The following is a 121,249-nucleotide window of genomic DNA, read 5'->3' as shown; positions in this document are numbered from 1 at the left end:
TGATATTTTTATTTTATGCATATTCACAGTGCCAACTCCCTACGTGGGATTTGACCTGAAGAGAAGATTAACCCTAATTTCCCTGTCCAGAATCCAAGTAGACATTGGAATCATTCAGTCCAGCACCATTTTGTCTTGTCTATTTAGATTCTTTGGAGCCAGACTGCCTTAATTTATGCTTGTACAGCGCCTAGCACAATTGGCCTCAGATCTTGTTTTGGGCTCCTAGGCACAATTGTTATTTGCATCACAATAACAGTAACTGTAATTGGGTGGAAGGGAAGATATGACAGGTTCTGAACGTTTTTGACTTCCAGATACTGTAAGTTTTCTCATTGTAAGGATTAATACAATACCAAATGTAGGGGACAGTACCAAGATCCCCTTTAAAACAAGCAAATGAAAAGGGTTTTTTTTTCCTGTACTCTCTACCCATTACATAAAGGACATTTCAAAATATTAATAGAATAAAAAATTACTGAGGCCCCAATTCTGCCATCTTTACTTACAGTGAATAATACATTCCAGTTTTCTCAGCTACTGATAGGTACAATCATTATTCCAGTTAGGTGAAGAAGAATAAGCTCCTACATATCTGCCTATGCATAGATGCAAGCCCCAGGCAAATTGCTGATCTCTCATTATACTGCAATAGATTTTATCATTGATTTTCTCATTTATCTTCAAGTAATCTATCCAGCGGTTGCTATCTAATTCTAAAAGGCAAATTGTATATTGTTTCTATTTTTTCTGAAATCTCACATATGACGGTCTTTCTTTCTCATCCACTTTATACTGTCATGAACTTTGCTCCTAACTTTTAGATACTTTTGAACTGGTCTGACAGTTAACAAATTTCATCATCTTAAAGCTTGAGGTTGAAGAGGTAGTGAGTTTAAACCAATTCTTCAAAGACTGAATTGCTTTAATAAAATCCCTGCAGTATTTAGGGTCCAAATCATAAAATCAACATCAGTGAAAACACAATCTTATCTGGAAAAGCAGGTGTTAATATTACTAAGGCCAGAATGTCAAAGTAATTTACTAAATTACTAAGAAATTATCAACACATTTTCATAAATTTGCTAAAAGTGTTAACTAGCCATTTTTAGTATGAGAACCAAAGCAAGCACCTCTTTGTTTATAATACTTGCTATTATTCTTTGTTCTTCACTAACTCAAAAAGTAACATTAAAATTGTTCAGTTATGCATGCACTTCTATGAGAAGCAGAAATAGAAATATATTCAAGGACAAAGGAACGCACCAATTGCCATTAGGTATTTAACCACTAACAAAAGCAGTAAGCACTAACATTCAGAAGTATGCATGTGTTAACCCAGTAGGATTTATCACAAGACAACCAGAAGTGTATGTGAGTCAATGGCAAACACTAAATGTCAGTGTTAACATCAGCGGTGCACACACAGGAAGATGTGTGTGTGTGGATAGAGATACAGAAATAGAAAATGAACTTTGCTCCTTGAACCAGACAACCAAAGCAATTTAGTCAATTAGTGAGAATAGTGAGAATACCTGACTACCTTAGCTCTTTTCTGCACTAGACATTTTCTAAATTTTCCAACCGTTTTTACCACTAGTTCAGCTACAAGGAGAGGTACTAGTGTGGACATGACACCAATTGTCCCCCCTGAACTGGACTAATGCTGTCACCATTGCAGACAGAGCCTCGGAGATGCCTTCTCATGTGACACCACAGCGAGAGGCAATGGAGGTAAAAGCCCCCAAGTTTAAACAGAAGGAGCGTTGTGGCAGGTTCTTTTCCAGGAAGGGTCCTCAAGTTTGGAATTCATTGTCCTACCCTTTCCCCTTTCTTGGACGGAGCTTGAATTTGTTGACCATTAAGGAATATTACAGAGCCAGCCTATTTATTTTCCCAGGCATTCCTTAAAGGGGTGCATTGAGTAAGGAAGAGGTTCTTCTCTTTTGTGACCATTCTTTTAAATTTGCATGTATTTTTAATAATATTGTGCATGCACTCAGAGCTCTGGATGGGCACATTTTTATTAACAAAAATAAATGCATGTGCTAGAGCAAGGGTTATGGGGGCTTCAGTGCTTGTCTACGCATGTCCTTGTCTACACTCATGACAAAATCATATTTACCGTCATGTTCTTTAACAGTGCAGTTAACACATTTTCTACCCTGGCACATTTTTTCAGTGTTCACATGACTAATGTCTCAACAGGGATCAACAGCTTTGGTCATCGACTCAATATTTGCCAACAAGGTTGGGCAAAAGAAAAAACGTTACCAGCTAGTTACATACCACAATGAAGTCCTTGTCATTTCATATTTCCTCCCTTTTTATTTATTGATCAATCTGTCTGATTCAAACTTATAATATTGTAACATGTGCCTGCCACCTGCTCCCAATCCTGAAAGAGTAAGCTAGCCCAAAGGGTGTCAAAACATTAGTCGAGTTAAACTACTTAGGTCTTCATGTAGTATTGTACAAATCTTTAAATCAAAACACATGCCAATAGACACCCACTGCAGAGAACAAAGCAGCAGGGGGACTGAGTCCCATCTGCCCATCCCTGATAATAAGCATGTTGCTCTCTTCCGTAATAGCTACAGGCTAAAGCTGCTTCTTAGGCAACCCAAGATAGAAGGCACAGCAGTAATCCAGTCTTAATTACACAAAGGGATGTGTTGCATTAAAGACAGAACAGAGAAGGTAAGACCAAGGTCTGCTGATATTCTTAAAGTACAGTTCCACTGTGAAAAGTTATTGCAATAATGGATTATCGAGGGTTCTAGTTTGTCTCATCAATTCCATATCAAATTTTAAAATAATTTCTTTAGCCTCCCACCCGCCCCCTAAATGCTATAACTGAAAACCAAAATTCTAAAATTCACAGAGGGTTGTTTCCTTCTCATGCATCATCATCATCACCAATAATAAAGACTGTACAAGCCAAATTACGCTCTCAGGGCCACTTGTGCAGCTGCATTTTCCTTCATGTACACCTGTAAATGAGGGTATAATTTGACCCACAGAGCCTGTATCACATATGCATGAAAAGTAAAGAACACAATCAGCCAGGTGTGCGTTCTGGGGACAGATGGGGTTACAGCTTATCATTAATGACCTGATACTGTTAGAGTATCCATGTTTAAGATTATGCATGATCTGTCATGACAATGAACCAACCCATACAGCCTACCTCTGGAGAGAGAGACTTAAAGAGAGAGATTTAAAGCCCATGCATTTTGCCTTTAAACCAGATTTCAGCCTGACTTAACCCTACACCACAGCCTCTGCTTAACCAAAAGACATGCTCCCTGCTTCATCATGATGTAAAATATCACTACATACAACTCACAGTGATAGTTTTTCTTCCCTGTTTTCTCCTTTTCTGTCTTCCTTTTTATTTCTTTGTCTGTGTTTGGTTAGGGAAGCTGATTTAATAAAATCAACATATTTGTTATTAAGCTGAGAACAATTTTGATAGCAACTATGTCAGCACCTCCTCCATTCAGATAAATATACCTAGTTTTATAATTTGCAGTTTTCCTGTGAATTTAGGGTAATAGAATTGAATGCTAACTAACCTTCTTCTATTTAGAAATTAAAACTTAGACTGTGAAAAAGAACCCTGTATTTAGCATTGGCCACATGATGCATCAAGATGTGACGAGTTCCTTCTGGGGTGCCATCTGGAACTGGGTTACCACTGAGCCTCCCCACCCCAACCCACCAGGTTGGGCTCCCTTTACACTCTATTGCTGTGACAAACTCTCTCCAGGTTCCAGCCTGCATTTTCACCATCACACATACAGGCAGGGATACACCCAGCTGCAGTTACATGCAGACACTGTGATCAGCCCTGCATGGGAAGGCTCCAGCTAGGGAACTTCCCAGCTACTCAGGCACGCACCCTCTCTGGAAGGTAAACCCAAAATTATACCGTCTTGTGCTGCACAGGGAACTGCACAGCGTAATGAAATGTGCCTCCTCCCTCAATGTGAAGAGGAATATACAACAGCTTTTTATCCCAAGTTATGACTCCCACACACTGGTTTTAGACAAAACAAAAACAAATTTCTTAACTACAAAAGATAGATTTTAAGTGATTATAAGGAATAGCAAACAGATCAAAGCAGATTACCTAGCAAATAAACAAAACACAGAGACTAAGCTTAATATACTGTATAGATCAGATATGAATAGCAAAGTCTCACCCTAAGTGATGATACAAGCAGGCTGCAGATTCTTAAGGGGCAAGCTGCACTTGCTTACAGCTTGGAATCCCCAGGTGTTCCATTCACAGGCTCAAAATACCTTTAGCCTGGGTCTAGCATTTCCCCCAATTCTGTCTTTGTTTCACAGGTGCTTCCAGGAGTCTCTTTGGGTGGGGAGTCAGTGAAGAACCAAGATGATGTCACTCCCCTGCCTTATATAGCTTTTGCATATGGCAGGAACCCTTTGTTTCAAAGCTTGGTTCCCATGCCAGTCAGTGGAAAAATATTGATATCCCAAGATGGAGTCCAGCACCAGGTGACCTGGTCACATGTCTCTGTAGTGTCACAGCAGCCATTACTCAGAGGCTGTTTGTAGCCTCCTCAGAAAGGCCCCCAGGTAGGAGATAAGCTTCTTCTAAGGTCTATTGTTTTCTCTAATGGCCCTTCCCCACCCAGATTTTCAGAATGAAAGCATCTTGTTTGGTGGGCGTGCCTCATGTATAAACACATTTGTAATACAGATACATAGTCAATATTCCTAACTTCAGATACAAAAATGATATATGCATACAAATAGGATATCATATTCAGTAAATCATAATCTTTTCAATATCATCTCACATGACCTATCTTGCATAAAATACATCATAACTATGTCATAATCATATCATGATATCACTGTGAAGAATATGGGGTGCAGTGTCACACAAGGAACATCTGAATAATTCACACACCACATCAGTCCCTATAGTAGATTTGTTTCCTGAGAAGGAAAAGATTGAAGGACAAGGTGAAAAAACAGGATACTGTGATTGAATAAAACCCCAAAGAACATTGTATGTTAGGTTGGATGTCCTTTTCTTGCTATAAAACTGTATAAGCATATTATTGGGAATTGTTTAAGACTACTTTACTAGGCGCCCCAAAAGCCACAATTCTACAGTCAAGAAAGAAGGCCATACTGGTTTAAAAATGACGTGATTTAAAAGGGGAGTGAAGCTAGCTATAAAAATATATATATAACAAGTGGAAGAAAGTAGAAGTTAATAGTAATTAATATAAATCAGAATCTAGCAATGGTAGAAAATAGATAAGAGAAGCAAAGGGGCACAAGGAGAAATCTATGGCCAGCACAGTTAAGAGCAATAAGAAGGCATTTTCAAGTATATTAGGAACAAAAAGAATCCTAACAATGGTATTGGTCCATTACTAGATGGAAATGGTGGAATTATCCATAATAGTGCAGAAAAGGCAGAAGTGTTCAATAAATCTGTTCTGTATTTGTGAAAGAACAGATGATGTAGTCATTCATATGATGGTGACAATGCTCTTTCCACTCCACTAGTATCTCTGGAGGATGTTAATCAGAAGCTACTAAAGTTAGACATTTTAAAATCAGCAGGTCCAGTTAACTTGCATCCAAGAGTTTTAAAAGAGATGGCTGAGGAGTTCACTGGACCATTAATGTTGAATGTCAGTAAGTCTTGGAACACTAAGGAAGTTCCAGGAGACTGGAAGAAAGTTAATTTGTGCCAACAGTGTAAAAAGAATGAACCAGGTAATTATAGTCAGTCTTATATTGAGCCTGGACAAGGTAATGGAATGGCTGATATGGGACTTGATTAATAAAGAACTAAAGGAGAGTAATATAGAATGCCAATCAACATGGGTTTATGGCAAATAGAACCTGTCAAACTAATTTAATTTTTTTAATGAGATTACAAGTTTGGTTGATAAAAGCAATAGCGTAGCTAAAATACAGTTAGACTTCAGTATGGCATTTAAATTGACACCACAGATATATAATTAACATGGCACACATGAAATGGCTTAAAAACTGCCTACCTGATAGGTCCCATAATACAATTGTAAACAAGGAATCAACCATACAAGGCCTAAGGCCTTTGTCTGCAACCATATTAGGAGAGCAGCAGCCATTAGCCAAGAAGCAGAAAGTCACAACCTCACATTCCATTTAAATTACATTAAAACAATGTAATATCAGGCTGTTAAGAAGATGATCCTGTCCTAATAGCATCCATCATCACCAGATAAAGAAACAGATCTTAAGATGATTAAAGAAAACTTAGTTTGATAGCATTCTGTCTGGCAAGAAATCACTTATCAATAGTTGTGTTGTGAAATCCTCATTTCTTTATTGTTTTGTCTTTGTGGTCCCCACTTCTCTATTGTTTATCTGTATGGTCTCTGTCTGGTTCTTGATTCTTTCTGTCTGTTACATAATTAATTTTGCTGATGTAAATCAATTAAGGTGATGGGGTATAATTGGTTAAAGGATTGTTTTACAGTCTGTTAGGATTGGTTAGAAAATTGTTTAGTAATATTTTAGTAAAATGATTTGTTAAGGTACAGCTAAGGAAGACTTAAGTTTCACTATATAAACTAGGGTCCAAAAGGAAGTGCTTGGGAACCAACTCCAGGACACAGCCTCAAGATCAGAGCTGCCAGATCTCAACATCCTACCAACCACACTGTGAAGAAGTGCCTGGTATCTGCCTGAGAGGAGGGCTGCATTAGGGAGGCTGTGTTGGTAAGTATCTGAGTGTCTGTTGTGGGGACAGTTTGACCGTGTGCTTGACTGGTTGTTTGAAAAGTGTGAATTGGGAGTGCTTTGTTCCAGGTGAGCCTTGAGTGGGCCTGACTGTTATAAAAAGCCAGTCAGCTGCGAACCAGCTGAGCAGCGAACAGCAGAGAGGCTAACAGAGGGAGTTTGCCTGGGGAGAGCCCACTGAGGCTTACATCTTGCCGGCTTCTCTGAGTAGTCACTACAACTCCTGAGGAAGCTCATAGTAGGATGGTAATATGGATGGGGAGTGTTCAGCTGTTGTGACCTGTACTGGATGTGCCATGTTTGTCTTTCTTCCACAGGACAGAAGCGACTTTGTCTGTACAAAGTGCAAGCTGGTCTCCATATTGGACGAGAAGCTTCAAGGTCTGGAGAAACAAGTATCGACCCTGCATTGCATAAGAGAAACTGAAGATTTCCTGGACAGACGTCAGGATATGCTTCAACGGACACAATGTTCTGAAGATTCAGAGCAGGCTGCACTGCGGGGACAGGAGGACAGTGAAGAAATTTGGAAGCATGTGACCTCCAGAAGAAGAAAGGGGAGCGTCCATGTACCAGCAATGCAGATACAGGTAAGCAACCATTTTCATGGTCTCTCTACAGGTACTAATGCGGAGAGTGGACTAGATGATACATCTGAGGGAAGGGAACAGAAGGAGACTCCACCGATTGGAAGGCATGAAATGCACTGTCCTAGGGATGGGGGTTCCACGACCACCGCTCCCAAGAGAAGGAGGCGGGTGGTGTTGGTCGGGGACTCTCTCCTCAGGGGGACTGAGTCATCTATCTGCCGCCCCGACCGCGAAAACCGAGAAGTCTCCTGCTTGCCAGGAGCTAGGATACACGATGTGACGGAGAGACTGCCGAGACTCATCAAGCCCTCAGATCGCTACCCCTTCCTGCTTCTCCACATGGGCACCAATGATACTGCCAAGAATGACCTTGAGGGGATCACTGCAGACTACGTGGCTCTGGGAAGAAGGATAAAGGAGTTTGAGGTGCAAGTGGTGTTCTTGTTCATCCTCCCCGTGGAAGGAAAAGGCCTGGGTAGAGACCATCGAATCGTGGAAGTCAACGAACGGCTATGCAGGTGGTGTTGGAGAGAAGGCTTTGGATTCTTTGACCATGGGATGGTGTTCCAAGAAGGAGGAGTGCTAGGCAGAGTCAGGCTCCACCTAACGAAGAGAGGGAAGAGCATCTTCGCAAGCAGGCTGGCTAACCTAATGAGGAGGGCTTTAAACTAGGTTCACCAGGGGAAGGAGACCAAAGCCCTGAGGTAAGTGGGGAAGTGGGATACCAGGAGGAAGCATGAGCAGGAGAGCGCAAGAGGGGATAGCTCCTGCCTCATACTGAGAAAGCGAGACGATCAGCAAGTTATCTCAAGTGCCTATACACAAATGCACGAAGCCTGGGAAACAAGCAGGGAGAACTGGAAGTCTTGGCACAGTCAAGGAATTATGATGTGATTGGAATAACAGAGACTTGGTGGGATAACTCACATGACTGGAGTACTGTCATGGATGGATATAAACTGTTCAGGAAGGACAGGCAGGGCAGAAAAGGTGGAGGAGTTGCCCTGTATGTAAGAGAGCAGTATGACTGCTCAGAGCTCCGGTATGAAACTGCAGAAAAACCTGAGAGTCTCTGGATTAAGTTTAGAAGTGTGAGCAACAAGGGTGATGTTGTGGTGGGAGTCTGCTATAGACCACCAGACCAGGGGGATGAGGTGGACGAGGCTTTCTTCCGGCAACTAATGGAAGTTACTAGATCGCAGGCCCTAATTCTCATGGGAGACTTCAATCCCCTGATATCTGCTGGGTGAGCAATACAGAGGTGCACAGGTAATCCAGGAAGTTTTTGGAAAATGTAGGGGACAATTTCCTGGTGCAAGTGCTGGAGGAACCAACTAGGGGCAGAGCTCTTCTTGACCTGCTGATCACAAATCAGGAAGAATTCGTAGGGGAAGCAAAAGTGGATGGGAACCTGGGAGGCAGTGACCATGAGATGGTTGAGTTCAGGATCCTGACACAAGGAAGAAAGGAGAGCAGCAGAATACGGACCCTGGACTTCAGAAAAGCAGACTTTGACACCCTCAGGGAACTAATGGGCAGGATCCCCTGGGAGAATAACATGAGGTGGAAGAGAGTCCAGGAGAGCTGGCTGTATTTTAAAGAATCCTTATTGAGGTTACAGGGTCAAAACATCCTGATGTGTAGAAAGAATAGTAAATATGGCAGGTGACCAGCTTGGCTTAACAGTGAAATCCTTGCTGATCTTAAACACAAAAAAGAAGCTTACAAGAAGAGGAAGATTGGACAAATGACCAGGGATGAGTATAAAAATATTGCTCGGGCATGCAGGAGTGAAACCAGGATGGCCAAATCACACTTGGAGTTGCAGCTAGCAAGAGATGTTAAGAGTAACAAGAAGGGTTTCTTCAGGTATGTCAGCAACAAGAAGAAAGTCAAGGAAAGTGTGGGCCCCTTACTGAATGAGGGAGGCAACCTAGTGACAGAGGATGTGGAAATAGCTAATGTACTCAATGCTTTTTTTACCTCTGTCTTCACGAACAAGGTCAGCTCCCAGACTATTGCACTGGGCAGCACAGCATGGAGCGGAGGTGACTTGCCCTCTGTGGAGAAAGAAGTGGTTCGGGACTATTTAGAAAAGCTGGACGAGCACAAGTCCATGGGGCTGGATGCGCTGCATCCGAGAGTGCTAAAGGAGTTGGCAGTTGTGATTGCAAAGCCATTGGCCATTATCTTTGAAAACTCATGGCGATTGGGGGAGGTCCCGGATGACTGGAAAAAGGCTAATGTAATGCCCATCTTTAAAAAAGGGAAGAAGGAGGATCCTGGGAACTACAGGCCAGTCAGCCTCACCTCAGTCCCTGGAAAAATCATGGAACAGGTCCTCAAGGAATCAATTCTGAAGCACTTAGAGGAGAGGAAAGTGATCAGGAACAGTCAGCATGGATTCACCAAGGGCAAGTCATGCCTGACTAATCTAATTGCCTTCTATGACGAGATAACTGGCTCTGTGGATGAGGGGAAAGCAGTGGACGTGTTGTTCCTTGACTTTAGCAAAGCTTTTGACACAGTATTCTTGCCAGCAAGTTAAAGAAGTATGGGCTGGATGAATGGACTATAAGGTGGATAGAAAGCTGGCTAAATTGTCGGGCTCAACGGGTAGTGATCAATGACTCCATATCTAGTTGGCAGCCGGTATCAAGTGGAGTGTCCCAAAGGTCAGTCCTCAGGCCGGTTTTGTTCAATATCTTCGTTAATGATCTGGAGGATGGCGTGGATTGCACCCTCAGCAAGTTTGCAGATGACACTAAACTGGGAGGAGAGGTAGATAGGATACAGAGGGCCCTAGACAAATTAGAGGATTGGGCCAAAAGAAATCTGATGAGGTTCAACAAGGACAAGTGCAGAGTCCTGCGCTTAGGATGGAAGAATCCCATGCACTGCTACAGACTAGGGACCGAATGGCTCGGCAGCAGTTCTGCAGAAAAGGACCTAGGGGTTACAGTGGATGAGAAGCTGGATATGAGTCAGTGTGCCCTTGTTGCCAAGAAGGCCAATGGCATTTTGGGATGTATAAGTAGGGGCATTGCCAGCAGATCGAGGGACGTGATCATTCCCCTCTATTCGACATTGGTGAGGCCTCATCTGGAGTACTGTGTCCAGTTTTGGGCCCCACGCTACAAGGAGGATGTGGAAAAATTGGAAAAGTCCAGCGGAGGGCAACAAAAATGATTAGGGGACTGGAACACATGACTTATGAGAAGAGACTGAGGGAACTGGGATTGTTTAGTCTGCAGAAGAGAAGAATGAGGGGGGATTTGATAGTTGCTTTCAACTACCTGAAAAGGGGTTCCAAAGAGGATGGATCTAGACTGTTCTCAGTGGTAGCAGATGACAGAACAAGAAGTAATGGTCTCAAGTTGCAGTGGGGGAGGTTTAGGTTGGATATTAGGAAAAAATTTTCACTAGGAGGGTGGTGAAGCACTGGAATGCGTTACCTAGGGAGGTGGTGGAATCTCCTTCCTTAGAAGTTTTTAAGGTCAGGCTTGACAAAGCTCTGGCTGGGGTGATTTAGTTGGGGATTGGTCCTGCTTTGAGCAGGGGGTTGGACTAGGTGACCTCCTGAGGTCCCTTCCAACCCTGATATTCTATGAAGCTGGAGTCCCCCAGATGACCTGATCCTGATTGGCCATCAAGAAAAGTTCATCTGCCTTACTGCAGTGAGCATTGTATGTTTAGCATGTGCATTCTGTTTTGCTAATTGTTAATAAATAGAGGTTAGGTCGGATATTACTGTGTAAGGCTCTTTCACTGGTAAAAGACCCTGCAAACTCACAGAGCGTAAGGTCATGCCTGAGCCCGAGGAATGGGGTAAGGGTGGGTGCCCCTAGAGTGTGTGAATGAAATATAATTTTGTGCGGGTAACTGCAGGTGTATTTCCAGCAGCAACGGGCAGGGATTGGTTCTTCGGTCTTATGCTATTTATCATCTTTATCAATAACATGGAAGAAAACATCACTGATAAAGTTTGCAGAGAACATAAGTATTGGGGGAGTGATAAATAATGTAAAGGATAAATCAATGATACAGAGCGATCTGAATCACTTGGTACGATGGACAAAAGCAAATTATATGAGTTTCAGTATGGCTATATTTAAATGAATACATCTAGGAACAAAGAATGTACGCCATACTTACAGGATGGGGACTCTATCCTGTGAAGCAGTGACTCTGAAAAACATGTGGGAATAGATTATCACTGAACAAGAGCTCCCAGTCCAATGCTGAGGCCAAAAGGGGCTAACACAATCCTGCGATGCATAAACGAGAATCTCGAGCAGGTTATTTTATCTCTGTATTTGGCACTGGTATGACTGCTGCTGGAATATTGCATCCAGTTCTGGTGTCCAAAAATTAGAAAGGATGTTGATAAATCGAAGAGGATTCAAAGAAGAGCCACAAGAATTGGATTAAGAAACATGCCTTATAGTAATAGACTAAAGGAGTTCAATGTATTTAGCTTAACAAAAATGAGGTTACAAGGTGACTTGACTAGTTGACTACCTATATGAGGAACAAATATTTGATAACGGGCTTTTCAGTCTAGCAGAGAAAGGTATAACATAATCCAATGGGTGGCATAAATGGGAATAAACATAAACGAATATATAAATTCAGACTGGACATAAGATATATATTTTTAACAGTGAAAGTAGTTAACCACTGGAACAATTGACCAAGGGTTGTGGTGGCAATTTTTAAATCAAAATTGTATGTTTTTCTAAAAGGAATTATTTTGGGAAAGTTATATGGTCTGAGTTATACAGGAGATCAGACTAGATGATCACAATGGTCTCTTCTGGCCTTCAAATCTACGAGTCTATATTAAGGGACCGATGGTTAAAAAATAAACCACCTAAACTTTCTTTCAAATTCAAATTGGACCAGGCACAAAACTTTTCTGAATTTCCAGAAATGTTCGTGTAATGAACCACTACACTTCCTGAATCTAGATGGGATTAGAACAGGAACTACCACACAAATCACTCTTCCTGCACCATTTCCGACCCATCTTTGTGAGAATTCCCATACACTTTCTCAACAGAGATTTGGATAAGGATGCAACAATTTGAATTCTTATGTAAACCAAGCATCTCACCTTTAAAGTTTTTTGCTCATCACTAGATGTATTTTAATCAAAGACTGAATTACCAACAAAAATAAAAAAAAAAGTGACGGTCAGTCTATGGAAACTCAAAAAGATAGGGTGTCACAACCATCATTCCAGTGCTGCTCTCTCAAGGGACACCAGACTGTTGTGATGGGCTCCAACTTCTGAATTCCACATTCTGCTAAGCCCCCTAGGTCTGGGTTGTGACTGATCACTGAGCCTCGCTCAGGGTCTCTCAGGTGCACAACTCGGGTGCAGACCCTCTGTCTGACACCACTCTTGAGCAGTAGGATCACACAGTCTGGCCACCTAGACCCCAGAACCAGTACCTCAGCCCATCCAAGCCCCCAGTTTGTTCAGACACCTTCCTCCCAGAGATCACCTAGCTATGGGGAGTGCTGTTTTCTAGTTAACACCTTCAGGCACAACATAACAGTACAGCAAGGAACACTGTCTTATCAAAGGAACTTCTTAAACAAACACACTTTGCTCCTAAAAAGCACAGGATTGTTACAGATCTATGGAAAACAACAAACTCCTGAACGTAACCTCCTTAGTCTGACCTTACACCCTTTTGTGAGTGCTGAGTTTGATCCAAGTCCTTTAGGGGAGGCAAAAATCTCTCCTGCTTCCACTCCCTCCAGTTGTGTCTACTGTTCTTGGCTATGAAAGGGATTCCCTGGCTTAGAAAGCAGCTACCTTTTGAAACGGTCCCTTGCCATCTTTGGATAGGTGGTCAAACAGAGAAACTGTCAGTGTCCCAGCCATGTATTTAAACCTGGGAGAAGCAGGGGCAAATGCAGCTGTCTCCAACTCCCTTCTACCCTAACAGGCTACAGTGAAGAGTCCATTCAAAGGCCAAGGCTCTGCCAACAGAAACTCCATTGTTCAAGCAAAAGAGAGTGGTTCAATGTTGTTCACCTGTGATTGCTCTATAACAGCTTTCCAGATATAGTCTCCTCACTCCAAATTAAATCACTGTTATAAAATGGATGGTGTAATCCATAATGATGCAATTATGGCTGCAATTACAAATTACATTAATAAAACCAAATGAAATGCATTACTGGGCACAGACATGTTCCCCAAACTATCACAGTGGGGGTAAGAGGCTTGACTGAATGAGAAGTGTAAACTAAGGCTGTCAAGTGATTAAAAAAAGTAATCACAATAAAAAAAATTAATCACGATTAATCACACTGTTAAACAATAATAGAATACCATTTATTTAAATATTTTTAAACATATTGATTTCAACTGCAACACAGAATACAAAATGCAACACAGAATACACAGTGCTCGCTTTATATTATTATTTTTGATTACCAGTATTTGCTCTGTAAAAAAACAAAAGAAATAGTATTCTTCAATTCACCTAATACAAGTACTGTAGTGCAATCTCTTTATTGTGAAAGTTGAACTTACAAATGTAGAATTATGTACAAAAATAACTGCATTCAAAAATAAAACAACATAACACTTTAGAGCCTACAAGTCCATTCAGTCGTACTTCTTGTTCAGCCAATCACTCAGACAAACAAGTTTGTTTACATTTGCAGGAGATAATGCTGCCTGTTTCTTGTTTACAATAGTACCTGAAAGTGAGAACAGGCGTTCGCATGGCACTGTTGTAGCCATTGTCGCAAGATATTTATGTGGCAGATGCACTAAAGATTCATATGTCCCTTCATGCTTCAACCACCATTCCAGGGGACGTGCATCCATGCTGATAACGGGTTCTGCTCGATAACCATCCAAAGCAGTGCAGACTGAAGCGAGTTCATTTTCATTATCTGAGTCAGAAGCCACCAGCAGAAGGTTGATTTTCTTTTTTGGTGTTTTGGGTTCTGTAGTTTCCGCATCAGATTGTTGCTCTTTTAAGACTTCTGAAAGCATGCTCCACACCTCATCCCCCTCAGATTTTGGAAGGCACTTCAGATTCTTAAACCTTGAGTTGAGTGATGTAGCTATCTTTAGAAATCTCACATTGGTACCTTCTTTGTTTTTTTGTGAAATCTGCAGTGAAAGTGTTCTTAGAATGAACAGCATGTGTTGGGTCATCATCTGAGACTTATAATGAAATATATGGCAGAATGTGGGTAAAATAAAGTAGGAGACATACAATTCTCCCCCAAGGAGTTAAGTCACAATTTTATTTATGCATTATTTTTTTTAACAAGCATCATCAGCATGGAAGCATGTCCTCTGGAATGGTGGCCAAAGCGTGAAGGGACATACAAATGTTTAGCATATCTGGTACATAAATACCTTGCAATGCTGGCTACAAAAGTGCCATGCAAATGCCAGTTCTCACTTTCAGGTGACATTGTAAATAAGCGGGCAGCATTATCTCCCGGAAATGTAAACAAACTTGTTTTTCTTAGCGATTGGCTGAACAAGAAGTAGGACTGAGTGGACTTGTAGGCTCTAAAGTTTTACATTGTTTTGTTTTTGAGTGCAGATATGTAAGAAAAAAATCTATGATAAATAGATTGCACTACAGCACTTGTATGAGGTGAATTGAAAAATACTATTTCTTTTGTTTGCCATTTTTACAGTGCAAATATTTGTAATAAAAATAATAATATAAAGTGAGCACTGTCCACTTTGTATACTGTGTTGTAATTGAAATCAATATATTTTAAAATGTAGAAAAACAGCCAAAATATTTAATAAATTTCAATTGGTTTTCTATTGTTTAACAGTGCAATTAAAACGGTGACTAATTGTGATTAATTTTTTTAATCGCAATTAATTTTTTAAAGTTAATCGTGAGTTAACTTTTTTAATCGCGATTAATCGACAGCCCTAGTGTAAACTGCTATAACTACACCAATGTAAACACATGGGCACAAAACCCTAATCTAGACACACTTGCCAATGCAGAATAGGGCTTGAACCTGTAAGCACCATGTAATATGGGAATATACACATTGCTAACATAGGAGTATGAATACACACCACCTTCACTTGTAAATAGCTTTATCTCCTAACTCCCTGCAGTAAAGTAAAATGCAAGCACCAATTACACTACTTTGTACACCTTCAAAACACTTTATAATTCAAAATATTTGATGGTTTTAAATCATAATAATAGAACTTCAGGGGGTTGCAGGTGCGGGTGGAGGGAATGAGGGCTCCAGCTCAGGGTACAGGCTCTGGGGTGCAGGAGGGTGGGACTGAGGGGTTCAGAGGGCAGGAGGGGGATCAGGGCTGGGGAAAAGGAGGGGGTCAAGGGTGCAGCCTCTGGGCAGCATTTACCTCAAGCATCTCCCAGAAGCAGCAGCATGTCCCCCCTCTGGCTCCTACATGGAGGTGTGGCCAGGCAGCTCTGCGCACTGCCCTGTCTGCAGGCGCCACCCCTGCACTTCCCATTGGCCCCTTTTGCTGGCCAATGGGAGCTACGGGGGCAGCGCTTGGGGCGGGGCAGCATACAGAGCCCCCTGGCTGCCCCTACATGTAGGAGCCAGAGGGGGGATGTGCCACTGCTTTTGGGAGCCGCGCAGAGCAAGCCCTTGACCCCACTCCCTGGCAGGACCTTGAGGGCCAGATTAAAACGTCTGAAGGACCAGATGTGGCCCCCGGGCTGCGCTTTGCCCACAAGGATAAAACAAATGTTTGCAAGGACCCCAGTTTTAAACACAAAAGGTTGGAGCCTGCTTCTGTTGAAATCACTGGAAGTTTTACCATTAACTTCAGTGGCAACAGAATATATGCCAACACTCCATGAATGGACATGTCCTGAGATTGTATGCTTATTATTGCTTTCCAAATTCTCATCTTCCACTTTTAAAAGCTCTGCGTCTACTTGTCCTTAACTTTTTTCTTTAAAGTTCTGCCTCTAATCTGTCTCCTCCTCCTGTCTCTTTTATGCTTCTTTTGAGTATTTTGGTATAAAAGTACTCTCATGAACATCAGTTGCAGATTAGCAAAAATTCCTTGTTCCACATTAGGAGATATATTGGCTTGAACTTTTTCTCAGAAACAATTCAGATCTTGTGTTGTTGTCTTGGTAGGTGATTTTAAGTTCTGGATGCCCTTTTTTTAAACTCACTAACTGGCTGATTACTTTGAAAATAGGTGTCCGTTGAATGCATAATAGTGTCATGACTGACCCATGGGTTGTCTGCATGATTTAAACTCTGATATTGACTTTTATAGGACAAAACCAAGTAATTGCAAGTCTTGGTGTAGAGAATGAGAATGTAGCTGTTAATGTATAATTGTGATACGGCACTGAAGCTCCTAGCCAGTTATTAAAACTACAAGGTAGTTAGTTTGAGGAAGATGTTCTGCTTTTGTCATGATCCATACACATAGTTATTAATTATGTTTTGATATGGTAGTAGTGCAGAGAGGCCCCAATCAGAATTGGGCCCCATTGTGCTAGGCACTGCACCAAGATATACAAGATAAAGTCCCTGCCCTAAATAGCTCCCAGTCTAGGAAGACAAGTGCATATTAAGGTTGAGAAAAGAGAGATTCAGTCAAATTAGTACAATTGTTACATATATTTGTATTTCAATAGTTGTAAATATTTATTATATTATTAATAATGATGAATTATCTATAAATAAAGTGCTAACTAAACTGCCTATGCCCTGAAAACCATCACTGGCTGAGTTCTTAAAAGCACCACAACAGACGTGGGTCTTAAAGAGAGATCTTAAGAACAACACAGTGGCCTGACGAATCACGTAAGAGTTAGCATTAAAAGAGGCATACTAAAAGAGGTGATTGTTGGAGAAACAGATGATTGGGTTAGCAGGGCTGGCACTGCTGGCAAGAGGGAGCGAGGCAGCAGGGATGATGAGGCAAGAAATAAGAGCAGACCAGTAAGGAGAGGGGTTGTAAAGAGTCTCGAAGGTTAGAATGAGAAGTGGGATCTCAATGTGGTGCCATTGCTATTAATCTTTGGTTTTGTTACAAAAAAGTCAACAAAAACCTCCGTTTTAGTCCTGAGCCACTTGTCACTGTCCTTTTAGCAGTAGAGATAAAAGGAGAGAGGGGGAATTTACACAGAAAAGAACCACAAGGCCAAGAACTGACCCTGGGGGAGGCCCACAGAAAAGAGGGCTCAGATACCACATTGATGTCCAGGAGAATGAGGAGGGAGGAGCCTGTGCCTGGTGCAGCTGAGGAGTGGGCAACATGGTGCTACCTTTCCATTCTCCTGACCTTGCACGAAAACAACCCCTGGTGTAACTTACAGCAGCTTTAAGATTTCTCTAAATGATGCTGCCTGCAGACAGTGCCTGAGGCAGCAGTATCAGAGTATCACTCTATCCCACCCACCCTGCTTCTGGCACATATCATAAGGCACATGCTAGGGATGAGTGGTGAGACAGGTAACATAGGAGGCTTTGCATATATTGATATAGGAATGATTATTCACGGCTCTGCACCTTGTGTAGTCATTGACATCTATGCAGATTGGGGTAAAATGCGACCGTTCCAATTTGGTATGTTCCATACCCACTTTGCATTCAGCTTTGAATCGCTGTAAATGATTTCACAAGGTGCAGGGAAATGGGGAATCCGCTTTCTTCTCCACTCACTCACACCTGTATAAATCAGGAGTCACTCCACGGATGTCAATAGATTTACACTGATTTTACATCACGGTAAGTAAGAGCAAAATCAGACCTGTGGTGGGGGGTATATAGAGATTTAATAAGTAAGCAGAAAAATGATATATATTAGAGAGTTAGAAAAGTTAGCCTCTGGTGCCTCCCCTTGTGCCCAGTCCTGCCCCTTCCCATCTGCCCCCTCCACGCCTGCAGGAACCAAGGTCACCCCCGCCCTGGCCCCCAGCCTCAGCGCTGGGCAGCCAGGGGGTGAGGCCTCAGCCCTGATGTGCCAGGCAGCAGTGCTCCTGGCCCCGGTGCTCCAGGAGGCGTGGCCAGCCCCCATGCTCCAGGCGGCACGGCCCCAGCACCAGCCGCCCTGACTTCCTGTAGGAAGCAGGCCAGCCAGCCCTAGCCAGCCTGGGCCAGCCAAGCAGTGTGCTTTGGAAATTGCAGGAGGGGGCCTGGCCTGGGGGCGGAGCATGGGCAGGGCCATGCTAGGTTGTTTGGGAAGGTACAGCCTACCCTTGCCTTTGATACCTGCCACCCAAGCACACAACATAGGGAGCCAAGAACAAATCACTGGGGAGGGAAGAGGCCTAAGAAGCAGGTAAAGTGACCAGATTATGTTAGAAGTGTTAGGAGAGCAAGGATGAGGGAGCAGAGACTAAAGAACCAGATCCAGATATCTATATAGAGTCCAAGTAAATGGGCTGCGCACAAGGGAACTACCCAGCCTATGAAAGGTGTAATAAAGTGGCCATGACATTTTGCTATGGCTCAGAGGTCTGACTACAAGCATAAGGTTTCACCCTGGCTTTCTTCAGCCAAGTTACTCCTTGCAGAGTGCCCTCAACAACACCTTCTGGTCCCAAGTCTCCACAAATCTATTTCCCAGAATTCTTAACTACCAGACACTTGGGCTTTTCCCCTCTGGTTCATCACAGAATGGCATGAAACCTGCCCCAAATATCAGTTCACTTTGGCACACACACAGTCTGCACACTAGAGACCTGCTTGGGGTAAAAATAAACAAAAAGTTTATTTAATGGAAAAATCACAGATTCAAAGATGGAAATAGTAAGGAAAAGCGAAAACATACAAGTTACTCAGAAAATAACCATAAAGACGCATCATCAGGCACTGTAGGTCTATATTAGCTAAATTCCCTTTTCTAATACAAATTAACCACTGCCTCTGAACAGTTTCCCAGCATGCCCTCTGTCTGAAAGGGGATCCAGTGTTTCACAGACAGCATCCCACTTAGATGTTGGCCCTCTGTTTCGATAGACGTCACTTCAAAATCCTCCCTTCCTTTGTAACAGGGTTTGCAGGTTTTTTTCCCTCTTTCTTTCAGACAATTGTAACGCAGAGCAGGGGAAACTTCCTCCTCCTTAGTCTTCTAAGGCCAGGTCTAGACTACAAATTCAACCTTATGTCGACTTAGCCCTGTGTCTACACTACAGCACAATGCAGCCACTATAAGTCCTCCACTACACTGACCTAATAACTCTACCTCCACAAGAGGAGTAGTGCTTAGGTTGATGTAGTTAGGACAGTGCAGTGTCTGTGTAGACCCTGCATTATTTACATTGCCCGTCAGTGCCATGCAGGCTGTCAGCACTGGTCAGCGGGGCTCCGCACAGAGCCAACAGCCCAAGCTGTCAGCATCAGGCAGTGGGGCTCTGCACAGAGCCGACAGCCCGGGCTATCAGCATCCAACAGTGGAACTCCCAGCTGAAGGATTCATGCAAAGTCTACAGAACTGGGCTGTCAGCGCCTCACACTGCCACACTTAAGTCGGTGCAAGCGCTTGTGGTGAGGATTAGCACCACTGGCAGGGGAACTGTAGCATGGACATGAAAAACCAAAGTAATTAGTGCGATGGCTGTACGTCTGTTACGTCAACTTAACTGTGTAGTGTAGACAAGGCCTAAGAATGGTGTTTCCTTTTCAGTGTCAATGTCTTTCCATTAACATTAATGGTCCATCATTGATTTTTTCTGGGTTGTAAAATGCTAGGTGCTGGGAGTTTTGTGTAAACAACTAGCCTGGAAGGTCCCCCAATTACAATTGCCATTTTCTACACGCATATACATGCATACATTCATAAACATAACCTGCATACATATCTCCTAATGACTCTTAAGTTCAGAACATTACAAGCTTTCAGCAGAGATTTTACGAGACATATTTATACATAACATTATATACAAGCTGTTGATTCAGTTGCTTGTTCTTTGGGGTTTCAGACACCCTTTTCTCCATTTAGGGTATCTGGACCCTAATTGTCACACCTGTGTTATTCAATAAGTGAGTAATCCTCAAGTAAACTACATCTTTGAAACATATTAATATCTACTTTCCCATTCTATAAAGATTATTTCTTTCTCCATGCTTGTATTATTTTTTCCTTATTGCTTGATTCCTCCCCTTCTTTGGAGCTGTGCCCCTGCTTTGTAAAATGAAGTATCCATTACATGTCGAGAAAATGGTCTTGATGAATCACAAAAACCCACATAATTTACTATAGCATCCCTCAATGCAGCTTTTCAGTATAATTTAAGGCATTATTGAAGATAAAGGATTCATTAAAACAGCTGCCTGCAAAACTGTTCCTTTGGATGTTTCCATGAAGCACCAGTCAAAGAAAAATTAAACATTATACGCTAATGATATGCAAAAAGGATGCAAAAGCGATTTAGTTTTGCTACATGAGCATTGAGATGTTAATATGATATTTTTAAATAGATACTACTCTCCAGTCCTTTTATGTGCTAAACTTCAAGCGCCAAAAAACTGTTATTACTTTTCAGCACATATATACATATAATAAAAACAACAATAAAACATATGGCACAATTACCATGGCTGCTTATCAAGTATGAATTCATGAGCACAGAATTATGTATTATTATTTTTATATTGCTGCTTCCCAGCCACTGAACATTTTTATTATGGACGGGCCTGAATCAAATCCCCAGATCTAAATGCCCCCACATTTGTTTAGATTTTCTACTGGCCCCTAACCTTTGCAATGGACTGAAACAAAATATCAGATGTGGACAACACTGGCCTCTAGATCCCAGTGCTATGTTTCTAATTCATAACTTCTTCTGTAACCACACACAGCCAATCTCAGTTGGTCCCGGTGCAGGCTTCCACCAGGCTTCCACATACTGAATATGTATCCTCTAGTAATATTTTGGACCAACTCTCTCCACGTCATTGTGGACATTGTTCCCTTATGAAGCAGAGAAGTCCCAGCACTCTTTAACTGGAAAGTATTTGTCAGCAGTTGGCTCAAACCAGGATTCATATTTACAGTAACATGTTTATTAAAGTTGCTTTAATTAATTCACAAGAAGGTTTCATAAAAACCAGTAGGCCAAATAATCTTTTATGTAAGCGCTGCCTTGCCCTACACAATCTGCCTGTGAAGCCATCTTAACTAGGCCCTGAAAGAGGGTACAGCTGAGGGACTTTCATGCCTATTACCCCTACTGCTACAGATTTGACAGGAAAGACAGGGGCGGACATGTCTGGACGAAGGAAGTATGGACAGGACACCCTGCACTATGCTAATCTTCACCTGTTTTTAGCCCCTTGTGACCATTGCAACTCTGCTTAAATTGCAGCAGCCCTCACACTGCAGGGGGACTGAACTGCACAGAAGAGTAGCAAAATAATAGGACTGCAAAGGTGAACTTTAAGCCACACCCTTGCACAGACTATACATGACGTGCACTCCATGCTGCTTGACCACATTGCAAGATCTAGCCCATTAAGTTTAACTTTTCCTCAAATAAATTGTTTTGATCTGCATTACCCAGTTGTCTTCTAAGTAACAGCAGAGAAGGAATAAGAAATACCCAGGTAGTTCTTTCAACTAAACGCTCCTTTCACCAGTAGGTTTTTGTCTGGGAATCAGTTGATTTCCACATGCATTTTTATTTTTTTTTTACCCCTTTGAAAAAAAAGTATTCTTTCATAGTCACACTTGATCAATGATTTTTTGCTGAGATACAAAGGAGAAAAAATTAATGTTAATAATGTCAAATAATGTTAATGATGTAAAAGATCAAGCAAAGATCCCAAGACAGAATGCAGGAGCCAAAACTATCACTGTAGCTCAATAAATCACTGAACTACTTTATGACTCTCAGTGAATAATGCAGAATATTGCTGACTCTTTGTGAACAGATGTATTGTGACAAATAATGAACAGTTCTTTTCATTTCTTTAATATATTTTCTATGCCAAGAAAAGTGCTTTTTATGTTCTTTATAATTAGCAGTCACAAGGTGTTTGCATCCACCACCTTGCAAAAGTGTATACTGTATATAAGAAAGTAATGTCATGTAGAGTATACATTTTATAACTGTACTGGATAACCATAAGACCACTGGTTTTCAAAAACACATTGATTACAAATGTATCAATGTTAAAAACATAGCATATAAAGATAACAATTCTTTATTTGTTACCAGGCATATTTTGGATAAACAGAAAACAGGTCCTTCAAAACTCACAGGCAGAGATATGTCCTTCCATATGATACATTTCTACTTTTGCTAAATCACATGTAGAAATAACTTTCATTCATCTGATGGACATACTGAACCATACATTCTGTTGCTTTCTGGAAGTATTTATAGTCATTTTAAGTCTCATAGACTATGTTCCTATAGTGACTATTTAGTAATATTATATTTAGAATATGTCAGTCTTAACAAAAAAAATTAAACATTTTACATAGGTTTAATTATTAGGAAGATGTATTTAACTAAATACTGGTGTATCTTTATCCTAGTTTCTGGAAGCCAAAACTAGTAGATCCATTTTTCTGCAAGACAAAGAAAAGACTGAGTAGAAGCATCACAGCAAATAGACAATCAAACACTTTCTAAACACACAAAAATGAAGGCAATTGAATTGTTGTAAAGAGATATTGGGGCCAGATACTTAGTGGTCAGATACTATGGGTAGGCATCACCGTGCTAGGGTTGGGCTTCCTATGAGTAGGCATCCCCACCCCAGCATTACAGTTCTTATGGGTAGGCATCTCCTCCCTAGCATTAGGGTTTCTATGGGTAGGGGACTTTGGGCTAGGCTTACCGTTCCTATGGGTAGCAGTCCCGGCTCAAGTTTTAGGGTAACGTAAGATCGAAACAATGTTAAGTGAGAGGACGTTAAGTGGAGAGTTACTGTATCACTAAGTTCAGCTTGCGTGGGTGGCAAGTTAGACTGGACTGCCCAATAGGACTGTCTGTGACTCCATGGTAAGATTGTTATAATGCTTAGAAATTCACACTTGTTACTGGGTTGGTGCAATCTAATTATAGAACATACAACTAGTTTGGGGTCTCTGCCCTGCTTCTTGACAGTCTGCCCTGATGTTGGCACTCACGGCTGTGAGCCACTCTAGACAGTGTGACAGATGTCACCGGAAACCGTCACTGAAACAAAAATGGTATTGCATTTTGTGAAAGATACTTTGGAAATTTGAGAGAGAAAACAGAGCATTTAATCCAATCTGCTACAGTGTAATCTTCCTACAACTTACCTTTAATTTTGAAATAGCAGGGTTCACAATGTACAGTATTTCTGTAAATCCAAATGCTGTCTCCTGCTTTCAGATCTTCCAGAGGTCTTTTGCACACTTCACACTTTAACACATAATTATATGCACAGTCTTATGTAAAAAACACATCCAAAAATTTGTCTAATATTTATTTAAGTTCCAGCATGTAAGCATCCAAGGACAGAATTGTGGCCAATAGTATTTCAGTGTCACTGAACACAATCTCTCCAAGGAATATCAATCCTAATCAGCATAGTCAAATTATTATTTTCATGCGGTGCCCAAGGTTCAGTACCTTCTGCCTTGCAAACTGTAGATTTTCCTCCCCAATATTCTTAATTCCCTTTTCCACTAAGGTGGTTCAGATAAGTGTGCTGTTTAACAATCTTGACCTTTATGAAATAGATAGCTGAAACAACAGGATTCACTTCCCAAAACACAGGCCATGCAAGACTGGTACAGAAACTGAACTCTGAGTGCAAGAGCGAGGTGCATTCAGAAACACCACAAAAGGAGACCAAAAAAGGCAGCAAGGAAGAACCAGACACAGAAGCACTGATAGTTTGCCACTGAGAAAAAACTAAAAGCGTTGACTAGAAAAGAGCTTGGAACTGTGAGCAGTGAAATTGTCTCTTGCTTGATTCTTACTGTGTTCAGGGAAATGGGACTTTACATACATTCTAAATAAACATGATTACGTGAAAGAAATATCTGATTCCATCATCAATTTCTCTCCTAATAGAGACAACCCACAAGATTCCACATTTTGGCTAACTGTTCACATCAAAAGGGGTAACTTTACCTATGCTGTACTGCCCAGCCTCACTAACTCCTACTAGTCCCTGGAAAATACAGCTCCTTCATAAGATTTCCAGAGCATCCTAACAATTAATGTCCCCTGAACTCCTCCTAGAAAGGAGTGGTAAGAGGGTTCTGTGACATGTAGGGGATAAGACTGCAAGTCAATACAACTGAAGGCTTCTCTTGCAGGATTAGTGGGTGGGAAAATCTGAAGCAGCCCTGCTGGTTCCCTCACCACCCATAGGACCGGAAGAGGGGAAAAAGAGGTGCATGGTGCCAAGGCAAAAACTTCCGTCTCCCAGTGCAGGCTCTGTTCTGCTCCTGGAGGGAGAGGTGCTAAGGCCTACACATTGTTTTATGATATATGTAATATAATTCATGTTGTTCAGGATATATTTTTATTTATATTTCATGGCAGGAAGTGAAACCCCTTCTTACCTTGAAGCAAGTTGAGTGACAGCAAATCTGTAAGGCATCTAAGATCATTTTGGAATCTATGCCCAATGGCTTCCGGCAGTATGTACACATATCTTTTTCAATTATACTCCTGTGTGTACATAATATAACACCAACTGTGAGAAAAGCAGCCCCCATTGAAATCAAGAGGGAGAACTGATTAATTTAGTATATTACTGTGGAAGGCCATTAGTATACAGCACATCAGTCAGGAATGTAATAATGATGCATCGATATTCCATGTTCTAATTAATGGTAGTGATGTATGCACTGCAGGGATGGGCAACCTGATTAATACATTTACCAGGTAGCAAGAATACTGGCCTTATTTGGTGAGCTGAATGATTCTAAATAGCAGTCAGAATGTATTAAGTTGCTGGCTACCTGGGAGTGTACACAGTAAGGTACCTGTGTACCCAGTAGCTGGGAGGGTGTTGCTCAGCACAGGTAGACAGTATCTCTGCTCCAGGTAGCACACTAAAATAGCAGTGTGGCTGCAACAGCATGGGTGGTGGGTCAGGCTAGCTGACTGAATATGTACCTGGAGGGGCCACACAAACGAGATTGTACTCGGATAGCTGGCCTGAGCCACCATCCATGCCACTACAGCCACACTGCTATTTTTAGCACACTGGCTCAAGAAGTTGCTGTACAGACATACCTTAAGTGGAGGGAGCAGGGATGGAAGCTAGTGATTAGGAGAACTTAATATCTCAGAGAAGCATTCCCAGCAACTTGATGGTTGGATTTAGACTCTCAGTCGAGTGCCCAATCTTGCACTGAGTTTTGGTGCAGAAGCAGCTGGAAGCAGTTTCCTGCTCTCATTGCCGTCAAATTAACATGTGTACTGTTTGGATCATAGATATTAAGGTCAGAAGGGACCATTATGATCATCTAGTCTGACCTCCTGCACAATGCAGGCCACAGAATCTCACCCACCCACTCCTGCGATAAACCTCTCACCTATGTCTGAGCTATCGAAGTCCTCAAATTGTGGTTTAAAGACTTCAAGGAGCAGAGAATCCTCCAGCAAGTGACCTGTGCCCCATGCTACAGAGGAAGGCAAAAAACCTCCAGGGCCTCTTCCAATCTCCCCTGGGGGGAAATTCCTTCCCGCCTGCCCTGGGGGGAAATTCCTTCCCGACCCCAAATATGGCGATCAGCTGAACCCCGAGCATATGGGCAAGATTCACCAACAAGATACTACAGAAAATTCTTTCCTGGGTAACTCATCCTCTCAGTTCTCTTTACCTTTTTTTGTCATATTGTCCCCGATCTTTTCTCTAGACATCCTCATCTGCTGTTGCTGTGCTGGTTGCATAAATTGAACTAATTTTGCTCACATCCACACACTGTTATGCTCCTGTATCCATTCCCATTTACTGCTGCTGTTTGCTCTATAAGACTATCCATACCTACACCCCTAAACATTCACATTTTAGCCCTATTTTCATTATGAGTTTTTCTGAATGTGATTATTCCCAAATAATGGGAATGTGAATATTATCTGAATTTAAAATAGTGGGCACAGTTAAAAACTTATTTTTATTGATAGGTGAGGTATTACTGATTTGAGCAGGTATTCCCTCTGTACTTGGAAATATCTTACCTACTGTTACAAATAAAACTTTTAAGTGCAAACCACCTCCCACTCCCCATATCAGTCTATTTATCCATCTCTGTGGTCTAAACATTTGTCCATTACAGACTGTCTCCACTATAGCAAAGAGAATTGTCCAAAACCAACATCTGCCAAAAGTAGATATATACAGAAGCTCAGAGCCAACTCTATCACCTAAAGCACTGGCCATTGTTTTATTAAAGATTGTAAATGTCAGCACTGGCAAGACTAAGGGCATGGCTATATGAACAGTTAGTGCATGGCAGGCTGGGGTATAAATCTACTTCGTGTTAGTCTGCCGTGCACTAACTGTCTGTGTGGATCTGTTGATCAAAGGGCACTAGGGAACATATAGTGCATGGCAGGAGGATCTACACAAACAGTTAGTGTGCAGCAGGCTAGTTTGAGGTAGATTTGCACTCCAGCTTGTCGCAAACTGACTGTTTGTATAGACAAGCCCTAACGTAATGTAACTTATAATGCAGAGCACAAGGCCATGGAAATGGCAAGGTTCCATTGAAAGGCAGGCCTGTCTGAGTAGACAGTCTGATCATGATTGTGGTGGCTTCCACTCTGCTTGTTTGTCTGTAGATATGGGTGCTATTGTAAAATGTCAGTGTTCCTCGATAGCACACTGCACTATTCATAGATACTTACCGATCAGAAGTAGAGTAAACAGTTTTGATAGACTTTCCAGTGACATTTTCTTCATATGCATCATTGGGTGATTTGCTGTAATGTAGTGAATGATTTGTAGTTAGCAAGCAATACTTTTGGCTTTTCAAGGCTTTCCTGAAATAAGGAAACTGTGCACTTCATAAATGCTAACATGTACCCGAACCAGTGGTCACGTGGTAAAAATAAATTGAGAGATGAGTTTTGTCATTTTTTGTTTTAACACTCAATTGAGAAAATAAATCTCAGTTTAATGTAAATTAAAACTAAATGCCAAGTTTTATGCTGTGCTGTTTTATAATTCCTTAGCATTTCAAACTGAAATCACAAACCCATCAAGGAAAATCTGAAAAATGATATTTTTACTGCATGTGATCTAAATGTTATAGATTGATCAGTTATAAGGTCAGAAGAGATCACTATGATCATCTAGTCTGACCTCCTGTATTACCCAGGCCAGAGGACTCCCCTGAATTAATTCCTGTTTGAACTGAAGCATATCTGTTAGAAAAAGCATCAGGAGCCAGAGAAATGCCATGTTTTTCTACCAGTGCAAGAAGAGCTGCCCTTTTAGTACTGGCCAATCATTTTTTGCTAAAATTGTGATGTATCCCTAGAAGTACAGTGAGCACCATTAAAATATAAAGTTGTTTGTTACAGAATGGTATGTCTAGTTACCACAGTAATTGTAAAGCTCCTTATACTGAGAACAGGAAATACTGTAGTAAATTTAACTATTTGGGGAGCTAAATGTTCAGTTTTTTAACCGAGCTTGTTCTGGCTACTTTATTGTCAAGAATAAATTTCATTGAGCACACCAATAACCATCAGTTGGGAGGCAGATAAGAAAGTCAACCTGCCAAGCAAATTCACAGCTTTTGAACTTTTCTGAACTTATTTAATAACCCTATTTCCTTAAGACTACATTGGTATTACCATAAAGTAATAAGAAAAGGAGTATTTGTGGCACCTTAGAGACTAACCAATTTATCTGAGCATAAGCTTTCGTGAGCTACAGCTCACTTCATCGGATGCATACTGTGAAAAGTGTAGAAGATCTTTTATACACACAAAGCATGAAAAAATACCTCCCCGCACCCCACTCTCCTGCTCGCAATAGCTTATCTAAAGTGATCACTCTCCTTACAATGTGTATGATAATCAAGGTGGGCCATTTCCAGCACAAATCCAGGGTTTAACAAGAACGTCTGGGGGAGGGGGGGAAATTAGGAAAAAACAAGGGGAAATAGGTTACCTTGCATAATGACTTAGCCACTCCCAGTCTCTATTCAAGCCTAAGTTAATTGTATCCAATTTGCAAATGAATTCCAATTCAACAGTTTCTCGCTGGAGTCTGGATTTGAAGTTTTTTTGTTGAAGAATTGCAACTTTCATGTCTGTAATCGTGTGACCAGAGAGACTGAAGTGTTCTCCGACTGGTTTATGAATATTAAAATTCTTGACATCTGATTTGTGTCCATTTATTCTTTTACGTAGAGACTGTCCAGTTTGACCAATGTACATGGCAGAGGGGCATTGCTGACACATGATGGCATATATCACATTGGTAGATGTGCAGGTGAACGAGCCTCTGATAGTGTGGCTGATGTTATTAGGCCCTGTGATGGTGTCCCCTGAATAGATATGTGGGCACAGTTGGCAATGGGCTTTGTTGCAAGGATAGGTTCCTGGGTTAGTGGTTCTGTTGTGTGGTATGTGGTTGCTGGTGAGTATTTGCTTCAGTTTGGGGGCTGTCTGTAGGCAAGGACTGGCCTGTCTCCCAGGATTTGTGAGAGTTTTGGGTCATCCTTCAGGATAGGTTGTAGATCCTTAATAATGCGTTGGAGGGGTTTTAGTTGGGGGCTGAAGGTGACGGCTAGTGGCGTTCTGTTATTTTCTTTGTTAGGCCTGTCCTGTAGTAGGTGGCCAGAAGTCACCAATTCTTCAACAAAAAAAACTTCAAATCCAGACTCCAGCGAGAAACTGTTGAATTGGAATTCATTTGCAAATTGGATACAATTAACTTAGGCTTGAATAGAGACTGGGAGTGGCTAAGTCATTATGCAAGGTAACCTATTTCCCCTTGTTTTTTCCTAAGGCCCTCCGCCCCCAGACGTTCTTGTTAAACCCTGGATTTGTGCTGGAAATGGCCTACCTTGATTATCATACACATTGTAAGGAGAGTGATCACTTTAGATAAGCTATTGCCAGCAGGAGAGTGGGGTTGGGGGAGGTATTTTTTCATGCTTTGTGTGTATAAAAAGATCTTCTACACTTTCCACAGTATGCATCCAATGAAGTGAGCTGTAGCTCACGAAAGCTTATGCTCAAATAAATTGGTTAGTCTCTAAGGTGCCACAAGTACTCCTTTTCTTTTTGCGAATACAGACTAACACGGCTGTTACTCTGAAACCTGTCATAAAGTAATAATTACATAGTTTGTATCACCATTTTATAAATACAGTTAAAAATAAGTTTACAGTAGTGGTTACTTGTCTTAGATGCCTTCTTTCAGAGATTAAGGCATTAATTGGGACTCAGGAAATCCTGGTTCCATGCCTAGTTGTGCCACAGACTTCCAGACTCTCATGGGAGTTCCACCATGGCAGGACATCTCTAATTTTCACTAGAAAACTCCACAGTAGCCCAGGTGGCAGAGGCTGCCCCAAAGGGATACAATGAACTGCATCCCACAGTCTGCATGACCATAACACTTCACGCATCTAGTGCTACCTACTTTTCAGGCTGTGTTGGTTTTTGAGGGGAGGCTGTAGTCGCATTACATCATTGCAACCTCTTTCCAGTGAGCGTCCCTCTGCTGAGAAACCTGTACCCTGGCTTTACACCAAGCCACCAAAAACCAGATCTGAATTTAGTTTGCCATGGTCTTTACTTTAATCACAAGTGGCCAAGTCAGAGAGGTTGCTATGCATGTGTAAACATCCATATAAGTCAGAGTCTCCTGTTCATCTCTGCATTTTTATATCTGTATTTTTCAGTTGTACCTGGCCTCTCTGAACTTCTCTTTGCTGTTCCAATTGTTTCTCTCCAATCTGCTCTCCGAATCTTTCCCGTACGTAGTCTCCTCGTATGTCCTTGTGTACACAACTTTATTCTTTGGACTTGAGTAACTGGTTGAAGTATTATTTCTGAAATACACAAACACATGTATAACTACATCTTTAAAAAAAGATTAATTATACTATATGCAAAACAATTATGAGAGGCTGTAAATAATAACAAGGATAATTCCTAAACCTGAATTTCACTGATTATTTTAGACTCCAATCTTGCCCTCATAAAGTTCCGGGGAGCCTGGGCCCTCAGTAAGCAACTGAGTGCATGTTGTTTCATATGATAGCAGGAAACTATTCACTACATAGAATAGAGATGTACAAAAATAATTAACATTGGGATGAAATCTAATCCTCCTTCCCCTGGAAATTCCATATTCTGAAGAATTGTTTTTAGTTTCAATCCTGCCACTCTCCCCTTAATTTGCCATGTTGCTACCTGGTCTAGTACCTATAACAAAGTACTTAGCACTCTTCTGAAGAATTAACTATGTAAAAATAGATAGAACAACATATGAGGACATTTCATTTCATTTCAATACTTTTAATGAATTAATCTGGTTTTCTAGTCCCAGTAAAGGGTACATATTCTGTCAAGTTTAAAGGGAACACTACATGCTGCAGCTCACTCTTTGCCTACTATTATGGTTTTATTTCCATTACACTACTCAAAGCTAGTCACAAGGTTACAAAAGCCATGACAACTGAGAAATTGTATGCCAGCTGCAAAATGTTGATGAATGTGTGTGTTGAATATTTATTCTGAGTCCTGAAGTTATGTTTCCTTTCATTCTTGGCCAAATTGTCGCCCAGGCCTATGCACAATGTAAGAGTAAGCAAGAACCCTCAGCATCCTGTTGCAGATGTAGGAAGAAGAGCAAGGATTGTACACCTGGTTCTTTCTTCCCCTCTAAGCAAGAGGTAGGGAGTGGGCGGAGAGGGCAGGGATGGGTGGAGCCTTGGCTCCAGCTGACACAATGCACGTCCCATTCCTCAGGACTGAATGGCATCTTGAACTGCTTTGGATAAAGGTCAGTAGCAGAATTCTTCCACGCTCCTCCCTGACAAGGAGCAAGTGAGGAGGAGTGAAGGAATTATGGTTCAAAGTCACAGTTCCTTCCCTTTACTCCTCCTAGGTACGTGAAGTTATGGACTGCCACTTACACAGGACTGTGCTTAAAGGCACAGTCTAGCCCTGTGTTAGTAATATGGTTGTGCTGTTTGCTCTTGAAGAGTGACTATACTCATTTTCATGTTTAAACAGAAATGTCACTGAGGCTTTCAATTCCTCATCCAGAATGTTCTTTCATTCAGGCAGAAAGATATACTGTTTATTTGTTGTCAAAAGGTTTTTAATCATTTGATAATCCTGTTATGACTTTGTGCAGAAAAACATGTTATTTCTTATTTTCACCTGCTTTCCTGCTACCCTTCAATAAGTGGCAAGTTGGTACTTTTTCCAGGCATCCAGCATATAAATTTGGTCAATTTTCACTGAGATTTACAATATAAGTGTCTGTAGTTACAGATTCTAGCTAAAGGAAGAGACTCCAGCACTGAAAGGGAAGCATCTTTTAAAAAAATCTATTTTGCTTCAGTCTGTGCATGGCCTGTAAGGCAGAAAACTCAGTACAGTTCTGCTGAGAAAGGTGAGAGATGACACACGGTGTCTCTGCCCACCATATGCCTTGGAGCAGTGTGACCTGGAGGTTCTGTCCATAGCATCATGGAAGGAGGTTTCTGGGTGGGGCAGAGAGTGTAAGGGCACAACCCCAGTAAATATATCCTTTGTTTTCCTTGCCACTCCACAGGCTGGTGGGAGGATTCCAGTCTCTATGGAACTTCTGCACATAAAGCCTGTTCACCTGGATTTTGTGTAAGGAAGAGTGCTTGAGGCATTATTTATTTATTTAAACTTTGTAACTCATTGACTACAGCACCTGGATCCTCTGTTGTCATAAAAGTAGTTTGTGTCAGATCGGTTATTTGGAGCATTAGCAGAATCAGAGGGTTGCTCAGTTGTCCTGAAATAAACCAAGGACAAGACAAAGATTTATGACACAAAGTATATTTTTAAATCATGCACAGTCAGACCACTTTCAGTGATGCCTGAATGTGGCCCTGTGTTACTAACATTAGAAAGTGAACAGGAGACTTTTTTTCCTTTTTTTTAAAAAAGGGTGTGAATTTAGAAGCCATGAAATATGGCAGATTGGCAGTCCAGCAGACTAAATCCTTCTGCGTGCCCCCAGACATCTCAAGCTGTGGGGGCAGCAACCATGCAAGTTTTCTCATATAGCTTCTATGGTGACCTGGAGGGACCATCTCTAGGTTGTGAGCCAATTGTTCAGTGTCCATCCGCAAACAGTCCCTGGCAACTCTAATGAGAGTGGTGACAAGGTTGCCAATTAGTGCCTTGTGGCGGTGGTTTTGTAATGTGGACATTTACCAGTTGGCAACTGGACCAAGACCTCCAAATAAAGGATGGTCAAAACAAGAACCATTTTATTCACCCCCCAAACTCCTAAACTTTGGAAAGAGTTATTCAGCTGAAGACGACCCACATCCAAACTGATCTTAGTAGTTTGGGTCTATTTTCTGTCTGGAGCTAGTACTGGCTCTAGTTTGGTCATCACACACCTCCATCCTTTTGTCCAAGCCCATTCCCTGGCACATCCACTCTCGCCACCTGTCCAACGCCCAGTGATGTCACTTACCTGGGGAAGGAGCTTGGTGGCTTTTACCAACTGCTCCTCCTTGATAACTTCAGGGAGTCCTTATCAGCCATTTCAGGTGGCTCACTGAATGCTCCCTAATCCTTGAAGAAGCTAATAAGGAGCTACTACCTAGCCCTCTTGCCCTGAAGACATCAGGAGGGTGAAAGCTATAAAGACCACTATCCACACGAAAACAAGACATCTGCAGGTATGCGGTCAGCAAGGATGGGGCAAGAAGAATCCCTTGTGGGTCTGTGAAAGAGGGAGAGAGCTGGGGAGGGTGGGGGGATAAAGAGGCTGTGCTTCCACCAGACAGGGTGCACAAATACACACATAGAATCTGAAAATGAGGCCACTAAAGACACCAAAAGGCCATAGAACCTCATGTCAAGATGACAACAGCAGCTAGTTTGGTATGGAGATGTTGGTATGATCGCAAGACCTGTTCTGGCAAGGGGATTGTGTGGGGTACAAGGCTCTGGGTTTTGTTGGGGACCTCTGTAGACTTGGATACATGTCCAAACTTTTAAATGTTTTTCTCATTAATTGAATGCCAAACTCTGTAAGGTTCCCATTAATAGTTTTCATTTCTACTGTCAAATTGCTGTGTTGATTGTGGGGTTTTTATATGTTATCTGTATTTCTGCAATGTTGGCAATGGATTTTTGGATACATATTACATTTTAAATGGGGACTTTAAAAATACCAGCACAGAACAGATACACAGATTTTTAACAACAAAAAATAAGGAATCAATATTGGGGTTAATTTTTTTTAAAACTAGAATTTTATTTCAGTTCAGGAACAAGCCACATGGAAAACAGGGTCCAAAGAACATGTTTTGGTGCAATACGGTGATGGGTGCATTAGAAATGACTAGCTAGCTGCTAGATAGACAAACAAAGCAGCACCAGGATTCCTGTATACATATCCCAGTTTCCTAGAGTTTTCATGGCTCTAAACAGGACATTCTACAGAGCATAAACTTAACCTCATCAACCTAATGCAGTGATTTAAATAGGAAATACTAACAATATTTGTGATTTTTTTTAAACAGTGAAGCTCAAACAAAAGGCGACTATCACCGTATGTCAAAAGCTACAACTCTGCCAAAAGTTAAATTCAGAGAGAAAGTGATAACCAGGAGCCTGAACACTGGTTATTTTGCCTGCTGTTTGATTTGCTGCAGTGAGATTGCCAAGGTCTGGATTCTCCACTAAATGAATCTTCCTCCATTTCAGTGTTTTACATGCACAGCATGTAGCATGAAGCAGTATCCTCCCTTGTGCCTCAACCTTGATGTGGCAGAACTAGTTTAAGAGCTGAGAGAGAAGTTGATTCTCTATATACTTTCAGTCTTTGCCTCTCTGATGAGACTGCTAGCCAGGGTAGTATCTTGATAGGGACTTTTGTGATGTGAACACCTCTATTTTAAGAAAAGGATTGAAATTATTAATTTACTGAAATGACTAATTCTTCTTAAATATTTAGAGTGGGAGGGGGTTCCATTCAGATATAAAGTTTAATGAAGGATTCTCTCTAAATGAAGACAAAATACCATGAATGTTTTCCCTGAAAGACTGACTGCTAAATTTAGTTACATTAAATGAATCAAGCATCAGAGGGGTCGCCATGTTAGTCTGGATCTGTAAAAGCGGCAAAGAGTCCTGTGGCACCTTATAGACTAACAGACGTATTGGAGCATAAGCTTTCGTGGGTGAATACCCACTTCGTTGGATGCACACCCACGAAAGCTTATGCTCCAATATGACTGTTAGTCTATAAGGTGCCACAGGACTCTTTGCCGCTTTTAAATGAATCAAGACTTCAACAGCTCAATTGACCAGGAACCCTAGAAGCACTGATGTACACTTTAAACTATCAAACACCTTAATACACCTACAAGTACTTCTTTGTGACACCAAGACATTTGCATGCACTAAGGGAGTAATGTGTTCTGACTTTTTAAAAAAATAAATAAATACAGCTATATATTAATTATATTAGGCAAATTTATAAATACATTCATATGTCTTTCTAAAGATCTGAAACTTTGACATGCTTGCATTGCTAAGGAACATTCCCATGCACAGTACTGCACAGGAAAATGCTCCACCACTACAAACCATTTTAATTTTCAATGACTAAGACCGCGCTATGAATTAAGTCTTACCGATTTTTATTTTGCTCCACAGGAGCCTTTACTTCAATGCGATCGTCAAGATCTTGGCCTCTGTGAAAATGAAATATACCTCAGTGTTGGTCAAAATGTTCAATTCAACTATAAATTAGCTATAAGGATGGACTTGCATTTTAAAAAGGAAAAAGCATAGAATTTTTCCACAGGTAAGAGATTGCTGACTACACTGCACCATTGTCCTGGTTGCTGACAAACACTACTTTCCAGGAGAGAGTCCCCCATCTTTATTATTTATTAAAGCAGATGTATGCTGAGCATTTTGAGTTTCAATAATAGAAAATAAAATCCTCTGTAATATCTACATTGAATTATTTCCATTTACTATCTTGTATTTATTTGCAAGTTAAAAAGAAATTAACATGGGTTTTACTTTAATAACCTAGACCAAGACAATTAATTGTTGTTAGTTTTGACGCCTGTAACCACATTTACTGAAATAAACCCTCAGTAACAAGACTCACACTTAAGCAGCTACCCAACTACAAACCCTTCTACAATATGCGAGAAACCTCACTATAGGCCTTGCCTCTTATTTTTCTGTGCAGCAGTATTTACAACAGTGAGATCATCAAGGTCTTTTCCTCTGTGAAACAACAAAAATAGAGTGATGTTAAAATATTCTGCTTGATTATAAAATTGGATATAAGTAGGATTTCTGTTTAAAAAATGAAGAAAAACATGCACATTCCCCAGGAAATAATGCATACTGAATAAGTTTGTTAATAGTTCACAAATAGTTATGCCAAATTGTTATTGATAGTCACAAAAATATGCTTAATTTTCCATTTGCAAGAGGAAAAATTCTGATGCTTCCCACAGAAGTATTCCCTTTTGTGGATCTAAATATATGAAAACTATCAAATGATTTAGATTCCTACTCTACATTATATGTGCCAGTGAAAAAAGAAATGAAGTTTCTGAAGAATTCTGACATTAATTCACAGTCTTCTAGGGCATAGATTTCTGTTTCTAGCATTAGTTCACAAAGATAAGAAATATTGTGAACACTAAAACTAAAGAAGCTTGCATTCTGCTAAGGAACTTCTGAATAAATATACATTTGTCCAGTTAGTGTGTTTTTTGGAATGACAGAAGTGATCTACTGTCATATATGATTACTGAGGCTTTATTTAAATTTCCATCCTTGGACTAAAAATGTAAGCATTTAAAAACTAACAAAAATTAGAATTAAAAACATTATTTTTTTCCACTTATTCTATTAAGTTATTATACCAATAAATTATGGTAGATTTAAAGCTGTGCTAATCATCTTATGTTGTGAAGTATTTTAATACCACCTTCCTTAAATTAATATGAAGAATTAAACCATAACACATGACTGTATTACAAATACAACACAATTACAGTTTAAATGTAGAGAAACACTTTCACTTTTACAAGTAAGATTAAACAAGTAGCTGAATTTTAATACAGAACTTTATTTTGACTTTAAATAACTCTCTCTTTCTCTACTGACTTGAAAAAAATGGAACAATGTGTAACCAGTTGTAACCAGTACAACAAAAGGATAAATCCTTTCTAGGGCTGCAGGTGGGGAGTAAAACCATAAAGTTAACTTCACTCCAACTAGCCAGTTAGCTCTGACTACAAACTTCTTTTTTAGCTTGTTTTTTAAAGTTGTTCTTTGTGGACCAAGAAGATGCTAGTATAGATTTCATTTTGATGTGGAGGTCTCTCACACAGTTCAGCCTGCAAAGGGGAACATAGTTAACTGAGTCTACTCATAGTAGCTTAATCCTGCAAAAAGATGGATGCTTCCTAAGAGTCACTGAGCACCTCAACTTCCAGTTGTGTCAATGACATGCAGGCCAGATCCACAAAGGGACTTAGGTATTGTGATGCTGTGGATATTCACTGTGAACAAATAATTAGTTACTGGTCCAGAGACTGAATGTCCAAGAGTTGTTAGGGTACCCACCTGGGAGACAGGAGACCTAGTGTCCAGTCCTCCTGCTCCAATGACTTTTTACCCACAGAGGAACAGCTTCAACTGGAGAGACTGAGGGAACCCCACATCAGAATATCCCACCTCTCAGTGGTTAGAGCACTCACCTGAGAGGTGGGAGATCCCTGTTCAAATCCTGTGTCTCCCTCTGCTGGGCAGGAGAGGGGGAATTAAACTGGGGCCTCCCACATCCTAGGTGAGTGCTCTAACCACTAAGCTAAACATTATAAGGTGAGCATCATGACCTCCAACTCCTTCTAGATTTTGAATGGGACTTGATCCAGTAGGCAGCCTCTGAGCACACCTACCAGATTGGGCCCTACACACAAATTAGGTAGAGGGTGCCTATCTTTCTCCAGTTAGTGGATCGCTCTGAGGCTTAGGTGGGCGATGGTATCTGGGTACCTAGAGAGAAGTGGCAGTGTGCATAGAATCATAGAATATCAGGGTTGGAAGGGACCCCTGAAGGTCATCTAGTCCAACCCCCTGCTCAAAGCAGGACCAATTCCCAGTTAAATCATCCCAGCCAGGGCTTTGTCAAGCCTGACCTTAAAAACCTCTAAGGAAGGAGATTCTACCACCTCCCTAGGTAATGCATTCCAGTGTTTCACCACCCTCTTAGTGAAAAAGTTTTTCCTAATATCCAATCTAAACCTCCCCCACTGCAGCTTGAGACCATTACTCCTCGTTCTGTCATCTGCTACCATTGAGAACAGTCTAGAGCCATCCTCTTTGGAACCCCCTTTCAGGTAGTTGAAAGCAGCTATCAAATCCCCCCTCATTCTTCTCTTCTGCAGGCTAAACAATCCCAGCTCCCTCAGCCTCTCCTCATAAGTCATGTGTTCTAGACCCCTAATCATTTTTGTTGCCCTTCGCTGGACTCTCTCCAATTTATCCACATCCTCCTTGTAGCGTGGGGCCCAAAACTGGACACAGTACTCCAGATGAGGCCTCACCAATGTCGAATAGAGGGGAACGATCATGTCCCTCGATCTACTCGCTAGGCCCCTACTTATACATCCCAAAATGCCTTTGGCCTTCTTGGCAACAAGGGCACACTGCTGACTCATATCCAGCTTCTCGTCCACTGTCACCCCTAGGTCCTTTTCCGCAGAACTGCTGCCTAGCCATTTGGTCCCTAGTCTGTAGCGGTGCATTGGATTCTTCCATCCTAAGTGCAGGACCCTGCACTTATCCTTATTGAACCTCATCAGATTTCTTTTGGCCCAATCCTCCAATTTGTCTAGGTCCTTCTGTATCCTATCCCTCCCCTCCAGCGTATCTACCACTCCTCCCAGTTTAGTATCATCCGCAAATTTGCTGAGAGTGCAATCCACACCATCCTCCAGATCATTTATGAAGATATTGAACAAAACTGGCCCCAGGACCAACCCTTGGGGCACTCCACTTGATACCGGCTGCCAACTAGACATGGAGCCATTGATCCCTACCCGTTGAGCCCAACAATCTAGCCAGCTTTCTACCCACCTTATAGTGCATTCATCCAGCCCATACTTCCTTAACTTGCTGACAAGAATACTGTGGGAGACCGTGTCAAAAGCTTTGCTAAAGTCAAGGCAGAAATCTTCTACCCTGAAAATTTAGGCACTGAGCAAGTTTAGGCATCTACAGGGTTCAGCAGGAGTTTTGTGGATCACAGTGGAGCTTAAAACTGGAATTTAAACACTTAAGTACCTTTGTAGTTCCAGGCCTCTGTGTCTCTCAGACTCTGGCTCAATGTGAAAGCTACATTTCCCTTTAAATTAAAATTTGGACTGGATATGGTAGCACTGATGCTCAGGGAGTTATAGCTATGCCCAGACTGAAGGGGAAAGGGGGTAAAATAATGGGAGTGGTATGGAGTGGAAATCTATCAAGTTCATGAAAAAACTCATACAGATACAGACAGACATCTTCCTCTCCAAATGCAAACAGATGGACATCACACCAAAAGGACTGAAGGTAAAAAATCCATTACAATCTACATACCACACAGACTATTCTGACAGCTTGTGCCACACGCTGTCAAAGAAACTGCGGAACCACCTGATCAACATCCTCTACAGCAAACAGGGAAAGATTAAAAATGAGCTCTCAAAACTGGATACTCTCATAAAAAACCAACCTTCCACACAAACTTCCTCGTGGCTGGACTTTACAAAAACTAGACAAGCCATTTACAACACACACTTTGCTTCTCTACAAAAGAAAAAGGACACTAAACTATCTAAACTACTACATGCCACAAGAGGCCACAACAGTGGTTCCCTTAACCCACCCAGCAATATTGTTAATCTATCCAACCATACTCTTAGCCCAGCAGAAGAATCTGCCCTATCTCGGGGCCTCTCCTCCTGCCCCTCCACCCCCACAAACATGATACAGTTCTGTGGTGACCTAGAATCCTATTTTCGACGTCTTTGACTCAAGGAATATTTCCAACACACCTCTGAACAACATACTAATCCACAGAGACCTTCCTACCAAGACTATAAAAAGAAGGATTCTGGGTGGACTCCTCCTGAAGGTCCAAACAGCAGACTGGACTTCTACATAGAGTGCTTCCGCCAACATGCACGGGCTGAAATTGTGGAAAAGCAGCATCACTTGCCCCATAACCTCAGCCATGCAGAACACAATGCCATCCACAGCCTCAGAAACAACATCATAATCAAAAAGGCTGACAAAGGAGGTGGCGTTGTCATCATGAATAGGTCGGAATATGAACAAGAGGCTGCTAGGCAGCTCTCCAATACCACTTTCTATAAGCCATTACCCTCTGATCCCACTGAGAGTTACCAAAAGAAACTACAGCATTTGCTCAAGAAACTCCCTGAAAAAGCACAAGAACAAATCTGCACAGACACACCCCTGGAACCCCGACCTGGGATATTCTATCTACTACCCAAGATCCATAAACCTGGAAATCCTGGAAGCCCCATCATCTCAGGCATTGGCACCCTGACAGCAGGATTGTCTGGCTATGTAGACTCCCTCCTCAGGCCCTACGCTACCAGCACGCCCAGCTATCTTTGAGATGCCACTGACTTCCTGAGGAAACTACAATCCATCGGTGATCTTCCTGAAAACACCATCCTGGCCACTATGGATGTAGAAGTCCTCTACACCAACATTCCACACAAAGATAGACTACACGCCATCAGGAACAGTATCCCCGATAATGTCACGGCAAACCTGGTGGCTGAACTTTGTGACTTTGTCCTCACCCATAACTATTTCACATTTGGGGACAACGTATACCTTCAAATTAGCAGCACTGCTATGGGTACCCGCATGGCCCCACAGTATGCCAACATTTTTATGGTTGACTTAGAACAACGCTTCCTCAGCTCTTGTCCCCTAATGCCCCTACTCTACTTGCGCTACACTGATGACATCATCATCATCTGGACCCATGGAAAAGAAGCTCTTGAGGAATTCCACCATGATTTCAACAATTTCCATCCCACCATCAACCTCAGCCTGGACCAGTGCACACAAGAGATCCACTTCCTGGACACTACCGTGCTAATAAGCGATGGTCACATAAACACCACCCTATACGGAAAACCTACTGACTACTATTCCTACCTACATGCCTCCAGCTTTCACCCAGATCACACCACACGATCCATTGTCTACAGCCAAGCTCTACGATACAACCGCATTTGCTCCAACCCCTCAGACAGAGATAAACACCTACAAGATCTCTATCAAGCATTCTTACAACTACAATACCCACCTGCAGAAGTGAAGAAACAGATTGATAGAGCCAGAAGAGTACCCAGAAGTCACCTACTACAGGACAGGCCTAACAAAGAAAAGAACAGAACGCCACTAGCCATCACCTTCAGCCCTCAACTAAAACCCCTCCAATGCATTATCAAGGATCTATAACCTATCCTGAAGGACGACCCATCACTCACAGATCTTGGGAGACAGGCCAGTCCTTGCTTACAGACAGCCCCCCAACCTGAAGCAAATACTCACCAGCAACCACACACCACACAGCAGAACCACTAACCCAGGAACCTATCCTTGCAACAAAGCCCGTTGCCAACTGTGTCCACATATCTATTCAGGGGACACCATCATAGGGCCTAATCATATCAGCCACACTATCAGAGGCTCGTTCACCTGCACATCCACCAATGTGATATATGCCATCATGTGCCAGCAATGCCCCTCTGCCATGTACATTGGCCAAACTGGACAGTCTCTACGTAAAAGAATAAATTGACACAAATCAGACGTCAAGAATTATAACATTCAAAAACCAGTCAGAGAACACTTCAATCTCTCTGGTCACTCGATTAGAGACCTAAAAGTGACAATTCTTCAACAAAAAACTTCAAAAACAGACTCCAACGAGAGACTGCTGAATTGGAATTCATTTGCAAATTGGATACAATTAACTTAGGCTTGAACAGAGACTGGGAGTGGATGGGTCATTACACAAAGTAAAACTATTTCCCCATGTTTATTCCCCCCCACACCGTTCTTGTCAACTGCTGGAAATGGCCCACCTTGATTATCACTGCAAAAGGCTCCCGCCCCCACCCCACCCCCTGCTCTCCTGCTGGTATTAGCTCATCTTAAATAATCACTCTCCTTACAGTGTGTATGGTAACACCATTGTTTCATCTTCTCTGTGTAAATAAATCTCCTCACTGTATTTTCCACTGAATGCATCGGATGAAGTGAGCTGTAGCTCATGAAAGCTTATGCTCAAATAAATTTGTTAGTCTCTAAGGTGCCACAAGTACTCCTTTTCTTTTTGCAAATAGAGACTAACATGGCTGCTACTCTGAAACTGCTCCTAAGTGTGGAGATCATTGTGTAGCTCCTACTAGCAAAGTAGTGTGGCAGCTTCCTGCTTTAGCTCATTCCTAAAACGGTTTATGGACAACAAGGACCTTGGTCTGAATCTCTCTCTATTGACATTGAGGTCCAACACACAAGTCAGTCCCTTTAGAATGTGGGGCAATTTATTAACTGCTTAACTCTGCTCTGTCTCTGGCAAACACAGCTATTCTGAGTTCTTCAAAATTTTGTTTAATCCCCTACAAAATATATCTAAAGTTACATAGGAAGTTGTGCTGGACACTGATGAACTCTGAGGCAGCTATAAACGTGCATGGAGATTGCCAGTGATTCTCACACAAACACACACACACATACACCCTCCTGGGCTGGGGTGCTGGAAAAATTTGTGTAGTGAGAGTGCTGAGAGCCATTGAACCAAACCATAAACCCTATATATAATGGAAACCACTTCAAGCCGGGGGTACGGCAGAACCCCCATCATCCCTAGTTCCAGCACCTGGGTGCTGACTGATTAGTTAATAGTGCATAAGTGTTATTTCATCATTGCTATTATTTTCATTCTAATGCCATCCTGTACTTCTGAACAGCCGGTGCTACTTTTTAGTCCTTTAAGGACTTTATGGATTTTAATATTAGTCTTTTTTCAAACTCCAATAGTTATACACTACCACCTGCATCAGAAAAATAGAAACCGAGATGCTTCCAAGACTTACCCCTTGTCATCTGTGTGAGTTGTGGGATTTTTTTTTAGATTATCAAGATCTTGGCTCCTATAAAAGATAAAGCAAAACCAGAGCAGGTCACAGTCAGTACATACAATTGTCCATTAGCTAAAATTAAGGACTTGCTTAAAGTAAAGAGGTTATTGACACGTTTTTCAAGAAAGATGGAATTAAATTGATGGCAAAGTTGAAAGCCTACATTGCTAATTCAATTATATATAACCTGTAAATATATACCCATTCAGGTATTTCCATTTGACCCAAGTAACACCTGATTATGTTTTAGAAACAGCCAACTACACCTAACATATGCAACAAAAGGGTAAATGCCTTCTTAGCATTCATAATCATGATTTAAAAACCCCTACTTCAATAACTTTAAAAAAAATTGCATGCCTTTTAGCCAGCAATGAACTTTAAACCATGAGATTACTGAATCATAAAATCAGCAGAATATTACTATGATGTATGAAGAATGAGTCCTCGCTGAGAAAAAAAAACATAGCATAAACTAGAAGAAGCTAATCAGAGGGAAGACTATTCAATACAAGCCAAGAAGATTCAACAGTTACCCTCTGGACCAGCAGGATTCTGATTTAATTCTCACTGTGTTGGTGGGACAGCATGTCCAGCTATGAACTGGGAGGCATGTTACTTGGATAAACCCACTCATTCTAGACCCTCTCATCTCTAGTTGGCAGACAACACTTCCATTGTCTGACATATCACAATTTAAGTTTGCTCTCCATAAAATTACAGCTGGTTGGAAAACAGAATTTCTGTTCCATGGAAAATTGTCACTTGTCAAAATGTATTTTCATTCCAAATCAGAAAGAAAAGCTGAAAATTTTAATATTTATTGCAGAATGAAAATTCCAAACAAATTCTGATTACAGAGCTATTCAAATATTTAGTTTCAGTAGCACTGAATCACTTCATTTCAAAAATGTTGAAGCAATATAAAATAATGTAATATATGATAATAATAAATTATGGTAATAATAAATGTTGAAATGAAATGAGTCAAAATGAAACATTTTTACCTTATTATAATTTCCTATTTCAACGTGTGTTTGCAAAAATATTTCCATTTCAGTAAACTGCATTTTCTAATGTAAAATTTTTGGTCAAAAACTTTTGCAACCAGCTCTACCTAAAAATCAATCCTAACATTGCCTGTATACTTTAATTAGGTTAATATCTTATATCATTGATTTGTGAAGGAAATGAGAGTTGGGTTAGAAGTATAAAGCTGTTCTTAAATAGAGGACAACAAGAAAACAGCAATTCCCACTACAGTAACACTCTGACTTCCTGTAGAGCGCAGTCTCATTCTCCTAGTGCACAGTGTTGCATGTGTCTTATTACTTGAAATTCCAATAGCTGCATATTAAACAGTTCTATCTTCAAACACACATTTAGTGAAAGATAAAGACAAAGGGCTCTGCAAGATTTCCCCTTGTCATTTGTCAGCTGTGGGATTCACTTTGGGATTACCAAGATCTTGTCTTCTTTAAGGATCAAACAAAATTAGCATGAGGGACTCAGAGGACATTCAACATCAATTGTCTAACATTACGTAAGAGCTATTAATAAATATGTATTCTACATATTCTTCTAGAATCACGGATAAGTTTAAATTTGTTATGTTTGTAATTCTGATATATTTGTGGCCACTAACACAGTGTTGCCAACTCTCACTATGTTATCACAAGTCTCATGGTATTTAATGTTTTTCTTAAAGCTCCAGATCCTGGATTCATTTGATTATGTGAGAATCTCAGCTTTTATTAAAAGAAAAGTAAGTTTCTAGCCCCTGGTTGTAGAGAAATGCTTGAAAACAAACCTTAAGGCTCAAAAAAGAAGGCGGATTAAAAGAATCCAAAATTTATTATTTTTAAGCCTATCTCATGATGATGCTCTGCCGCCCACATAGCTACCGCTGCTCATTTGAGATGGTTTAATTACTCTGATAGCATGCCGCTGTAAGTCTCTAGTGTACACATAGCCCTAGTTGTTTTTAACTCACCTGGGGCCTGATCCAAAGCCTATTGCAGTCAATGGGAGTCAGGCACTTGTTACATCTTGTCTTAATTAAACCCTGATCCTGGAATTGAAGACATGTCAAATGCCACAGATCTCATGTGACACTAATGTATGTAGGCAGACCTTCACACATTCCTGCATCCCAGAATGAATGTTACACATTCACTTGGGCTCTAGAAAGCAGGAGGGCTTGGACTGCTGCCACTACAGGGGCTACTGTGGTGCCTGATGAAACATGCAGGTCCAAGATGAAGACCTCTCTGCCTTCCCCTTTGGCTGCTTTCAAATTGCCCTGCAGTTTCTCAGACACAAGGAGCAACAGAAAGGGGAAGAGGTAGCATTGGTGACATGACATGAGTGCTCCACAGGCAGGAAAGGTGAGGGGCTTCTGGGAATGTGTGAAGTGACAGGAACCATGGGGGCAGTTGGGAAACAAGGCAGGACCTACTGGAGGGTGGGGAGATAGGGGACAGGGTACTGGGGAGGACAAGGGAGACCAGAACTACAGGGGGACAGGAAGTAAGGGAGGAGCAGGAGCTGCTGAAGGGAGGAAGAGCAAATGGGGAAACAGAGTGGGAGGACAGAATAGGGACGGGAGCCTGCAGGAGGAAAGCAGCTAATAGTGCTAGTGCCGCCAGGTTGCCGACTCATGATTCTATCCTGATATTTGGTGTTTTTCTTAAAGCTGCAGCTCCTGGAGTCATGAGATTACACATGAAACTCAGTTTATCCTCACCATTGCTTTGTGACATAATCCCTAAAGACAGGGCATTGGATGGTGGGGTTTTGGGTTTTTTTTTTAAAGTATTCAAGAATATAGTGTGGCGGGGTGGGGGGGGAGGGAATAGGATATATATGACTATTATTTTCCATATAGCAGTGATTCTTAAACTATTCTCCAGAAAGAGCTTGCTGGTCATATGATTCCAACTCTCCTGCTTGTTTCAAAAGGCTAAGTAACACAAAAAGCCATCTAAAAGCAAGATTAAAATACTTTCTATTACTTTTCCATGTAATTACTTTAGTTGCCACACGAATGTTATTTGCTCATCAGTAAGAGACAAGTTGGTCTGAGCAATCAGGGATGTTCCAAGAGACAGTCTCACTATTAAGATGAAAGATAAAGTTTTCAATAGTGCCTAAGTAACTTAGGATCCTAAGTCCCGTTGACTTTTAAAGAGACTTAGAGCTTGTCTACACAGTGCTGCGGAGTGCTCTACAAGGGGTATGAACTGCAAAGTGCTCTACCATGTTGTGCTCTAACTGCCCCACATAGATCTTGCTGGAATATCCTACTGTTAATTGGCGCAAACTAAAAAGGTGCCTAGTTCACGTCGGTGTGATCCCATTCGGAGCCTCACTCACTTAGAGGTTTTTGAAAAATTGTACCCAAAGTCTGCAATAAAAAAAATTTTGGCCACTCCTGCCTTATAAAAATTATGTCACAATTTACAATTAACGGTATGTCGGCCTTACCTTGTTGTTCTTTCTGTTGTGATTCTTCTTTCAGCAGCAAATATGCCAGGTTTTGTTGGAGATACCTGCCTATAAAAAATTAAATGCTATTAATATAGTTATATGTTTTTATATAAATATATACAAGCACCTGCTCCAAAGAAGTTCAATCTAACACCCAAACTGCTACAGCTCTTCCTGTGTTAATATTAGAGTCAAATGTTAAAAAGAATCCAGTGGTTTCCTACCAAATATTGCATAATAGGTACGGAAGTTAAAAATACAAATAAAATAGATTGAAATATTAAATTAATACATATTCAAGAAATCTCTATCTTAGGTACTTATAGAGCTCAAAACGTTACAATGCAGTATTTAAGAATAGCACAAAAGTATAATCAAAGAGGGCTTTGTTGTTGCTATTCTAAGGGCTGGCCACATATAAACTGGGGAGGAGGGAGGGTTTCTTGAAGTCACAGCTTTTCTATGTTTGAGTGTTTTCCCTAGTGGCTGACATTTCTCTGTTAATGGAGAAGAAAGAAACTGTATTAAAAACACTTCCGATTTTCAACCCTGGTTTAGGTAAATTTCAATATGTATTTTAAAATTCTTTCCAGGTAAGCACAGTTTATTTTAGCTAACTTATACTCCCAGACAGTGTCCAGAAATTTCAGATAAAGAAGAATTCCTTCAGATAGTCTATCCTTTATTCTTCATCAATGCTCCCTTAGAAATCTTCATCCTACTACACTCAGAGCAGAGGGTAGGTGAGATCAGGCCGCAGGGTGAGAAGGAGGATGTTTGTGCGGGAATCGCAGTCTGGGCTAAGAAAAGAAACAGATCACAGATATGCCATTTCTCTGGCAGGGCGAGTTATTTATTTTCATCTGGAAATCATGACAATAAAATAAAACCCAAACTTACGGCAACTCTCAGACAACATCCAATGTTTTAAATTAATCTTAAATTTACTCTGCTGTTCATATTTTAATTAATACCTCCTCAGCTAACTGCATTTTTTTCCTTATAAGCTATTCTCAGTACACTGGGGAATAGAGTGTTGATTGGCTTGAGGAGGAGGGTGTAATTTCATTTCCTGTCTAAAGGGACATGAACAAAAAAGAGATACTTCTTCTGTAATAAAATATGAGTTTTACACTGTATTTACCCACCCTGTCAATTACTCCGATTTATAGAACAAAGTTGAATAATCCTAATAAATTATATATGTTGTGATCTACATTCTGATGTGACTGATCTGTTTGGCTATGCTTTATGGTTCTCCTGGAACAAAAGCTTCTTCCATAAAATGTAACCTGGATGATATATTAAAGTTTACACAGGTAACACTTCCTTAGTTCTCTCTCTCTCTCTCTCATGCAGCATCTGCTTGGCAGGATTAAAGTAAGTAATCAAGACTGACGTCTTGCAAATTCCTTTAGTTAGGGCAACTGGCTGACTGAAGGGAGTGGTAATAGGCTATAGATCCTTTAGGTCACTGGTTCAAATACCGCTCAGGTTAAAAACAACTACAGTTAAGATTTGATGGTTATTTATAAAGACACATAGCATAATGACTTCAATGGGATTACCTGCAGGACTAGTTAGATGAATCAGCATTTGCAAGACCCAGTCTGTCTGCAGTGAGCTTTTTCTTAAAAACTCCTACAGTTGCCTGATGAAGCTACACCTATGGTAGCAAAAATGTACCATAAAGCATCTGCCAGTGTTCATGCCTCTGTCTAATCTAATCTCTCTCAGAACAGGTCTGGCAGCTATTTACTGTAGTGCTTTCACCATTTCTACCACCAGTGTAGCTCCAGCGGTGGCGTATAACAGTGAGAGACTGAGAAAAACCTCAGTGTAAACACTGTTTAAATTAAGATGTAACTCACTGAGTGATGATTCCAAGAGCTGAGGCATTCCCTCCCTGAAGTTCCCAGCCAGCTCTGCTCTAGGACTCTAGACGCTCAGGACTCTGAACTTTCTGTCCTTTGGGCTCTCTCCCATTACTAACTCCCAATGGCAGTTCCTCTGTCCTAATTACACCATACTAGGGCATCCCTGGACTGGAACAAGAGAGCCAGCCCAAATTTAATTTAATAAGTCAGCTACCCTCTTACACCCACAAAGAGAGCAGTAGTGTTTGTGGCCAGAGCTCCCAATCCCTCTGTATCAGTTCATGGGGACAATGACTGCACCTGTAGAAGTCTGGCAGAACCCATCCAGCTGGTGTGTGCTGCTGCATAGTTCCCAAAGGCATTCTCACGGAGTTACCCAGAAGGCCACCATGAATTCTTATGGCTGCACAGCCCTTTTGCACAACACCCGCAAATAGGCTGTGGCTTTAAATATTACAGTATTTTTTTTTTTACCACTTTTACAGTGGGAAAGCTCTGCTTGTGTTCGCACATCCATTAATACAAAGGTGAAAACTATTCTACAAGAGATATGGCTTTCTGGTCCAGCAAGCCAACAGCCACAATAATTTTAGAAGACTTGCGGTCATTCTATTTAAATAATGACTTGCGGTCATTAAGAGATAAGCCCCTCAGGTCTTAAGTCAGTCACTATACAACCAAGAAAAGGTTGACAAAACCCTTGAATACACTGACACTTCAATAATGAAGTTGAACTAAAACCTCAGAAGACATCGCTGTCCTAATAACATCAGCATTGACAAGGGCAGTTTCAGGTTACAAGAACAACTACAAATTGCCAGCTGGAACATCCAAATTCTGGATCAAAAGGAACCGCACCCTGAAACGTAGTAAGTAATTCAGGATTTTCATGAGACGAAGATTGACATAACAGGCCTTTCTGAGCATTGACTGACTGTTCAGGGCCCCTTCAACACTCCTGTAACAGACTTTGTAAATGTGTAAATGAGAAAGAAAAAGTAAGTCGAGAAAGGAACAGCATTTATTCTGAATTAGCCTGCGTTTTCATTCCTGTTGCGATCCAGACTAATCAATGCCAGGTTTCTTTCAAAGGAGCCCTCATTTAAGCCTTGCACCAACAGAAGCCAAGGATGATGAAATTGAAGAGGTCTGCAGCTGACTGTGAAAACCCATTTATACAGTGCCAAAACACAATGTGCTGCATAGCACAGAGAATTTCAGAGCTTTAAATGCAGAGGAAAAGTTGTTTAGAATATTTTGAGGGGATGTGGACTGGGAAAGATCACTGAATAAAGGACAGCAATTCATTCAGTTCTGCTTTGAGGAGAAGTATGACCTTGTAAACACTACAAGAAATAATGCATTTGGATCTCTTCACAGCAGCTCTGCAATGGCACATCATTTATATCATTGAACAGAAGAGATGCAAACCAGCACTTCTAACTTTAAAACTATCGGGTGCCATGTATACTAGAAATGAGATGCAGAATCTCTCACTCAGTATAAAGGCAGTTAACATGGGGACTTTTTCGTATTTTGCTTTGGTGCAAAACTCTCTCACCAGAAATTTGTGTGTTAATTTTCAGAAGAAAAAGCAGTCTTGAAAGTCAAAAGCTACTTTTTATAACAACAATCAGCCTTTTCAGCCAAGCCCAGATGTGACAGCAGTTATTAGCACCATACACTCTATACCTGCTCCAGGATCAATCCTACTTTTTTAGTAACTAGGTACCCAACAGTCTTGTGGGTGAGTGAGTGGTGTCCCATGTCACATTCTAGTAGTCTGCCCAAATATATTACCTAGAAAGGGAAGATAAATTAGGAAGGCATCAAAGTGAGGCAGCCAGAAAGGAAGACCTAGTGATGTTTTAGTGGGATACTTAAGCAGGGTGAGAGGCTAGATTAGACACAACTGAAAGATTCTTATTTATATATAGTAATAGAGTTTAATAAAGGCTTCAGGCCAGGGATAATTACCATCAAGTACAAATACTAGGAAAAAAGCAGACGAGCACAAGAAATAGCTAACTTTTTTATAGAGGATCTCAGTGTAAGTATTTGTATTGGTGTAAATATGTCAGAGATAGGTGTGGGGTTTTTTTGTTTGACCAAAAATAGTGATACAACTTTTCATATGGAAGCAGTTATGCCAGTATAAGACACCTTTATACCAGGATAGTTTATTCCTTTTCCCATATGAGTATAAGCTACACCAGTATTAGCATTTTTATACCAACATAATTGCACCCACATTAGGAAAGTTGTACCACCTTAACTATACCAGTACATTTGAAGCAGTACAACTTGTATGTTTAGACAAGACCATAGACTCTCAATTCCATCAGCCTGGAAGAACTCCAAGCTATTGTTGATTTCATAATAATCATTTGAAAAATTAGGGTGTCTGACTTTGCAGAAAGGTTAAAAAAATTCCTATTGTCAAAGTTGTGGCATGTTGTTAATATTATATGTTCTCACAAAATACACCACCATTACAAGAGGGAGTGAATGTGTTGTTCTTTTTATGAATTACTTTTATTTTTTTAAATGAAAGTTGGCAATGCATCTTAATTCCCAAACAAGAATATTACAAAAATGGAATATATAGATATATACAGGTACCATCTAAATTTGTTATTGCCTGACAGGAGTCTTTACCTCACGTTCCCTGAAGGAGACCCCAATGCCCCTCCAGAAGTACTAACATTCAGGTGACCATATGTCAGTATTAATGGAGAAAGAAATTCTCAGTATGATTCAGCCTATGTTGAAAGTGAAAAGGTTACTCTCTCATCTACCTGAGTCCCACATTTAAATCAGGTAAGGAGCTCTCACCACATACTACTAACTAAAATGTAACTACGCAAATTTAGGCCACTTACTCAAAAACATAGCTCAGAACCATAAGTCACTATCTAAGTACATGTGCTGTTATAAATAGCCAGTGGGAAGGACATATACATCAGTGTGGAAAAGCTACACTTGTGCGTTGTAAGAACTGAGGCACAGGTCATAATGGTATCCACTCTCCATATATGCTGTTTGCATGTAATTGGAACACCACCCTTTGCAAACATATTTTGCATAGCAGCACATCCCTGCCCAAGTATTGCCCTATCCATGGTAGCTTCAACCTCCATCTTAAAAACAGCAGAAGGCTCTAGAAATGGCAGCAGTCAATGAAAAAGCAGAAAGTCACTTTTACATTTTTTCATTGTTCCACTGGATTTTTTTTAAATTACAACTTTCATCTCATATTAAAAGGGATGACTATGGGAATGATCATTAGCTAGACAGAATCAAACCCCATGATTTCTGAAATTGTGGCATTTCATTTCCTTTTGAAAAGCAGTGGTTAGGGCAGCTTGAACAATGAAAGATGCTGAAAACACCTGCATAAAATAGACAATGGAAAGCTGGAGCTTGGTCTCTTCCCCTCCACCCCCATCTCCTTCCAAGACAAAAGTTACTTAGTAAGACTACTCTTTGTAGACTTGCTCTCAAAGTACCCCCCTTCATTCACATACACACCACTGAGACATCTTACTCAACCCGCGTTTACTACACAGCCTGCAAAAAAGACAGGCTTAACACCTCTGCAGTGTTTACAGTACTCCTACAGTCTGACATTGAAGTTCAAGGCAGCAGCCAGCAGAACTAGAGGCAATTTGGCAGCTGAGTAAGATCTCTATCCAAGTTTTATAAGGCTCTCATGACCATAGTGTCTGAGCGCCTTTTCAAATACTCCAAAACAGCTTGTGAATTTTAGAACTGATTAATAATTGAAGTTATTCTGTTATTGATTCATTATATTCTATTTAAATTCTTTGTGGCAATCCCTTCATTAATTATTTTAAACATACTGGCACAAATTCGTTCCTGGTATAATTCAGATTAAGTCAGCAGAGGTGCATTAGAGTTGTATCTGGCCCAGTGTATCCAATACTGACAGATGCTTTTAGTTAGGTTTCACTGTGTGTGGACTTTATGTATAGTCTTTACCTAACCCTAAGACACCTACGTTGCTTGCCTACTGAAGGAGATCATTAATAGACAGTTGAATAAAATTATACTGGGAACCTTGAGGATGATTTATAATAGACAAACTGTATCACCTGTTGAACATACTGCTTAATGCAGGTTTTGAAATATTTGCAACGAACAAAAAAGAGTAACTATTATCATAGGTGTTACAATTATCTCATATCATAAAGTTATTGCTCAAGGCAAAGGGCAAAATAATCCTCTCAGTGCCTCATTGAAAGGGGAACATCACATAACAAACAGGCACAGGATAGTGATAACACAGCATGAATAAGATCCATCACACAGATCTGAAGGAAAAAGTGTGTCTATATATGTTTCCTTTAGTAGTTATATACCATCATATGGGTATAAGATGGTAAGGCCCCTGCCCTGAGGAGCCTACTATCTAAATTATACATAATACACACAAATAATTTTTAGACACAATGAGGAAAAATACAGGTGGGGAAGAGATGCAACATAAAAGAATATATGACTAGAAAGGTTAGTTTTAAGTTTTAATTTTTCAGTGTTAAAATATATATAATTTTAAAATGATATATCTAAATTGAAATTACTTACTTTAGTCATGTCAAGCACACGCTGAATGAATGTGAGAGTTAAGGAAATGTTACTAATGTGCCAGATGCTTCAGAGGAAACTCCCTGAAAAAGCACAAGAACAAATCTGCACAGACACACCCCTGGAACCTCGACCAGGGGTATTCTATCTGCTACCCAAGATCCATAAACCTGGAAATCCTGGATGCCCCATCATCTCAGGCATTGGCACCCTGACAGCAGGATGATCTGGCTATATAGACTCCCTCCTCAGGCCCTACGCTACCAGCATGCTCAGCTATCTTTGAGACACCACTGATTTCCTGAGGAAGCTACAATCCATCTGTGATCTTCCTGAAAACACCATCCTGGCCACTATGGATGTAGAAGCCCTCTACACCAACATTCCACACAAAGATGGACTACACGCCGTCAGGAACAGTATCCCCGATAATGTCATGGCAAACCTGGTGGCTGAACTTTGTGACTTTGTCCTCACTCATAACTATTTCACATTTGGGGACAATGTACACCTTCAAATCAGCGGCACTGCTATGGGTACCCGTATGGCCCCACAGTATGCCAACATTTTTATGGTTGACTTAGAACAAGGCTTCCTCAGCTCTTGTCCCCTAATGCCCCTACTCTACTTGCGCTACACTGATGACATCATCATCATCTGGACCCATGGAAAAGAAGCCCTTGAGGAATTCCACCATGATTTCAACAATTTCCATCCCACCATCAACCTCAGCCTGGACCAGTGCACACAAGAGATCCACTTCCTGGACACTATCGTGCTAATAAGCGATGGTCACATAAACACCACCCTATACCGGAAACCTACTGACCGCTATTCCTACCTACATGCCTCCAGCTTTCATCCAGACCACACCACATGATCCATTGTCTACAGCCAAGCTCTACAATACAACCGCATTTGCTCCAACCCCTCAGACAGAGATAAACACCTACAAGATCTCTATCAAGCATTCTTACAACTACAGTACCCACCTGCGGAAGTGAAGAAACAGATTGACAAAGCCAGAAGAGTACCCAGAAGTTACCTACTACAGGACAGGCCCAACAAAGAAAAGAACAGAACGCCACTAGCCATCACCTTCAGCCCTCAACTAAAACCTCTCCAACGCATCCTCAAGGAACTACAGCCTATCCTGAAGGATGACCCATCACTCTCACAGATCTTGGGAGACAGGCCAGTCCTTGCTTACAGACAGCCCCGCAACCTGAAACAAATACTCACCAGCAACCACACACCACACAGCAGAACCACTAACCCAGAAACCTATCCTTGCAACAAAGCCCGTTGCCAACTGTGTCCACATATCTATTCAGGGAACACCATCATAGGGCCTAATTACATCAGCCACACTATCAGAGGCTCGTTCACTTGCACACCTACCAATGTGATATATGCCATCATGTGCCAGCAATGCCCCTCTGCCATGTACATTGGTCAAACTGGACAGTCTCTACGTAAAAGAATAAATGGACACAAATCAGACGTCAAGAATTATAACATTCAAAAATCAGTCGGAGAACACTTCAGTCTCTTTTGTCACTCAACTACAGACCTAAAAGTGACAATTCTTCAACAAAAAAACTTCAAAAACAGACTCCAACGAGAGACTGCTGAATTCGAATTCATTTGCAAACTGGATACAATTAACTTAGGCTTGAATAGAGACTGGGAGAGGATGGGTCATTACACAAAGTAAAACTATTTCCCCACGTTTATTCCACTCCCCCCCATCCCCACTGTTCCTCAGACATTCTTGTCAACTGCTGGAAATGGCCCACCTTGATTATCACTACAAAAGGTTTTCTTCCTCCACTCCCCCCCTCGGGCTTCCTGCTGGTAATAGCTCACCTTACCTAATCACTCTTGTTACAGTGTGTATGGTAACACCCATTGTTTCATGTTCTCTGTGTATACAAATCTCCCCACTGTATTTTCCACTGAATGCATCCAATGAAGTGAGCTGTAGCTCACAAAAGCTTATGCTCAAATAAATTTGTTAGTCTCTAAGGTGCCACAAGTCCTCTTTCTTTTTTTAGGGAGATTAATGAAGCCCCAGGGCTCTGCATGTCCTTTGCAAGAAATAGAGGGGCCAACATAAACAGAAGACCAGTGGCAGACTCATTCCCAACTATACCAAAAAGTCATGTTTGGCACTTTGGCCCAGATCCACAAAGGGACTTAAGTCCCAATTTTAGGCACCACTGTGATCCACAAAAACCCCACTCAGCTGCTGCCTAACCCTGTAGGTGCCTACATTTTTGCTGCAAAAGTTTCCTAAACTGTGGCCTCTGAGCATGGGCACTGCTGCCCCACTCTAGAGATCTGGATGCCGAAGCCCCAGTGCAATACTCAAACTGGGGGGAGATAGGTGGAGGAGCACCTATCTTGCATGCGGGGCCCAATTCAGTACCCTCAGTGCATACCTACTAGATCAGGACCCATTCAAAATCGTCCTTCTGCTCCAAGTGACCAGAAACTTTTAGCATAGTGGTTAGTGCACTCATCTGGGATGTGGGAGACTCTGATTCAATTCTCCTCTCTGTCTGACAGGGAGAAATTATTTGAACAGGGGTCTCCCACCTCTCAGGAGAGTGCCCTAACCACTGAGCTATGCAATATTCTGAATGAGGAGGATGGGTGTCTCTCTCAGTCTCTCCTGTTGACACTGTTTCACTTTGAACAACTGCTTCAAACAGTCACTGAACCAGAGAGAGAGAATGACTCTGTAGCCTGGGAGCTCCAGATTCCAGTCCCCCTGCTCCAAAGACTCTTGCATGATAAACTGCCCTGTGGACTTAACATTCGTTGCACCTTACAGCCATCTCAGCTAACCTCCCTCCAAATGATGCTCCTGCTAGCAATGACAGCTTCCACAGTGAGTCAGTTACAGTTCTCCTCAAAAGGGGTGATTTACCACAACTTGGATCCTATGTGGATGGCAAAGAAAATCAAGGACTGATTTGCCATAAAATGTAAACTGTAGTATCCAATAGCATACTTGTCTGTTCCAGTTATATGTTTTTGCTCGCTAATACAGCCCTCTCAAAATGAAGAGGATTTGATAGCTATCGTGCCCTCATAAATATTAATAAGAATCCATATTTAAGAATCACATAAGAATGAATAGAATGCTGTACTCTTACCCTACAGAAGACAAGGCAGGTGAATTAAGTATCATGGTCCGGTCATTTTAAATGGGGATTAATTCATTAATACTTTCACATCTCTCCAGAGAACAAACAAAATCCAAGTAAATATGTATCTTTAAAAATGCATTTAAATGTTACAGTTCTGAGTAAAATTACATGACAGTAAAGTATTTCACACTGAAGCTAAAATATTACCTTAATATTATTTTGGTGAACTTCATCATTATTAGACAATAGATTTACTGTTAATTTTCCTTGGTGTGGAATAAATATTTTTTGCCAAAATTATAGCATTAATGCAGCATTTTTAACAGAAAATGATGTTTCTGTTGAGCACTATTGGATATGTACATTTAGCAGAATTTGTAGGTTCATGAAACTGTAGGATTGGTTACATCAAGGATAAAGGGATAAATTTAGCCTCTGTTTTCCAGGCTACTTATAGTTTACATAGTGACACAAATAACTACAGAGCAAGGTTACCATAGTAACATAGTAGATCAGTCAAATACTGTTCCTACAGCTCTCCTCCAATGGAGGAACTGGAATATAAAGCTTGATATGTTAATGAGAACCACTAGGGGAGGATGGATCTGAACTGAATGAGAATGGGGATTAAGGAAGACTTTAAGAAGCCTTTATAGTGGGGAATGGTTGTAACATCCCTAGTTAATGAACTGGTATATTTTATTCTGTAAAATCTCCAAGATTTGTGGATAGGAATGTTTCACTGAAGCATTGCTTTCTTCCTGGAGAATTACACTGCCAGACATCTTTGGTGTGTTTTCCTTGATTTTGTACTGTTCTAATGTACTGTAGAATTTACTGGAGAATACAAGGTAACATATGCTATGGCTCCAGATCTCCAAAAATTATACTTTGTTAATCAAATCAATTAAATTGAGCTAATTTAAACTGACTTAAAATCTGTAGCCTTTCCTATTAAAAATAGCAAATTGTGAGCTACTATAATTCTCAGTACATCTCTAAATGTATCTTTATTTTAATGAATTCACAGTTTTAACCATGTAGCTGAATTGCATAGTCAGGGCACTATATTACAGGCAAGGGCACAGAGTCAATGTTAGTGCACAGTTATTACTGAATACATTGAAAAAATTTACCATTTCCATACTGACAAGCCTCCCAATTTGCCTGGATTTTAAATAATCAGCATTTTAACAATCTTCATTGACAACTTTTATAATTGATTAATATTATCTATGTGTATTTCAAAATACAGTACCACATACACTAACTCTTAAAAACATATTTTAATATTTGTCACATTAAATTGTGTTTACATTTTTCTCTCTAACACTAACATGGCTCTTTTACCCACATAGCACTGTGCAGACATTAACTATATGCTGCCTGTGAGTTGTGTTAAGCAGGTATAAACTACTATCATCCAGCCTCTTGCCCTTTAATGTGCTCCCTTGTGGCCAAACCTTTGAAAAAAAGGCAGCCGTGCCCCAGTTTCCTTTTTGGTATCCACTCCAAAATGTGGCCTGTAGTGCTCAGCCTCTTTTAATAGCTCCACCCTGTGGCTGGGTCATTTGAGTCCCTCCCCTTTCAAGGCAGTAAGGGGTCTCACCCCAAGATCCTAAATGTCCTGTGATGGGCTTCCAACCACCAGCCCTGACACCCAATATCCCTATCTCTCTTCTTCATCAGGAAGGAACAAAGAAAGTTAAAACAGGAACAAATATAAAGTCCAATAGTCTTAAGATAGGGCTGCCAGCCTGAATCTGGAGCTTCAGCAGTCCCTTCCTCCTTCTGTCCAGAAGGCTGTAGGAGGACCCAAGCTCACCTCTCCTCTGGGTCTCAGCATTAGGCAGGCAAGGACTGTTTGTTTAGGTCCCCTGCTGCCACCCTGGTCTGCTTATTACGTACAGCCTTTTCAGTCATTTTCCATGTAAACCTTTTCCTGGATCCTTCTGCCCGGAAGTTGCTCTCTCTAGATAGCTTCCCCCCATCTAATGCTGTAGAACTTCTCCCTGGTGGCTCCCAACTTCTCCAGCAGCCACCCTGCTCTGTCTGGGTTGCAAATTTTTATCCCAGCTGTTACAAACTAGCCATTCAGCAGCACCTGGGGAGTGATTGCTCTCTTCATTAACCCTTTAGTATCTGCTGCTGCCTGTGGGGGGGGGGGGGGTCTTTACTTCCCACCCCACTACTCCCATTTGACAGCTGTGGAAATTGAAGCACAAAAAGGTGTAATGACTTCTCCAAGATAATGCAGCAAATCACTGTCAGAACCAAGGTTAGCACTGATGGAGTTCCTGGCTTCTAGTCCTAAACTTGGTCCACACTGCTTCCCCTCATCCACAGAACCCATGTAACCCACCAAATATTGAGGTCTAATAAATCTATTACAGTATATTTCTCTATCCCATTCCGTACCAATCATTCTGATTATGTCTATTTGTAATACCTTGTTCTGGTTTGATTGTCTACAGCAGTTTTTGATCTCTCAGGTGTAGTTTGTTCTGATGAATAGATAGTCCTGCAATACAATGTTAAATATATATTTAATCCATGAGTAACATGCCTGAGTTATATAAATCTCATTCCATATACATAAGTTATAATAGTACCCATCATTGTATCTCTTATGTTTATAATATAGTAATGAGTTAGGGTTTTTTTGAGAAAGGACAACTACTTTCCACAGATTTTTTATAATTACATATATACCCACACATACAACACTTCTTTGCACATCAGTGCTGTGACCCATTCAGCTTTGTGAAAAACTGGTGTTTCCGGATTGGTTGTTTTAACATTATGGATTTAGTAATAAATTGTGGTTTGTTTAAGGTTTGAAAATACTTGTAGTAAAAAAATCCCTGAAGATCTGATATGAACTTTTGCATATGAAGAGTAATGTGAGCAGAATACTGGTTGATTTTTCTTAACTTTTAAGATTATTTTTCTCTCTCACCAAAATAATAATTGCAACACCTTTAGCAGACTAAGGCCTTGATACTGCAAACACTTATGCACTTGAATAACTTTCCCATGAGTCAACATGGCTACTTGTGGAAGTAAAGTTAAGCATGTGCAAAAGTGTTAGTAGGATCAAGAACTAACTAGACATTTTATTGTGCAGCAATGAATAGATGTGATGTGAATGTCAAAAAGATCTGAGACCAGTGACTCTCAAACTGCTGTGTGCAACTTTTGTAATTAGTCCAAAGAGAGCAGGCTGTATATAGATCTAAGGGCTAAATCACATTAAAAGACAGCTAAAATACCTTAAATCATGCATAATATTAATTATTAATAATAATAATTAATATTATTGTTAATAAGTGGGGTTGTCTCTACAGGGATGTTATAAGATCATAAATGGGAGGGAAGGTGGGCTATCGGATTGGGAATAGGAGTGTGTGGTCAAAGAGACAATCTGTCTATTAAAATGGAATCTATACTATAACAAAGTTTGAGAACTGCTGTAGTAGATAGACCCAATCCATGAAATTACAGGTCAGTTAAGTGTTCTCTATGTGTGAATATTTTACTTATTTAACTAATAGGTTTAGAAACTGATTTAGTTAAACTGGCACAGGTCCTCTGTGTGGGCGCTCTTAAATTGGTCAGAGGGCCTTATATGGATTTAGCTTAAGTTAAGTCTTTACCTTAAATAATACCTTCATTTACCATTTCCCCTCCTATTATTTTGCTCTTTCCCTCATTTACTCTTCTTCCATTTATTGATTGCCTCCAAAGAGTCAGTTCAACATTGAGGGACATTAGTTGTGGTAATAACGACAACTGTGGAATTAAAATCAGGGAACAGTTTGGGGGGTGTGGGGGAGAGGGGTTGTTCGTTTTTTAAATGCTGAGCTCTGTACACTGAAATGCTCAAACTATTTGAAGGATAAGGAGATTTATACTGGGTGGTATGTCCTCTTTGCTTGCTCCTGTGTGATCAGGAAAATCTCAGATAAATTATCTATTCATTCTGTTATAAGCAAGTACACAACAATACGCACAGAACTGTGCTGTATTTCCAAGCTTAAGAGCTTTACAAGCGTAATATTTAAAATACCACAAACTTACATCTTTGGCCCTTCTGAATTTTCTGAAGAAGCAATTCTGTAGAAAGAGAACCATAAGCGCTTCAGATGTGAAGTAGCAAACACTAGTATTGGAGCACCTCACAAGTATTTAAAAATCTAACCGTCCATCTTACTTTTCCTTCCTTATAAGACAATGTTTTCTTAGTGTATGAATAAAGCATAAATCAATATAGATATATTGAAAATAAAATACTAAGACATTTCTATCATATTTTTACATATTGTTTTTACTTTAGACAATCATGCCTCAATTAACTATTCTCCAAAGTACATACTCAGATCAATGCATCTTTGATTTCAGCACTCAATTGACAGCCAAAAGCTCAATTATAGTGGAACTGATAAGATACTTAACATGGATTGCACGTTTCTTTTAAGTGTCCTGTAATTAGTGCTTAACTAACATGGAATTGAAATGGGACATCATAGAAATTCATGTCATGCTTGGACATAGTGAGTTCAGAAAAATTCAGAGCAGTTCTTTGGCTCATAAGACTACCTGAAAACTAGTGACAGCTTTCTTTGAAGTCAGACCATGTTTGGGTAACTCCCTTCCTGAAGATATCAGGACAACCTTGTATCTCACTGCTTTCAGATCCAAAGGAATGATTCATCTCTACGCTCTAGCTTACTCTTAATAGCAATAATACAAATTTTAATTTTAAAAATCTGATGTCTAGCAAATTACCCTTTGCTACCACAGCAATGGGCCACCTGCTTATTATCTGACTGCCTTCCAAGAAACCATAGTAATAAACATGGGATAGACAGACAGGGTCTTTTTCCTAGAATTAAGCTACTGGTGCTCTGACTCACCACTCTTGGCCATGTTATGGTAGTCCTGCTTATGTAGTTTCCACATCTCTCTGTTTGCTTCTGATTTTAATCTTATTGCAACTCTGCTCAACACGCCACTTCATGGCCTTCGTGCTTCAAGCAAAGTGGGAAGCTCTCCTTTGATTGGTGGCTATTATTAGCTATAATAATACTGAGCACTGAAAAATAGCATGTCCATCTTCAAAGCGCTTTACAAATATGAACAACTGATCACTTCACTCCCATCTTTGATGGCCAAGTACTGGCCATCACCAATTAGAGGTAGGGTGACCATATTTCCCAAAGGGAAATCAGAACGCCGCGTGGGGCTGGCCTGAGCCACTCACCTGAACCCTGCCCCCCCCCCCCCCCCGCTACATGTGGAACTGGCCCTTTCCCTCCTCCCGCCACACATGGGGCTAGCCCCAGCCCTGCCCCCCTCGCTCCCCATGCAAGCCCTCATCCGAGCCCAGCCTGCTCCCCATGTGGGGCTGGTGTCACTCATCATCCGAGCCCTGCTGCCCCCCACACCCTGTGTGGGTCTGGCATTGCCTAAGCCTGGCCTGTCCCCCTGCTTGGCTGGTGTTGCTGCTCGCCAAAACCCTGTCTCCCCACAGATTGCCGGAGCCCTTTCTCCTCCCCCCCGGCCCCAAGAGCTGGCATTGCCACTCCCCCGCACCTGCATGTTCCTCTGCACCCACCTAAGGACGCGTGCCCCACTTTTTTTTGGCAAAAGTGGGCATTTGTCCTGTTTGTTCTTGCCAACTGATGATCAATTGGCAAAAGCAAATGGGACAAATGCCCACTTTTGCCAAAAAAGTTAGGACAGCCAGGACAGGTCTTAATAAAGGGACAGTCCCGGCCAAAACAGGACATATGGTCACCATAATCAGAGGTGCTCCAGGAATGAATTGTGTCATGAAAGTCTCATGAGGACAATGCCTGCCTTGCGGGGCAATTGTGTGTGTATGGGGTATGCACTGTGGGAGAAGAGAAGTAATGAAGGCAGGGGAATATACTAGCAGTGGGAAGGCCAGAATAAGGTGGAAAGAAGAAAGGAGGCCAAGGAATAGAATCATATCAATTTTGTCCAAAACAGGTTGTTATAAACATACAGCTATGGGTAGCATAAAATCCCTCCTTTACCTGTAAGGGGTTAAAAAGCTCAAATAACCTGGTTGGCACCTTACCAAAAGAACCAATAAGGAAAAAAGATACTTTCAAATCTGGGGGTTGCGGGGGAAGGTTTTATTTGTACTCTCTTTGTTGTTCCCTCTCAGGACAAAGAGAAAGACCAAGCAGGTAACCCAGCTCCTACTGAAATGATACAGTTAAAATTACAAAACTTGTAAGTAATAGCAAAAAAATGCGTTAGATTATCTTTTGTTTTAGCTTGTAAATTTTCCCTATGCTAAAAGGGAGGTTTATTCCTGTTTTTGTAACTTTAAAGTTAAGCCTAGAGGGAAATCTTCTGTGTTTTAAATCTTTTTATTACCCTGTAAAATTACCTTCCATCCTAATTTTACAGAGGTGCTTCTTTTACTTTTTTCTTTATAATAAAGTTCTTCTTTTAAAAACCTGATTGGTTTTTAGTGTCCTAAAAACCCAAGAGTCTGGTCTGTGCTCACTTTGTTAACCTATTCGTTGGTCTACTATTCTCAAGCCTCCCCAGGAAAGGGGGTGAAGGGGTTTGGGGTGATATTTTGGGGAAATAGGAACTCCAAGTGGTCCTTTTCCTAAATCTTTGTCTAAATCACCTGGTGGTGACAGCAATGCCATCCAAGGACAAGGAAAGAATTTGTGCTTTGGGGAAGTTTTTAAACTAAGATGGTAGAAATAAGCTTAAGGGGTCTTTCATATGGGTCCCCACATCTGTACCCCAAAATTCAGAGTGGGAAGGAACCCTAAAAACAGGTAAAACTCTCTACTCCTCCCTTGCTCAATACTTGGTGGTTGTCTGCTGGGAAGACATTACCAGTCATTCTGCAGTTCTCTTACTTGGGATACTTCTACAATTGCCATGACAGTAGTGAGATATTGAAATTAATCCAAAATAAATGCATTATGATCAGCATTTCTAAAAAAAATCCATCATTTTGATGAGAATGGGGGCAGCAAGCAATGATGTAACAGAAACTAAACTTCGGCATCAGGTGCCGTACTTCTATTGAGCAGTGATTTTGAATCTTGGTTAAACAGATAGACGATAGCGAACTAAGAAGGTTAAAATAATTGCAATGCTTACATCTTCATTTGACTCAAAACAGTCCTTGTATAGCAGGTTGGATAAAACCATAAAAGAAATATTATATGCTATGTGTATACAGTAGAAATACCTCTCACCATCTTTAAAAATTAAAATATGTTATGGTAAAATAAACAAAAAAAGAGTTGGAGTAATAAGAAGTGTCATAGTTCAACTCCTCTTTTTGCCAGTAGGCATAGCTGCAGTCATCTAAAATTATATAGTGGGCTAGATTATATGAAAATGACAGTGGCAGAAGATTAAATCAGCATAAAAACCCATATAGACAAAGATAGAAATTTCCTTATAAAATGCCATAAGCTGTTTGTTGGGCGGGGGGGAGGGCAATGGTTTATGCAGTGTATGTTTGTGTATTTGGTTGTTGGGTTTTGTAGTTGTTATTGTTGTTTTTTGCTTTCTTGTTTGCAACTTTCTATGGGCACAATCATGCCATCTCCACTGTAAAAGGAGGGAAAAGTGGGGAGCCTTTCCTCCCACAAAGCAAATAGTAGGGCATGATTAATACATTGCACACAGATGTGGACTGCTGTGAGATCAAAACAGCTAATGCTCATGTCTATGCATCAAATCCCCAAGAGGACTTAATCTGCTGCGTAGAGAACAGGACTCTTCCCCCTATGTTGGCTGGTGCGTGTCCTCTCTCAACAGCAAGCACTAGATGGCAGATGACGGGATGCAGGTTGCTTCCACTCACAGGAGCAGCAAAATGCACCCCACATCATGGAGCTGCAGCCCTCTGATGGAATCCTGCCCTGCCAGGATAACTATAGCAGACAACACCCCAGATTCCATTTCTGCTCTCCCCACAGTTACACTAGCCAGGGTATGAGTTAGTCATAAATCTTAGATACATACCCTACACTACAGCAAGAAAACAGTTTTTTATAGAAGGGTATGAAATTGGCTGTAATGTAATTTCCAGAAGAGCCCTAAAAGTCTTATGCATATAGACAGTTACTGAAGCTACGTTAATCGCATCCATGCTGAATTCTAACTTCCTGCAACTGCTGACTCTATGAACAGGGATATGGTGGGTGAGGTAATATCTTTTATTGAATCAACTTCTGTTAGTGAAAGAAGTTTTTGAGCTCCACAGAACTCCCTGTCTCTTTCATATCTTGAGATCAACACAGCTACAGCAACTCTATGGATACACACATAGTAAAGAAAATGAAAGGGGGAAAAAGAAAAAGAGCACAAGTGTTCAGGAAAATGCCAGGATACAAATTGCTTTTGAAATCAAAAGCAAAAGGAAGCAGAAGTATTGCATCTACTGATCCATTTGGAAGTTTATCCATTGGCAAAAGACCTCCAGAGAATACTCAGGATTATCACAGAGTTGCTATTCTGTAGTGCAGTGGTCCCCAAACTTGTTCCACCGCTTGTGCAGGCCAGTTTGTTTACTCGCGTCCACAGGTTTGGCCGATCGCGGCTCCCAGTGGCCACGGTTCGCTGCTCCAGGCCAATGGGAGCTGCTGGAAGCGGCGCGGCCCGAGGGACGTACTGGCCGCCGCTTCCAGCAGCTCCCATTGGCCTGGAGCAGCGAACCGCAGCCAATGGGAGCCACGATCGGCCGAACCTGAGGACATGGCAGGTAAACAAACCGGCCCGGCCCACCAGGTGCTTTTCCCGCACAAGCGGCAGAATAAGTTTGGGAAGCACTGCTGTAGTGAGCTAAATGGCTTGAAAGGAACTGTACTGCAGCACAGAAAAAAACTCACTTCTACAGTATGTTTCAGAATTAATTATAACATAAACAGTGTGCTCATTCTTACCGTTTAGTATCAACTATGGTTGTGGTTGTTGAATCTGGTAGGGTTCTGGACTGCCTGTAGTAAAATATGCAATGAAAGGAATCTAAGCATTTTTCTTTAAGAAGAAAATTTATTTGCTAATTTACCATTTAGAAAGAGGTTCGAGAGGTGCAATAGAATACTGAGAATGGTGAAATTACTGTGCTCCTTCACAAAAAGCTATACATTCATTTGTTATTACAGAAATATGCATAGCCACTCCACAGTAAAATTGGAAAGAGCATTCCAATGAAAGGCCAGTTTTCAGACTTCCACCCCCACAACTCCCAACAACTTAGTAAAAACAAAACAAAAGCAGTTGAAATTTGTCCGTATTGCATCCTACCATAAGAGAGTTAGTGGGTTTGTTTGTTTGTTTCTTTGACTGTTTGTTTCTTTGTTTGTTTGTGGCTTTTTGTTTTAATAAATTTTTGGGTAAATCAGATATCACATTTCAAGTTATGTAGGTATAAATTTTTTGACAGTTTGAAGATTTATTCAGCCTTATGCATATAAAACTCCACATTTTATATACATACTTTTTATGCATAATTTGTATGTGCAAAGTTTTTCTTTTTACTGAGAAAAGTGCACTTGCTCAATATATGCAAGAATATATTTAAACAATTATAAGCAGGTCAACAATGGGCCCATGTGTTCATATAAGCTTTCACGTTTGCATACAACTTGGCCAAGTTTGGGTGGATTTTCATAGGAAAAAGGTTTATCCCTGACATAGGGCAACCCCCTATCAAATTTCAATGCCTTGCTCCAAAGCATAGACTTGCGAGAACGTCTCAGCAAAACATCTGTAGGAATTTTTTACATGAGCTAAGCAACATTTTCCCCCTAATTTTTTGTTTGTTTTAATTCTGCAGTCTGAGGCAGACACCTGACATAGGAAGTTTCAGCCCAGACGGTTAAAAGTTTGCAAACTGAAAACAGAGTCTTATAGTGGAAAGTGTCGGAAAGCACCGCCTATAACATATAAACAGATATCTACAAATAAAGCTTATGTACACATTTCTAACCACCATACTATCCTTCCTCATTCACTTCCCTGCAACAAAAATCATGCTCTGTGTCACTAAGAGGTAATGTTTTTAGGCCTCAGTGGGGCCCGCAGGCATCACAAGTGAATTAGTGGCTAGCTCACTACAGCTTCAGAGGAGGTAGTGTAATCTGTCATTAGTCACCCACAGGTGGAAGCTGTGAAGAAAAAGACCAGGGCCCAAAAATTAAGAGACTGTGAAACCTTCTCTCTTGAACAACTCTAAGCTTTCAATAAATCAGTCCTTATGATGCTTCAGAAAATGGAGTGAGTGAAAGCCACCAATATACTCCTGACTAGTACATCCACCCCATCCTTATTTCACTGGGGAAGAAGAGAGAGGGAAATATAATCTTTACTAGACTACCCGCAGTATCGCAATGTAATAATTCTCCAACACTGTTGAAATTCATTGTAGTCTTTTTGCTTGTTTGTGTTTTTCCTCTCATAACTTTTTGAAATTGTATTTCTTTTTCAAAACAAACATTCTGGGCCAAATTCCCCACCACTTCTACAGCTACACACACTTCAGGGAGAATTTTACACACATAGCTGAGAGCAGAACTGCCATTTAGGCCCCAATCCTGCAAATATGTATGCACCTGCTTAAATTTATACATGTGAGTAACCCAACGAAGTTCCATTAATATAATTTTGCTTCTGTAAATACAATTTCACTTAGAAACACTGAGATCACAAAGCAATTTTTCACTAGTATGAATAATAAAGATAACGCCCACATCTTATGTGTGCATATATACACATTTTCAATAATTCATCCATATTTAACATTGAGATGTGAGCAGTTTCATTATTCATCAGATAGAAAGCAGATGCAGCTGTAGCATTAAAAACTAAACATTCACTTCTTACATAACTGCAGCTAATTTTAGCACAAGTTTTTCTGAATATCCTAAACATCTGTTACTGAGAGCTGATTCAGTGGAAATTAAGGGTCCTCAGCACCTTGCAGGATCAGGTATAATAATAATAATAAACACCTAAATGCAATTTTTAGTTCTTACCCTTTGTTTTCCACAGTAACTGTGGTGTTCTTATAACCGGAGACTGATGGTGGCATCCAAGACTGCCTGTTAAGTATTAATGAATAATTCAATTATAGAGTATGAGCACGTAGCGTTTAGTGGATGAACAGCAATTTAATTCTATTTATCCCTACAATATTTGGAAAGGAGAATATTAGAATATCAGAGGTAACATAGAAAATGCTTATAACATTTCCTAAATTATTTTTCTTCTCTTAAACTTATTTTCCAGTGCCTTCATAGCAACCACCATCTTGACATACCATTCTGTTCACTCTGTTAGAGCATTTTTATGGAAATTTAATGCAAGTGGACATAAAGCGAAACCTTTAATTATAATGGTGCCACTAATGTACAAAATACAATCTCTGGTCCAAGGTCTTCTTTGATGCAAGTCAAGTGAAATAAGAATTTAGCCCCTTGTGCCAATAAAACAGGTCTCATGAGGGACAACCGGATGGGTGAAACACCCAAGCCCAGCTGACAGATCTGGACAGCTTGATGTATTTACGTGGCCTCCATAACACATTCAGATTCTGCAGAATCTACATTTTCATTTGAACAAAAGTAAGTTTGTAGCCATCATTGCTGTGAAGAAAATCCTTCCAAATGTGAACCAAGTATAATTCATGCAGTGGTGTCTTCCCAAGTCTGCAGACAGCCTAAGGAAAATGACTGAGGGGAGTAAACTGTCTGACCTCCATTAATCTCATTAGGGATGTTAATGCTAGCACACAACAATACTTTAATTTCAATGTCAACAATTTAATTGCTGATCATGTTAATATATGGAATGGAGATGGAACTGGAGCAAAGCCAGAAGGGACGGAATTTGGGAGGTGCTGCCAGGAAGGAAACGCACGAGAAAATGGGTATCCACCAGCAGCCTATTTTTAGTTAATAATTCAGTTCTCTGCTTGGGGTGCCACCTGGGCAGGTTTTCCCAGAATCTCCCTTTTCTGAGGTAACTTTCCTGGGAAATCTGTAAGGGTACTCAGTACACACTGCCAGTTGTCCAGTTTTATCGACTCAGGATCCAACTGCGTGTCCTGGTGTTCTGAACCTTACAGGTGGCAACTCTGTTCTCTATTCCATAGCCAATTCTCTCCATCTCCCAGCTAATGCCATTGAAATCAAACAAGTTTCTAACTCTCGTTTTTATCCATTATAGAAGACAGTACTATTATTGTTCATTGGTAGTGCAGTAGTGTGTAGCGGCTCTAATCAAGAATCAGTGGTAGACCCCACCCAAATAGGCAGTAAAAAGAATGTCCCGGCCCTCACAGTGGTCCAGTGGGGAATAGCCAGATAATGATAATTTTCAGGAGCAGAATTCTTTTTAAAAGAATTCCAAACTTGTTAGAGGAAGTCATTGTTCCAATATATCTTAACACATTACTGATGCACAACTGTACTGTATATATCCTCGGAGAGCAAAACAAAGGTGACCTTGAATACCTTTTGTGCTTCACAGGAGATGTAGAGGTGGTGGCTGATGTATTAGAAGGAGTCCAGGACTGTCTGTTAATGAAAGAGACTTAGTTTGCTCATTGTTGTTCAGTGAAGTTATGATTTTAATTGATAAACTAAGGAATGAGATCTTTACTATCACAGCACTCTTTAATGGATGGAATTATAAACAGTAATTGGTACAATTATAGTTACATATGTTGGCTAAGATTTTCAAAAGTGATTAGTGATTTCAGGAGCCTCAGTTTTGGATGCCCAATTTAAGATACCTTGAAGGGTCCTTATATTCAGAGGGTATTCTGAAAAATCAGAGTACTTTAAAGTGTCTCAAATTGGGCACCCAAAATCATTAGCCACTTGTAAAAATCTTGACCATTATATCCATCCATGTCACCACACTACATTTTATAGCCACCAAAACATTTAAAAAATCTCTTGTTTTCACATTTTGAATTGTATGTTTCTTAATCAGATACTATTATTGTGGCAATGCTGTACATTCTCGATTCCCTTCATCTTCATCTGTAACCAAAGCCAGCAACCACCTCCATCAGCACTGGTTTGGTTTCAGCTGCTTTCTTAGTACAGTCTTATTATTAGAATGGAAGTTCAACAAAGTTCAACATTTACTGAGGAATGCCGCTTTAGAGTCAGCAATCACGTAGTCACCAAAAGCTTTGGAGTTGTAATAAGATCATCAATGATGGCCATGGACTGAATATCCAGCCAGAACCATCTTAAGAACTAGAGATCAATCTGGGTGGCGCATGATTTACAAGGAGACTACATCCCTTTGGGAGTTGCCATGATGGATGATGAATGCTGTATATTTAAGTACATGCCTACAAGATTATTTGACATTCTACCCTATAGCGATTTCCTCATAAGAGTTTTGCATTTCATAAGTCCTATTGTCCTACTGTCTCAACTTTTGAACTAGTGAGGATAAATATAGTATGGAATCTATCACAATTCTTGTTATGAATATTCATCAGGGGAACATGAGTAGAGGGCTAGTGCAAATCCTATGTACCATTTAAGTTCCACATGAGTCCTCTTTTGAATTTCCCTCTAGGCATATTCAGAATTATCTTCAGCCACAACGTAAAACCCAGTTTATATAATATTTCACATATCATTACCATACTGATTTACAACAAAGTTGTGAGAAATCTTAATACGAAAGCATAGTCTCACTTGTACGTGTCATAGTCACTCAGTTTCACTTTAGAGTTATCTCACCACTTCCCAGGGTTACACTTACGTGTACTGTTTGGTTATCATAACCTACTATATTGGACATAATTTAGCACTGATATAACTGACTTCGATGAAGTTGGACCAGCAGGGAATTTGACCAATTGCATTTATAAATATAATAGCTGAGCTTTTATGACCTTTATCTTCTTAAATGGAGACTTAAATTACTCATGTGCCAACAGTAATTTAGAAGGTATGTTTACAGTGTTGTTCAGTCATCCCAGTATATATTTAATGTGGTCATCCCTGACTCAAAAAAAACCTAGAACAGGTCAAAACTTTTTGAGAATGGAAAATTGGGTTTGACAAAATGAAAATTTTCACAGAAAGTGTCTGGTTTCCTCAAAACTTTTCGATATTTTTCTCTGAAAAACCAAAAACCTCCAACCCATTTTTTTTATTTTTTTTTTAGTTTTCAGCTACCAAAAATGCTTTCAGTTTTTCAGTTTTCATTTGTTCAACAAAGTCAAAGTTTTCTGCTGAAAAGTTTGATGAAAAAGTTTTTCACCTAAATTAAAAAAAAATTCTGCCCAACTCTGAAATCTTTGTCACTTCACACACCATTGTTTATGTTCTTTATTCATCCTTGATATATGCATCACTAATAAAATAAAAGTAATAAGAATGTATAAGGATCTTTTTAAGGGTTAGCAGGTCTCAGACTCTTACCTGTCAGTTGTCCTATTTTCTGAGCGTGGGGAATTATTTGCTTTATCAGCATCTCTTGTGTCTGAAATTCTGTACAGAAATACAGAACAAAATACATTTTCATAAAACTTTAGATTAGAATCAAGTCTTTAAAAATACACTAAGAATAAAATGGCAACATCAACTATTACCTGGTGAGGCTGCATAGCTTATGACAACCAGTACATCAAACGTTGATGAGTAAGAATAGTAACTGAACCAATATAATTTCAATGCATACATGTGTCTGAAAAAAAGGTTATAAACTGTGTCCAAATTCTGAATGGTTAAATATTCTGTAACTACCACAGACGTCATTAAAATGAAATGATTAGAATTTTTCCTTTAAAGTGGCTGTGACTACTATTAAGATCAAACTGTTAAAAAGTCTTTTGATGAGGCAGTACTGTATATTTAAAATCAAACCCCTCTTCCAGTGTCCCATGAGAGGTACAATATTCTTTCATGATGGCTTTTAGAGATCAATGTGATTTGAAGAAACTCTAGTACAGAATCAGTGATGGAACAGACGTGAGACCTTCAGGGGTAACATCAGCCAAAAAGGTTAGATCAGTGGTTCCCAAACTTGTTCCACCGCTTGTGGGGGGAAAGCCCCTGGCGGGCTGGGCCAGTTTGTTTACCAGACAGGTCCTCAGGTTCAGCCGATCGCAGCTCCCACTGGCCGCTGTTCACTGCTCCAGGCCAATGGGAGCTGCTGGAAGTGGCGACCAGTACATCCCTCGGCCCGCGCCGCTTCCAGCAACTCCCATTGGCCTGGAGCAGCGAACCACGGCCACTGGGAGCCGCGATCAGCCGAACCTGCGGAAGCAGCAGGTAAACAAACCAGCCCAGCCCACCAGGGGCTTTCCCTGCACAAGCGGCGGAACAAGTTTGGAAACCACTGGGTTAGATTATTTGTACTTAATATTGATTTTATTCAGCCATTAGATTTGCATTAAGGATCAAGCACATGACCTTTCATGCCTTTTATTAATTCTATAGTCATTGCCTAAAACTTTTCCAAACTGTTAGTGAATTCACTATTAGGATAAGATAGCATTTTTATCTTTCATTAAAGTCTGAGTATCACAAATATTCTAGCAGAACTGGTAACACTTACCCAGTTCTATCCTCGTTCCATGTGTGGAACTCCCATTGGTATCAATAGGAGTTCTGCACAAAGATCAAGTGTACAATATATACTTTAAGGTTGATTATGACTACTAAGTTGGGGTTGTTTATATTGAATGTGCTTAAATAACTGAAAGCATTTGAAGAGCTCTGAAGAAAAAAAAAAATACCTGAAGAAGAGCTATGTGGCACACAAAAGCTTCTTTCTTTCACCCACAGAAGTTGGTCCAATAAAACAAGGGTTCTCAACCTTTTCCTTTCTGAAGCCCGCCCCAACATATTATTAAAAACGCCATGGCCCACCTGTGTCACAATAACTGGTTTTCTGCATCTAAAAGCCAGGGCCGGCATTACAGGGTAGCAAGCAGGGCAATTGCCTGGGGCCTTATGTCACAGGAGCCCCCACAGAGCTACATTGCTCTGCTTCAAGCTCGGGTGGGGGAGCTTAGGGCCCGGGCTTCAGCCCCATATGGCAAGGCTTTGGCTTTCTGCCCTGGGCCCCAGCAAGTCTCATGCTGGCCCTGGTTGGTGGCCTCCCTGAATCCTGCTCGTGGGCCCTCAGGAGGCCTTGGACCCCTGGTGAGAATCTCTGCAATAAAAGATATTATCTCACCCACTTGTCTCTGAAAAATGGTTGTCAGTCAAGACCCATTTATTTAAATACAAAAATGAGAATAATTCCAGTATTTTTTTTATAAAAGGGTGCCTATCCAGTGCAATAGACACAGAACAATAATTAGCCATAGGACCACTAATCAGATGTCACTGACTGAAACAAAGAATTACATATTCTGCCTTCAGATACGCACGTGGGGCACCGATTGCTTTCAATGGAAATTCTTGCATAGCCATTCCAGGGCCCAGTTTGTGCAATGTGTTTTCTAGATTTTTTTTTTTTTTGAATTCTTAAAATTAGATATGTAAGTAGTTCAAGTTGCTCATGCCCCAGACAGTTTGTGACTGTAGCCAGCAGTTATTCAGCAGACCACTAGAGGTCTCACTAAGCTTGCTCACATTACAGGGGCCACAGGGATGAAAATTTCTTAAAGTACTGATAATTCTCAACCAGCGGTTATTCACTATGAGACTTACACACTTGTCCTTCATTCTGCTTTTTATTGAGGACATTGCAGAAAAATCCAATTCTACATCTTTAATTTCCCTAGTGTTACTGTCCCAGCACCTCAGCCTCTCATGCCAACAATGAAGTGGAAGACTGAGGTTGGCGTGAGTGTTCTTTTTATTTACTTCAGTCGCCTTTTTCAAGGCTCAGATATCATAGAAGGCAATTGTTAGTGTTTATTCTTCACTGCATCAGTTTTGGAGTCAGTAATATTTTGTACAAAGAAATAAAAGCATAAAGATCATCATGATGACTAGCTGATTTTAAGGCATGTCTTCCACCTCTTCCCCACATATCTAATTAGCTCTCAGTAAGAAGGGAGAAAAAATCTGGGTAGAATAAGACACATCCCCTTCCCCTACACTTTTCATAAATAAAGTAGGGGTTTATGATCCATTGTAGGAGGGAAGTGTAGGGACTTGGAAGAAATGAGAAACTTGGGTGAGGCTTCCTCAATGTGAACGTTTTGAGGCTGGCCACATACATGACAGAGACTGTATTTGCTGGCAGAAATGTTGTATATATTTATATTATACATAGACGACCCAATTCACCACTCACTTACATGAGAGTAAATCTGAAGGAATTCCATTTACAATACTACTTTTTATAGGAGAACCTATTCAGTGCCACAGACACAGAATAATAAAAATAGGAACTCCCTTTTGAACGTGCATACAAGTCTAAGCATCAACATAAGCTCATGTGCAAACTGGTACACCATTCTGCTATCTGAATGCTTTCTGGACACAGAACTATGCAACCAATATATCCCTCCTCACAAAGGCGCTGATTCCATGGGTGCTCTGGGGCTGGAGCACGCATGGAAAAAATATAGAAGGTGCTCAGCACCCACTGGCAGTCCCGCTGATCAGCGCCTCCCTCCCCCCTCCCCCCACGCCTCCCATATGCCACAAATCAGCTGTTCAGCAGCATGCAGGAGGTGCTAGGAGGGAAGGGGAGGAGCAGGGCAGGAAGAGATGGGGGACGGAGTGGAAAGAGGCAGGGCAGGGGCGGAGTGGAGGCGGGAAGAGGTGGGGCAGGGGTGAGGGCTTGGGGGAGGGGTGGAGTGGGGGCAGGACCCAGGGCAGAGCAAGTGTGGGGCCTGGGGAAGAGCGGGGGCGGGAAGAGGTGAGGCAGGGGTGGGGCTTGAGGGAAGAGGTGGAGTCGGGGTGGAGGCTGGGGCGGAGCAGAGGTTGAGTGCCCCCCAGGAACAGAGGAAGTCAGCGCGTATGCCTCCTCAAGACAAAAGATCTTGGAGAGAAAAATACATGTACAGTATTTTTAAAAAATAAATAAATCAGACTACCGTGGTATAAATGCAAAAGTTAATATGCCACTTACGTCATTTTACTTGTTAATACTTTTCCTTTTGCAGACAAAACAGATACAAAACACCACTTGCATGACAATGACAAAATACTGTATATAAGAATATGCTACCTGTTTAAAATAGTATCAGATCTGTATCGGCCAAGGAAAACTTTCTGATCTTCCTTTTCATTCAAGTTACTGGTATAAAGAAAAATTAGTTAGACGTAATTAAAAACAGACTATTTTTAAAGTTTGCATTTGTTTGCAAAAATGACATTTTATTCTAAATAAGCATATATACATTTTTATTCATTTGATTAAAATGAAAACAATATGCAAATATTGATTTACGACATTATGCAGTACTCCAATATATTCAGAGTTAAAGGCCAGATCCTGTTCCCATTGAAGTCGATAGGAGGTAAGTAATTAATGATAATGGGAGAAAGAGCAGGGTCAAATTGAACAAAACAGGTTCTTTGCATAAACAGGACTTTAGTGTGTGTATTTTCCTTTATCTGTGGCAATACCATTTGACAGACGTAAAGACATACTGCTTACTGTACCTGTTTAAGCTATCTTGAGATTTGTATTGGTTAAGCACAACTCTGCCATAGTTTTCATTAGTACTGCAATTAAAAAAAAGTCAGATCTTTGGTGAAAATCAAATTATTTAAACAAAGACCAATTTCTTGACAAAAATTTATGTCTTGACTCAGATCTAACACCAGTTTTAAACCATTTGAACTCCACTGACAGCAGCTCTTGTCTGTAAGCTCTTTGGAACAAGGACTATCTCTTACTATGTATTTGTATGGTGCTTAGCACAATGGATGCCTGAACTTAGTTGGGGTTTCTAGGCATTATTGTATCACCAATCATAATAATAGGGCACCATAATAGGTTAAAGTATTGGTCCTGACGCAATTAAGTTCCTTAAATGAATGTGTCAACATTAAATGATTGGCATTTTTCCAGACATGAAAAATTAGGTATTCCAGTAATCAAAGCATAAGGGAATGTCATCTTGAGCCCATCCTGTGAGGTGCTGAGCACATCTGGCAAGATACTGTGCACCCCAAGCTCCCACTGAGGTAACAGCGGACGTTAAGGATGTTCACAGCTTGCAGGAGGCGTTCAGCAGCACCTCAGGGTTGGGCCAATAGAGATCTTACAGTGAAATAAATGCCAACCCACTTGCTAAAGCATTACTCTTGCAAAAAATTAGATAATAGAACAAATTTAAAAAAAAACGGAAGAGTATGTTAACCTGCAGTCAGGCAAAATATGCTGCATATGATCTTTACTGCCTGAACTGAAATCAATTCTTTCCTTACCTCTCCTCCTCAGGTCTTTTCTTTATCCAGCTGCTATCCTGCAACAGGGTCCTTCGCTTGCTGTTGTCATCATGAACAACCTGTTGTCTGTTTTTCCCTGTAAGAGTGGGACTCTTTGTATCTATCAATGCAGAAACACAGCTTTTGAAAATAATATGCGATAAAGGTCTAAAACTTAGAGTAGCATTAGAAATCCTTGTTTTTCTGAGAAAGTTTGCAATATACCTACCTAGATATATTTATGGCACAAACTGAATCTTTAGATATTACACCCAAGATCAAGGCTTCTGTAATATCAGTCTGTTAAGCCACACCTGCGATCATTCAGCAGGGTCATCTGGGTGTTAGAAGTTACCTTCCTAAGAGTCCCGTGTTTTACCGATAAATAACCTGCAGTGCAGCAACCCGTGTAGAAGTCCCTGAATCCCACTTTACCAGTTTGAATTCACAATTTCAGCTTAAATATCAACAGCTTGATTTACTTTTGAACGAACACAAGGAGAGTTGATTTGATGAGTGAATTAGAAAATGTCCAGGAATGTGTTGCAAACATGCAAAATAACCTTAACAAACAGTTTTAATGCCTGGTACACTGAAGAATATTATTTCACATGATCCATGAGAACATATTCTCAGTGCACTAGACAGCTGGTGAATAACTGTGCTTTTAGTGGTAGTTTGGCCCCACGGGCAAAGCCTCCCCGTTCATTCTTAAGCCTATTACGGCTATACCCTTTTCTCCCCATCTGAGCTCCCTACCATCACTTTGTTTTCTAACATTACTGCACCTTTCCTTTAATTGTGTGTTCAGCTGCAGTGGAGGCTCAATCCTGCAGTCATGACACATGGAAACTCCTTTTGAAGCCAAGTTGGAGGTGACAAATTAGACATATGACATTTACATATGAGACCCTCATTAAGGACACCCACTTACTCAATAAATTGGAGTGCTAAGAAACAATGGGTTCAGCACCCTTTCTTTTGGGAAGCCTATTGGATTATCTCTATAATGTGCCTACTCTCTGAGCACCACAGAAAAAAACTTCAAAACTCCTTGCTTCACTCAAAATGGATTTGAGCAGATAGAACTAAATGTCATTCAGATAGAAAGTATATGGTTATGCTCTTCGTGTTTGGAAAAACATATCACTTCACAAACAGAGTATACACAGTCAGTATTGTGTTCATTTGTCACACTTGTATTTTGACTTATGAAAAGAGGAAACCAAGTTCCTTTTATCCATGAAATTCACGTGTAGTGACAAGTATGAAGAACCACAAATACATAGGCCAGATAGAGGAAGGGAAACACAGCAAAGGGGCTGATAGTTTGTTTTAAGGGAGAGTGCCTAGAGTACATTCTTCAGAAATATTTTCTTTCGTAAAAAAACAATGTCAGAGTACAAAGATGGAATTCTGTATTACATTTAAAATCAGTAAAAGACTGCAAGCCATAACGTGTCCTCTACCATTTTCTGTGGTTCCCTGTGGGACGACTGGGATGTTCACATGCAGTCCAAGTACAGATTTTTGTCACTGGACCAGTGATGTTACCAATATTTTAATATGAGCTTCCAAAAATGTCTCCCTAATTTCTCCTTCTCTTAAGCTGTGATATATCCTTTGTACCAGGCACATGCGCACATAGATTTTTAAGGCCAGAAGGAGTCATTATAATCATCTAGTCTGACTGCCTCCTAACCCAAGCCAAAGAACCTCGCCCAATAATTTCTGCAGCAAGCCCATAACTTCTGTTTGAGCTATAGCATATCTTTTAGTAAGATGGCCACTTTTCATTTAAAAACTTCAAGTGATAGAGAATGCAGTGCATTCCTACATAAGTTGTTCGAATGGTTAACTACCCTCACTGTTAAAATCTACACCTTAATTCTTGCAGAGTGGAGGGGTGAAGGAGTGGGGAAAGTATTTATTTCTCTTTCCATTTAAACATTTTTTTTTCTCGTAGTTACAGTCAAAGATGGAGAGAGCACCAATTAGCAAACAAACCTATATTAAATGCACTTGCTATAAAATGTATACTTTGCTCAGTGTATTGATAATATATCACAGTATTCAATAGTATAGTAATGGACACGGAATAAAAATAACAAATAGAACTTCCGACATTTGACAAATGAGGATGGAGGTTTGAAGACTTTGTAAAGGGAACTGTACGCTCCCCCTGAGTAATTTTGTTTAATACCTTACATCTTGTGCAAAATGTTTGCTCTTCAAAATTACTTTTATGAGCCCCAAGCATAAAAGCCATCTTCAGCAAGAATGGTTTAGCAGTATCCAAAAGGAAGAACTCCATCGGAAGCAAGGAAATCTTCCCAGCACTCCCTTCATATTGATAACATCTTCTTAAGCAAAGAACTCCTGCAAACCCTTTCCAACACATTTAAGGCTCTGCTCTAAAGTCAGTTACATTCTCACACGTCTCTAAAAATCTGCTATTATGCATAAGCACAAGCATAGATGTGGTGTTTTCAAGATGCACATCAATATATACCCAAGAGTACATCAAGCCTAGTGTGTGGAATATTCATTTCTCCCCAGTGGCATATCATGAAAGTGAAATCACTCCAAAAGTCCATTTTGGATTTTTTAATCATAATCATAATTCTTAATTTAAATAATCCAATTAACTTGAAATGAAGCCCCATCTATAGGCAGCAGCTAAACAATATGCATTTAATGTTTGCTTGTAATACTGTAGTTCAAAGAGTTTACTGTTAATGTGCGTTTCTACTTTATGTGTGGCCCTATCTGCATCAAACAGTATCTGTACTGATTAAGTCAAGGATGAAATATATTAATGTGCTTATACAGATTTAATGTATATATATTTTGCTGCAGCTTGTCCTTAGTCCTTGAACAAGTACAAAAGGGAGGAGAGGGAAACAAGGAGCAACCTTTAATGCATAGGCAAAACTGAGCTGTAAGCTTTACATGGCGCCGAGCACATGCGGCCATTTCAAGGATGTAACGGTGGCTTTGCTCCATAAGAATTCCTGCTTGAGACATTCTCCTTTGTGTAATGAGGTTCCTTGCTATGGCTGCTCTGTGGCAATGAAACAACTAACAAAGCCTCATATTACTGTCATTAAAAATGGCAATATAAATATATTTGCTTAAAACCAAGTAAAACATTTTAATTAGGGTTGTCAATTGATCGCAGTTAACTCAAGCGATTAACCCAAAGCAAATTAACTTGATTAAAAAAATTAATCGTGATTAATTGCAGTTTTAAGTGCACTTTTGAACAGTAATAGAATGCCAATTGAAATTTGTTATAAATAGTTTTGGATGTTTTTCTACACTTTCCAATATGTTGATTTCAATTACAACACAGAATACAAAGTGTACATTGTTTTTGTTTTTGAGTGCAGTTATGTAACAAAAACAACCTACATTTGTAAATTACACTTTCACGATAAAGAGATTGCACTACCGTACTTTTAAGAGGTGAAGTGAAAAACACTATTTCTTTTCTTTATCTTTTTTACAGTGCAAATATTTGTAATAAAAATAATAATATAAAGTGAGCACTGTACACTTTGTATTCTGTACTGTAACTGAAATAATTATACTTGAAAATGTAGAAAAACATACAAAATATTTAAATGAATGGTATTCTATTACTGTTTACCAGTTTGATTAAAACTGTGATTAATCATTAATTTTTTTTATCTCACGATTAATCGTGATTAATTTTTTTAACCGTTTGACAGTCCTAATTTTAATAGATCAGGTGAAGTAAGAAGCCCGTTTAGCCTTTTCTTGTTTTGGAGCTGGTTTTGAACGAAGCCTTTTCTGAGGTTCTCTAATGTTCAGCTATGAGTCTTTCCATAGCTGGGTCCTGATCCTGCTTTCAATGTAGTCAGTGGTAAAATTGTAACTGACTTTCATTTTCGTAGGAGAGGACTCTTGGTGTCCAGCCAAAACCAGAACCTGAAAGGCTTGAAATCTTTTAAGATTTTTAACACACTTGTGTCAAATGCAGATGAATAGGTGTCATTAGGCTTCTAATAAACACCTGGACATTTATCCAAGCAGAACCCAAACTCCCAACCTTCTGCCATCAGTCTTTTCATAATCACCATCCATATTTCTCCTTTCTAAGGCATTGTTACAGACAGGGTTGACAGTAACAAAAATCTTGCCTGATAACCACCAATCAGTTACATTTTCTTTCCCTGTGTCCTGTCTTCCCAAGTCCTCTTTCCCCAGTCTCTCCCTCTCCAACAATCTCAAATTACAGGGTGTATTGGGGAGAGGACAATGTTACAGGGAATAAGCCCGCCCCTTCCTTTCTCTCTCTGCAAAGCCTTAGCCTGCTCTGCTCATGCTGCTTGTTCTCTCTGCTTCCCTCAACAGCTGCTGGCCATGTCCCCCACTATACTGCTTCTTGGTCTCCAGGCTAACCACAGGCACTAATGCGAGCAGAAGCCATGCTCTAGCCTCGCTGTTTCCCTCCCCCACTCCTCCCTTGTGTGGTGCTGGCATTCCCAGTGCTTCAGGCAGAATGAAAATGCTGATAAGGATCAGGCAGCACTGCTGCCTCTGCCTCCCAAACCGGTCCTTACATGCATTGCCTAATCAAATAACTAGTCCGCCATTGTTCCAGGGTGGGCAGCATGCAGTCTGATTTGAAACTGTTGAAACAAGAATATGGAGGCAGAGGTGAAAGTAAGCCGGTACACCGTACCAGGCCGGCTTCTCCAAGCAGCAATTTAAAGGGCCTGGGGCTCCACTGCAGCAGCAGCGGCTGGGAGCCCCTGGCCCTTTAAATCACTGCCAGAGCCCCGCCGCCACTACCCCAGGGCTCTGGCAGCAGGGCTCAGGTGGCAATTTAAAGGGCCCGGGGCTCTGGCCACCACTACCGCCCCAGGCCCTTTAAATTGCTGCTGGAGCCCCACCGCCACTACCCCAGGGCTCCGGCAGCACGGCTCCGACGGCGATTTAAAGGTTGAGGCCACACCCCTTCCGTTTAGGCCCCACCCCCTGCTCAGGACTCCAGCGTACCGGTAAGTCCTTTAAATTACTTTCGCCCCTGTATGGAGGGCACAATGGCACCTGGATTAGGTTCACATACTGCACACATGCAATGAAAAGAGCTTGTTGTTTCCCCCTATGCTTTAAATACCCTGAAAGTAACAGCATCAACATACCACTTTGATTAGGGGATGATTTTCCTATGGTGAAAGTCGACATTTTATTCAGGGATGTATCCTCCTTTGGGATCTAAAAGAAAAAAACATTAAAGAACAACACTGTGGTGAGATTAAGAATTAGCCACAAAGACAGTTAGAAATGTGAAACATTCTGTCTCTTGGAGAGTTTTAGCAGGTTGTAGTATTAATAGCTAGATTTCAAAACTTAAAAGCATCTTAATAAATACTCACTACAAATCAGAACCTGATCAAGAAATACTTGAGGTCTTCAAGGAGTCATGAAAGCCTCTCATAGTCAATGATATCAGCAGAATGTGAACTGTCCAAATCTTAATACAACAGTCTGATACATGAATTCACACAAACAAAAAAAATCAAATCCAAAATATTGGGCTGCTGCAATACTTCAAATTGTTTAATAATTTGAGACATAATTTATTTAAAACGAAGCTAGCTTTCTAGAGCAACCAGCTGTAGAGTGTAGAAAATAAGATGCTTGTCCAAAAGGAGAAGGGTTCACAGGATTCACAGGATATTAGGATTCACAGGATATTTTATTAGTAAGTGTGGCCGGGTCAGGGTAGTTTGTGCAGGAGGATTTGGATGCTGGAGAAGAGAGAAAAACTACCATTCCCTTCTGTACATGTTCTATGTTTTAAGATTTTGGCTTGTTTTTCTTCCCCTTTCTCCTCTCCTTTTCCCTTTGCTTCAGCCTTCACTTTCTTTCCTCTTCCCTCTCCAGCTCTCACCTTTATAGCCTTTCCTCATTCTCTCTATCACATTCATACACTCTCTCAGTCCTTTGTCTTCCCCTTGATCCCTTCCGCTCTGTGTACCTGATCCATCACTCGCTTATACCGGTTTTACACTGATGTAAGCAAGTAGTGAATCAGGGCCTATATTTGGAGAGGATGTTTGCTGGAGGACTTTATTAGAGGTCTGGTGGCAACATTTTTGTTCTTCAACATATTCATTAATGATCTGGATGATGGGATGGATTGCACTGCTAAGGCTAGGGACCAACTGGCTAAGTGGCAGTTCTGCAGAAAAGGACCTGGGGAGTACAGTGGATGAGAAGCTGGGTATGAGTCAGCAGTGTGCCCTTCTTGCCAACTAACTAACGGCATATTGGGCTGCGTTAGTAGGAGCGCTGCCAGCAGATCGAGGGAAGTGATTATTCTCCTCTATTCAGCACTGGTGAGGCCACATCTGGAGTATTGTGTCCAGTTTTGGGCCCCCTACTACAGAAAGGATGTGGACAAATTGGAGAGAGTCCAGCAGAGGGCAACAAAAATGATTAGGGGTCTGGGGCACATGACTTATGAGGAGAGGCTGAGGGAACTGGGGTTATTTAGTCTGCAGAAGAGAAGAGTGAGGGGCAATTTGATAGCCGCCTTCAACTACCTGAAGGGGGGTTCCAAAGAGGATGGTGCTAGGCTGTTCTCAGTGGTGGCAGATGACAGAACAAGGAGTAATGGTCTCAAGTTTCAGTGGGGAAGGTCTAGGTTGGATATTAGGAAAAACTTTTTCACTAGGAGGGTGGTGAAACACAGGAATGGGTTACCGAGGGAGGTGGTGGAATCTCCATCCTTAGAGGTTTTTAAGGCCCGGCTTGACAAAGCCCTGGCTGGGATGATTTAGTTGGGGTTGGTCCTGCTTTGAGCAGAGGGTTGGACTAGATGACCTCCTGAGGTCTCTTCCAACCCTAATCATCATCTATGATTCTATGAACATTATATTAGAACATTCTCTGGGATGGCCCCCAAGGGTATGCCTACACAGTTGTTGGGAGCGTGTCTCGCAGCTCATGTCGACAGACTTGCACTAGAGGGGCTCGGGTTAGCACGCTAAAAATAGCTGGGTAGCTGTTGGTTAGACATTTGGACTCGGGCTGGAGCTCAAGCTCTGAAGCTCACCCCACTCCTTAGGCTTCAGAGTCCGAGCTCCAGCCCAAGCCGGAATGCCCACATTGCTATTTTCAGTGCTGTAGCACAAGTCTGTCCATCCAGGCTGGAAGACTAACTCCCAATAGCTGTGTAGACATACCCTCTGGAGCTCATCAGCAGGCCTGCAGTTACTTCAGGTGTCCAGTCTGCTAGAGCTTACAAAAACCAGGACAAAACAGTTGTCTGTAAGAATGACAAAGAAATTCCCTGAAAACAGTGACATATGGTTTATTTATTTGAGATTGATGTGATTGAACAATATAAGGCAGAGTGATATGAGAATGACAGGCAAGAGTCAGGGCCAGGGGAAGGAAGAGACTTTGCGGGGAGGTGGTGGGTGACAAAAAGTTCCTCAATTTTGGAAAAAAATACTAAGGGCAGCCCTGCCAGTGTATTATTTAAAATTCACGAAAACTAGCACTGACAAGAAATTGCATTTTTACTGCATTTTTACTTATTTAATTGAGCTTTGCAAAGTCATTCAGTGAAAACGCTTAAGATTCCTGACATCATAATAATAATTGAAACAGCCAAGACTCTGATTAAAGCAAATGGGAATATTTAACAAGGTATTTCTAAAGACAAAAATCAGGTCTGAGTCAGAAAATCTTTAAAACTTTCCTACACTCTTAATATCTCACAGTTTAATAAGGAATCTAAATTCCAACATGTTGATATTAAATCACTAACAACACCCTTTCCCTGTTGACTTGTCTGTTGGTACAAAGCACACACTGGTACTGTGTAATGTACAAAACATGTGATTGCATTATTTAGTTCCCACCCAATAAAAATATGTTCAAGGCTCTGGTAAACCTATCTGACTCTGTAATAACACATAAAATACCCTTTAAAAATTCTGCCAACACATTAAGCAGAGATATCTGAATTCTTCCAAAGACATTCAGTGTAAGTTATCATACAGGCATCTCTAGTTAGCAATGAGTTTTGTCACATAATTTAGGGTACCTAAATTGCTATAAAAAGCAAGACCAGACAGTCTCTGATCTAAAAAAAACCACAACAGCACACCATGGCAACAGCTGACCATCTATTGCTCTTCATTTCATCCAGTACTTGAATAATAGTAGGAAGTTTGACATTTTGACAAGTTTAACAAGCAATCAACTCTGGCACTGCTTCATCTGCGATAGCCCCGTTGTTTCTACAGAAAGGGATTGGGTTTATTTTCCAATAAAGACTTTGATTTTTTTTTAAAAAGGCAGTTTTCTTAGGGAAGTGATTCCCAAACATTTGAAAGCTGAGCACCTCTTTAGGAAATGAAATCAGCTATGGCCCCAACAATCTCAACATGATTTTGGAAAGGCCTACCCTTCTTAATTTTATAGATCTTCTATGATGTCAGGGTAATGCTGATGTAGGTCTTCATAATATCATACCCTTTCCTTTCCTAAATGCTTTATAAGCGTGAAATAGTTAACAATGTTGACTCTTAGAGTAGCATTATTGTTATCTGTATAGAATTAATGGGGCCATTCATTTCAGAACTGTTGTTTCAGGCTCTCTGCAAACTCAGACAGACACCACTGCATTGGCTATTTACATTTTATGTTTTGAATGTTTTCTTTGCAAAAGTAACAGCTACAAATAATTTTTTTAAAATGAAAGCCGAGATTCTGGAGAACAATTTAAAGATCTGGTTGCAGTCTTTCCCGTGCATAGGCCTCCACTTTAAGAAACCTGCTTTAGGATTAGCACCTTCAGCATGCTCCAAAAGGCCCAGTATTGCGAAATTACAATTGCAAGATATTTTTCTAGTGTTTCAGTCTTACAGTGTATGATCACATTGTCCTTAAAGTTCCATATAAGTTTTGGTATACTCAAAGGTATATCCATTAAAGCAGTGGTGGGCAACCTGTGGCCCGCAGGCGGCCCATCAGGGTAATCTGACTGCGGGCCGCGAGACATTTTGTTGACATTGACCGTCTGCAGGCACGGCCTCCCACAGCTCCCAGTGGCTGCGGTTTGCCATTCCCAGCAATGGGAGCTGTGGGAAGCAGCAGCCAGCACATCCCTGTGGCAAACCGCGGCCACTGGGAGCTGCAGGAGGCCATGCCTGCAGGTGGTCAGCATCAGCAAAATGTCTCGCGGCCCACAATCAGATTACCCTGATGGGTCACATGTGGCCTGCAGGCCTCAGGTTGCCCACCACTGCATTAAAGGTTTAAATGCAATATAAGATTTCCTGCTCTACGCTCCAGCATAGTCAATCAGGAACACAGGAGTCAGTTATTGGGTACAGCTACATTTCAAGTAGAAGGTGTAGTTTCCAGCTCCATACCATGCTAGCTTTGATCGAGCTAGTGCACTAAAAACAAAAGTGTAGTTGTGGCAGCACGGATGGTGGCATGGGCTAGTTGCCCAAGAAAGTACCTATGGTCCTGGGAGGAATTATACTCAGGCGGCTAGCCCAAGCTGCAGCCCACGCTGTCACAGCTACACTCCTATTTTTAACACCCTAGCTCCATCAAAGCTAATGTACATACACCTACTCTGTTTCATTCCCAACAAGGGAAGAGGAATGCAAATTAATTTGAACAAGTGAACCTTTATTAGACCCTGTGGACTACTCTCTGCCCATGTGGCTGAGTTCCTCCCAGCATTACTCTCTGGTGTTCCCTGTTCCATTCGTGTCTGTCAATAACCATCTCTCCAGGGAACATTGACCCTCTGACTTCATGACACACCTTCCCTCTTTCAAAACATTTTAATATAAACACTAAAAACAAATAATTGATGCCCAAGCTCCAACCTATGTCCCTTCAGTAAGATGTTGCTAGCATACTGCCAAGTTGGTGTCTTGTCTTTACCACAGACTCAGCTGGTTACAGAGTCTTTGAGATAGCTTGGTCTCCTCTACAGACAACCCCACTGGGAGAGAGCTATCTCTGTCTTTGTCACCTGTCTCTGAGTCTGGCCTACTCTATCTCTCTGAGGAGTCTCCTCCCTCCTTGTGGGATTGGCTTCGGGATGGTTCTCTGTCTCTCCATTCAGTGACAATCTCTGTATCTCTGCAGGCTCTCTCTGGGTGTTGTATCTGCTGACTTATAAGAGTCTTCTGTTCCTTGAGATCACTTGTCCCTCTTGCATAGTTGCCTCATACGACCTGGGTGCTTCTGCAGTCCTCACAACTTCTTTAGTCCACTCCTTCTGGTGTCTCTCTAATGGTTAGATCTTCACAGGAGTCTCCAGGGCCAGTAGGTCCTTGGCTGACCTGCCATACTCTACTGCCAGCTTTCATTGATTATTGGTCATCTACTCTCTTAGCTATATCCATCCTTCTGGCTGCAATAGGTAGCAGGGTTTTGGTCCTTCATCCCATCAGTGCTTGTGCAGGACTTTTTTGGCCATCTCACCATTCCTCTGTGGGTATTTTAGGGAGGAATTGTGGTGGTCAAACTCCCATATGAGCACAAACTCCATGAATTCTTCCAAGGCAAATTGAGGTCTGGTATCAATGACTACAGTGTCGGGAATGCCATATCTTTCAAAGTGGGCCTTCAGTTTGCCAATCACTGACTTGCTTCTTTTATCAAGCAGTGCACTGACCTCCAAGAAGTTTGAGTAGAATCCACTGTAATCAAGTACTGGTTTTCTTTGAAGGTACATAAGTCCACTCCCACTTTCTCCTGTGGTCAGGCGGGCAGCTCACATGGTCTCTTTCTACTGGTGGTTATCACACAGCTGATAGGTATCATACCCTACTAACAAGGAGTCCAGTTGTGTATTCATTAATGGCCAGTAAATACGCTTTCATGCCCATCTAAAATAGCTGTCAGTGTCCAGGTGTGAGGTATGAATTTTTTCCACAACACCCTTTTGTAATGAGGCAAGAAAAACAACTCTCTGCCCTCGAAATATGATTCCATTCTGCTCACTCAGCACATCTTTATTTTGAAAATATGGTTCTGCTCTGAGAATAAGTTGAGCAACTGTCTTGTCAAGCTTGAACGGAATAGAAGTATTGCAAATGTTAGGCCTCAAACTTCCGTATACTTCAAAATGTAAGCCTTGCAAAAACAAAGCTTAAGCTTGTGGCCAGGGGGACGCACTGCAACCAAATAACAATTTATGCTAACTCTTATGTACGTATCAACCCCAAATTACCCACATTCAAGATCTAATTGACTACAGAAAATAAATAGGCCTAAATTATACGAACAACTAACAATTGGACATAAAAATTAAATACGCATCAATTATACAACTAGGGCAACCACATAAACAATGTGGCCCACCCTGATTGGTTGGTCTGTTCTAAAACACTGCCATCAGACCAGATAAAAAGAACGAAGGCACGGGACTGTGTGTGTGTGTGTTTTTGGTAAACCTGACCCACACCCCCGAACCGAAGGGACATGCACTTCTCAACTGTCTGTACCTGGCCAGTGCGGAAAGTGGCCGACTGAAGGTAACGTATTTTCGGACGAATGCAGGGTTAGTCTATGGAGTAAAGAAGTTTGGTCGCTCGAGCCAAATTGATCATAGTTATATCGATACTGTAGCATAAAATCAATAGTAGATGGCGGATGCATAATAGCTTTGCATGTATTTGTGCTTGTCTTTTAAGTAGTCCGAGCAGATGCATGTCGTGCTGCATTCATCAGCTTTATGTTGCCTTTGAAATAGTTTGTCACCAGGAATAAAGAGCTGGTGAATAATAGCTTTACTTATGCTTGTCTTCGGGGCTTTTATTATGACCTGCCAGGACCAGCATATTAGAGTCACTGTTCAGGAACTCGCAAATGGTCCACAGTATTACATGTACTTGCGCTTGTCTTCAATATGATCTGCCTTTGTATTAATCCTTATTCAGTGCTGGTCTTTGGTTTTCCTTTTCTTGTTTTGTTTATGCTGTTATTGTAGTTGGAAACCATTAAAAGCCTTTCTTGAGGAATAATTAGTAGTGCTTACTTATTCTATACGGACACCACTTCACCTCATTACATCTGTGTTGGGTGGTTGGAAGTAGCAAACACCCTGGGGTGAAATAGGGCCCCAACGCATGCCTCCTTCTTCCTTTATCTCCCCATGCTCCTACCAGTACTTGACTTTTGTCTTCTGGCCAGCTTCATAATATTTGGTTTCAGAGTAACAGCCGTGTTAGTCTGTATTCGCAAAAAGAAAAGGAGTACTTGTGGCACCTTAGAGACTAACCAATTTATTTGAGCATAAGCTTTCGTGAGCTACAGCTCACTTCATCAGATGCATACTTTGGAAACTGCAGAAGACATTATATACACAGAGACCATGAAACAATACCTCCTCCCACCCCACTCTCCTGCTGGCAATAGCTTATCTAAAGTGATCACTCTCCTTACAATGTGTATGATAATCAAGTTGGGCCATTTCCAGCACAAATCCAGGTTTTCTCACCCTCCGTCCCCCCCCCCACAAACTCACTCTCCTGCTGGTAATAGCCCATCCAAAGTGACCACTCTCTTTACAATGTGTATGATAATCAAGGTGGGCCATTTCCAGCACAAATCCAGGTTTTCTCATCCCCCCCCTTTTCCAAAAACTACACACACAAACTCACTCTCCTGCTGGTAATAGCTTATCCAAAGTGACCACTCTCCCTACAATCTTCTGTACAATCCCTACTGTCTTCTGCAGTTTCCACAGTATGCATCCGATGAAGTGAGCTGTAGCTCACGAAAGCTTATGCTCAAATAAATTGGTTAGTCTCTAAGGTGCCACAAGTACTCCTTTTCTTTTTGCGAATACAGACTAACACGGCTGTTACTCTGAAACCTCTCCCTACAACATGCATGATAATCAAGGTGGGCCATTTCCAGCACAAATCCAGGTTTTCTCACCTCCCCCACCCCCATACACACACAAACTCACTCTCCTGCTGGTAACAGCCCATCCAAAGCGACCACTCTCCCCACAATGTGTACGATAATCAAGGTGGGTCATTTCCAGCACAAATCCAGGTCTTCTCACTCCCACCCCCACCCCCACCCCACACACACAAACTCACTCTCCTGCTGGTAATAGCTCATCCAAACTGACCACTCTCCTTACAATGTGTATGATAATCAAGGTGGGCCATTTCCAGCATAAATCCAAGTTTAACCAGAACGTCTGGGGGGGGGGGGGGGGGTAGGAAAAAACAAGGGGAAATAGGTTACCTTGCATAATGACTTAGCCACTCCCAGTGTCTATTTAAGCCTAAATTAATAGTATCCAATTTGCAAATGAATTCCAATTCAGCAGTTTCTCGCTGGAGTCTGGATTTGAAGTTTTTTTGTTGTAAGATAGCGACCTTCATGTCTGTAATTGCGTGACAAGAAAGATTGATATTGATAATATTGCTTTCTCGACTGCCTGTACTCATAGATGTCCTTTCCCATAGCCTCTTTGATTCCATCAGCTTTGCCATTGAAATTGGGCATTAGTGGGAGCTAGAATATTAATGGATTCAATACCCTCATCCCTTTCCCCCCAACTCACTCATGCTGGGTATATATGCACTGCTCAAGGTGTCAGCTAACGTCAATAATTGTCCTGGACAATATCTGATCTCTACCTGGCAGCGCTACAGGTGCCTCAACATGCACTGCAATCTCTTTGGAGCACTGAGAAGGGGCTTTGTGATGATTGTCTCTAGGAGTTTGTAGTTTGATTGCACTATTACTAGCTGACCACAGAAGTACTGATATAATCGCTCCACCAGATACCACAGCCAGAAGCTCTTTTTCTATTTGGGTGTGCCCCTATTCAGTCTCACAGGGCTCTGCTGGCAAAAGAGACTGGCTTCTCCTGCAAAGGAGCTATACCCAAAACTTCCTCCGATGCATCACTGTGATGCGGTGGGGTTCTAACCAGTCCAGTAATCGCCTGCCCTGTAGCTCTGGCTGTTTGTTCTGGGCAGTTGTGGCTCAGAGCCCTGATACCAGCAGCCTGCTCACAGCACAGTGGCCTCACCCTGGCTTCCACCAGCCTGGTTACTCCTTTGCAGGGTTACACCAACAGCCCCTCCAGCCCCGAGTTTCCCCAAAACCATCTCCCCTGTAGTGTCCACTGCTCTCACTGGAACACACCAAACCTTACAAGTTCACTGCTCCTTTAAAGAGACAGTACACAGCACCAGCCTGTTAATTTGGCTTCACTGTTCCATTTGAAACACTAAACTGAGGTAGTTACTGAGATGAAGTTTATTAACAAAGAACAGATATGCAAGTAATACCAAGTAGAAGTAATTTGGATAGAAATGGTTACAAACAAAAGTAAAAATATGCTTCTAAGACTAAAACCTCACTTAGCAAACTGGAGTCTTTTGTTTACAGCAATTTTCTCACCACAGTCCTTCTCCCAGTATGGCTGGCCAGTCCTTAGCCAGGATCCAACATGCAGAGCACAAAGCAGTTGGTTTCTTTGTCTCCTCACATGAAGGATGCCAAAATTTCTCTCTCTCTCTCCTTATATCTACCACAGTTCAATGACCTTGTTTCAGGAGGCAGGAAGGTTTCCTGGAGCTGCAGCTTCCATTCCGCGCCCTCCCCCCCCCGCCTCCTTGAGAGTGTTAAGTGGCCCTCCCCAACCCTGGTTTGCCAGATGGCTTTGTCTACCTTGCATATAAATGTAATTTCGTTGTCTCTTCTTGCTTAATTTACATTGGAGACACATTCAAGCAGGCAGAACCACATTCCTTTGTCTAGGATGGGTAACTTAAGACCACCCTGCCTTACACCTTTTCAGAACATGTGAAAAATTATAAATGTGTGCTGGAAACATCACCCATACATACACTACACAATAATATTAATAACCAGCCAGTTTGCCTATGATATCTTAACATGACAGAGGATAGCAATGAGTTGGGGTACACTGAGCTGGTCTGGCCAGCTGTGGCTCACTACTACATACTGGAGAGCCCCTTCCCCTCTGGCATTGGGATGCTATTAGGGTCAGAAGTACACTGGAGTATCAGTGGCTCTCCCGGCTGGTAGTAGTTCTGGACAGGGACATCCATTATCATTTGTTTCAGTGTGTCAAATGCTTCCTGTTGGGGACCCACTCAGTCCCTCTCAACATCCTGCCTTGTGAGCTGATGTATGGGTTCTGTTACTCCAGCCACATGTGGAAAGAACTTGGACAGAAAATTTATCATTTCAATAAAGTGCTGTATCCCTTTCACATCTACTGGAGCTGGCATGTCTCTGACTGCCTTGATCTTGTTGGGATCTGTTTTCACTTCCTCCACTGTGAGCACATGCCCAATGTATGCCACCTCATGCTGTTTGAGTTGCATTATTTCTGTATTGAATTTTATGCTCTTGTCCCTGTATCAGTCTAGAAAACCTTGTAATTTTCTGTCTTTTCAATGCCTGGTTTAGTGACTCTGGGTCTGTGCAGATGGATAATTTGCCCAACTGTCATCTCCAGGTGCTATGATACCCCTGCTCTGCAAACTTTTGAGCTTTTCGTGTATTGGTTTTCATAGTGCCACCAGAATTTCCTTAGTGGTAAGCACACAGGTTTGACTGTCGGGTTGACTTCCCATCACAGCTTTCCTTTGAGTCACCTGTCACCTTTGAAAACATCCCCATATGCTTTTAAAATGGTCTCCATTGTCCATGGAACTCCCCTTTTGGTTCTTGCACTACAGCATCCTGATCAGATCCATGGCACGTATGGCCAAGAGGGATCTGTGGTGCTTACTATCCACCACCACAAACTTCAGTCAGTACTGCCTGTTATTTTTCAAGTTAGTTACTATGAGGTCACATTTTCCTATGGACTGCATTATGCTCTCATTGTACATTATTAGATTGTGCCTGAGCAATCACATTGCAGGAGGCCCTGCTGTCCAGCTGAAATCACATGGGGGATTTCCCTATTAATATTGTTGCAAGCACAGAGGTTAGTGTTGTCCCTTGTTGCTTCCCTGTTCCATTAGTCTGAACCTGTTATGCTCTCAGACTCAAGATGTCATCACCACTGTCTAATGTGCCATCCCTATCTTGTACAAGTCTGACCGAATCATGCTGGGACCTTCCTCTGCTTTTAAACACACTGCTAAAATGGTTCAGCTTTCCACATTCCTTCCAATGCTGTCCTTCCCCAATGGAACTTCCTATGGATATAGAACCCTGGCTCCTCTTCTTTGCTGTCATCTCCCTGCATGCATTTCTGGGCTTTCATCCTCTCTCTTGAGGCTTCCGCTGTATGCCCCACGTCTAGGCATCTGTCTAAATTGAGATCGCCTTCCCGGAGTAGCTGCTCCTTCAGGTGGTGATCCCACGTGCCACAGACTACCTTGCCCCAAATCAGGGAGTCTGTCAAGTTCCCAAAATGGTATGTAGCAGCCAGTGTCCATAAGGCAGTAGCACAGAGGTGTATGCCTTCCTCTTCAGATTGGTGTCTAGTGAAAAACCAGTGTTACTCCATAGTTTCCTTCTGCTTTGGGGAGCAATATTTCCTCATGGCTCCTAGCACTATTGTGAGGTTTGAGGCTATGGTGAGCTTCAAAGTGCTGCAGATCTCTCTGCCTTTTTTCCCAATAAGGTAAAGTAAGAGTTTTCTTTTCCTGCTGTTGCCATCCTCTTGTACGGCCAGATGTAGATCCCACCTTGTTCCACCAGGTCCATTGCTGGGCTAGGTTTCTGTCTTAAAAATCAAGCATTCCAGGGGGCTTCAGACAAAGTTCCATGACTTATGTTGCCAGCTGGTGCACTTCAGAAAACTCCCAGCTCAGATACTGCCACCATGTTTCATTTGCAATGAGTGAAGCTAAATGCAGGTTAAGTTGAACAAGTGAAACTTTAATAAACCCTGTGGACTATTCTATTTATGTCATAAGTTGCTCCCAGCCTAACTCTCTGCATTCCCTGTTCCATTGATGTCTCATCAATAACAGTTCCTCCAGGGAACATCGACCCTCTGACTTCAATTCCACTGATCATGATACATACCCAAGCTGGAAATTACACCTCCAGCTCCAGGATAGAATCCAGACTCTTAATAGTGTGGAGGAGATCGAGCCTAAAGAGACAGTGTATGCCACAGAGAGACTATTCAACTTGTCCTTCACCAATGTGAACCATAGATGGTGGAAGTGAGGGATGCTAAAGTCCTCCTTTAGTCTCCCACTTCCAGCGCTGAAGAATTGGAGACATCACATTACTCTGAAGTAATTCTATGAGTCTTCTGAGCATTGTTTAGAGGACTGCTCAAGATAGTTAAGACCAAAGCAGACTGTGAAGAACTTCAAAAAGATCTCACAAAACTAAGTGATTGGGCAACAAAACGGCAAATGAAGTTTAATGTGGATAAATGTAAAGTAATGCACACTGGAAAAAATAACCCCAACTATACATAGAATATGATGGAGCTAATTTAGCTACAACTAATCAGGAGAAAGATCTTGGCGTCATCGTGGATAGTTCTCTGAAGACGTCCCCGCAGTGTGCAGCGGCAGTCAAAAAAGCAAACAGGATGTTAGGAATCATTAAAAAAGGGATAGAGAATAAGACAGAATATCTTATTGCCCTTATATAAATCCATGGTACGCCCACATCTTGAATACTGCATACAGATGTGGTCCCTTCATCTCAAAAAAGATATACTGGCATTAGAAAAGGTTCAGAAAAGGGCAAGAAAAATGATTAGGGGTTTGGAACGGGTCCCATATGAGGAAAGATTAAAGAGGCTAGGACTTTTAAGCTTGGAAAAGAGGAGACTAAGGGGGGATATGATAGAGGTATATAAAGTCATGAGTGGTGTGGAGAAAGTGAATAAGGAAAAGTTATTTACTTATTCCTATAATATAAGAACTAGGGGCCACCAAATGAAATTAATAGGTAGCAGGTTTAAAACAAATAAAAGGAAGTTCTTCACTCAGCGCACAGTCAACCTGTGGAACTCCTTGCCTGATGAGGTTGTGAAAGCTAGGACTATAACAGGATTTAAAAGAGAACTGGATAAATTCATGGAGGTTAAGTCCATTAATGGCTATTAGCCAGGATGGGTAAGGAATGGTGTCCCTAGCCTCTGTTTGTCAGAGGGTGGAGATGGATGGCAGGAGAGAGATCACTAGATCATTACCTATTAGGTTCACTCCCTCTGGGGCACCTGGTATTGGCCACTGTCTTTAGACAGGATACTGGGCTGGATGGCTCTTTGGTCTGACCCATTATGGCCATTCTTATGTTCTTGACATCAGAAAGAATTTTTGAAAAACTAAGTTAAAGTGAGAAAAAGAAGTTTGGCTCAATTTCAGTGTAGCAGTAAATTAAGTATCAGATGTTCACAATAAGATTTCAACCAGCAGAGCAGAACTACTCAAACAGGAAAAACACCAGCACTACACAAACAAACTGGAATGCAGTTCCAATGAAATTCAAGCTTAAAAACAACTCCAGGATACTTTAAATGAAAATGAAAACAGCTCCAGACAGGCCCATAAGCAGCCTCCAACAAATTTTAAAAAAAGGTACTGCTGGACTCAGAAACCCTCAAAATACTTAGAAATATCTCTCTCTTCCTCCTCACCCCCCCTAATAAAATCCCAAAGAAATGCAGGCAAAACTTCAAAATGACCCCACCTGAGTACAAAACCAGCCATAGCAAAGCCCAAAAGCCACTCCAAGCTGCTAAGTGATCACTCTCAGACCAGGGGCAACAAACTGCCCTCTGCTGCAACCCTTCAGGCAGCATAGAGGCCCTGACATCTTCCACATCTGCGCCCCACGGAGGGTGGAATCTGCCCTAGTGCAGACAGCCAATAGAAGGCTTGTGCACCACTTTACCCCCCAAAATAGGGCTTAAGCGATTCCTACGCCTCCTCTACACACAGGGCTGAATTTCAGCTGGTGTAAAACAAAACAAAGCCAGCTTCCAATTCAGAATATGGATAGTCAAGTTTTCTTGCACATAAACAAATGTAACCATACATCACATGTATGCAACACTTATCCAAATCCCTCATTTGAAAATATCATAATACAAGTAATCTAAATCAGGTTCACATTTCTCCATGTCAAATTGTACTTACTCACAAGAAAGTTTCTCTATTCTTTAGCATCTAAATACGACAATGATTAAGTGTTTATTTATAAATACTTAGAGATACTTTTTTTTTTTTTTTTGCTTTTAATGGACAAGTTTTCAATTTCCATCTTTAAGGTACTGCACATCAATACACCATGTCATGAGCTTATCACTGTACACAAAGCAGGGAGGAGGAAATATGGCTTCTTACTAAAGGCTGAATGTGGGGTACACACTCAGCACATAAAAAGCGGAGGTCAGTTGTGTTTATGCTGCAGATTCCAGTTTGCAGAGGATAGTTGTTGCCTTGTTAAAAAAAGATTCAGAGCCTCTCCTGTCATCTTTCTTCTCATGTGACTACGGGCTTGTCTACACATGAAAGTTAATTCAGAATAAGATTAGGTGAATTTAAAATGGATTAAATAGTCTTGATTAACTTCCTCTATGGACACTCTTTATTCTGAAATAAATTGGGAATAGTTCACCAGGATCAGTTCCCTGTGTAGACAAGTCCTCCCTAAAGTTGTACAGTAAACTTTAACTTTGGTATTTCCTCCTTTAGAGTCGCATATGAAATAAAGCAGACTCCTTCTACACACCATAAAACTATGCAGAATTCTGGGATAAACTGCTTTTATTATTCACCTGTATTCTCTCCTGCAATCTGTCTCCCAGGAACTATTGTACTTCTAATATTCCAGCCTTCTCAATAGCTTTAAAACTTTGCTGTTAAAAAGAATAAAGCAGACAGATAATTATTTCCTGCTTTGTCCAGAATGTGGAATTTCCCCACAAAATTATACTTCCCTGAGGTGATATTCAGCTCTAGACCAGGTTGTCTCTCCAAAGCTTTGTGACCAATCAGAGTAGAAACTGGACATTTATTCCATTAGAAATCCAAGAAATCCTATTCTCGCATTGTGGTATAAGGATTTTGGTTGCTCTCTTTTTCCCCTCTTTTCCTCTCCATACTTACTGTTTCTAAAGTATGTAATATTCCAATATTATTTGTTATCAGATATATTTAGAACTGTTTAGGCTAGGGATCGGCAACATTTGGCACGCTGGTTGTTTACCTGCCATGTTTGCAGGTTTGGCCGATCGCGGCTCCCACTGGCCAGGGTTCGCCGCTGCAGGCCAATAAAGGCTGCAGGAAGCTGCGGCCAGCACATCAATCAGCCCCTGCCGCTTCCCACAGCCCCCATTGGCCTGGAGCGGCAAACGGCGGTGAGTGGGAGCCACGATCAGCCAAACCTGCAGACGTGGCAGGTAAACAAATCAGCCTGGCCCGCCAAGGAGCTTACCCTGGCGGGCCGCATGCCAAACATTGCCAATCCCTGGTTTAGGCCATTATATTTAGCCATAACCTTGTGCCCCAGCAGAATGAAAATACCTTCAGTTTGATCTTCCCGATAAAGTAGGGTTTTTTCAAATTCTGTTACAACATGAGTATGCTCTATTTGCATCTTTTTTAATCAAACGGTCAGGCCACAGTGTCACCTAATAAAACTCTACATATTGTAGACACAATAAGCAGTAGATTAAGCCAAATACAGAACTAGCAATGCAGAGCTGTGGCCCTTATTCACTGCAATGATGAAATGACATGTGTGTGTGTACCAGATATCTTGAAAGTTGTAGCATTCAGTATTATACTGAATTTTCTTAAGAACAGAAAAAATGCGAGCTTGCTAACATCTGTGTCGACTTGCAGGCAAGGCTGCAAAGGAGCCAGTTGCAGCTCCTGATCCTGGCCCCAGCCCCTGTGGCAGCATAATTTAGCGTGGACTCAGGACTGCTCTAAAATACACTGGTTCAAAATGGCCCATGGAGGTCCCTGCACAAGCTGAAAATAGCCAGATGCAGCAGCACCCCACACAGGCCTTTGATGGTTAGTGTAGGGGAGTGTCCTGTGTCAGGGGAATCCCCAGATGGGGACATCCTCTGACTTTATAGCCCTTTGCCCTTCCAGGACATCACAAAGGTGCCAGTCAAAGAACCTGTTTTCAGGAAAATGAATCTACTGCTTATTTTTTAAAACTGTAAGGAGAAAGCTCATGCAAGTTTAATCAGTATAACTAAATACTATGATGAATTTCCCAGACATATAATATCTTAAAAGCCTAAGTTGTTTTGGTAACTATTCGATACACAAACTAGAAAATAAAATTTAGTGACAATGAAACCCTTCTGTTTCTCTGTAGTGGCCCATCGTATTTCTGTATTTTAAATTTCCTCATCTGAAATCCACTCAATTTTTCAGTCGAAAAACTGCTTTTCGGAACGTGGTCTTAGGTTTCAATGTTACTTTTTTTTCTCCTTTTATTTACAGTAAAAGCTATGTTATCCAGCAGTTTACCAACTGGAAGGCTCTATAAACCAGCATTTCTGATCTTCATTGAAAGTCTGGTTTACAGTCTGGTTGGCGCGGGGCCGGCAGGCTCCCAACCTGCCTCCGCGTGGCTCCCTGGAAGTGACGACATGTCCGTGTTGCTCCTGGGTGGAGGAACAGTCACAAGGGGTTCAGAGTGCAGCAGGGGGTGCGGGGCTCAGGCTCTGGGAGGGAGTTTGGGTGCGGTAGAGGATGTGGGGCTGGAGGTTGGAGCACGGGAATGGGGGTGGGGTGCTGGCTCCAGCTGGTGCTCACCTCAGGCGGCTCCCCGCAAGCAGCGACATGTCCATGCTTCTTCTAGGCAGAGGCGCAGCTGGTTGACTCTGAGCACTGACCCGGCCCCAAGTGCTGGCTCTGCAGCTCCCATTGGCAAGGAACTGCGGCCAATGGGAGCTGCGGGGGTGGTGCCTGCGGGTGGAGGTAGCGTGCAGAGCCACCTGCACGTGCCTTCGCCTAGGAGCAGGAGGGACATGTCACCTCTTGCAGGGAGCCACCCGAGGTAAACACCGCCTGGATCCAGCACCCCGCACACAAACACACCCTTGCCCCAACCCTTTGCCCTGAGCCCCCTCCTGCACCCACATACCCTCCCTCTTAGTTAACCAAAATATTTTGCTTACCGGCACCCTCCATTTCCCCCACATGCTGGATAACAAAGCTTTTACTGTACAAAGTATACAATTCAGGGTTTCTCATAGATATACATTGTTCCACCTTCCTACTCCATAGAACAGAAATAAGCAACCAAAACAAAACAAAACAAAAAAGCACTAGATGCCTGTAAAGCATGGTGCTTTAGGGACATCTACTACGACAAGTTTTCTTCCCAGCTACCTTACAATCTATTTCAGAATCAGGATGTTAAACCAGAAGGACAAGGGAAATCATATCTAGCAAAACTGAAGTAAGAGGAGAAATTCTGTGGGAATGCATCTGATGACGTGATCTGTAGCTCACAAAAGCTTATGCTCAAATAAATTTGTTAGTCTCTAAGGTACCACAAGTACTTCTTTTCTTTTTGTGGGACAGAAGTAATTCCACGAAAGTTTATGCTCAAATAGATTTGTTAGTCTTACGGTGCCACAAGTACTACTTCTCTTTTTGCGGATACAGACTAACATGGCTGCTACTCTGAAAAGTGTTACAATGATTTGTGTTATCTTGTGTTAATATCTTTTTTTTGCTATGTTTACTTATTTTTGGTTTTAGTTTTATAACATTATAATGGCAAGGCAAGGGAATGGCAGCTGTACCCACGTGGAGATTAGTGTTAGAATGCTAGGCTTACAGAGAGGATTTGAAGGAGGAAAGAAAAGTCACTGGGCACACAGGAGGAGTGAGATTGTTCTGAGTGTAGAGAGCAGCACAAAAAAACACAAGATGGAAAAGGAGACAAAGCGAACAATAAGGTGAGAGCAATGGACAGAGTGTAGGACCCATGTGATTTGTAAAAAGCTGGGAGGATAAGGAGTTTGATTGTGATGGGGAAGCAGACAGCAGGCAAGGGATTGGAGTGGAAGCTTATTTTCATTGTAGCATGTTGAATAGAGTGGAAGCTTACAATACGAGAGGTGGGAAGTCAGCGATGACTAGAATTTTTCTACAAATTTTTGACAAAATTTGTCTATTGAAGCGAAAGTGTTTTGCAGAAACCGATTGGTTTTGATTAATTTTTTCTCAGGAATGTTTCTCAGATCCAGGATGGAATTTCTGGTCAAAACATAGATGAAAACCCACAATAGCCAGAAGCCTGGTGATTAAGACTTGCCTATGAGGTGGGGAACCCAGGTTCAAGTCCCTGCTCCAAATCTTATTACAGGGGAAAAGGCAAAATGCCACATTTATTGTGAATACAGAAAGAATCATAGTAAGCAGTTAGTTATAGCTATAACATTCCATTCAATTTCATATTTATTCACACATTCATTCATACAACACACACGCAGAGGTTCTGCAAGGTTGTTATCATAGGTACCAGCCTTAGAGTTGCTCATGCCAAGCCACTGGCCAGGTGGCCTGGACATGAGGAGGGAGCAGGGCCTTGTCAGATGCTCATCTGATGCTCCTGGAAGTTGGTTTGCAGAATCAGACCCCAAAGTTCTCACTTTCTAGAGTCCATTTTTATAGGAATTTCTTCCTATGCCAGTCTATGGGAATTGCTTCATCAAGCTGTTGCTGAATCAATCAGCAGATGGCACATTCCTGACGGCTCCGTGCTGCTAGATGTTATCTTGTTCTTTGGTTCTCCCATTCTTGAGGCTGTTGGGTGGATTCCAGTCTGCCCTCCGGGGGTCCTCTGGTTATTTCCACTTGACTCCTTCTTCAGCTGATAGACACTGGATTCTTAGGCTGGCACCTCCCTGATCATTCAGTTATTATCCACACCAAGCATCCATCCAGATATATCCTCTATCTCTATTTTAATCACAATTGTTAACAAAGCGAGGTGAATACAACAAAAGGGCAGGGAGTCTCTGGGTGCTGTTTCTGTTGTTACAGAGTATTGCTTTGAGTCTCTCTCTGTGTGAGTAGTTGTTGTTACAAAGAATTGCTTTGAGAACAGACTCTGTCTTAGAATGTACTAACACAATTAGCAGCTTGCAAGTTTCACACATAGAGGGAGAGAAACAGTACCAAAAACCAAGAGTCCTCTTAATTAGTAATACCCTGGAATTTAAACTATGGGGAATCAAACTCATTTGTGATTTTAACACAGAATTTCTTTAATATGATCCAACAAAGACACTTGCCTATGAGGTGGGGAACCCAGGTTCAAGTCCCTGCTCCAAATCAGGCAGAATCTAGGTCTCCGATATCTCAAATGAGTGCCCTAGCTACCAGGCTATTGTGAGGTGGAGAGTGACACCAGGAAGTTTTTTCACAAAGTAGAATTGGTTTCCAGCCAGTCCTAGTTGTGATAGATTGTTATTTCACATGCAAAGGAATTTTATTAAAGCTTTTAGAAGCAGGGATCTATCTAGGTTCTTATACCACATCACAGTATCTAAGCAAGTAGAATGGAGAGGAAAGGATGAATTGCACATTTTCTAATGGATTGTGCATTTAAATGCCTCCAAAAATGGGGATTTCACAGCTTCACTTAATAAGTTATGCCACAGTCTAATTCACCTCCATGTTAGGAATGTTCCTAATTAATGTTCTACATTTTCCCTGTTTTAACTTATTGCATTTATTTTTGCTTAAGTTCAAGAGACATTTTGGCAGTAAGAATCTATTCTGGTAGATTATTAGAGTAAAGGGATCTCTCTGCTCTACTTTGTTTTGTTCTCTTGAAACAACTATTAATCCTCTTCTGCATGGCTTATTGTTTACTTGTAAAATATGGCCAGGGTATATCTGACATTTTAACTGAAAAATACATTTAGTCCTATTTAACTCCAATTTCAAAAGTAAGTTAACTACAGTATTTCCTTAAAAGTTGCCATCAGTTGATGACGTAGTTGGTCAGATCAGGTCCGACAATTTTATGTTCTCCCTTCTTTCCCATGAAAATAACAAGGCTTATGAGTATGTGTCAATGAATAGTAACTATCCACACAACTAAAAACTCATTTAAACCTAAACTGTATTTTTCGCCATGCTAACAATTATAAATCTCTTGTTTGAGATTTCCAGGTGTTAGAAAGCAAACATTATGGGAAACTAATCATCATTTGGAAATATCAGTCTAACATTTGAATCCATATTTAGATAGTTTTAGAATTAATTTCACCCTTATATTCCATAACATTTCTTCAGTGCAATATGTGTCAGTGCATGGGGTGAAATCCTGACTCTTTGGAAGTCAATGATAGCTTGCTATTGACTTCTATGAGTCCAGAATTCCACTCCTAGTCTAGACACCGAATTTGTACTACCCGGCAGTATATTCTTATTTATTATTTCATTGCAGTGGTGCCCAGATACCCCATCAAGACTGGCATCCCTTGTGCTATTGGTCCTTACTAATGAAACCTCAATTCAAATGTTTAATTGTGTTTTTCAGCCCTTGCTTTCCCTTCCTGATTGAAGATAGGGCCTCTTCCTTCCTCTCCCACTAAAGCCAGCTTTATCTACCACAGCACAGTGGTGCCACCCTGTCTCATTCCAAAGCTAATTCTTTTGGAAAGGGTAGGGTGATAAGAGGGGAAACATTTCTCCTTAACTGAGGCCTTGTCTACACTACAAAGTTTTGTTGACAAAACAGTGAACGCATACACATTACGATGCGATTTTTGGCAGCAAAAATGCCCTATTTTGGCAACAAAATACAACCACCCTGATGGGAGACATAAGTCTTTTTCCTCTAAATGTTTGTTGACAACATGCCAGTGTAGGGTTAGGCTTGATTTTATCACTTTAATTGGCTTCCAGGAGGTGTCCCACAATGCCCATTGTGACCATTCCGGTCAGCAGTTTGAACTCCACTGTCCTGCAGCCAGATAAACAACCATCTGCCCTTCCCTCTTAGAAGCCCCAGGAATTTTTGAAATCCATCTTCTGTTAGCTCAGCATGGACAGGTCTCATCGCATCTTCCCAGGTGAGCTTGGCAGGTTATTGCAGCAAACACTGTCCCGCTTGGACCACTGTGGAGCTGCTGGAGCTGCTCAGTATATTGGGAGAGGAAGCTGTGCAGTCCCAGCTGTGCTTGTGCCATAGGAATTGGAATACCTAAGGGCACATTTCTTGAGGCTTGTGCGAAAAGGGCTGTGATCGGGACACACTACAGTGCAGAGCAAAGATAAAGGAGCTGAGGCAGGTGTACCATAAGGCGAGGGAGGCAAACCGTCACTCCGGTGCTGCTCCTAAAACCTGCCGGTTCTCTAAGGAGCTGGTCGCTATCCTCTGTGGTGACCCCACTTGCATCACCAAGAGCCTCATGGATACTTTGGAGGGCACAGAGGTGGTGGAAAGAGGACCTAATTTGGAGGATGAAGTTATTGATGAAGAGGTGGAGTTAGATGAGGATGTGGCCGCGGGGGCAGGCAGCCAGGAACTGTTCTCCACTTCAGAGGTGTCTAGCCAGGTGAGCAAGCAGCAGGAGATGAGACTCCTGATAAGTAGCTGTGGCTTGTGTAGTCCGGAGGTGGGTTCAGGGCATAGAAATGTGGGAGGCTGGCAGTGATTCTGTGAGCTGGACATTTCCCTGCATAGCTAATCAGTACAGTGGAACAGGGAGTTGATGCGCACCGAGCTCTCACAGGAATCCTCCAGAGAGATCTCCAGGAAAGTTTCCTGGAGGTACTCGGCAATCACTTGTGCAGGGACCAAAGCAGCACACAGGCGAGCAGCATACGGAGCAGGGCAGGAGCCACAAGCATGTAGTAAATGTACTTGTTTCCCTGTTACCCTTAGCAGTGAGATATCTGCTTGAATGACCCTGCCTATGGAAAAGTGTGGGAGAATTTTAGAATTTTTCCCCAAGTTGGCTGCACCACAACCCTTGCAGAGTGAGTGATCTCTTCCCCATGTGGAGCACCCCCACACCCCCGCCAACACTCAGCATGCTTTGAGTGTTCGCAGAGATGTGTGCTCACCGAGGGTCAGTGAGAAAGTGATTGTTGTTACCAGAGGTGTATTTTACTGAAATGTTTCAATGCTGTGCATGAATTTAACAATCATGCTTCTGTGCATTGTTTCTTGTGCTTCTGCAGATATAGCCTTCAGGAACACCCCTCACACATAGGCTGAGCCTCTCTGCCAAATAAAAAAGTGCCCAAGATGGAGCAAAGAAGACATGTTCCGGGAGGTACTGCACTACTCCAATGTAGAGAAAAGGGAATGTCAAGGAGTGGTGGGAAGCTGAAAGGCAGGGCAGAAAAGAAAATAGTTTGTTAAGGACGCAACTGAGTGGATGAAGCAAACACAGATGCTAAAGTCCTTAATAATGCTGCAGACTGAGCAGATCTGTGCCCACCCTCCCCTGCAGCACATTCAGAATTCTTTTCCATGCTCCCCCCCCCCAAAACTCCACCCACACAGTCCTTTCCACTTTCCGGGATTTCTTGGTTTCCCTTTCACTCCATCCCCTTGGACAACTTTCACAATGATAGCAGGACCTACACACAGCTTTGAAAGTCTGCCCTTTCCTGGTACCTCCTTTCCCAGCAGGCATGTGTGTGTGTGTGTGTGTGTGTGTGTGTGTGTGTGTGTTGCTTCTTGTGCAATAAAAGCAACGGTTTTGAATGGTAACTCAGCTTTATTCGTTTCCTATGAATTGAGATTGCAGGCGCTACCAATACATGCACAGGCAGTTTATTCCTGTGCTTGCTGGAATGTAAAGCCCCAAATGTCACCATTCCTTCCTAGGAAAACTACATGTGATGTAACCTTGCAGCACCAATCAGAGCTACAGTACTGGTTCCCATTTTCAAAGTGTTGCTTCAAAGCCTCCACGATTCAAATTGCCCCCCTCTGGGCTCCTCTGATAGCCCTGGTATCTGGCTGCTCAAAATCAGCAGCCAAGTGGTCTGCCTCAACACTCCACCCCTGAGCAAACCTTTCACCCTTAGCTTCACAAAGATGATGCGACATACAACACGTGGCTATGACCATGGGAATATTATCCATATTAAGGTCTAACCTGCCATAAAGGCATTGCCAGTGTGCCTTTAATCTACCAAAGGTACATTCCACTGTCATCCGGCACCTACTCAGCCTGTTGTTGAACTGCTTCTTATTGCTATCCAGGTGTCCCGTGTAAGGTTTCATGAGCCACGGCTGTAAGGGGTAAGCTGGGTCTTCCAGGATCATTATGGGCATTTCAATATCCTGCACTGTAATCTTCTGGTTTGCAAAGAAAGTCCCTGCTTGTAGCTTTCTATACAGGCTGATGTTCTTGAAGATGTGTGCGTCATGAACCTTCCCGGACCACCCCATGCTGATGTCAGTGAAATGCCCTCAGTGATCCACAGGTGCCTGCAACACCATGGAGAAGTACCCCTTCCTATTCATGTACTCTGTCGCAAGGTGGTCTGGTGCCAAAATTGAAACATGTGTGCCATCTATCACCCTGCCACAGTTAGGGAAACCCATTTCTGCAAAGCCATCCACTATTTCCGGCACATTTCCCAGAGTCATGGTCCTTCGTAGCAGGATGTGATTAATTGCCCTGCACACTTGCATTAACGCAGCCCCAATGGTTGACTTCACCACTCCAAACTGATTTGCGACTGACCGGTAGCAATCTGGAGTCGCCAGCTTCTACACAACATTTGCCACATGCTTCTCTACCAATAGGGCAGCTCTCATTCTGGTGTCCTTGCACCACAGAGCTGGGGCGAGCTCCGCACGCAGTTGCAGGACGGTGGTTTTCTGCATCCGAAAGCTCTGTAGCCACTGCTCATCCTCCCACACCTGCATGACGATACAATCCCACCATTCAGTGCTTGTTTCCCAAGCCCAAAAGCAACATCTGTCCCATGCAGCTGTTTTGTGAATGCCAAAAGCAATCTAAAGTTGCTCCTATCCATATCATGCAGCGTGTTGAGCAACTGGGAGTCTTCTTCAATTAGGAACTTCATGATTAATTGCACTGCTATCCACGATGTCTTCATGACAGTTATCAGATCATAGGAGAGCGGAGTGGAATCCATCTCTTCTCACAAAGGTGCACAGCAAAGAAGGACCATTGAAAAATGCCATGAAAGATAGCTAGAAGCCCATGGAGTGCTGGGACAGAAAGCAATGCATCATGGGACATTGAGCCCGGTCCCAAGATGCACCGCAATCTACTCCGCCTTCCCACAACACCAAGCGACAGAAGATGTCGACCTGGACTGTGGGATAGGTACCCGCTCTGCCAAAAGAGGGAGCGAGTGTAAACATGACATTCCTGTGACGTTGCACCCCATAATGCTTTATGGAAATATGCTTATGGATGTATATATGACATAACTGGAATATGTCTTATGCTACATTTGCCATGTAACATATCTCTGTAAACATACATATGATCTACTGAATATATTCATCCTACTTGTATGCATGTATCACTTTTGTATTCAAAGTTATGAATGTTGACTGTGTACTTGTTTGATTTTAAGTAGCCCTAGTAAGACATTTGGTCAGCTTCTTAAGAACTGAATTTGCAAGTTAAGTGCCCAATCAAGAAACACTTAATGAACAATGGAACCTTGGAAGACTCCAATCCACATAAGACGTCTACCTGGGGACATTCAAGGTAGCATGTGAACAATGACTGCCACCTGTAAAGTTCTGAGTCATGCATAGAAATGTGACTTGCCGATGTGACTCCAAAACTCCAGCTTGCAGCTGGATTCTGCATAGGAGAGAAGAGGGGGTCTCCACCCACAAGAGAAAGTTTATTTAAGCCCCTGGGAGACCCCTCCATTTTGTCTTCAGCTGGTTCCAGAGATAGCCTCTCCACTCCCAAAGGATACCCGAAAGAAACTGGATAAAGGACAGTAACCACAGGGGTGTGAGTGATTGCTGGACTCAGACTAGAAGGAGAGATTTCATCTGTAATCACTTACTTACCATATTAAGTTTAGACTTGGGTGTTTTATTTTATTTTGCTTCGTAATTCACTTTGTTCTGTCTTTTATTACTTGGAACCACTTAAATCCCACTTTTTGTATTTAATAACATCACTTTTTACTTATTAATTAACCCAGAGTATGTATTAATACCTTGGGGGGAGGGCAAACAGCTTTGCATATTTCTCTGTCAGTGTTATAGAGGGTGAACAGTTTATGAGTTTGCCCTGCTTAAGCTTTACACAGGGTTGTCAAGGTTCCTTCCCCACTCTGAACTCTAGGGTACAGATGTGGGGACCTGCATGAAAACCCCCTAAGCTTACTTTTACCAGCTTAGGTTAAAACTTCCCCATGGTACAAACTATTTTACCTTTTGCCCTTGGACTTTATCACTGCCACCACCAAAGGTCTAACCGGTATATTACTGGGAAAGAGTCCATTTGGAAACATCTTTCCCCCCAAAATCCTCCCAAACCTTACACCCCCTTTCCTGGGGAAGGTTTGATAAAAATCCTCACCAATTTGCATAGGTGAACACAGACCCAAACCCTTGGATCTTAAGAACAATGAAAAAGCATTCAGATTCTTAAAAGAAGAATTTTAATAGAAGAAAAAGTAAAAAGAATCACCTCTGTAAAATCAGGATGCTAAGTACCTTACAGGGTAATCAGATTCAAAACATAGAGAACCCCTCTAGGCAAAACCTTAAGTTACAAAGAGACACAAAACCAGGAATATCACAGGGCCTAATAACATCAGCCACACTATCAGAGGCTCGTTCACCTGCACATCCACCAATGTGATATATGCCATCATGTGCCAGCAATGCCCCTCTGCCATGTACATTGGTCAAACTGGACAGTCTCTACGTAAAAGAATAAATGGACACAAATCAGATGTCAAGAATTATAACATTCATAAACCAGTCGGAGAACACTTCAATCTCTCTGGTCACGCAATCACAGACATGAAGGTCGCTATCTTAAAACAAAAAAACTTCAAATCCAGACTCCAGCGAGAAACTGCTGAATTGGAATTCATTTGCAAATTGGATACTATTAATTTAGGCTTAAATAGAGACTGGGAGTGGCTAAGTCATTATGCAAGGTAGCCTGTTTCCTCTTGTTTTTTCCTACCCCCCCCCCCCAGATGTTCTGGTTTAACTTGGATTTAAACTTGGAGAGTGGTCAGTTTAGATGAGCTATTACCAGCAGGAGAGTGAGTTTGTGTGTGTATGGGGGTGGGGGGGATGTGAGAAAACCTGGATCTATGCAGGAAATAGCCCGACTTGATTATGTAAAGAGTTGTCACTTTGGATGGGCTAGCACCAGCAGGAGAGTGAATTTGTGTGGGGGGGTGGAGGGTGAGAAAACCTGGATTTGTGCTGGAAATGGCCCACCTGTTGATCACTTTAGATAAGCTATTACCAGCAGGACAGTGGGGTGGGAGGAGGTATTGTTTCATATTCTCTGTGTGTATATAAAGTCTGCTGCAGTTTCCACAGTATATATCTGATGAAGTGAGCTGTAGCTCACGAAAGCTCATGCTCAAATAAATTGGTTAAGTCTCTAAGGTGCCACAAGTACTCCTTTTCTTTTTGCGAATACAGACTAACACGGCTGTTCCTCTGAAACCTGTCATTCCATTCTGCACAGCTTATTTTCTCAGCCATTTAAAGAAATCAGAATCTAACGCATATCTAGCTAGATTACTTACTAAGTTCTAAGACTCCATTCCTGTTCTGTCCCCGGCAAAAGCATCACACTGACTGAGAGAGAGAGGCTTTGTTTCTCCCTCCCCCCAGCTTTTGAAAGTATCTTGTCTCTTCATTGGTCATTTTGGTCAGGTGCCAGCGAGGTTATCCTAGCTTCTTAACCCTTTACAGGTGAAAGGGTTTTTCCTCTGGCCAGGAGGGATTTTAAAGGTGTTTACCCTTCCCTTTATATTTATGACAAGGGTAAACAAATTTATTTGGGGTTTGGACCACATTGGGAGCTGGGTACCTGAGTCCTGGAGACAGGAACACTTCTTAAGCTGTTTTCAGTTAAGCCTGCAGCGTTTGGGGGATGTGGTTCAGACCTGGGTAGTCTCAGCACATCACTTGGCAGTTCCTAAGGGGATTTTTTGTGATCCAAGCCATCACAATTCTGATTTTTATTATGCCGATTTTTGAGTGTCGACATCACTTTTGTCAACCAAACTTGGTAGTGTAGACAAGGCCTGAGTCAGAGTTCCAGCTTTTCAGCTGGGATCCTGCACAAGGGGGGCTGATCAGGTGCTATTTCCCCCAATCTATTACCAGAGCAGAACCTTGCCTTCAATTCTGAAGTGGAGACAAGGAGACTAAAAGTAGGGAAATTCAGTTGCTAAGTAAACACAATACCTAGTACATTGTTGTGCCTAGCAAATAAATACACGCAGTTAAATTCCACCCTCATTTACACCCTTGAGAAATTGACTCACAATTTTTTTAATCCCAAATTGGAGTTTACCTAGCAAGGGCTGACTATTTCAAGTGCCCTTATTGTTGAGAGCCACACTTCCAAGTAGCCACACACATTTTACACAAATTTAAATAAAAAATGACTCCCAGGCTCAAAATTTCTTCTCAAGACTCAGGCTTTAGCAACATTGTTACAGCACAGTTCAAAAAACAGGTCCGTGTACTTTACAGGATATTTTAACATTTAGATTAGGCTGAGGAGTTGCTCATAACTTTAAGAGAGGTCATTAATATCCCATATATCTGAATTACAGGAAAAATTACAAGTTAAAAAGGAAAAAGTTTACCAAAAGAGCAGATGAGTGTAAGACAGAAATAAGTTGTCAATCCACAGCACAGAGAGCTACCAAAACTGGTTTTTCAGGACATGGGTGGAGAAGATTCTGTTTTGAAAGAAATTAAGCTTTGAAATTGTAACTAGTAGAAAAATCACCCTACAAGGTCAGAACACTGAGTTTTATGCACCTTGTTTTCACTAAGAAATATATGAAAGATGAATTTTAAAATTTTGCATACAGTGCAGCAGGGGTTTTTTTTCAACTGTATAACTTTTACTGCAACCTGAATATCTCTGAAATATTTTCAGTGAAGAAACTAAATGCCTTGTTATCCATAAGCATATGTTTCATTTCATGATGCACTAAAATGACTGTCTTGTATCTAAACAGCTATTTTACTACTTTATACACACTTTGCAAGTGTGTTAGTATCTTCTAGATACTTTACTGATAATTTACCCCTAAAAGGCTAACTATTGATAGTGTTTTCAGCATTTACCATAAGTTCAAGTAAAATGAGATCTGTTTATTTTATCACCTCTATTTCCTGTGATATTTTCATTTTAAAGAAGAAATGCCATAGAAATTATAAAGAAGCATCAAAACAAAGGGGAAATACCAGTAAAACACCTCTCATTGAAAGCTGGGTGAGCAGCCAGTTTGTCAATTGAGAAATAAAAAATATAATTAAATAAAATCAGTCACAAACGCAAGATAACAAATGATAATATATAATGCACACACTGTGGCCAAGATTTCTAAAAGTGTGCAGTGATTTTGGGTTTCCAGCTTGAGACACCATAAAGTTGCTTGACTTTCACAGGGCGTGCAGTCCTTTCTGAAAAATCAGGCCCCTTTAAGGGGCACAAACTGGGCATCCTAAATTACTGCACACTTCTTAAAATCTTGCACTTTAAACATATGGTATATTTTAAAAAGTAAAGCTTACCACTATATGATAAATAAGTCCTCTGTAGCTGGCCCACTCCAGTGATTGTCTTGGTGGTCACCTGGAACTGATGTGTAGTTAAAGTTCACAGAGAGCAGTATCACACTCCATCTGACTGTCTGAAAGGCTCAGAGGTTTCTCCTTCAGAGGCTGAGTCACTTATGGAGGAGGTGGGAGGTGTGGAAAAGGGTGTCACCCAGTACAAATACTAATTCAATTAAAAATACCTGTGAGATTACTATAGTCCTGTACTTCTGTATTCTTTACATAAAGCAGGGCTGGGTTCACAAAGTAAAAATGCTTTCATGGACCCAGAAATAGCCCACAGGCTGTTGATACCTATACTATACATGATTTAGTCTGGATTCTCCACGCAAATAAAAGCTCACTGGGCATTGGACCTGCCTCTCAAATAGAGGTTTTAATGAATGTAATACACATATTTACATGCAAAAAGTATGTGAGGAAGCACCGTCTTTCATAAAGGAAAGGTCTCCAGAAGTGTTATGCGAGGAATGTACACTGGAATCTGACACCCATTAAATAGCTGTCTCATTTTGTTATGTTAGAAGAGAAAAACCACCAGCCAAGAAAAAAAAATCTCACGGCAGAACCTGTTGCAAATCCCTGCCATTTGTGTTTCATTTTATTACTGCTAATATTAACAGGGCAAAGGCAAAAGATTGCCTCCATTTTCCTCTGCTGTTGCAATTCATTACTCTGTACGTTAAGAAGAGGCTCTATCCATGAGCAAGGGACAAAGGAACACAGGATTCTATAGCACTGAAACGGCCATGCTCAAGATCTAGGGGCAACAAAAAGTGCATATTAAACAGGCCCACACTGGTTCTATAATTTGGGGACATTTTTATAGTAACAAATGTAAGACCGGATCTTGCAAGCTGACTTCACTGGGAGTTGACATTGCTCAGCCCCCCATAAGATCAGGTGTGTAGATGTATTAACATAGCAAATGTGCCTTTAGAGCAAAATTTTGTAACCTCTGTTCTTGGTAAAGGGTACTTCATGTCAGAAAAGTAAGCTCCGTACTTTGCTGAATGAAGATATATTCTGCACATGTCTTATATTTTACAAAACACAGTTGATTAAAATAATTCTGCCAGCGGGGCAGCTCTTGAAAAGTAAAAGTAGTATATAAGTTGCCAACCACCACAGACTTCAGAATTAATTAATGGAAGCTAATGGGCCTTTCTATACCTCTGAATTACCTGGTTTCTAGAGGTGAAATATTTACAGGAGATAGGGCATGTTCAGGGAAACTATTCAGTATGTTTATCTTTTCAATATCAAACAAACTGCTGAGTGAATCCATCCTTCTAAATAAATGTTAGATATGAGGAAAACCTTTGGGCTTGGCTACACTTGCGAGTTGGGGTGCATTAAAGGAGCCCCAGGCGCACTAGCTCACTACCCGTCCACACTGGCAAGGCACGTAGAGCACTCTGACTCTGCAGCTAGAGTGCTCCTGGTACTCCACCTCGGCGAGTGGAATAAGGTTTTGTGCGCCCCCACTGAAGCGCCGCGGTGCCAGTGTGGACTCCCTGATCTGCTAGTGCGCTCTGACCGGCCTCCAGAAGTGTCCCACAATGCCTGTTCTAGCCACTCTGGTCATCACTTTGAACTCTACTGCCCTGCCCTCAGGTGACCAACCGTCACACCCACCTTTTAAATTTTCTGGTAATTTTGAAAATCTCCTTCCTGTTTGCTCAGCCAGGCATGGAATGCTCTCAGCGAATCTTTCCAGGTGTCCATGCCTCCACGCGCCAGCCGATCCCCAGTATGGAGCAATGGTGAGGTGCTGGACCTCATCAGTGTTTGGCGGTAGGAAGCTGTCCAGTCCCAGCCACGCTCCAGCCATAGGAATTACGATACCTTCGGGCAGATATCAAGGGACAGGCTGGAAAGGGGCCATGACCGGGACGCATTGCAGTGCAGGGTTAAAGTGAAGGAGCTGTGGAATGCCTACCGCAAAGCCCATGAGGCAAAAAGCTGCTCTGGTGCTGCCCCGGAGACCTGCAGTTTCTACAAAGAGCTGGTTGCAATACTTGGGAGCGAACCCACCTCCACTCCGAGTACCACCATGGACACTTCAAAGCCCAGTCCAACAAGGAGGGAGGAGGGGGAGGAGGAGCAAAGTGAGAGCAAGGGTGCTGAGCTGGAGGAAGACACGCCGGAAACCCTAGATGCGTGCAGCCAGGAGCTGTTCTCAAGCCAGGAGGAAGGTAGCCAGTCGCGGCAGCTTTGGGGAAGGACAAATACCAGAGCAGGTTCCCGATAAGGGGCTTTTATTTTGGGAAGGAAGTTATTTGGTGCGGGCTCTTGGGGCGAGGAGGGTTAGGGCTGCATGCATGCCTAGATGTGGAATAGCGCGTTGATGTGCTCTCTCACATTGCAGCAATTGGCCTCAGTGATCTCTTCAAAGATCTCATCCAGAACTTGGGCAATGCGCTTGCACAGGTTTCTCGGGAGAGCCACTGTAGTCCTTGTCCCAGTAAGGCTAACTTGTCCGCACCACTGTGCTGTGAGGGGTGGGGAGACCATTGCTGCACACAGGCAAGCTGCATATGGGCCAAGGCGGAATCCACATTGCAGTAGAAGACCCTCCCTTACTTCCCAGGTCACTCTCAGCAGCAAGATATCTTCCAGGACGAACTCCTGTGGAAAATGTGGGGACAGTGTTCAGTATAGGGGGTCCCCTGCCGCTGTTGGCTCTCCCCAAGGCACAGAAACCCAGAGGACAGCACAGCCGTGAAACAGTCAGTCACGCTTGACCCTGTGCTTACTCACCATTTTGGGGCTCCTGTGGGTTATGTGCGCTCGCTTTGGGATGGGCAAATTATGCTGTTGTGTAGACTGTACTTGCCCTTAAGTATGGGGGAATCATTGCTCTGTCTGGTGTGAACAATGCTGCCTTTGTTAAGTGTTGCATTTTGCCTTTACAGATGCAACCTTGAGATTGCAGCCATCTGTGTTATCACTGGCCAAAAGACTCCAAAGAATCAGAAAGAGGCCACGTAGAAGCAAGGAAGACATGTTGCATGAAGTAATGCAGCATTCAAGTAATGAAAATCAAAAAGTGCAGGAGTGGAGGGAGAGTAAAAGGAGGATCCGCCAGCAGAATGAGGCGCACTGGCACAAAAGCACAATGCTCTGGCAGCAAAGCACGGCTCGGCTGATAAGCATAATGGAGCGCCAAGCGGACTCTATCCAGGCACTCGTAGCCATGCAGGCGGAGCACTACCGCGCCTGCCCTCCCCGCAGCCCTTGTCCCAAAACTCTTTCCCTTGCACTCCCATGTCACCTCCAAACCACTTTCCCCAACATCCGGGTTCTTACCACCACCAGCTGCCTCCAACACCTGTAGCTTCACCACCCAGCCCTGAAAACCACGACCCTTACCCACTGCACTCAACCCCCATCACGATGCTGTATAGCCATCCTGAAATGCAGCACTCATTGCACAGCACTCCAGACAGGAGGGCTGAGTATGATAACAGGACATACACAAATCTGTGATTGTATCGTTCCCCACCCCACCCCCTTGCCCTTTCTGTTTCCCAAGGAGTTGTGTTTCTTTTCAATAAATGAATTTTCTTTTCAATAACTGGATTTTTGGCTTTAAAAACATTCTTTATTATTGCATAAAGTAAAAGATACCTTAGCCCAGGTACTGCAAGTCAGCGTAGCAAACACAGATTCCTACTAACATTGGAATCACTGCACTTCACTCCTGTGCAGGGCACCAGACATTTCAGTCTCAAATTGTTCCCTCAAGGCATCCCTAATCCTTGCAGCCCCGCGCTGGGCCCCTCTAAGAGCCCTGCTCTCTGGATGTTCAAATTCAGCCTCCAGGTGTTGAACCTCCGAGTTCCATGCCTGAGTGAATTGTTCACCCTTCCCTTCACAAATGTTATGGAGGGTACAGCATGCAGATATAACAGCAGAGGTGCTGTCATCGGTCAGGTCCAGCTTCCCATACAGAGAGCGCCAGCAGCCCTTTAAGTGGCCAAAAGCACACTCCACAGTCATTCTGCACCGGCTCAGCCTGTTGCTGAACTGCTCCTTGCTGCTGTCAAGGCTCCCTGTGTAGGGTTTCATGAGCCACAGCATTAAAGGGTAAGCGTGGTCTCCAAGGATCACAATGGGCATTTCGACTTCCCCTACGGTGATCTTCTGGACTGGGAAAAAAGTCCTGGCTTGCAGCTTCCTGAACAGGCCCATGTTCCAAAAGATGCGTGAGTCATGCACCTTTCTGGGCCAGCCTGCATTAATGTCAATGAAACGCCCACGGCGATCCACAAGCACCTGGAGAACCATAGAGAAATACCCCTTCTGATTAACGTACTCGGAGGCTATGTGGACTGGTGCCAGAATTGGAATACATGTGCCATGTATTGCCCCTCCACAGTTAGGGAAACCCATTTGTGCAAAGCCAGCCACAATGTCATGCACTTTACCCAGAGTCATGGTTCTTCTGAGCAGGATAAGATTAATGGCCCTGCAAACTTGCATCAACACGATTCCAGCGGTCGACTTTCCCACTCCAAACTGATTAGCGACCAATCGGTAGCTGTCTGGAGTTGCTAGTTTCCAGATTGCAATAGCCACCTGCTTCTCCACCATCAGGGCAGCTCTCAATCTCATGTCCTTGCGCCACAGGGTGGGGACGAGCTCCTCACACAGTCCCATGAAAGTGGCTTTTCTCATCCGAAAGTTCTGCAGCCACTGCTCGTCTTCCCAGACTTGCAGAACGATGTGATCCCACCACTCGGTGCTTGTTTCCCAAGCCCAAAAGCACCGTTCCATGGTGGTGAGCATGTCCGTGAATGCCACAAGCAAACTTGTGTCATATGCGATACTCGAGTCGATATCATCGTCAGAGCCCTCACTGTCACTTTGGATCTTAAGGAATAACTTGACTGCCAAATGTGACATGCTGGTGAGACTCGTCAGCATACTCCTCAGTAATTCAGGCTCCATTCCCGCAGACCGAAAGGGCAGACAGAGCGCACAGTACAAAAAACGTTGAAAGATGGCACCAAATTTGGATGGAGACACAGAGACTGCTGGGATGCGAACCGATGCATCATGGAGTGTTGGGACGGGACCCAGAATGCCCCGCAGCCCCCGCCCCCTTCCCACAAGCCACAGCGCCAGAATGGGAAGAGGTGCTCCGTGGGATAAGTGCCCATAATGCACTGCTCCCAATGCCGCTGCAAGTGCCACAAATGTGACCCCGCCAGTGCGCTTGGAGCTGTCAGTGTGGACAGACTGCAGCACTTTCCCTACTGCACTCTCCGAAGGCGGGTTTAACTCAAAGCGCTCTACATCTGCAAGTGTAGCCATGCCCTTTCTAACTGTATGGGTAGTTAAGCTCTGGAATTGGCTTCCAAGGGAGGTTGTGGAATCCCCATCAATGGAGGTGTTTAAAAACAGGTTGGACAAAACCTGAGTGGGATGGTCTAGGACCGGTTTACTTGGTCCTACCGCAGCACAGAGGGCTGGACTTGACAACTTCTCAAGGTCTCTTCCAGTCCTTCATTGCTATGTTTCTAACTCAGAGTTCAGGTGCTGGGTATGATCCATTGGCCATCATTCTACATTTGCTAGTCAAATGCTGCTCACAAAGCACATAGAGGTAACCTCCAACTGTCTTCCAGTGCTGCCCCATTTAGCCAAAAATTTCAGAAGACTGCTATCAGTTTCCGATAGAGTTTTGGAAAAATTAACATCCAGCTTCGAAAAGGTCACACTCTGTATCACAGCTTTGAAACTCAGAGAAGAAACTGCACCAGAGACAGACAGACAGACAGCATATAGAGCCCTGCAAATCTGCGGATATCCGCGGATGCGAATGAGGTTATTTGTTTCCCATCTTTGCGGATCACAGATTGGATGTGGATCTAATTTTTTTTCAATCTGTGCAGGGCTCTAGATTAGTGGATCTCAATGTGGGCTTCAATCCAAAGCCCAGAGCACTGGTGCCCACTGTGAAGCTGAAGCCCCGAGACCTGGCATCCCCAACAGGGCTAAAGCTTGGAGCCCTGCAGGAAGGGAGTACCGAGGCTCGAAGCTCCAGGCTTGGGGGAGGGGAGGTGCCAGCGGGCTCTGGGCTTTAGCCCCATGAGAGAGGAGGAGACATTGGGGCTCAGGCTCTACAGCAGCAGTTCTCAAGGGGGCCACGGTTTCAAGGGTCTGCCTGCAGGGCTGAAGCCTAGAGCACCAAGCTCTGGTGATGCTGTGGAGCTAAAGCCCCAAGCCCTGGTGGCCCATATGGTGGGTAGCGCTGAGGCTCCAGGCTCTAACCCCGTGGGGGGGAGGACATTGCAGCTCCGGGCTTTAGCTCTGCGGGAGTGGGGGAGCACCAGGGCTTGGAGCTTCAGCCCTGTGGGACCACGGACCCCCTGAAACCAGCTTACAGCCCCCCGGGGGCTCAATAGACACCCAGTTGAGAACCGCTGCTCTAGAGGATGCTGCTGTGGGTGCAGATGAAGATCTATATAAAAGGTGGAGTGCAGATCACGGGTTGGTTACAATTTAATTACCAGGGATGCAGATCAGGTACAGATCCAAATTTTTGTATCCATGCAGGGCTCTATTCGTTAACCATAAGCAGAGCTTCCCTGAACAGGTGTTGATACAACAAGTGAAAGCTGTACATGAAAATGTTGATAAATATAAGATAAATATGGAATGATACTGGGTTTCCCTTAAGTATAGAGTAGACCTATCACAAAACAAATTACTCTTGTGCTGTCTGCAGATTCAATAAATGGAGGCTGTTTGATAAAGAGGAATGCTACAGAAGTTGACTGTGTGGCTTACCCATATTTCAAGGCTGAAACTAGAAGAAGGAAAAGAGAGAAAACTTTTACACATTTCTACAGAGTACAGCAGCCCATCACACAGATTACAAGCCATTATTCTCTATCTCTATTGCTGTCATGTGCAAGTGAACTATATGGTCAAAAAGAAATACCCACACAGTATGCCAAAAAATAAACATTTAAAAATATATACACAATAAAAATGACCCAAATCCACCCTCAGAAACAAACATCCCCAAACTTTGAGGAAATTCAGATTAGGACACATACTTTATGTCTGGATCTCAATATGAGAGGTCAAACCAAGACCACAAATCCCCAGACATTTTGAACTGCTCACTCAGAGTTCTGAACTCTGCTTATTTCTAGTATACAGTGCTTCATAAATTATTTAATTATTATTTGTATTATCACATTATTTGTTCTACTGCTTTTTGAAACAGCAGTACACAAAGTGCACTACGGAACTTTTAGTGCATCGCAGGCTAGCGCATGGTAGATTTAGCTCCCCGCTTGCGCATGGTAGATTTAGCTCCCCGCTTGCTCCTTGTAGACATGCCCAGCCTAAGTAGCTGTAAAAGGGAGAAGAAAACCCGTCCACGTAACTATCATAGTGCATCCTCACCGCACAGGCAGCATCACCATGTCCTCCATCAAAGAACCATTCAAAATTGCTGCAGTTTTCCCAGAGCTAGGTAACCTTGCGGACAAAAACATGTTCTGTGTTCTTCCGAGAACAGCTTTGCAGAGCAGCGCAACAAATGCAGAGGATCACATACCTAAATGTCACCCACCAATAGCTTTCTTCCCCAAAGGACATAATTTCTGATTCATCTCTTACCTAATACACTAGCTTAAGGCATGGGATCATGGTTTGCTCCGAGAGCCTGCTATGTTACTCAGAGTTAAGGAATTCTCCTTTAGCTCAAGCAGTAAAGTCCTGTGGTTTGTTCATAACAGCCCCCGTTTGATCCCTATCTACTGCTTTGGTGCCTTATGTAAACAGTCATGGTTTATTGTTCTTAGGAGATAATCAAATACCATTGGCTGGAGCATACTAAGGCATGTACTTAGCGTTAAATTGCTAGAGCATTACAAAAAATCTTAGAAAACAAAAGAGAAGCAGCCCCCAAAATAAGCATATGAATAAGGGGCCACATGCTCACCTGGTGTAAACTGGTGCAGCTCTACTGAATTTAATAGTATTATGCTGATTTGAATCTGGCCCAAAAAATTCATGGTATACCAAAAGCATAAGGCTTAAGGGAGGAATCAAGAAAAAGTCTTGAGAAGATCTGAGTTGGGGTCTCTGATACGACCCATTTATCTGCAAACACTTTCCAAAATTTCCTAATGATAACCAGCATAGAGAATTTATTAACAAGTAATCAAAGGTCAGCTTCCCTAACTGACCAGATGGTTAGGAAACCATGTAAATCAGCTTCAATTTAAATATCATTGATCAAAAGTGAACAGTTGATACTTATGCTTCAAAGAGCTGTTAAAATGGCTTCTGGGAAATTGCCAGTAATGGCTGTTGACTTTTAAAATTCAGTGGCATTAAGATAAAACTGTTCATAACCATAAGAACAGCCATCCTGGGTCAGACAAAAGGGTCCATCTAGCCGAGTGTCCTGTCATAGAATCATAGAATCATAGAATATAAGGGTTGGAAGGGACCCCAGAAGGTCATCTAGTCCAACCCCCTGATCGAAGCAGGACCAATTCCCAGTTAAATCACTGTCCTCTGACAGTGGCCAATGCTATGTGCTCCAGAAGGCGTGAACAGAACAGGCAATCATCAAGCAATCCATCCCCTGTTGCCCATTCCCAGCTTCTGGCAAACAGAGGCTAGGGACACCATCCCTGCTCATCCTGGCAAATAACCATTGATGGACCTATCGTCCATGATTTTTTCTAGTTCTTTTTGGGACCCTGTTATAGTCTTGGCCTTCACAACATCCTCTGGCAAAGAGTTCCACCGGTTGACTGTGCATTGTGTGAAGAAATATTTCCTTTTGTTTGTTTTAAACCTGCTGCCATTTGGTGACCCCTAGTTCTTGTGTTATGAGAAGGAGTAAATAACACTTCCTTATTTACTTTTTCCACACCAATCATGATTTTATAGACCTCTATTATATCCCCCCTTAGTTGTCTCTTTTCCAAGCTGAAAAGTCCCAGATTTATTAATCTCTCCTCATATGAAAGCTGTTCCATACCCCTAATCATTTTTGTTGCCCATTTCTGAACCTTTTCCAATGCCAATATATCTTTTTTGAGATGGGGTGACCACATCTGCATGCAGTATTCAAGATGTGGGCAAACCATGGATTTACAGTAGAACCACAGAGTTATGGATACCTCAGGAATGGAGGTTGTCCATAACTTTGAAATGTTTGTAACTCTGAACAAAACGTAGCTCCGGCTCCAGCAGTTCACACTCTGGGCCAGGTTCCAGAGGCAAGTAGGCAGCTTCTTTCCCAGCCTGAGCAAGCTTGTCCCTCTCACAACTCAGGGTAGAGAGTGGTGGTGAAAGCAGTGTGTCCCCTTCCAGCTGGTGGAGGGGAGTGAAAACAGCACACATGGCTTACAGAAAAGCAGCGCAGACCCCAATCCCGCTCCTGCTCCGCCTGCCTTGCAGGGCCTTGCAGCTTTGCCTGGGAATCTCACCATCTTCAACTCCTAGCTGTAAGTGGGTGCCCCATGCATGAGAGTGGGTATAGGGGTAGGGATAGAGACAGGCAGCCCAGATGTGCCTACCTTTAAGATACAATACAGGCACAGGACAGTATTGGCTTCTTTTTTTTTTTTTTTTTTTTGTCTCCACTGCTGCCTGATTGATTACTTCTAATTCCATATGGTGCCCGGTTGACCAGTCAGTCCATAACTCTGGTGTTCGTATCTTTGAGGTTCTACTGTATATAGAGGCAACATGATATTTTCTGCAATTTCACATTTGAGTTTCTTCAGAACTCTTGGGTGAATACCATCTGGTCCTGGTGACTTATTACTGTTTAATTTATCAATTTGTTCCAAAACCTCCTCTAATGACACCAGTATAGGAACATTAGGGTTTGCATAGAGATTGAACCCCACTGTAGTACTATTAGTGTAGCAAATGATTTCACACCATACAGTGTTAATATGCTGTATTGCTTCCTGATTTCTATTTTACCCTGAGTTAACAAGATGGTATTGTGTTGTTTAGTTAGTTTTAACCTATCCTTTGCTGTGAGGTCACTGTGTCTTGATATTCAGCAAGATGTATTTTCTGTACTTGATTTACCTGTTGTGTTTTTAAATATAAAAACCTATTACAAATTCATGTTCCCACCCCATATTCTTGCTAAGGGTTTAGCAAGATAGCCATATGAAAACATCAGAATATAGTCTAGTGCAGTACAGCTGTTACACAAATGTATGAGAGAGAGAGAGAGAGAGAGAGAGAGAGGGTTGACAATTGATTCACCAGGTATATCCTGCAGCCAGGAATACTTAGGAGGAGTATCATTTGTGACAATCCCAAAACAGGGAGTATGCAGCTACTTGTCTAATGTAATGTTTCCTTTCTGCAGTCTTCCAAGAAAGATTCCCATACTATTCAGAATCCTGCAGGTTGGATTTGTACATTATTTCCTCCAGGACCTATCATTATTATGGCCAAAATTTTCAGAAGTATCACTAATTTGTGGTACCTCAGTTTAAGACACTGTGGACCTGATTTTTCAGAAGTGCTGCCATAACTGTTGCTGAAGTGAGTGTGCTAACCGAACCTCAGTTCTCTAGAAATACATATAGCATCTCTGTTGTGTGTGCTAGCCAATGGCCAGACACTAAAACAGAGTTAACTAACTAGTGCAATCCCCATCTGGTGGCTGGACTCTGTTCATGCATGTGGCACATTTTTCTAATTGAAACCTGATCTTGAACCTACAAGGTCTGTAGGCAGCAGCTTTTCAAGTGAGTCATATGGGGGCAGTCAGTGAAAGTGAAAAACAACAAATACCAAACCACTGAAAAAACCATCTCTCCCAGAGAATCAGGATAAGACATATTCACCATCTAAGTCCCAGTCAAGTCCTAAATACAGGGCTGGCTTTCATCCACAATGCCTAATTAACTTTGGCAACTCATTACCATCAAACATCAATGAGGCCAAGGGCTAAGTATGACTCAGAAAAGGATTGGACATTTATATGGATAATCGGAACATCCACAGTTACATTGAAGAGGAAAGGAAATAAACAATGGTTAAGGATACAATTTGGTCATGGAGGTCAAGGATTCTGTGACTTTAATAGATCCCCATGTGCAACTTTCGCTTCAGACCCCCATAAGGGCCAGCGGGGCTCGGGCAATTAGTCCCCCACCCCTGTGCAGGGTTCAGCTTCAGCACTCCAGTTTCCATGATTTATGGTTTATTGCCTGCATCCTGCCTGTGAATTTTAATAAAAATTCCTGTGCCAAAATTTTAACCTTAACAATGGCTATAAATCTTCATGCTTCAGGGCATACATTGACAACTGACAGGATTAGGAAGAAATTTCTCTGTGGGCAGGTGTTCCATAATTGTCCACTATAGGTAGGGCCCTACCAAATTCACAGCCATGAAAAACGCATCATGGACCATGAAGTCTGGTTTCCCCACCATGAAATCTGGTCTTTTGTGTGCTTTTACACTATACTATATAGATTTCACAGAGGAGACAAGAGTTTCTGAAATCGGGGGTCCTGACCCAAAAGGGAATTGCAGGGGGGTCACAAGGTTATTTTAGGAAGGTCACGGTATTGCCACCCTTACTTCTGCGCTGCCTTCAGAGCTTGGCAGACGGAGAGCGGCAGCTGCTGGCCAGGCGCCCAGTTCTGACGGCAGCACCCTGCCAGCAGCAGCACAGACTTAAGGGTGACAATACCATACTACGCCACGCTTACTTCTGCGCTGTTGCCTTCAGAGCTGGGCAGCCAGAGAGTGGTGGCTGCTGACTGAGGGCCCAGCTCTGCAGGCAGTAGAGCAGAAGTAAGGGTGGCAATACCATATCATGCCAGCCTTACTTCTGCACTGCTGCTGGCGGCAGCTCTGCCTTCAGAGCTGGGTTCCCAGCCAGCAGCCACCACTCTTCAGCTGCCCAGCTCTGAACGCAGCACCGCCATCAGCAACAGTGCAGAAGTAAGGGTAGCAGTACCACAAACCCCCCTACAATAACTTTGTGACACCACCACCACCACACACACACACACACACACACACACACACAGCTCCTTTTTGGGTCAGGATCCCTACAATTACAACACCATGAAATTTCAGATTTAAATAGCTGACATCATGAAAGTTTATGGTTTTTATAATCCCTTGACCATGAAATTGA

At 41.9% G+C, this 121,249-nt stretch overlaps 1 protein-coding gene across 5 annotated transcripts; it reads right to left on the bottom strand.

Annotated features, from left to right (window-relative positions):
* Nucleotides 1-19,082: 19,082 nt before the first annotated feature.
* On the bottom strand, nucleotides 19,083-109,386 carry SCEL (sciellin). Of its 5 annotated transcripts, none has more exons than XM_075129172.1 (20): nucleotides 109,036-109,380; nucleotides 80,445-80,517; nucleotides 75,271-75,367; nucleotides 74,500-74,562; nucleotides 74,063-74,131; nucleotides 70,348-70,416; nucleotides 68,407-68,469; nucleotides 66,928-66,993; nucleotides 64,834-64,887; nucleotides 59,957-59,992; nucleotides 58,326-58,397; nucleotides 46,231-46,299; nucleotides 42,700-42,756; nucleotides 35,167-35,226; nucleotides 32,217-32,300; nucleotides 30,208-30,351; nucleotides 27,185-27,259; nucleotides 24,889-24,997; nucleotides 23,632-23,734; nucleotides 19,083-23,524 (listed from the first exon to the last, which is right to left on the bottom strand). In XM_075129172.1, exons 2-20 carry the CDS (start codon nucleotides 80,485-80,487, stop codon nucleotides 23,490-23,492), a joined length of 1,368 nt encoding a protein of 455 aa, XP_074985273.1. In that variant the 5' UTR covers nucleotides 80,488-80,517; nucleotides 109,036-109,380; the 3' UTR covers nucleotides 19,083-23,489. The 5 variants fall into 5 exon arrangements, with proteins under 5 accessions (XP_074985273.1, XP_074985265.1, XP_048708782.2 ...); XM_075129164.1 differs by having other exon boundaries at nucleotides 75,271-75,391; nucleotides 109,036-109,379; XM_048852825.2 differs by having other exon boundaries at nucleotides 19,083-22,911; nucleotides 75,271-75,391; nucleotides 109,036-109,378.
* Nucleotides 109,387-121,249: the final 11,863 nt, after the last annotated feature.

The sequence above is a fragment of the Caretta caretta genome, chromosome 1, assembly GCF_965140235.1.
Source record: "Caretta caretta isolate rCarCar2 chromosome 1, rCarCar1.hap1, whole genome shotgun sequence".
Taxonomy (NCBI): Eukaryota; Metazoa; Chordata; order Testudines; family Cheloniidae; genus Caretta; species Caretta caretta.
This window is presented reverse-complemented; position numbering and strand designations above follow the sequence as displayed.

Coding starts and splice junctions, on each gene's coding strand:
- SCEL (XM_075129164.1), bottom strand. CDS start 80,487: ATGTCGACTTTCACCATAGGAAAATCATCCCCTAATCAAAGTG. Junction 74,563..75,270: donor AAAAGACCTGAGGAGGAGAG/GTAAGGAAAGAA, acceptor TTTTAATTGCAG/TACTAATGAAAACTATGGCA. Junction 64,888..66,927: donor GTTACTGTGGAAAACAAAGG/GTAAGAACTAAA, acceptor ATTTTACTACAG/GCAGTCCAGAACCCTACCAG.